This window comes from Schistocerca serialis, chromosome 1 (assembly GCF_023864345.2).
Source record: "Schistocerca serialis cubense isolate TAMUIC-IGC-003099 chromosome 1, iqSchSeri2.2, whole genome shotgun sequence".
Taxonomy (NCBI): Eukaryota; Metazoa; Arthropoda; class Insecta; order Orthoptera; family Acrididae; genus Schistocerca; species Schistocerca serialis.
In genome coordinates this window covers 340884699-341028877 of record NC_064638.1, presented here as the reverse complement: position 1 = coordinate 341028877, position 144179 = coordinate 340884699, and the positions used below count along the sequence as shown (strand labels likewise).

Below are 144179 nucleotides of genomic sequence, written 5' to 3'. Positions count from 1 at the left end.
GCCACAGACAAAGTCTTTATTGTGAGAATCGAACATCTAATGTAAAACGGGCTTTAGATGGAATAGGATGGATTCTGTTCTCACATGTATGAAAGTGCTTCACGCATGCACAGACAACTGAGGGGGTAGCGCAACTGACAAACGGAGCGAAGTTAATTTTGAATTGTGTCTCCTGCTCAATGAGATGTTGTGGTTCGTTCATCTCATAAACAGTTAACGAATGGAACATCCGTTATTAGCATTCTCTGGAATTTAAACAATAAGACGCTTGTATGAGGAACTGGATGTAAATCAGTGATCTGGATCTATCTGGAACTGCTCTTAAAAATATGTTCTTGTTGACTCACACATGATCCTTAATGTGTCTTCTTACGAAAGGAAAAACGTGAGTTAATATAGTAAAATAATATTGGCAACACAAAAGCAATATTTCTATTGGTTTGTCCAGCTTTTACAATGAGGTCGTTTACACATGTAAGTGACTTAGTTTCACATAAACTGCACCTAAACAACTAAATACAGCGGCACAGTGTCCGTCTTAAAATGTAATTAAATATAGTAATCATTACAAAAGGACATAAAATACTTGATAGTCACGGAAAGTAAATTTAAGCCATCTGTTTTCTTGCTGGAAGTTGACAACAAAAACAGTACACATATAGAGCAGACGTCTAGATAGGCAAGCACTGTGTAAACGCTTTTTCCTAGTTGGACCATCTGTAGTGTGGAGCACTGCAGTAGATGACGACTTTCTTGTTCATGTTGTATGTCCCCTGTAAAATGGGCTTTAGTTTAATAGCTGCCACATCACACTCTGGAACTTTTTCTGGCGTATAATCCACAGTTTATACAATGCTTCATCTCACAAATTATGAAGTTTTTATGACTCTCTTTTTTGGTTAAATATATTAAGTTTCTTTATTCATCCAAAAATCTTTTAAGACTGTGGAATATGTCATTGGTTTGCAAATATTGTGTGGGCGCGGACACACACACACACACACACACACACACACACACACACACACACACACCGCTGTAGAAAATCAAACACAGTTTGCTGTTGCTCATCCAAACTGTGCCCCTGGGGCGCTAGCGCCCGCGAGCGCCTGAGGCTAGCGCCCCAGGCGAATTCGTATGTTGCCGCAGTGTCGCTTAGATGGCCATGCGGACCGCCGGCCAAGCCTCGCCATGCTGCTGTACGCGTGTTAGTGTTTTATTTGAGTTTCAATGAATGGAACAATTAACTGTTGAAGTGATAAAAGTGTTTTAAAAAGAGGATTGTACAAAATTAATTGTATGTTCTTTTTTTGCTGTGTTAGGAGCAGGAAACAGGTGGGCAAAGTTTGCGCGCAAGTTACAAATGTTAGCTGAGAGTTGCGAAAGCAGGCAAACCCTTTGTGGCTGGGAATCTCATCAAGGAATGCCTGGTCGACTCGGCGACTTGTATTTGTCCAGCAGACTTCAAGGAAAAATTTGAAAAAATAGCTCTTTCACATCAAACTGTTGCTCACTGAGTCAAAGATATGGCCTCAGGTATGGAGCAGGAATTAATGTAGAGAGCTGCAAACTTAATTTCATTTCCTATCGGTCTTGACGAGTCCGCTGACGTTGTGGCCATATCTCAGCTCGTCATATTCATTCGAGGTGTCGACGACAATCTGCGTGTCACCGAAGAATTTCTCGACCTTATACCATTAAAAGACACAACCACGGGTTTGGATATTTTTCTAGCCGTGGAAAAGTGTTAAAGTCAATTGTTTTAAAATGGGAGCGCCTGACCAGCACAACAATGGATGGAGCTCCTGAGCTACGAGCGATACGCACTGGATTCCTGGGTTACGTCAGGTCAGAAATGACTGAAGTCAGCTGTTCCTTATTCACGGCAGTCCATTGTCTGATACACCAGGAGGCAGTTTGTGTGAAGATTGTCAACATAAAAAAATGTTATGGACACAGTTTTTCAAATGGTTAATTATCTTCACTCGCATGTACTCACACATCGCCAATTCAAAGAATTTCTGGCTGATATCGAAGCAGAATACCCGTACATCCCCTACTACTCTGAAGTAATATGGCTGAGCAGAGGAAAGGTGCTTCATCAGTTTTTCTCCTTGACGGGCGGAATAAGCACCTTTTTGGAAATGAAAGGACGTCCAGAAGAATTACTCTGTGATCCTAAATGGATGGCGATTTTGGCTTTTTTGAGTGACTTTACTGGTCATTTAAATACTTTGAATATTTCACTCCAAGGCGAAAATCACTCTGTTGTTGATTTAGTGCAGACAATTCAAGCATTTCAAAGAAAACTTGTTTTGTTGGAAAAACAGTTGTGTGAGAAGAATTGTGGACAGTTCCTGCACTAGACAGCATTAAAGAAGATGTGGATTTTTCAGATTATGTTCAAATCATTTGCAAATTACAAGAACAGTTTGAAAACAGATTTTTGGAGATAAGTGAGCTTCATATGGCATTAGATATATATCTTCGCCCGTTTTCCCTTCGGGCAGCGGACGTCTCACAAGTGCTTCAACTAGAGCTGATTGACCTGCAGTGTGATGTCCGCCTGGAGAACCGCTTGCTTATGTGTAAAACTTTGGATGACTTTTACAGCTGTCTTCCATGAGAGAAATGTCCTCTTTTGCATAAGCACATGGCTGAAGTTCTCTCAATGTTTGGTTCCATGTATATTTGTGAGCGCTTTTTCTCTCTTTTAAAGCTTGCTAAAACTAACAACCGTTCATTACTTGGCAATAAAAATTTGGCTGATTCTTTGAGGTTATCAGGCTCACGGAATAATGTACCAAACCTAGACAAAATCGTTTCCACGAAAAAGGAAAAAGTGTAAAATGTTACTTGTCTTCTTTAACAATGTTGACTGTAAGAATTAAAGAGCTTTATAACCTTAATTCTAATTTTTAATAAGTTTTCAACGTTGGTCAGTTAAATTATTATGTACAAAACAGCAAGCTGAGGATCCGACTTCTAAACTCTGAAAAGGGATACAAAAAGCTGTAGCATGAAGTATAACAAAAAATATTTACTTGTAACTGCTAACAGTAAGAATGAGACTCTATATCCCTTACATAAATTTATTTCTAAAACAGAATATTTATCTATAGCTCATTTAAGAAACGATATATTTTTCAGAGAACGCCTATTGTACATATGACGAGTGTGCATGCGCAGTACTAATAGAATCAACTTGTGGGTCAGAAAACTACTAAGTTGTTCTTCGATTCTTGTTTTGGATATTGTTTTCTAAAGCTTTGTGTAGTAATTCTGCCAAACGAACACTAGTTGTTGCCTAAACAGTAAATGGTTTGCTTTTTTTACCACTCAACGACCTCTTTTACAGAGGTGCACTTGCTCTGTTATTTTGTTTACACTGGATCTGACCGAAGGACAGTCCAATGCAGAGCAGTGCTGTTGCGGTCTCACTCACTCTGCAGCAGTCTCTCTTGCTCCTTTGCCGACACTAACAACACACGGTCGCGGACGGGATGCTGAGCTACACTGCCTTGCGTGCTGCGTCCGCCGGGCGCAATTCTTGGATGAGTCTGTGTTGAAGCTGCAAAAATGTAGCTGCCGACCACTGTTTTCACTTTTTTAGAAATAAAATAAAACCGACACTGAAATCGAATGATGTAAAGCAGCAGTTGCATCACGATAACTGCGATGGAATGCTCTTGTTTAGAAATACTGCCACAAGGGAGCTGTTATGATAGGAAAATGGCGTAACAAAGAAAAGTACTAGCAAGCCTAACTTTATGTTTGGTAACAAAAGTTGCTTCTCTTAAGTTGCGCCACTAAAAACTGGGAGTTCATACATGCAACTACAATGCAACAATAGTATGCCACTAGCTGTAGTAACATTTTTGTTGCGTGTGTGAAACTGGCTTAAGTGTTCTGACTTCTTAAATAAAGGAAGACGAAACCCAAATGTTGCATCCAAAAATAGATATTGCACAGTGATAAATCAGGGGAAATAAATACATTTATAAAAGAAGTAACACTAGGAGGAGAAAATGCTGTCTGAAATGGCAAACTAACCAACAGTTGGCATGTAAATATCATTGGCAGGATAGTCACTCTTCCAACATTTTAGAATCTTATTGTATTCGTTGATACAGGCATATTGAATAACTAATCTATAGTTTAACAGCTGCCACATCACAGTCTGGAGCTATTTCCTGTATATAATGCACAGTTCATATGATGCTTAGTCTCACAAATTACAAATTTTACAGAATTCGCTTTTCTGATTACATATCTTAAGTTTCTTTTATTCACTCAAAAATCTTTTAAGACAGTGAGTTATGTCGTTGGTTTGCAAATATTGTGAGTACCCACCTCCCCCCCCCCCCCCCCCCCCACACGCACACTCACAACACACACTGCTGCAGAAAATCAAACACAGTTTGCTGTTATTGTAGTTCTAAAAGCTGCGAAAGTGTACACGCCGAACATTGTTTTCACTTTTTTTCAGAAATAACTTTAAAAAAACACTGAAATCGAATGCAGTACAGTAGCAATTACTTCACGATAACTGCGACAGAATGCTCGTGTTTCGAATTGCTGCCGCCAGACAGCAGTGGTGGTAGCAAAGTGCGCAGCAAAGTACAGCCAAGCTGAACTTCTTGAGTCGTAACAAAAGCTTGTGCCTCTTAAGTTGCACCACTAAAAACTGTGACTTCACAAATGTAGCTGCAATGCAACTGCAGTACTCCACCAGCTGTGGCGAGACTTTTGTTGTGTGTGTGTGAACCAAGCTTTACCTGCATGTGATCACCGAACTCTAAAATGGTTAGTATGTGTCAGTTCATTCTTAAATTTAGGAGTCACTCACATTTGCTGAAAGTAAAGTACAAGGAATACAACGATCTGGATAAGGATGCATGTGCTAATAATTATGATTGGTTTGAAGTTAATCTGGTATCTCTGTTGTGTAGGTGCAAGGCCTCCTGAGGAAGAAGTGCAAGGGCAAGAACACAGTAATAGTATGCCATATTTCTATCTCGAAAGCGTCAGAACTCTACCTTCATCGAAAAATGTCGACGCTTGAGGATGTAGAACTCACGTGCTCTGCAATTGTGTTGCTTGACTGCCTTACAAAACACAAGCATAATGTGCGAAAAATGTCTGGAAAGCTTCCAGCGAACATTTAAGTGGAGCAGGATCTCATTCAAGGCAGCATAGATTCGATAATTACAACAACTGATTACAAATCAAACAAGTGAAATGTGTAATTTGTTGAGTACAGGTTCTGCTTTCTATGTATTTCTCGTGGAGGTAATGGAATTTCTTTGCCATAGCAACTGTTCCAAACGAAATAAAACAAATTATTATTTACTAACCAGTAGCTGAAATATTTCATTGCCTTATGTCTGTGATGTGAAACTGTTGCAAGAGATGAACATTTATGCACACTGGATGGCTGACCTGACCTTATGTGTCGCTTCTTGGAACAGCTTTTCTTTTCTTTTCTTTTTTCATCAGTCTTCTGACTGTCTGCAGCTCGTGGTCTCGAAGTAGCGTTCTCGCTTCCTGACCACAGGGTCCCAGGTTCGATTCCCGGTGGGGTCATGGATTTTCATCTGCCTCGCGATGACTGGGTGTTGTTGTGTCGTCTTCATCATCATTATTCATCCCCATTATGGTCGGAGAAAGGCAATGGCAAACCACCTCCACTAGGACCTTGCTTAGTACGGTGGTGCGGGTCTCTTGCATCATTTCCTATGCTCTGTCATGCAGTATGGGATTTCATCAGTCTTCTGACTGGTTTGATGTGGCCCACCACCATCTTGAGGTAGCACTTGCAACCTACGTCCTCAATTACACTCCTGGAAATGGAAAAAAGAACACATTGACACCGGTGTGTCAGACCCACCATACTTGCTCCGGACACTGCGAGAGGGCTGTACAAGCAATGATCACACGCACGGCACAGCGGACACACCAGGAACCGCGGTGTTGGCCGTCGAATGGCGCTAGCTGCGCAGCATTTGTGCACCGCCGCCGTCAGTGTCAGCCAGTTTGCCGTGGCATACGGAGCTCCATCGCAGTCTTTAACACTGGTAGCATGCCGCGACAGCGTGGACGTGAACCGTATGTGCAGTTGACGGACTTTGAGCGAGGGCGTATAGTGGGCATGCGGGAGGCCGGGTGGACGTACCGCCGAATTGCTCAACACGTGGGGCGTGAGGTCTCCACAGTACATCGATGTTGTCGCCAGTGGTCGGCGGAAGGTGCACGTGCCCGTCGACCTGGGACCGAACCGCAGCGACGCATGGATGCACGCCAAGGCCGTAGGATCCTACGCAGTGCCGTAGGGGACCGCACCGCCACTTCCCAGCAAATTAGGGACACTGTTGCTCCTGGGATATCGGCGAGGACCATTCGCAACCGTCTCCATGAAGCTGGGCTACGGTCCCGCACACCGTTAGGCCGTCTTCCGCTCACGCCCCAACATCGTGCAGCCCGCCTCCAGTGGTGTCGCGACAGGCGTGAATGGAGGGACGAATGGAGACGTGTCGTCTTCAGCGATGAGAGTCGCTTCTGCCTTGGTGCCAATGATGGTCGTATGCGTGTTTGGCGCCGTGCAGGTGAGCGCCACAATCAGGACTGCATACGACCGAGGCACACAGGGCCAACACCCGGCATCATGGTGTGGGGAGCGATCTCCTACACTGGCCGTACACCACTGGTGATCGTCGAGGGGACACTGAATAGTGCACGGTACATCCAAACCGTCATCGAACCCATCGTTCTACCATTCCTAGACCGGCAAGGGAACTTGCTGTTCCAACAGGACAATGCACGTCCGCATGTATCCCGTGCCACCCAACGTGCTCTAGAAGGTGTAAGTCAACTACCCTGGCCAGCAAGATCTCCGGATCTGTCCCCCATTGAGCATGTTTGGGACTGGATGAAGCGTCGTCTCACGCGGTCTGCACGTCCAGCACGAACGCTGGTCCAACTGAGGCGCCAGGTGGAAATGGCATGGCAAGCCGTTCCACAGGTCTACATCCAGCATCTCTACGATCGTCTTCATGGGAGAATAGCAGCCTGCATTGCTGCGAAAGGTGGATATACACTGTACTAGTGCCGACATTGTGCATGCTCTGTTGCCTGTGTCTATGTGCCTGTGGTTCTGTCAGTGTGATCATGTGATGTATCTGACCCCAGGAATGTGTCAATAAAGTTTCCCCTTCCTGGGACAATGAATTCACGGTGTTCTTATTTCAATTTCCAGGAGTGTATTTGCTGGATGTATTCCAATCCTTGTCTTCCTCTACAGTTTTTCCCCTCTTCAGATCCCTCCAGTACCGTGGAAGTCATCCCTCATGTTTTAACAGATGTCCTATCATCCTGGCCCTTCTCCTTATCAGTGTTTTCCACATGTTCCTTTCCTCTAAGATTCTGTGCAGAACCACCTCATTCCTTACCTTATCAGTCCACCTAATTTTCAATCGTCTGTAGCACCACATCTCAAACGCTTTGATTCTCTTCTGTTCCAGTTTTCCCACACTCCATGTTACACTAGCATACAATGCTGTACTTAACATGTACATTCCTAGAAATTTCTTCATCAAATTGAGGCCGATATTTGATAAGAGTAGACTTCTCTTGGCAAGGAATGCCCTTTTTGCCATTGCTAGTTTGCTTTTGGTGTCCTCCTTGCTCGGTTCGTCATTGGTTATTTTACTGCCTAGGTAGCAGAATTCCTTAACTTCATCTACTTCGTAACCATCAATCCTAGTGTTAAGTTTCTCGCTGTTCTCGTTTCTACTACTTCTCATTACCTTCATCCTTCTTCGATTTACTATCAATCCATACTCTGTACTCATTAAACTGTTCATTCCATTCAGCAGATCATGTAATTCTACTTCACTTTCACTCAAGGCAGCAATGTCATCAGCGAATTGTATCACTGATATCCTTGCACCTTGAATTTTAATTCCACTCCTGAACCTTTCTTTTCTTTCCATCATTGCTTCTTCGATGTACAGATTGAACAGTACACCCTTTTTAATCTGAGCACTTCGTTCTTGGTCATCCACTCTTATTATCCCTTCTTGTCTGTTGTACATACTGTATATGACCCATCGCTTCCTATAGCTTACCCCTGCTTTCCCAGAACATTTTTGTACTTCCTTCTTTCATCTATCAGCTGTAGTATTTCTTTTGTTACCCATGGTATCTTCGCAGTTACCTTCTTTGTACCTATATTTTGCACCATTTTACACTGTCGAATGCTTTTTCCAGGTCGTCAAATCCTATGAACGAATCTTGATTTTTCGTGAGTCTTGCTTCCATTATTAACCACAGTGTCAGAATTGCCTCTCTCGTGCCTCTGCCTTTCCTAAAGCCAAACTAATCGTCATCTAGCGCATCCTCATTTTTTTCCATTATTCTGTATGTTATTCTTGCAAGCAAATTGGATGCATGAGCTATTAAGCTGATTGTGCGATAATTCTCGCACTTGTCAGCTCATGCTGTCTCCGGAATTGTGTGGATGATGGTTTTCCAAAAGTCAGATGGTATGTCACCAGACTTATACATTCTACACACCAATGTGAATAGTCGTTTTGTTGCCACTTCCCCCAATGATTTTAGAAATTCTGATGGAATGTTATCTATCCTTTCTGTCTTATTTAATCTTAAGTTCTCCAAAGCTCTTTTAAATTCTAATTCAAATGCTGGATCCTCTGTCTCTTCCAAATCGACTCTTGTTTCTTCTTCTATCACATCAGACAAATCTTCCGCCTCAAAGAGGCTTTCAATGTATTCTTTCCACCAATCCGCCCTCTCCTCTGCATTTAACAGTGGAATTCCCATTGCACTCTTAATGTTATCACCCGTGCTTTTAGTGTCACCAAAGGTTGTTTTGACTTTCCTGTAAGCTGAGACTGTTCTTCCGACAATCATTTCTTTTTCGATGTCTTGACATTTTTCCTGCAGCCATTTCGTCTTAGCTTCCCTGCACTTCCTACTTACTTCATTCCTCAGTGACTTGTATTTCTCCATTCCTGAGTTTCCCGGAACTGTTTTATACTTCCTTCTTTCATCGATCAGCTGTAGTATTTCTTCTGTTACCCAAGGTTTCTTCGCAGTTATCTTCTTTGTACCTATATTTTTCTTTCCAGCTTCTGTGACTGCTCTTTTTAGAGACGTCCATTCCTCTTCAACTGTACTTCCTACTGGACTATTATATATCGCCGTATCTATAGCCTTAGAGAATTTCAACCATATCTCGTCATTCCTTAGTACTTCTGTATCCTACGTATTTGTGTATTGATTCGTCCTGACTAGTGTCTTAAACTTCAGCCTTCTCTTCATCGCTATGATACTGTGATTTGAGTCTATATCTTCTCCTGGGTACACCTTACAATCCAGTACCTGATTTCGGAATCTCTGTCTGACCATGATGTAATCTAACTGAAATCTTCCCATATCACCCAGCCTTCTCCAAGTATAGCTCCTCCTCTTGTGATTTTTGAACAGACTATTCGCTGTTACTAGCTGAAACTTGTTTCAGAACTCAATTAGTTTTTCTCCTCTGTCATTGCTTTGACTGAGCCCATATTCTCTTGTAACCTTCTCTTCTACTCCTTCCCCTACAACTGCATTCCAGTCTCCCATGACTATGAGATTTTCATATCCATTTTATGTACTGTATTACCCTTTCAGTATTCCCATACACTCTCTCTATCTCATCATCTTCAGCTTGTGACGTCGGCATGTATACCTGAAGTATCTTCGTCGGTGTTGGTATGCTGTCGATTCTGATAAGAACAACCCTTTCGCTGAACTGTTCATGGTAACACACTCTATGCCCTACCTTACTATTCATAACAAATCATACTCCCGTTATACCATTTTCTGCTGCTGTTGATATTACCCTGCACTCATCTGACCAGAAATACTTGTCTTCTTTCCACTTTACTTCACTGACTCCTACTATATCTAGACTGAGCCTTTGCAGTTCCCTTTTCAGATTTTATAGTTTCCCTACTTCATTCAAGCTTCTGGCATTCGACGTCCCGGCTCGTACAATGCTCCCTGCCGCCGTTGGATAAGCAGCTGAGCAGCAAGTCGTATACTCCTAGCTCACTCGTTTGTTAAATAGCTTAATTCTTAATTTCTTTGCGTGTTTTTGGTACTTGCATTGTTTAATTCATAAATTTCGGGCGTATTATAGTATTTGAGAGTTGTAGCATCGCGTTTTAGTACCTGAATAGTGTAAATTCGCGTAGTCGTTTGTCTACTGTTTTTGTTTTGAACGGCCAGTGTCGGTTGGTCACAGTCAGTGTGCTCCCTGCCGCCGTTGGATAAGCAGCTGAGCAGCAAGTCGTATACTCCTAGCTCACTCATTTGTTACATAGTTTAATTCTTAATTTCTTTGCGTGTTTTTGGTACTTGCATTGTTTAATTCATAAATTTTGAGCGTATTATAGTATTTGAGAGTGTAGCATCGCGTCTTAGTATCTGAATAGTGTAATTTCGCTTAGTCTCCTTCCGCCGCCGAGCAGTGTCAGCAGTGCGCAAGTAGCAGCATTACTACATTTACTAGGCTATCTTGTATTTTAATAACCGTTTAAATTTTGTCGATTTGTTTGCGCTCTCTGTAGATTAGTTCAGAAGTTCTTTGTAAAACAGTTTTTAGCATGGATAGGGACTGCAACTGCTGTGTTCGGATGCAGGCTGAGTTGGCATCCCTTCGCTCCCAGCTTCAGGCAGTGTTGGCTTCGGTCACACAGCTTGAGGCTGTTGCCAACGGGCATCACTGTGGGGGTCCGGATGGGGGTTTGTCGGGGACGGCCAGCTCGTCCCACGCATCCCCTGATCGGACTACGACTGTGGTTGCCCGGGATACTGCCCGCATTGAGGCTGATCCCTCACCTGTGGTAGAGTGGGAGGTCGTTTCAAGGTGTGGCAGGGGGCGAAAGACATTCCGGAGGGCTGAACGGAAAGCCTCTCACGTTTGTCTGACGAACCGGTTTCAGGCTTTGTCTCAGGCTGATACTGATCTTCGGCCTGACATGGCTGCTTGTCCTGTTCCAGAGGTTGCCCCTCAGTCTGCAAGATCCGGGCAGTTGCAGAGGGTGGGCTTACTGGTAGTTGGGAGCTCCAACGTCAGGCGCGTAATGGGGCCCCTTAGGGAAATGGCAGCAAGAGAGGGGAAGAAAACCAATGTGCACTCCGAGTGCATACCGGGGGGAGTCATTCCAGATGTGGAAAGGGTCCTTCCGGATGCCATGAAGGGTACAGGGTGCACCCATCTGCAGGTGGTCGCTCATGTCGGCACCAATGATGTGTGTCGCTATGGATTGGAGGAAATCCTCTCCGGCTTCCGGCGGCTATCTGATTTGGTGAAGACTGCCAGTCTCGCTAGCGGGATGAAAGCAGAGCTCACCATCTGCAGCATCGTCGACAGGACTGTCTGTGGACCTTTGGTACAGAGCCGAGTGGAGGGTCTGAATCAGAGGCTGAGACGGTTCTTCGACCATGTGGGCTGCAGATTCCTCGACTTGCGCCATAGGGTGGTGGGGTTTCGGGTTCCGCTGGATAGGTCAGGAGTCCACTACACGCAACAAGCGGCTACACGGGTAGCAGTGGTTGTGTGGCGTGGGCTGGGCGGTTTTTTAGGTTAGATGGCCTTGGGCAAGTACAGAAAGGGCAACAGCCTCAACGGGTGCGGGGCAAAGTCAGGACATGCGGGGACCAAGCAGCAATCGGTATTGTAATTGTCAACTGTCGAAGCTGCGTTGGTAAAGTACCGGAACTTAAAGCGCTGATAGAAAGCACCGAAGCTGAAATCGTTATAGGTACAGAAAGTTGGCTTAAGCCAGAGATAAATTCTGCCGAAATTTTTACAAAGGTACAGACGGTGTTTAGAAAGGATAGATTGCATGCAACCGGTGGTGGAGTGTTCGTCGCTGTTAGTAGTAGTTTATCCTGTAGTGAAGTAGAAGTGGATAGTTCCTGTGAATTATTATGGGTGGAGGTTACACTAAACAACCGAACTAGGTTAATAATTGGCTCCTTTTACCGACCTCCCGACTCAGCAGCATTAGTGGCAGAACAACTGAGAGAAAATTTGGAATACATTTCACATAAATTTTCTCAGCATGTTATAGTCTTAGGTGGAGATTTCAATTTACCAGATATAGACTGGGACACTCAGATGTTTAGGACGGGTGGTAGGGACAGAGCATCGAGTGACATTATACTGAGTGCACTATCCGAAAATTACCTCGAGCAATTAAACAGAGAACCGACTCGTGGAGATAACATCTTGGACCTACTGATAACAAACAGACCCGAACTTTTCGACTCTGTATGTACAGAACAGGGAATCAGTGATCATAAGGCCGTTGCAGCATCCCTGAATATGGAAGTTAATAGGAATATAAAGAAAGGGAGGAAGGTTTATCTGTTTAGCAAGAGTAATAGAAGGCAGATTTCAGACTACCTAACAGATCAAAACGAAAATTTCTGTTCCGACACTGACAATGTTGAGTGTTTATGGAAAAAGTTCAAGGCAATCGTAAAATGCGTTTTAGACAGGTACGTGCCGAGTAAAACTGTGAGGGACGGGAAAAACCCACCGTGGTACAACAACAAAGTTAGGAAACTACTGCGAAAGCAAAGAGAGCTCCACTCCAAGTTTAAACGCAGCCAAAACCTCTCAGACAAACAGAAGCTAAACGATGTCAAAGTTAGTGTAAGGAGGGCTATGCGTGAAGCGTTCATTGAATTCGAAAGTAAAATTCTATGTACCGACTTGACAGAAAATCCTAGGAAGTTCTGGTCTTACGTTAAATCAGTAAGTGGCTCGAAAAAGCATATGCAGACACTACGGGATGATGATGGCATTGAAACAGAGGATGACACGCGTAAAGCTGAAATACTAAACACCTTTTTCCAAAGCTGTTTCACAGAGGAAGACCGCACTGCAGTTCCTTCTCTAAATCCTCGCACAAACGAAAAAATGGCTGACATCGAAATAAGTGTCCAAGGAATAGAAAAGCAACTGGAATCACTCAATAGAGGAAAGTCCACTGGACCTGACGGGATACCAATTCGATTCTACACAGAGTACGCGAAAGAACTTGCCCCCCTTCTAACAGCCGTGTACCGCAAGTCTCTAGAGGAACGGAGGGTTCCAAATGATTGGAAAAGAGCACAGATAGTCCCAGTCTTCAAGAAGGGTCGTCGAGCAGATGCGCAAAACTATAGACCTATATCTCTTACGTCGATCTCTTGTAGAATTTTAGAACATGTTTTTTGCTCGCGTATCGTGTCATTTCTGGAAACCCAGAATCTACTATGTAGGAATCAACATGGATTCCGGAAACAGCGATCGTGTGAGACCCAACTCGCCTTATTTGTTCATGAGACCCAGAAAATATTAGATACAGGCTCCCAGGTAGAAGCTATTTTTCTTGACTTCCGGAAGGCGTTCGATACAGTTCCGCACTGTCGCCTGATAAACAAAGTAAGAGCCTACGGAATATCAGACCAGCTGTGTGGCTGGATTGAAGAGTTTTTAGCAAACAGAACACAGCAAGTTGTTATCAATGGAGAGACGTCTACAGACGTTAAAGTAACCTCTGGCGTGCCACAGGGGTGTGTTATGGGACCATTGCTTTTCACAATATATATAAATGACTTAGTAGATAGTGTTGGAAGTTCCATGCGGCTTTTCGCGGATGATGCTGTAGTATACAGAGAAGTTGCAGCATTAGAAAATTGTAGTGAAATGCAGGAAGATCTGCAGCGGATAGGCACTTGGTGCAGGGAGTGGCAACTGACCCTTAACATAGACAAATGTAATGTATTGCGAATACATAGAAAGAAGGATCCTTTATTGTATGATTATATGATAGCGCAACAAACACTGGTAGCAGTTACTTCTGTAAAATATCTGGGAGTATGCGTGCGGAACGATTTGAAGTGGAATGATCATATAAAATTAATTGTTGGTAAGGCGGGTACCAGGTTGAGATTCATTGGGAGAGTGCTTAGAAAATGTAGTCCATCAACAAAGGAGGTGGCTTACAAAACACTCGTTCAACCTATACTTGAGTATTGCTCATCAGTGTGGGATCCGTACCAGGTCGGGTTGACGGAAGAGATTGAGAAGATCCAAAGAAGAGCGGCGCGTTTCGTTACCGGGTTATTTGGTAACCGTGATAGCGTTACGGAGATGTTTAAAAAACTCAAGTGGCAGACTCTGCAAGAGAGGCGCTCTGCATCGCGGTGTAACTTGCTCGCCAGGTTTCGAGAGGGTGCGTTTCTGGATGAGGTATCGAATATATTGCTTCCCCCTACTTATACCTCCCGAGGAGATCACGAATGTAAAATTAGAGAGATTAGAGCGCGCACGGAGGCTTTCAGACAGTCGTTCTTCCCGCGAACCATACGCGACTGGAACAGGAAAGGGAGGTAATGACAGTGGCACGTAAAGTGCCCTCCGCCACACACCGTTGGGTGGCTTGCGGAGTATCAATGTAGATGTAGATGTACCCTTCCATTGATTATTCAATCTTTTTCTCATGGTAACCTTCCCCTTGGCAGTCCCCTCCTGGAGATCTGAATGCGGACTATTCCAGAATGTTTTGCCAATGGAGAGATCATCATGACACTTCTTCAATTACAGGTGACAAGTCCTTTGGATATACGTTACATGTCTTTAATGCAGTGGTTTCCATTGCTTTCTGCATCCTCAAGCTGTTGATCAATACTGATTCTCCTGCCTCTAGGGGCAGTTTCCCACCCCAAGGACAAGAAATTGCCCTGAACCTCTGTCTGCTCCTCCACTCTCTTTGACAAAGCCTTTGGCAGAATGAGGGGTGACTTCTTACGCCGGAAGTCTTGGGCCGCCAATGCTCATTATTAATCCAAATTTAAGCAGTGGCGGGATTCGAACCTGGGACCGAAGACGTTTTCATTGTTAATCAAAGACACTACCCATCCTTTTTTTGCATTTTGTTCGTTAGTGTTCATTGTGGCAGACGACACATGACGTACATTGGAAGTTCTTTGTGGATCCTTTCACTCAGTTTTTTTAGTACAGAGACCACTCAGCTCTCTGAACGAACACACTGAGGTACTGTGCTGGCACCCCTAGACCACGGGTGTTCGACTTGGAACAGATACAAGCAGAATAAACATTCCTGGTTAATGTCATGACACAGTGATTTTCAGTTTCCTTTACTGTGGACAAAGACATATCTGGCATTTCCTGATCAATCAGCTATTTCATTTCTCAAAGCACCACAAGCTTCTTTTATGTACATCTTCCAGGCCACTTCCTGATCTTTTGTTATTTACTTTTCTCAACTCTTTTTAGAATTTTGTTTGTGTTGAACTGACTTTCTGTCAATCTCAGCAGAAACTGTCATGCTTTGCACGATACGACTCTTACATGGTATAGTATGCTGCACAGTATTTTTAAAGCTCTGCACTCTTCATCAATATGTTGCACAAACCGTCAGTACCTACCTCATCCCATCAACACTTTTGTGCAGTACCCTTTACATGTGCATCCCTCACCACCAGTCAAAAGCCATCGGCACATGGCATGGGTTATCTAACATTGATGTGGCGCTCTAAGAGTTTTCTGGAGTCACTTCCCACTATTTCTCGTTGAGTAGAGATTTCATCATGTGAAACACAAAATGTAAATATCACATAACATTACAGTTAAATATTGCGCTCTTTTAATGCACAATTTTTTATTATTTTCTATTTTTTAAATAAAAAATGAAATAGGAGTCCGCTTCTATGCACTTTCCCCCTCAAATGTCAATGCTGCTTGTTGGCTCACAGCAACTTAAGCTTGTTGTGTAACCACACCCACAGAAATAGCGACATAATCGAGAAAAACCGTCAAATATTTATAATAAGTAAGAATATAACTATCACTGCTGGTCTCAGAATCCATCACATACTCGAAGATAAAAAAAGAAGAAACAGTTTAGTTACAACAAGCTTTGAAACTGTTACCTTCGACATGGTAATCTGATACTTCTAATCACACGACCAAACGTAACGATGGAAACACTGGAGTAAAGTTTTTTTCATATTTAGATCTCCTGATGACTCTGTTGTTAGTTGATATTTAATTATAAGAAATCCTACCAAGGGTAACACGCTTGTGATAAAACTTCAGTGCGCCCAAAACAATTTTTGTAAGAAAACAAATACCACCTGCATGTAAGGGAAACATAGCGCTTGCCAATTGGTCTTCTGGTTCTACTTTTCATTGGTCACTTGGTTAGAACTGGTAAGATGTGTTGTGAATAGTGGTGTTTCTGTTCTTACCAACAACTACGCTATTCCCTGCCTCCTGACGTGTTTCATGCACGAATCAACACAAACAAGAACACGATTTCGACATATTAAAGTGGGTTAGCATGCGCAAAAGTGTCACCACAGATAGTGGCATACTGCAATAACATTGGAGTTGCATATTAAAATTCCCACGTTTAATGGTGCAACTTAAGAGATGCAAGTGTTGTCACGCCAAAAAAGTTCAGCTTGGTTGTACTTTGTTGTGCCCTTCCCTATCACCACAGCTCCCTGGCGGAAATATTGTGAAACACGAGCATTCTTTCGTGGTTATCACGCAGTAATTACTGCTGTACAACATTTAATTTCAGTGCGATTTTATTTCATTTCTGAAAAAAATGAAAACAATGGCCAGTAAGTACACTGCCTCTAGAACTAGGAGAATAGCAGCAGGTGTGTGTGTGTGTGTGTGTGTGTGTGTGTGGAGTATCATCCCAAGAAGGAATAAATAAGTAAACGTAATATATGTAATCAAAGAAGCGAGTTGTAAAAAGTGCATAAATTGTGAGACCAAGAATTGTATAAATTGTTGATTATATGCAGGAAAAAGCTCCATAGTGTGATGTGGCAGCTGTTAAACTGAAAATTATTTATTGAAAATGCCTATATCAACGAATATAATCAGATTCTAAAATCTTGGAAGAGTGGCATGTCTGCTGATGATATTTACATGCCAGCTGTTGGTTAGTTTGCCACTGCAGACAGCATTTTCGTCTCTGAGTTTTCTTTCTTTTTTAAATGTGTTCGTTTCTCTTGATTTATTCCTTTGCGAAATCTATTTTTGGGTCCAGCATTTGGGTCTCGTCTTCCTTGTATTTAACTCTTGTCACATCTCTAAGGCCATAACCTGGAAAATATTATTCATATTCTCCCATATGATCTCAACCGATGCCATACTGAAAGCTGTGCAGCTTTGTAGAATCAATGGCGTCTTGTGTGAAGGTAGCTCCCGATGCCATTACAGCAAGCCACAAGCCGTGGCACAACATTCGATGTGTATGTGTGAAGGTGGCTTAAGTTTTTCAATATTTCGCAACATGCCACGTAAAGTAGAACCCATAGAAAGCGAGAACGCTCTTTGTGTAATAAACAGAAAGCAAGGCGCCATACTGTTTTTGTCATGTTCAGTAGAAGCCCGTATTCGGCGGGTTTATGTTATATGTTAAATACTATGAATACAAACTGTCTCTAACACCCAAACCTCCAGATGTCAGACACTCAGATAGGTACCAAACGTTGTACGTGGGTCACTCCAAAAGAAATGCACACTATTTTTGTAAAAATACAGTTTTCATTCTGCATGTGTTAAGTTGTACAGTGTGTAGATACATCCTTCCCGCTTGTTTTCAAATTTATTTCAACCTGTTCCCGTGAGTGGCGCCGTCACAGCATGTCTTCAAGGTGACTGCTACATTTGACGTTCGTCACAAGCAATGTGCTGTCATAGAATTCCTGCGCTGTGAAAACGAGACAGTGTGAAACATCCACAAGAAGTTGAAAAAGGTGAATGGAGATGCTGCTGTTGATCGCAGTACAGTTAGTCGGTGGGCAAGCAGGTTACGTGATGAAAGTGGGCACGGCAATATTGAGGATTGTCCTCACAGCAGCAGGCCTCGTACTGCACACACTCCAGACAATATGCAGAGAGTTAACGAATTGGTGACTGCTGCCAGACGCATCACTGTGAACGAATTGTCGCGCTACACTGTGACAGGGGAAGGAAGTGTTTGCAGAATACTGAAAGTGTTGGCATTAAAAAAGGTTTATGCCAGGTGGGTTCCCAGGATGTTGACAGTGGCTCCCAGAGAAACAAGAAAAACGTTATGCAGCGAACTTTCGAAACAGTACGAGAATGGTGGAGATGAATTTCTTGGAAGAATTGTGGCAGGTGATGAAACATGGCTCCATCATTTTTCACCAGAGACGAAGAGGCAATCAATGGAATGGCATCATGCAAGTTCACCCAAGAAAAAAAACATTCAAATGTCAGTCAAAAAACCATGGAAGCGATCACAAAACTCGGATGGACAACACTGAAACACCCGCCTTGCAGACGTGACCTGGCTCCATGTGACTGAAAGACTCTCTTCGTGGTACAAGGTTTGAAGATGAAGACTCCCTTGTGCATGCTGCCAAACAATGGCTCCAACAGGTTGGTCCAGAATTTTACCTTGTGGGTATACAGGCGCTGGTTCCAAGATGGCGTAAGGCAGTTAAGGGGGATTTAAATTATGTGGAGAAATGACAATATTGTTCCTAAAGGGTGTATCTACACACTGTAAAACCTTCAAACATGTAGAATAAAAGAGGGATTTAAAAAAAATAGTGTGCATTTCTTTTGGAGTGACCTTCGTATGTTGCTGGAATATTAACCAAGACACCGATTTAGTTCGTGCTGTGTGTTGTCATCCAGTAGAAACTACGTAAATGCTAATTAAAAATACCATCAGGACTACAGAGTACAGGAAAGGCATATCGGTGAGTAATTGTTTCGAAAACCTCCCTTGGGGAGTTGGTACAATGTGAGATGGTTGTACGAAAGGTGATGTGTTCAAACCCTGCTGACAACAATTTCTTTTTAACTGTGTATGCATGAAACTGTTATGTAGGAGAACATTTTCTGACATGTAAAAGGGCTGTTCCGAGTTTGTAGCAATGTTCTATTGGCAGTCTCCTTTCACTTCTCAAGTTGAAGGTAGCAAACCTTATAGAGTACATTTGTATAGATGGGTGTGGTGTTCTGTTGGACATGTGCAACAGAACACCACACCTGTCTATAAAAAACAAACTCTGTAGGTTTGCTACTTTAAACTAACGAAGCGAAAGCAGACTGCCAGAAGAACATTGCTACAAACTCCGAAAAGTCCTTTTACATGTCAGAAAATGTTCTCCTACATAACAGTTTCATGCATAAACAGTTGAAAAAATATTGTCATCAGTGGGGTTTTAACACATGACCTTTTGTAGACGACATGGCGCTCTACCAACTCATCTACACTAGATCTGCATATCAATTGCACACAAACATGCTTTTCCTGTGCTTTGTAGTTCTGGCGTCACTTTTAATTGCCGTTTACAGATGTTCTACTGCACGAGCACAAAATAAATCGGTGTTTTCTTGATACTCTGTCAACATACAACATTTGGTACTGATGTGTGTGTGTGACATCTGGGAAGTTTGGATGTAAGCGCCAGCACATTGACTGTCACTAGAACAGATCTCTGTAGACTAATTGATTGATTGAGGGGGTCATGGGAAATCGTTATTCGTACGATTTGTTGTAATAAAATGACGACAAACGTCGTATAGGTGGTTGAAGAATTTCCGTATGTAGTTATTTTCGCGTTATAGCTCTCATGTTATGGGAGAAATCCCGTTTTAAGGCAACCACCCATTGATGGAGAGTTCATGAAAACGTGTCATTTTTCAGGGATTCGTTATAATTAAATATCAACAACATTTCGCCTTTACAACATTGAACACAAAATGCGAGGCTCTGAGCACTATGGGACTTAACTTCTAAGGTCATCAGTCCCCTAGAACTTAGGACTACTTAAACCTAACTAATCTAAGGACATCACACACATCCATGCCCGAGGTAGGATTCGAACCTGCGGCCGTAGCGGTCGCGCGGTTCCAGTCTGTAGCGCAGAGAACCGCTCGGCCAAGCCGACCGGCTAAATGCGAGGAGGCTTGAGGCTGACGTTTAGCATAGCATAGTTGGTTGAAGTGCTACCATCTGAAACCAAAGTGTGGGTGACTATTAGGTTCGCGCCTTTTTTCTATTTTTGCCTTTTCTATAAGGTTGTGGGACTTCCCTATGAAATTAATAGAATTAATTTCTTTAATTCTTGATGTTATGGAAATGTAAGCGCGCACTCTGTCAGGGGTGAGTTTGTTCGATTTGATAAACTTTTTTAAGCTGATGTCCTCCCTGAGTGGCCATGTATGTTACATTTTTGTCTTATTACACGTTCAGGTATGTTGGAATTTTTTATTTATGTATATCACAGACAGAACAACATGACAAGCATTAGGAATTCTATGAACATCCGATTTCGTTGAACTAACTGCATGGTTTTGAGAGCCAAATGAAACTGACATTTGGCGCTGGATAGTGCTAAGAGCGTAGAAACACATTAACAAGTTTCGTCGAGTGTGCCGATGTCGTTGTATGTCTGCATGCATGCCAACGTTAACTTTCTCGTCCCGTTTGGTGATGGCTTTAGGATACATTTATACTGCAGCCACATTAATGGTACCTCACTGCTCATAGCTGCCGCATCACATCTTGCTGCTAGCAGGGAGTTTTGTTGCACTTACCCACAGCCTCACTGCTAGCACATCACTACTTGTTGGTCACACAGCGTCTCTCTTTCCTGCTAGGATCCTTAATCCTGCAGTTGCTCACATCGCTAGTTGGGTGGATTACTAGCAGTGTATTTCCTATGCCTCATCTGACGACAGTAATATAGTTTCGTTGACGCCCACAGTTTGATTACTGAAAACGAGAAAGAAGAAATGTTATGAATGCAGCCTTTCAATGTAGATCGTCCACATGGCAGATAGTTTCACGGGTTCTAACAACAGCTCAAAAATACCTAGAACATTTTTTCAGCTAGTTACACATGCTGTAACACATTTTCCAGTACATTTTAAATATTATGGACTAAGAATATTTTAAGATCTGAAGATTAGACCTAAAATTATTAGCATAATTTCTGTTGAAGAGCGATTCGTGGGCCTACTCACTCTGCAGTAGTAATTCGTCAGTTTTTATCCATATCTGCTTCATACACCACATCTGCCACTTTTAGATTTTTGGGCCGATATTCTAACGAAAAAAAGACGACAAATTAAGTCAAATAGGGGCACTAATTATAAAAAATTATTACATCTAATATTATCCATCGTGAAGTAGTTATGATGATCTGTATGCCTCTCATTCCAAATAGCCCCATGTCCAAAAACAGCTGGAATAAGTTCCTGCTTAAAAATCGTTACTTATAGTTCTCACAACATTACTGTCTATGTATGTTGGCTGCATTGGTAAGACACTGAAAAGTTACACAAAAACTCTCTCTTAATATAATACTTATAACGTTTCAAGTGCCAGTATTAAATGAGGAATGTAGGAATATACGACAGCTTCCTACAGCTCTATCAGTAATGGCAAAGGTAAGATGAATCTAATAACAGCTTGCACAGTGACATTTCAGAAGTCCTTTCTCCCATGGTGCATACCTTAATGTAAGGTATGCACGCTCTGCTATGCACTTCACTTTAGTTTTCAGAGTACACATGTAGATGGAGATGTAAAAATAGATGTTTGATGTATGAGACCGCCTCAGCGTTACACTGTCCGTGCACAAAGAGGTTTGCATGCTGTAGATCCAGAGGGTTCTGCTGGTGGCAGCTTAGCTAGCAGATGGGTCACTCAGGTTGGACAGGCCAAAGGGGAGGAGCCCGATAAAGTTTGTCCCACAGTGGCCTATCACTCCCGCTTTCCTATCCAAAACATGTCCACAACATGTCCTTTTCCTGTCATTTCTTGTTATATGTACAAGACCTCAACAGCAGCGACAGCAGAGAAAGAGTCTTTCGGAAGGGTGAAACTAGCGGAAGAGGCACCTTTTCTCTTTGGGTACAAAAAGAGTACAAATAGCGACTGTACCCCAAAGGGGCGGCTACAGACAGCGTCTCATAGTGAGTGGCTGATTTTAGGCTGGGCCACCTTCTACCTAAGTGGTCAGTAACGGGAAACTATCACATTACATTCCCAAGCAGTACATGGTATGTTTCTCCATGTGAAAGATTCCGGAGTTAAAACTTCCCTCATTTGGATCTCTGGGAGCGGAACACATTGAGAGTAGACACATTTGAAAGGAAGAAAGGGACAATGGAGGAAGGAAAGATTGGAACATGGAATGTGAGGACACTACTCCAAGTACGAAAGCTAGAGAATGAAAAACAGGGGACGAAAAGGAACAGATTAGATGCCTTTGGTTTGTGTCAAATGAGATGGGAAGAGAATGGGGAGATAGAAGGTGGAGATTATAATCTCTTTTACTCAATGGAAATCAAGAGTGGTGAAAACAGAGTAGGAATATTGATAGGCCAAAAGCTGAAAAATAAGGTAATGAAAGTACAATGTACTGATGGAAGACTGATGATGATATGGCTGAAGGGTAGTTCAAAAGATTTTATGTTAATACAGATATGTATGCCAACCAGCCATCATAGAGATGAGGAAGTGGAAGAATTTTATGATAAAATACAAGAACTCATCGTGAATGAAAATAGATGCCTGCATTATCATCATGGGAGACTGGAGTGCAGTGGTGGGTGAAGGAAGAGATGAATTAGTTTCTGTAAAGAAAATTCATTAGCAGTGGGTAACACTTTATTAGAACACCACAAAAGGAGGCATTACACATGGATATCAAATTTGAATAGGGAAAGATATCAGCTGGACAACATCCTGATACAAAAAAGGTTTAGGGACTGTTTGAAGAATGCCAAAACTTATCCAGGAGGGTATGTAATTTCAGACCACAACCTAGTAGTGGGAGAAATACAAGTGAAGTTGAAAAAAGTCTGGATAGGTAAAGAAAATGAAAGACTTAACATAGAAAGACTCTAAGGGATAGGAAAGGCATCAGATCTGGAAAACAGATTTATGGAAAAATGGGAAAGAGGTAGCATTGATGAAAGTGTTAATGTCAAATGGATAAAAATGAGGGAAGGACTCATGGACTCTGTCAAAGAAGTTGTAGGAATTAGAGTATTCCAAAGTACCAGGGAAGAATGGATAACAAAATATGTTGAAAAAGGTGGAAGAGCAGAGAAAGTGAAAAATTTAGAAACTGAAGAAGGCAAAAAGAGGTACAGGAAACTGAATAATGAATTAAGAAGAGAAACTGAAGAAGCAAGGCAAAAATGGACGAAACTGAAATGCGATGAAATAGAGAAAATGGAGAAAGAAAGATTGTATGAAATGATGTATAGACTGGACAGTGAGATAGTTTTTGAACGTGAAAGAAAGAGGAGTAATATGGAAATAGAAATGGCAGACAGTACTCGAGCAGAAGAATCACAGGACGTTTTGAACAGATGGTAAGAATATATTGAATGTCTGTATAAGGGGGATGAAATACAAAGCGAAATTAAGGTTGAAGAGGGTCAATATATGCTGGAAGATGGAAAGGGATTCACCACATTGGAAGCAGAAATAGAAAAGGCGTTGAAGGAGATGAAGAATAGGAAGACATGTGGAATTGATGATTTGCCAGCAAAACTGTTGAAGAGTCTGGGAAACAAGGCAAGAAAAGAAATAGCCTACCTCTGTAATGAGATATATGACAAAGGGGTATGGCCTGAGGACTTCCTTGCAGCAGTTATGGTACCAATATAGAAAGAAAGAAACACAAAAATTTGAAGAGGTAGGACCATCAGTCTAATTTCTTGCGCAGCTAAAGTATTGCTGAGAGTGTTGAATAGAAGGCTATATGGCAACCTGGACAGAGGGTTTGCAGAGGAGCAGTTCGGAGTTAGCAGGGGAAAAGGAACAGGAGATGCTACTGGTCTGTTAAAAACTATAGGGGAAATATCTTTGCTGTTTTTTATAGCTTTAGAAAAGGCTTTTGACAAAGTTCAGTGGAACAAGATGATGGATATTTTGAAAAGGAAAGGAGTAGATTGGAAAGAGAGATGGCTGATACACAGTCTATATTTACACCAGAAAGTAAGATAAGGATCGGAAATGAAATGCCAGGCGGAAGCAGTATTGGACGAGAAGTTAGACAAAGTTTTTGCCTTTTCCCACTGTTGTTTAATGCATACCTTGATGGGATTATTACGAAAGGCTTAGATGGGAAAAGAGGAATATGTATTGGTGGAAAGAGAGCAGAATGTATAAGATTTGCTGATGATGTGGTATTAGTGGCAGAAAGTGAGTGGACAGTAAATAACATGCTGAAAGATCTGAATGAAGCTTGTGTGGAATATGGGATCCACATAAATACAGCAAAAACATAGAGTATGGTCATCAGTGCATGACACAGATTGTCCACTATTAAAATAGTACAGGCTACCATTAGCTAAGTAAGTGCATTTAAATATCTTGGAAGCACAATAACTGAAGACTTGAGATGTTACCAGGAGGTGAAAAGTCAAATTGCCATAGCAAAAGAGGCATTCAACAGCAAGAGGAGACTATTATTTGGCAAATCAGAGAAAGGCCTAAGGAAAAGGCGTGGCAAACGTTTTGCCTGGAGTGTGGCACTATATGGGACAGAAACATGGACGCTGAGATTGACAAATTGACACACATGCTTGGAATGACATGGGGTTTTATTAGAACCAAAAAAATACAAAAGTGCAAAAAATGTTCGACAGATGGCGCTTCATCTGATCCGAATAACTATAATTAGCATAATAAAGTAATACAAAGCAAAGATAATGTTCTTTACAGGAAATGCTCAATATATCCACCATCATTCCTCAACAATAGCTGTAGTCGAGGAATAATGTTGTGAACAGCACTGTAAAGAATGTCTGGAGTTATGGTGAGGCATTGGCAGCGGATGTTGTCTTTCAGCATCCCTAGAGATGTCGGTCGATCACGATATACTTGAGACTTCAGGTAACCCCACAGCCAACAATCGCACGGGCTGAGGTCTGGGGACTTGGGAGGCCAAGCATGACGAAAGTGGTGGCTGAGCACATGATTATCACCAAACGACGCGCGCAAGAGAGCTTTCACGCGACTAGGAATACTTTTTTTTGGTTCTAATAAATCCCCATGTCATTCCAAGCATTTGTGTCAGTTTTTACCTCTCTATCTACATTATTCCATGGTTTATTAAGTTTTCAAATTTATACTTACTTTTTGATCACCCAGTATATAATAGTTTAGGATTTACTGTTAAAGCAAAATTAACAATTTTTGTAACAAATACCTGAATGCTAAAGTCTGAACGCTTTGGTCGATCTTAACGATCGATATTTCATATAGAAGAGCATGAGTAAAATGATAAACGTTGTAAATATCAAATCTGTGACTTTATTTGTTTAAAATATGTAGCAATTTAAATTATCGGTATTTTTAGTTAAGCATCAAGTCATCATTTGCTCCACACAAAACACATTAAACGCTGACAGCAGGACACCTTATTGAATCATTAGGTAATATAATACTTGTCATAAAGTTAAGTGCATAATAGTTACTTTTATTCTTTATTTATTTATCAGAAAGCACACTGGTGACATTCAAAGTTAAGAAGGAAATTGTACTGGTTTTATGTAAAAGAATTTAACGGTGGGTATTATTTTTACTTTATTTTGAATGTGAAAGTGGTCAAGCTTTGATTATTTAAATATGCTAAAATGTAAAATAGTGTAGAATAAGCTGTAGCCAATCAAATGGACGGCTTCACTAAAGGGAACTGCCCTAGTCAGTGGAATGAGGAAGTTCGTTGTGCGGGAAATGCGGCCGGGGACGAGAGGAGGGGGAGTACTGGTGCAGATGCGAAAGTGACAGTTCGGCTGGAGACACCAAAAGGTACAGTTCGGACTGAGACGCAAAAGCGGACAGTCAGTCTTTAGGCAGCTAGGAAGTGAAACGAATTAAAAAATTTCGCGTTGTGTGGTATTGTGGGACTTAGCCTCTGAGTGGTGAGCAGCTGTGCGTTTGATGTGAACTCTAACATTTCGCTTAAATAACTTGTATTTCGCAATGAGATTGTGAATGATCGAACTCTGTCAAATGGATATGCGCTCGAGTGTAACAGTAACTGTAAATACGACCACTTTCGCTATTAGTTTGCTTTCTGAATAAACATAATTCGAACCAAATCGCAGCTGTGTGGTCTACATCATTTATGGGTCGTTAATTTAGTTCCTGATATTATTATTACCGTTATTATATGTTATGTTAACTTTGTATTTCGCAAACTTGCGTCAGCCAGATAATTTAACCACAGAGTCACAAGTGTCTAATATAGGGCGTGTAATGCGACATGTGCAGTTCAACCCATAAAAGAGTTTGAGCCAAGACATTTCGGCGAAGAGGAACAGCATGTGAGCCTGAACGTCTTTGGGATGTTAGCTCACAAGTGCATGACCATGACGAAATCAAAGGACATGTATTGTATATTATTTTATGTAATGGATGTAACCATGGAGCTTAATAGTTGATTTTTTAAATTTATATTGAAAGGAAAAGATCTACATACCTGGTTAATTATAACATCTATACTTAATTGTTTGTCACAGTTATCTGGGTGTCTTATGCATCACATGCAGGGAGGCTTATGGTGTAAAGTGTTTAAAAGGAAGGAAATTATTATCTGATATGGTGCAGACTGTAGAGGCTACAGGGTTTGAGTGTATGTTGATAATAATCAGATTTTATTGCATTTAAGTTGTTGTTATAATTAACATTTTGTGATCAATATTTCATTGATTTAGAGATTACAGAAGATATCATGGATGTTAGTGATGTCCTGAGGTTAGTTAGGTTTAAGTAGTTCTAAGTTCTAGGGGACTGATGACCTTAGAAGTTAAGTCCTACAGTGCTCAGAGCCATTTTGAACAGATCATATCTAGGAAAATTTTGGTATTGCCATGTGGCATTAGAATCTTTTATTTAACCTTGCATTTTGAAATTCGTTTTTTTTCGTTTGCTTCAAAAGGATTTTGATTTTTAAACGCTGTAAATTGACTCTGAGATCTGGTTTTTGATCTGTTATTATTAAAGAGACTGTTGATTAAATAATGCTTCATGAAGTTCCATTAAGAAACTATACTGAAGATCTTGCTGTTCATGATAACGAATGTTCACTTACTATTTTTAAAATCAAGTTAATAAAGTTGTAAAATTTAAAAAACGCCTTTATTAGAGAAATGGTGTCAGCCTGTACTCCCCACAACTTCCACATACTCACGGTATTGGCCTTCAGACATTGTCTGATATTTTCCCCAGTATCTATACCAGCTAACGCCTGTGGGACCACGTAAATGTTCACACATTACCTACTCACAAATAATTGTATTATTTCATGACACATTTCTATAACTGTTTATCAAATACACTAACTTGACTTTCCACCTGTAAATTTAAAGGCTTTGAAAGAATGGCCATTCCCAAAGTGTTGTAGCATAATAGGTAAACGCTAACTTGGTGGAAATATGTCTCTCATTATAGTATTTTGCTTTTTGATCATGGGGATCTTAGTATCCATGGAAATTGAACTAGGGGTGAGGGGGAGCTGAAGGACACTAAAACGGAATTTTTCACATAAAAGAATTGGTTAGTTTTGATACAAAAACATTATCTCCTAAAGAACTGATGGGTCTTCAGTCAGTATTTGTTACATGAACATTACTTCAGTACTGTACTAATACCAACAAACAAACGATTATACAGCAATCGCTGAAGCCATATTGTTGTCTTAACGATGTCAGCCATGCAGTGCCACATTTGGCTAAGTGACAGGTTCTAGACTTGTATAAGAATTTTGAAACAAATAATAACACCATACATCAGATGCGAAAAGGGAGGGAGATTGGGGAAAATACCTAAAAAAGGGGATGCCTAAATGTGTTGGTAACTATTTCCAGTGATGTATCAAATGTTTGAACATCAAACACAAAGTGTAATGATAATCGTTTTTTATTTCCAATCTCAGTTCCATCAGGACGTTTTTGTGAGTGATCTTTAACTCTCTTTAACCCCATTTTTATCCACTTTTTTCTGCTTCCAATAAAATAGAGTAATAATCACAGCAGCAGTGTCTTTATCATCGACAGTCCAAACAGCAATATTACTGCCTAGTATTATAGAGCAGTGAGGGAAGAAACTCAAAAAATATTGCACAAAATTATTGTACAGTGTTACTGATCATCTGGGGTCCACTTTAATTTTTATCGTAGAATTAATTATGCAGTCTGCAAGAGTCAATTCACAAGCGAATCTGTGGACGATACAATGTCTCCCTACCATTCACTAAAGGCAGGGCATGCACCAATAGCGACTTCTAAAAGAAAAGGGCTTTTCTTGTGCAGTATTATGTTATATGCATACAACGTGTAGTACATGATCACCTCATGATTTGCGGGATGCCTTCCTTTATGCTGCACAAATGGCATAGCCTTTATTTGTTGGGCTTCCTCGGTCAGCCAATTATTTACTGTTTTTATTTGCATATGGAAGCTGTAATATATATATATATATATATTACAACTACCACTAGAAGATAAACAATTTTGTTACAGAAATCATTACAAGAAAAGTTAACCACCGAAATGTCCACGGTGTCTTTAAAATTTTTTTTTCCTTTTTCGAAGCAGTTTCTTTCCAGTTGAGTTTTTGAAACTCCCATGAGCGGTGTTTCCATAGTCCAACAATTTATTATGACATAATAATGGTAGGCTACTCTGTATTGACAGGGCACTTATTAGGTTACCACCAGTCAAAGCAGCTTAACAGATGTAGTTCACTGCACAGCATGTCTGGTGCTGTCAGTGATATCCCCAATGGAACTATGACGACCTGACAATGAATTAGGAGACTGAAGAGACCAAAACACATATAGGGGCCCCACAGTGACATATGTTACATAGAAACTTTTCACACTTGATGTGCTTGCAGCTTCACTCTTACCAGACGACATTTCATTATACAATGGTTAAAATCCTTGTTCACTCAGCTCATGTGTCAGCTTTACACATTTGCGCTTGTGCTATTAGGTTTCTATTCCATTTTAGTGATAGAGTACTGTACACTCATTCACACATTGTATGTCTATGATCACTATGAACAGCATTTTCACATTAATAAAATAGTCCATCTATAGCTCCTTATATGCAGAAATTAACGTCTTACTAAATGCTTATTTCATATATACACTCATTTTAATACATTTATTGTGTCCTTTAAAATTCTAAGTTAATCACATGTATCTCACGAATGTTATGCCAGTATTTTGAAGTTGGATTCTCTTTTTCCTTATTGGGTTCCCACAAATGTGATATGATGCAGCGCATCAACTTAGGCTGCCAAATCAATTGAATGATCCAATCTGGACTGAACCATAGGCCTACACTGCAGTTTACTTGAAATAAAAATCTACCACTGCTGCTACTACTACTACTATCACTATTACTACTCAATAGTTAGGTTGAAGTTCAGTTTTAGCAACATAAGTCAGAAATTCTAACTATTTCAAGCTACTCATAAAAGAAGAAAGGGAACCACTTGAAGTAGAGCTCATCAAATTAATATTCACATCCTTCATGTTCTTGCAACAGTGTGAATCTACATGCTAAAAAAAATTCTATTTCCTAGTACTTTTAGAGCATATTATCTACTAATTCTTATTTACAAAAAATATGCGGTTGGACAGTTGACTCTTGACCAAAATCAGCTGTCTTCATATTTCTTGTATGAAGAATAATTATTATTGGCTTATTTGCAGCTTACTCACCTCAAGTAAAAGTATTGATATATCGTTACATGCAATGGTAGCACTTCCTATATGTACTGTTTTAGTATGTAGGAATTTGAAAACTGCTATCACTTTCCCAACACAACATTCATTGCCTGCACTAGCTCATAGAATTTGCTATTTCAAGGTGTATAATTTTATTTCTGTGTGGAGTCACAAAAGACATCAACTTTGTATACAAAGGGTGTGTCATGTAAGATATAACACCCCTTTTATTTCGTGAACGATTACACACATCGAAATGCTTGGATCCTTATACTTTTATAACTGCATTCTATAGCTCTTGAGAAGACAGTTAGTGATATAGCGTTTGTTACTGTTTATGTTGAAACCTGTCATAAAGCAATCGAGAAATGTCCTAGAATGTGATATAATGGTGGCCAGAAATGGCATTTATGGTGCAAACACTGCTAAGCAAGCATCTCCGAATATGCTGCATAGTTGTATACTATAAGATACGACTACACTGTGAGAACAAAGCTTTATTTCCTCCTGAACCAACTTAAACTTAGATGCAGGATCACCTACGAATGTATATGGAAATACGACACAGGCGAGAATCTAGCGAATCACAATCAGCTTAGGAAAACTATTTCACTTTGTAAAAACTCCCAGATTTATGTGCACTGAAACAGAGATATCAATTGGTCGTTCTTCAAAAATAGAGAGATCTAACATGCGCAAAGGCAAATACCTGAATGTAGAAGGAATATTTGACCTTTCTTTCCTTATATGTGGCTGTGTACTTCTTACAGGTAAAATAAATGCTGTCGGATAATTGTTTCTACCTACACTGCCCGAAACTATATCATATGGGATACATTTTATGAATTAAACATTTTATTAAAAATACTTTGGTGACCACCTGTACACTGCAAAATAAATATTCTTCTTAATGAAGAATGCCAACAATGCTGAAGGTAAACACGTAATGGCAATGTTAGCAGCTACGTGCAATACATGGTGTCGACTTATTCGACATTGCAATGCAATTTTGTACCCACATAAATGAAATAAACAATTTACTAACAATGATTTCGTAACCACCCAGATCACATAACATAAATTTTGTCTTCCAAACAGATAACTTTATCCTTTATTGAAGCATGTGTTCAAATTGTGACCATGGACTGAAAGGCACATTTGCAATGCCTTTCGAAAGAATTATGAACAAATGTGGATGCTATGGTACAGCATACACTGGGGATTCGACGACACATATCACTGGAGTAGTTGGGACTTCGTATTAGAGTGCGTCTTTCAGTGCTCCACAAAGAAATAAATCAAATGGAGTCTAATTGGGGGACCTCGCAGGCCTTTTGACAACAGAACTGTGTCGTATCCAACGTCCAGAAAAGTTCTCATTTCGTATTTGCGTTGCAACATGAGACAAGTGAACTGGACAAGCTTCGTGTTGCAGCTGCATACCCTGTCGAAAATCCTATGACACCTCTTCTAGGAGAACTGGCAGAATGTTCGTCAGAAAGTGTGTGTACGAATGTCCAGTTAGAACGCTTGCGATGAAATAAGTACGCACAACGTAATTTCCTAGAATTCTGCACCATACGTTTATGCTCCACCGCTGTTGATGAAGCTAGTGGGGATTTTCAGCTCCCCACTTGTGCATGTTATGCAAACTAACGTTAGTGTGGTTATTAAACATTGCTTGGTCGGTAAAGAGCACACGTTGGAAAAACGAAGGATCGTCTCTCAGTTGCTGAAGATAAACCTAACAAAATTTTGAACGTCGCTCGAAATCACGATCGTCCAGTGCCAGGTGTAGCGACAGGTGTTGGGGATGGAAACTCTGTTGATATAGGATGCGAATGACACTCGCCTGTCTGATTCCACATTCTTTGACAATATGCTTCGTACCACTATGTAGATTGATTAGCATCACAGCCAGAACAGCTTCTTCGTGTTCTCTGTCAGTTGCAGTCTTCTTTCTTTCAGTTGCAGTCTTCTTTCTTGTCCTCTTTTTGACGTTCAAGCATCCTGTCCGCACTAGCTTCTGAATAATTAGTGCAATTTCCTGGCGCATTGGACATAGTAAATCCGGAAAGACAGCCCTATATCACTGTACTGCTTTTACATCATTTCATTTACATTCCCCACATAAAAGTATTATATCCATCTTCTTCTCATTGGTGTACATGTCTGCATGCAACGAATGTTGAAGCAGAAATAGATGGCCTACAGTGCAGATAACGAAACAGACAGATGTGTTGACATTCTGATGCAGCTGAGCACTAGAGCACTACTTGGCAGTGTTTGCACCGCGAATGCCGATGCCAGCCAATGTACTCTCATATTCTAGGACATTTCTCGATTTTTTATGACAGGTTTCAACGCCAACATTAACAAATGCTATATCACTGTAGTGGTCTTCTCAAGAGGTATCGAATGCAGTTGCAAAAATTATATGGTTCCCCTTAAAAAATACCTACTTACTTCAATATCTCTGTTGATACCAGCTCTAAAATCATTAACCAAACAAAAAAATGCTTGCCTTTCGACACTTCTGCGTTTTCCGAAACCTGCGTTTCGATATGTGTAACTGTTCACAAAATAAAAGTGGTGTTAAGTCTTACATGATTCACGCCACATATGTATACACACATATTTTCAGTCATCGTAAAATGTACTTGATCATGTAGCTGAATGAATACAAAGACAATAACATCCACTTTGTATTACTGTTACACCAGTGTAACAACTTAGTTGATTACACTTGCAGGAAATACTTAGCTTATTTTTCAATAAATGTGCACAAATACACATTTCCACAGTGTGAGATTGTCTCTTACTGTTATGTAATACACGTTCATGTAATATCTATACTTTATTAGCCAAGTAAGTGGGATGTGATCCTATACGCAGTATGTAATTCAGTGCCTACGTTGTTTCTTGCATTACATTGGTTAGTTAGTTTCGTGCTCAATAGATCATTTTGTGTAATAAAGTGTAATGTCGTGGAACGAATAATTTTTACATTCACATCACAAATTAATTTGAAAATATGGGTACATACTGAACATTTACAAGTTTTTAATTTAGTTTAATTTTTTTCAATATACACACACATGTTAGTAATTCCTACCCACTACCTTTTACTCATTACAATAAGAGAAATTTTCTGTGGAGTAGAAGTAGATGTGAAGGAGAAACTTTTTCAATTTGTTTTCAAAGTTCACTTTGCTGTCTGTCAGACATTGTATATGACTGGGTAAGGGTTCAAAATTTTTTGTTGCAGCATTGTACATCCACTATTGTGCTAAATACAATTTTAATGTGAAGTAATTAATATCATTTTTCCTTCTGGTGTTGTAGTTACGTAGATCATTGTTCCTTTTGGACTGCAGTGGATTATTTACAAATAAACTTCTCAAGGGAATAAATATACTGTGAAGCAGTAGTCAGAATACTCAATACCTTAAACAGATGTCTACAAATGGTCATGGGTGAGCACCATGTGTTATTTTTATGGCATATTTGTGGGCAATGAAAACTTTCTTTCTTATTGATGTGTTACCCAGAACATTATTCCACATGAAATTATTGAATACAAATGTGCAACATACGTCAACCGATTTGTCTCTTCCCAAGATCTGCAATGATTCTAAGTACAAATGTGGCTGAACTAAGTTGTTTTAGATGCTCCAAAATTTGCTTTGTCCAGTTTAAACTCTCATCAGTATGGACTAAAATCATTGTAGTCCCCACCTAATTGGTTGTTTCATCATGTTTACACTTAACATTGGTGTAGTACCCCTAGATGTGCAGAACTGAATATGTTGTGTCTTTTCAAAATTGAGGGTTAAACCTTTCACAGGAAACCGGTCAATGATACTTTTAAGAATACTGTGCACAATTTCTTCTGTTTCTATATGTGTGTTTGGATTGATAACAATACTACTGTCGTCTGCAAAAAGAACTAGTTCTGCTTGTTGTATATGAAATGAGAAATCGTTTACATATATGAGGAACAAAGTGGATGTAAGACTGAGTCTTGGGAATGCCATATGTGATTTCTTCCCAGTCAGAATTACGTCTTGGGATTGTATTGGTTGAATTAATAAGTAAAATTTTCTGCATTGTTTTGATTGGATATGACATTACTGTTGGTTGCATATACTATCAGTCCCATAAAACTTCAATTTATCCAGGAGAATACTAGATGAATACCTTAGATAGGTTGCAGAAAATACTAGTTGATGCTATTTTTATTTAATGCCTGTAAAATTCGGTGAGTGATCATGTAAATGGCATTATCAGTAGAGCAAAACTTCTGAAACCCAAACTCTGATTTGGAAGAAGATATCAGTAGTCAAACAGGTTCGTAGTTATTGACATCTCTCCTGTCACCTTTCATAAAGAGCAGTTTAAGAAAGCCATATTTCAGTCTCTCCGCGAAAATGCCTTGAGTCAGTGATTCATTACATATTTCAGATAAGACCACACTTAAAATATGGGAATAAATATTAAGTACTCTATAGGAAACACCATAAAAACTGGATGAGCTTTTCTTTTTGAGAAAATGTATATTTTTCTTAATTTCAGAAGGAGAAGTTGGTGATCTATTCATATGACTGAATTTTACGAATGGGTACAAAAATATCGTTCTATAAACATGTATTTCAATGTATTCTTCTTGGAGAGATATTAATGTAGCCTGCAGTAATTATGTTTTTGTAGTTATTTCCGCTAAATTCACCTTCTTTGTCTCAGCATCATTCCCTTGAGACCCTGCAGTTTTTGCATATAATAACCTTAGCTGCAGTTCTTTCATTAACTCTATATACTTTCACATATAAATAGTTCCTTAGGTAATGCCATGCATACTCTTCCTTCTTGTATATAGTATATAGTTAAGTAGCTCACTGTGTAAATAATTAGTTTCTTTAGCTGTATGTAATGTAGTAAGTGGTTGTAGATGGCTCGTAGCTTTCCTGCTCATTTAACTGTAAGTTATATATTCTTTTCAGTGGTGGATAATTATACAAATGGTATGCTATGTGAAATGGAGGTGATATCTCGACCAATTGTTTCCAATCCGCAATAGGATTAAAACCTATAGGTACTGTACTTACACTTCAAGGGGAAAACAAAGTAAGATGTAAAGAATCTTTACACAGTACAAGACATTGTAACTAAAACTAATAAAATCGTATGCTATACACATACAGGTCTGCAAATATCAACGTAGCTATGGTGATGTGATTCAGAAACATTACAGTCGGTTTTGCGAAAAGAAAAATATTCCTCTAAGGTATAGTTTTAATACTAAACATGTTTGCACTTAGGATTCACTGTGTGAACTTCCATAAGTGGCTAGTTTCCATATGAAAGGCATTTCCCTGTCGCTATTTATATGGTCTCAAATCTACTATATACAATACGATAATTTAAATATTTTTGGGTGCAGCACTACTGCTTATCTCCCTTCCGTTCTATACGGAAAAAAATCCCACAGTTCATGCAAATGTGCATCGATTTCAACAGAAATTACGTTTAAAAATAGCAGCAAGTCCAGGCGTTCCGTCTGTGTATAATTCATTGCCAGAAAACATGTTTTACATGTGAAAAGAATTGGAGACTTTATTTTATGGACATGACTGAAACTTGTTAACAGTCATAACTCTGTTACCAATGTCGTTATCTTTTGTTCGATTTATATCCATCATAACTGAGTAATTGCTTTATCATACATAATTTCGAAGATCTTTATGTGGGAATAGGCCATATAACTTACCTGAGTAGGGCTGCTCTAATAAAAAGCAACCAGTATGTAGGATATCTATAATTAAAAATGGACCTGAGTATAACAATTGCACATTACAGATTAATTGTTCTAATTTAGTTGATTTAGGGTAGCTTCATAATAAAACTTCCTCTCCTTTATTGTAAGTACAGGTGCGTTTTAACTGACTGTCAAATGATTTTTCTTAATTGCTTTGACAATCAACATTATTACAGTTTGGCAAATCTTTCCCTCTAATGATTCATCGCCAAGTGGTGTCGAGGGTTATAGTTTAACTAATCCTTCTCACGAGACATAAGTTCGGTTGGTGTGAAACCTGTGGGTCAGTGTGGAAGGTTATTCACTATCTACTTGAAAGGAGCGAATATCTGCAAATTGTTTATTGATTGGAGCAAATTGCCAATTGGTTTGATCAAACTGCTCATCTTGATTTTTAAACTAAGTGTTCATTTGCTGACTATTTTGAGCAGTTTGTTGACTGACACTCTCAATCTGTCGATTTAACGTCTCAACATATTGTAATATTATGTCATGCCATTTCACATATCTGCCCATAGATCTTGTATTACCAGTAATGAGCGATTACTACTAACTGGATGTGGATTGTCTAACATGTGAATTGTGAGAACTTCTAGTTTCAGCACTATTAGTTCATATTCATTTTATTCGTTATATGAGTTTGGACTGAGGAGGCTTGCTAGGGTTGTCACTGCAGTTGTGCTAAGCTGATGTACCAGTGTGGTGTAGTGGTTAGTGCATCCACCTATAATCTGCCCAAAATTACTTTAGGATTGACAGAGAGGACAGAAATGGTGGTGGTGTTCGTGGGGGGGGGGGGGGGGGAGTGGGCGAGAGAACCCACACAGCAAGCCCTGGCCACTTTGCGCCAATACTACACTACCTGCAGTTTGCATCAAATTCTTGAAGTTGCCAAACCTTCATCACACACAACACTTCCTGCTTGCTGTGGCCTTCAGTAGCAGCCAGCTTCCTGTCCTGTGTGATCCTTGTGCACTGTGACTTTCTGTGTGTTCATTTTTAAGTTGTTGCAGTTGTTACTGTTATTCATTGTTATTGCTACTTGGTACTCAACGGCGTCAGTGGGAAGTTCGTCAAAAGCTGTAAATGCAAAAGTTCGACGTCGTTCTTTTTGCCATGGGGTTGCCATATGAGAGCAGTCAAGAGAAATGGTTTGCGTGTTATGTGCCTACCTTGAGAATGAAAAACTTAATGATGGTTGGCTGCTATCCGTTAACAAGGTGTTTGACAGAACTACTGCAGCTTTGAGTATAAACAAAAACACTGTTGTGAAGATGGGAAAGGAAATGGTCAACAAAGAAAGGGAAACTCAAGAACATCGAAACTGAACACACCAAGCAAAAAACGTCATATGGATAAGCGGATATCGATTCGTTTGCAGAGGATGCGATTTGTCGTCACGTTTATGATTACTACCACAGGAACATCAGACGTTCAGGAAGTTGTTGGTCACACTCAAAGAATCAGGATTTTTTCAAATGAGCCACACATCCTTGTCCACAGTTTTACACAACCTTGGCTTTCACTATGGACATTTCTGTGACCTTAAGCTGTTGATGGAGAGAAAGGATATAGCTGTATGACAATGCCAATTTTTGAGGGTCATCCATAACATAAATATCTACGAAGTGGTGTGACTTGACGAAATGTTGTGGTCACGATGTCTAGCAGGGCTGGACAGAGGACACAGCTAAAGCAACAATGAAAATGCCTTCTGACAAGGGTGTCAAACTTATTCTTCTTCACGCAGGCACCTCCAGGGTTTTCTCCCAAACGGTCTCAAAGAAAACAAGAGATTATCACGAAGAAATGAACTGCGTTACATTTACAAAGTGGTTCGAAGATTCACGAATATCAAATCTTGGAAAAAGTCAACAATTGTAGTAGATAATGCTCCTTACCATTCAGTTGTTGTTGATAAGGCACCTACCATGTCAAACCGAAAAGAGGAAATGATTCATTGGCTCAGTGTCATAATGGCGTTGTGATTGATGACATTTAAAAGGTGGAGCTCATGGAAAAAACATCTCTCCATAAGCCACAGATCCCCTGTACGAAATCGACGAACTGGAAAGAAAATATTGGCAAACAGTCGGTAGGCTATCACCTTACTGCCATCACTTCAACCCAGTGGTGGTAATATGGGTCAAATTAAAGTGTTACATTCCCAGGAGTAATAATAATGTTACCATCGCTGTAGTTGAAGCACTTACAAGTAAAGCTGTCAGGAATGTCACCACTGAAGACTGGTAGAAAACCATGAAACATACGCAGGACATCATGAAAAGGACATGGCAGATAGAAACTCTTTTGGAAAATTCAGTGGAGGAGATTACAATTTCACTAAATGACAACAGTGACAGTGATAGTGACGCTTCAAGAATCGGTCATGCCAGCAAGAGTGACATCAGTGGAGTTCATTATTCCCGGAGAAATCGAGCACAGGCGGATCCAGCTACTGTACGTGTTTGGTGTGCACAGTTTACACTTGAAACTGCCTACACAACGAAATATACCTTCTTAAGTTTTCAAATTATTATAATAAGGCCTCAATAACAACTAATTTAAAAAGAAATTCATCTCAGACACAGGGTCCAAAAGATATGTTGCACGTTAAGTAGACCCTAGATAGTCAATAAAATTACGCAATATTTTATAGTGCACAGTGTTATTGACCGTCTGTAGATTAGGTTGAAGACTGTGCAATATGTTGCTGGATCTAATGAAACTAGAAAATGGGACAAATTGCTTAGATTGTATAGTCTCTGGCCAATACTGTACATATGTTTATCTTTTCAGTTCAGTGTCTTTTGCTAAACTATTTATTTTGCGCGATTTGGTTTGTTGTGAAATGGAAATGGCTTCGAAATCAGCAGCCTTCTTGTTCATTTGAGAGTTATTATAACTAAATTGTGGTTTATCAGCTGTACAGTGTGTTAAATGAAACGAGTTTAGTACTCACAAAAGAAAAGAGAGAATTACAATAAGTTGTTGTCCAAATGAAGAGAAATGTACTTGGAAGCACGTAACCTTCCATTAGGAAAGAATTTAAATCTATTGTGGGCGAATTATAAGGGAGAACTTTAAAGAAATGTGAGTGCATCAAAATGTGAAGCTGTTGCTGATGAGCTACTGGAGCCAACACACTGACAGTTTAATGCCATGAAATTTTTGCAACTTTTTAAAAAATGTTGGATCTAAATAAATGAAAAACTTACAGAGATATAATCATAATTATAAATGTAACCATTCACTAAAGTACATCAAACGAACTAGGGCCACTCCTCAGGTATTTTTGATAATCATTTGGCTTATCTAAAATCACTTAGTAATTTTCATGTGTCAATATTCCTCTCTTCTTTACCACTACTTCTTCCATCTACACTTCGTATTTTCTTTATGTGAGCGCAAAGACAGCCCAAGAGCCAAAGAACAGCTGGTGTTCATGTCCACCATGTTTTCACGTCTGAAATATTACACTAATATCGTACAATATCGATTCACTGTCTGAGTTAATATTATTTCCCATTATTATTGATAATCTAGGGGCCAATTTAAGAGAATAGTAACTACAAAAATATCAGCCATTGCCACAAGCCAGTTGTAGCTTTCCTTAATGTTGTGTGCAAAACTGAAGGCAGATTAATGATCTTATTAGGAGAAACTGGCAATTGAATATGGGAGAACACACAAGTCTTTACTTTGGAGGTCTATAAAAAATAAATATTTGCCATCACAGCATACTGCTTGCAGCATTTATAGTAGATTGCTTATATTATTTCTTAAAAAAAGAATACAGATTACGAACATTTTAGAGAGACTGGCAATTAAATCACCACATAATACCTCCCATATTCAATTGCTGGTTTTTCCTAGTCATCTCTATTATATCGCTTCATTTTTTCACACAACACTAAAAAAAAATATTTATTGTGAATACTGCAAGTGGTATCTTGTGACGCTGAATATTTATTTATAGCTCTGGTCAGGTATACTGACAGATAGTTATTAGTATACTGTTGCCAGACTGTAAGTCACAGGACTGTATAGTCATTTGCACCTCTATTGCGTGTTGTAATAGTTTCTACTTAAAATCAACATAATTACGTTTTTATGGTGAAATATTAATATAGGTTATGTCAGTCATTTTCTTATATAAGCGATGTACATGTGCATTACTTGAATTTAAAAACATTTTAAAAGCCTTGCGAGTCAATTCATTACTTGCAGTCTACATTGTGTAGAATTATTACAAACATTAGGTATTATAAGTATAAATGTACATAAATGAGTGATAAAAATGCATGTCAGGCTAAAAAAAATATAACCACTAGAATTTAAAGCAAATTAGCATGCTAAAGAAATTGCATAATAATTAATATGATACATTCTAAATGCATTATTGTTAACTCTATGATGGCTGAAATCTATTTCTGCAATAAAGCCAGATTCCTGTGTGACAGATTGCTGTAAATACCTGCCTTGCATTTCAAATCAAACAGTCGTTCAGCACACCAGTTCCCCATGGAGTCCAATCTGATATCTGTATGGGTAGACTTGACAGTGTCTTAATCAGAGTAGTTTCATTTGCTTAAAGAGCATTGTTGTTTGGTATTTTTCCTGGGAGAATCGGAAGTTGGGTAATTTCCTTCAAGATGTAAGCAGCCTGTTTGTATCTTGGCAGCACTATAGACAATGTTAATATCGCTGACAAAGCTCTGTGCCCTTGGCAAGAGATTCTGTGGTTGGAGAGACTAGCAGTTAGCGAGTGGTTAGAGAAGAGTATGGACATGTTTTTCACTTAGTGGAGCCTCTGTGTTAGTAGGACATGCATTGTAAAGTGAGATGATATGTATGACGACATATGCTTGATTGGTAATGTCTGGGCAGTGGAATTATTGGCAGCTATATAATTTTTGGATCTGGATGTCACAGGAATAAGGTAAAAGTTTCTTAATGCATTGTTTGTTCTTCATAAAAATCTTTCTTTTGCTAACAATATGCCTCCTAGTAGTTAGAGTCTATAGTACTTAGAATCTTTTTATTTACCTGGCTATAGTTGCTGCTTACTGTAATTGCTTTAGTTTATGCTATGAAGATTTTCTGTGAGGTAACTGACAAAGAAATGGGGTTTCCACTATTGGGATTCGTGACTGAAATGAGTTGGAGGTATACTCATATTTCTTTAATTTCAAATGTTTTGGATTTTTATTATTGTTAGGATTTCTTGGAATTCAGGGACACACATTTGCGTTAATTATTGGGAGACATGTTGTCACTGTATAGCAATCAGATTACATTGCTCTTTATATTGTATGCAATAAATGAATAGGTTAAATTTGACTTGTCTTTGTCAAAGGAAATTCTGTAGGTCAGTGTTTGAATGATAAAAATAATTAAAGACTAAGTTTCACCTGCTGATCCTCAGCCAAGGATGCTTCACTGGAATCTTCTGATTTCCTTGTAGTCTGAATAATTAGAAAGTAGTTATTGTTTACGGCTAGCATGTAATTGTAAGTACGGAATTTCCTTTGTAGTTGTAGTTTCTTATTTTTGTACTTTATTCTCATCAGCAAAATGGCTGTGGCGTTCATGTGAATTTGCACTAAGTATCTTGTAGTCTCTTTTGCAACTAATTAGATATTTATTATTTTCAGTGCTATTTTAGTGTTTCTTATTATTTTTGCTTTTCAAATGGTTTTTGTGTGAGATTGTGCAAAATAGTGTGATAATCATGGCGAGTGAAAAGCGTAACACTATGCTGTAAATCAAATTGAGAAATGACAGCAACAACAAGTGTAACTTGTTAGCACCACCTAGTAACGAACTGACAAATGTTCAAGACGATAATTTGATATCAGTGGATAGAAACGTGGACCAGACAGTAAATAATGGGGTAGAAGTTAAAACAATCAGTGAACAGAGAACTATTGACGATCGATCGGTCGGTAACAGTTCGCCTCAGGAATGCGAAATAACAGAATAAAATCTTGCAAATACTGTAGATTCAGGTTTTGCATCAATACACTTTTCTCATTTAAGTCAAGACACACTCTCTGCTTTTCAAAATACTAATATTGCCGGTGCAAACGCGCTGATGAAGAACACAAGGAAACATGTTTCAGTCACTAATGCATTGGTATTGCAATTAATTAAAAAATTTGATGAAACAGAGAAACAAACCCAGCAACAACTTCAAAAGTTAGACATAATTGACGAAATTAAACAAACACTTGAACAAACATGTGAATGTTCAACTGCAGAGATATACAGAATCGAATCGAAATATCAAAACATTTCAGAAGATGTAAAAACACAAATTTGTGAGCATTTTCAGCCTATTTTATCGCAACATGACGACACGTTACAGAACAATGAAGAAGCAACGAAAGAACTGCAGATCATTGTACACGAAAATCACGATACATTGCAGGCTAAAATTGACTCTGTTGCATCTACTGATATGGTCGCACAACTTGTTAAAAAATCAGGAAAACTTAAAGGACACAGTAGATACGATTACAGCACAAATGGACACTCTAAATCTTGGTTCAGAAAAACACACGGAGGAAATCAGTACATTATCGGAAAGAGTAACCGAACTTTCGGATCAGTGAACAAATTTATCAATAAAGGTAGATGACGATTTGCGTGATTCAAGAGGAGTACGAGACATTAGGAAATTTAAATAGAGTTAAAAACAAATTAATATGCAACACAAAGCAGAAATACGGGAATTACGAGACCAGTTTGGCACAGGTGACACAAGAATTACATATTTCAGAAGATACTCGTGTTCCAACACGGGAAGAGGAATTTAGAAATACTGAAAAGTCACATGGTAATAATTCATGGTATTTCCGAGATCTTGAAAAGAGTGAGCATGGTGCACTGAGCTATGAATTGGAGCCACCAACACAATGTGACAATGAGTGATTTGCGATTCTGTGACACGATGACTTCGACTAGAAGCTCTACATCACAACGCGTAAATTTAAAACATTCAAGAATTCTAGTAATAATATATGTCCACGAGATTCGCTTCATCAATTTTCTCATTGTTTTCCTCCTAATCGGTCATTAGAGCATAGATTAGAATTTATGTGTGGCTATTTAGAAAATGAACAAGCTGTAAGAATGCGATCGGTTATTCGCTGTCTAAAACAATATACCCATGACAAACAATATCCTAAAGAGTGTGCATTATTTTTGATAGTATGTCAATTAGGAAACAGCTTGCGTGGAACAAGTACAAAAAAGTGTTTGCAGGCTATGTTGATCTTGGCAACATTGTGAATACAGATTGAGAAGAACAGGCTACTGAATCTTTACTTTTTCAGATAGTGTCATGCACTGAAAGTTTTAAGTGACTAATTGCATATTTCTTTGTGCATAAACTATCATCAGAGATAATGACTGAAATTGTGAGAGTTTGTCAACATTCACACACTGAAAAGTCTTCAGTGCTCATTGAATCTGGATAATTTTGACCCTTACTTCAAGCATCCACACAATTTCCCTAATGTCCACACAATTCTTGATCCATGTCATGTGCTGAAATTATTTAGTAATACCTTAGCTGAAAAGATAATTATTGACTGTTAAGCTGGATGTGAAGTGAGACTTTGCATTATTTACAAGAGTGTGAAACTTTAAAAATTTCCAATTTATTCTCTGGTTCACATGTGAATTTCTACAATAAGAAAAGGAACATCTCTTTAGGAGCCCAGACAATAAGTTCCAGTGTTGCTGATGCCATTTAATTTCTAGAGAGTTCCCAGCACCTAGATTTTCAGGAGGCTTTTGCCACTGTACAATTTATGAGAATTATTGACAAACTTTTTGATGTGTAACTCTAGGAATGTTCAAGCTAAGGGCTTTAGACAACCATTGCGAGCTGAAAATGTAAATTATTGGACGGAATTTCTTTGTCACACAGAAAAATTTCTTCAAACATTAAGGGTTGATGGTGTGTCTGCATTAGTACATTCATGAAAAACATTTGTGCTGGGATTTTTGATGTTGATACATGGTGTTAGAAACCTCTCACGAGAGTTTGTGTTTTGGGATACTGAATGTCAAAAGTATTTTTTAACATACAAACTCTCACAAGAACATCTAACATTTTTAGATTTGCTGAGTGCAAGGAACTTATTACTATACCTTGCATGTAACCAACTGATCACACTTACTGTAAGACTCCTGCGGCAAATCCAGCTGCCTTTACTATAAAGGTTGACAGAGGTGGTTCGCTTCATCCATCTGTAGCAGTGTTTGAAATAGTGCAACATACAGAAAAATGCTTCTGCTCTAGTAAGATTTACCTTAAACTTAAACCATTCTTGTGACAGACTTATTAATTCTATTCGTTGTTTCTTTGGTGAACAACCAATGTATGTGGCAAAGCACGTATTCTAGGCTGCCACAGACTGTGAAGACATGTTTGAGACATAGTTAATACAATATATTGCTACTGCACACCTTCAGATTAGATTAAAGGCATGCACAAAAAAACCAACAGCTGCTGCACAAGGTAACTATTCTGGCATGAGGCAAAGGTTGGGGAAGCTAATTACTTTTGCCAGTGTATGACATGTGGATATATATAGTATGAAGAAAAACAATAAATTAAAATTAAAATTTGATGTTGACATGTTACTAATTTGACCACCTCATGCCTTCCCTAAAATTCTTGCCTGTTAATTGTTAACATAGTCTGTTAAACGATTCCTGTTAACATTAAAGGTATTTCCCCTGTCAGCAGCTGAAATTAGCAACAAAGCAATGGTTTAGCAGTTTTTTTCTAATGTTGTGTACAGATCTTTTATCGTTACACTTTCAATCATGTGTGTTATTGTGTGAAAGTTCTCCACATATGTGATGGGGTAACTATAATAAGAACTTTTTCATGCCAATGTTTTGGTTATTTTGTATACAGTTCCCCCATTCAGGAAATAAAACGCAAAAATCTTTTGCACAGAGGTAAGATTTTTGAGAATCATAATTTGTCAGCAGCTTTAGGGGCAGCATAGAAAATACGTATGTGAACACAGCAGAATAACTGTGAAATTGCACTTGCAGGGAATGGTTAGACGGTATAAGGCAATAATTAACAGTGAGCTATAAACTAAACACACACAACGTTATATGGTGTACATAAATGATAACTGTATTTTTTCTGTTTAGCAGAAAATGTGACACATTGTCCCGGTTTAACATGGCGACTGTGACCTCAAGTGTCATAGCTTTTCTTCATATAGTAGTCTCTCCAGTTTAGTATTGTGCTCAGTGGTTCACACACATAACTAATGTGATGCCACAGCTTGTATCTTTCCTTAATGGCACCCCACTACCATTCATACAGGATGCTAAAAATTCTATGTGGTTTCACAGTTTCCAATATGTCAGCAATTGGAATCATATGAGCGGATATTAAGCTGGGTTCACACTCACAACGTATGTGGCGCCACGGCTAGTGGCTCTTGTGTAATAGCTTCCCAAGCTACTGCTCACACAGAACACCACAAATTCTACATAGTTACACTGTTTTCAATATTGTGTCAATTGAAATCATTTCAGTGGGAATGGATGGTACAGTGTAGGTTATGGTATCGGAGCTGTGAAAAAAGTTAAATACAAGAAAGACAAATTTTGGATCCAAAAATAGATTTGGCACAGGGAAAAATCAGAGGCCACAAACTGATTTATAAAAGAAATGACGCTAGGAGACAAAAATGCTGCCTGGAGTGGAAACTAACCAACAGCTGGCATATAAGTATCTTCATGAGACGCTTCCAAGATTTTAGAATCTTATTCTATTAGCTGATATAGGCACTTCAGATATCTAACTTTTAGTTTAACAGTTACCACACCAAACTTGGGAGCTATTTTTTTGCATACAATCCACAGTTTATAAGATGCTTGGTCTCACAGATCATGAAGTTTATACAATTTACTTTTTTTGTTACATATGTTAAGTATATTTACTTATTCATCCAAAAATCGTTAAAGATTATGAGATGGGTCATTTATTTGTGTCAACACACACACACACACACACACACACACACACACACACACACACACACACACACATACATTCATACAAAAGTTTGCCCACTCACTGCTGCTGAAAATTAAACATAGGTTTTTGTTCTTCTACATTACATTGTATTACATTAGTAATTGTTCCATAGTTCATGAATAAGACATTTTGTAATGTGGTGGAAAATATCAGTTTAACATAAGTTTTCATTACGCATTTTTTATGATTGCTACACTTATATCATCAGCAAAAATAGCTAGCCTTGCATCTTCATCAACATAGAGCAGCAAGTTATTAATATATATTAAGAACAATAAGGGACCCAAGACTGAACCCTGTGGAACACCATTCTTGATACACCTTCAATTAGAGAACTCTGCTGATTTTTGCAGACTATCTGTACTGTTAATTTCAACTTCCTGCATTCTTCCGGTTGAATATGATTTAAACCACTTGTGCACTGTCCTACTCATACCACAATACTTAAGCTTATCTAGAAGAATTTCGTGATTCACACAATCAAAAGCCTTTGACAGATCACAAAATATCCCAATGGATGATGTTCAGTTAATTAGAGCATTTATTATTTGATCAGTGAAAGCACATATAGCATTTTGTGTTGAAAAGCGTTTCTGAAAACCAAACTGACATTTTGTTAGCGTTTCAATTTTACAAACATGTTTGAATACATTACTTTTTCAAGAATTTTGGTTAAAGCTGTCACAAGTGAGATTGGGCAGCAGTCTTTAGCATCACACCTATCCACTTTTTATGCAATGGTTTAACAATAGCATATTTAGATCCACCTGGAAAAATGCTCTATTTCAGTGAGCTACTACATATGTGGCTGCGAATCCTACTTATATGTTGGGAACAAGCTTCTAGAACTGTGTTGAAAATGCAATCAATAGCATGTGAGCTTCACTTTTGAGTGAATTTATTATTTTCCTAATTTCAGTAGGAGAGGTGGGTTTAATTTCAATTTTATCAAATTGCATACCTATTGCCTCTTCCATATACAGCTCAGCATTTTGTAATGAATAGCTGGATCCTATTTTCTCTACAACAAATAAAAATGATTATTGAAATATTTTCTACTTCTGACTTTTTGTTAGCAAACTTTTCATTGAGTTTGATAGAAACACAATCTTCCTGTACTCTCAGTGACCCCGATTCCATTTTAATAACATTCCAATCTTTTTTTTAATTCTACTGTCAGAGGTGCTAATCTCAGCCATAATGCACACACTTCTCGATTTTCTTGCAACAGTGCAGTAATTTCAATAATGTATGTTTCTGGATCATTCCTCCTCCTAGCTATAAGATACATTTACCTATTCTATTTTCAAGATATTTTTATCCCTTTTGTAAGCCATGGCTTTTTATACGGTTCCTTACAAATATGATTCACTATTTCTTACCGAAACTGTTTCCAAATTTACCCACAAAGGTATCATGAAATAGGTTAAATTTTAAATTAGCATCAGGTTCTCTGTACACCTCGTCCCAGTCTAACTGTTGCAAGCTTTCCCCAAGATTTGCAGTTGTTAAATCGTTAATTATACACACTATTTTGGAGGACTGTTTTGTGTTAGTATGTGAAGCTATATCATATACTGTAATTATCTATACATCACGATCAGATAGCCATTCTTAACAGGAAAAGTTTATATTTTATTAAATTTATCTTGGTCTACAAAATCATTATCTATCAGTGTGCTGATTTCCTGTACCATCCATGCAGGAAAATTAGTAATTGGCATCAAATAACACTTCAAGGTCAAGCTTTCTATCGGTTTCTTTCAGAAAATCTACTTTGAAATCCCCACAAAATTAATTTGCTTGCCTCTCTCTGACAGATAGCACAACAAAGAACACAGGTTTATCAAAAATAGCTATAAATTTCCGAAAGGAGATCTACACACAGCTACAATTATAAAAGAACAATTATTTAACTTAAGCTCACACGCTTGTGTACATTGCTCTGCACAAAATTTTTAGTTTCTAAATTTATTACACTATGATAAATGTGAACATACATGGCAACTATTCCTCTCTCCATAGTGTCTCTACTTACATGTGCTGGAAGCTTCTATCCACCTACATTTACCCTTTCCATGTCTGTGACTATATGATGTTCAGATAGGCATAGTGCCTCTGTTTCATCCTCAGTTTCTAAATATTCTAAACAAACAAGAAGCTCATCTACTTTGTCTGTTAATTCGCTGATATTCTGATGCAATATACGAATATTATTTTTCACTGTATTTTTATCGGAAGCTTGTGACATACAGACATCATTTTTCATTGCACTTTTATCAGAATCTTGTGATACTTGAACATCTCTAATACCTGCCTGTCTGAGTTTCTCATTAAGCTTAATTTCATTCGATATTGAATCATTAGCATAAGAAAGAGGTACTCCCATGAATTTCAGTGTCGCCGCTTTTAAAGATTTTGCTATCATCCCAGCCAATTTACCCTTTCCTTTCCTTCTGAGGTGCAGGCCATGATTTGTGAAGTTCCAACCACCAATAGTAATATCATACCGCAAAAAAAACAGGAACCAAGCCAACATTTGTATGGTTCATTGTAGATGCTATGTTTACCATATCACTCTCAGAATTCTAACCCTGATCCCTATAAATACAGTTTCCCACTCCATCCACCATCACAACATGATCCTGCATTGAAAAACCTTTGCACAATGATCCTCCATCCTCTATCACTTGGCTAAAACAAGCACTGGGCTTGAAAAAACTTGTGACCTGCTGCCTGTCGCCTAATTTTTCCTGTAAGATCTGGCAAACACTTCTTCCAGGGCTATTACCCAACAATGGAACTTTCCTCCTACTTTCTACTTTTTTTGAATCAGTTTGTTTCCAGGTGAAAGTCTCTTGAGTGTTAACTTCACTTACATCTACCGGAGCCTCTTCCTTAGTTAACTCAGGCAGTAAGGCAAATCTATTGTGTGTACCGTTAATGAAAGTGTCAGATGCTGTTCTCTGTCTGTGGCTCCTGTTCCTTGCTACTACATCCCACCTATCTCCAACCTTCTCTCCCCTTAACCGCATCAGTTGCTTCCAAGCACTACCCAATTCAGCCTTACAGGCCTTAATCTCCCCTTCCTGTTCAGCTGTTTTCCTATCCATTGAAAATACTCTGCAAAACTGTGGAAGAGATTCATTTAGTTCCCCAATTCCCATGCCACTACATTCACCCTAATGTAACATTCTGTCACAACAGCTGCATAGAACGCCAGAACTATTTTCTGTGCCACCTCAAACATTTCTCATTCATCGTTGTTCACGATATTTTTACAAAAGTTATCTAAATTATGACACTAATATTCTATTAACTACAGATTACAAGAGTCACTAAGGATACATGGAACACTAATATATGTGTAAACTATTAATATAGTAACATAATACTCTTAAAATAACGTTAAAACTCAAAACCTGTATACTGGAAAAATTAAACCTAAGATCACATATGCGCGATGTGGACTTCGTGCATTTTAAAAAGAAATAAAAGATAGTACTTAAATAAAACCTTTAATTCCCCAAGCATGACACTACTAAATATATGCGTAACAAAACCGACCTAGATTCTACACTTAATACTTACGTAAACATCTTAAATTTTTATGTAAACCTACGTCTAAACTACATAGAAATTGGACCTCAGTTACGTTTTTCTTCTTTTTTTGTTCGAGAAATACTCTGAAACGAATGAAACCTTCATAAGTAATGTGGAATAGACTCTAGATAATTAATTAAATAATGCACATATTTCTGTACTTTTTAATAACTTTTCTTAATAGTGTGCAATAGTTTTTATAATGCTTAACTGTTTGGGGATAATTGCTCCATCTAGCTATAAGAAACGTTTCCCTTTTCTGTTTACAATTTTTTTATCCCTTTAGTAAACCATGACTTTTTAGTTGGTTTCTTACAATTACATTTCACTATTTTCTTAGAGACACTGGTTTCAAATATACTCACAAAGGTATTATGAAATAAGCTACATTTTAAATTAGCATCAGGTGATTTGAGAAGCTGCAAAAGTGTATCTGTCGACCATTTTTTCCAGGTTTTTCAGTAATAACATGAAAACTCAGTAAACATAATAGAGCACAGCAGCAATTACTCCAAGATAAATGCCACAAATGCTCATGTTTCGAAATCCCGCCACCAGGGAACAGTGGTGGAAGGAAAATGACAGTACACAGTACAACCAAGTTGAACTTTTTGTTGACTGACAAAAGCTGCGTCTCTTAAGTTGTACCACTAAGAACTGGGAGTTCACATATGCAAACACATTGCAACTGCAGTATGCCACTAGCTGTGGCACCAATTTTGTTGTGTATGTGAACCTGGCTTTAATGGTATTGTGCAGGGTCATACCATTAGAGCTGCATCAAGAGATACATACAAGGAGGAAGAAACCCAAAGTTGGATTGGAAAAAAATATTTCACTCAGGGATAAATAAGTACACACAAACACATTTATATACGAAATAAGTTCTTTGCTATGGCAAACTAATCAACATCTGACGTGTAAATATCAACTGCAGACTTACTACTATTCCAGCATTTTTGAATCTTATTATATCTACTGAGTAGGCATTTGCAATAAATAATTTATAATTTAACAGTTGGCAAATCACACTCATGGACTGTTTTCTCCATATAATACACAATTTATACAGTGCTTGACCTCACGAATCATGTAGTTTATATGACTACCATTTTGTGGTATAGGGGAAGATGTCATTGTTGAGTGGCTGTAGGAAGAGACAAGATGACTTAGACAGGATTTCTAGTTAGTGTGATGAATTGTAGCTTGGTCTAAATGTAGAAAAATGTACGTTAATGCAGGTGAGTAGGAAAAACGATCCCATAATGCTCGAATACAGCATTAGTACTCTGCTGCCTGACACAGTCACATCGATTAAATGTCTAGGCCTAATGTTCCAAAGTGATGCGAAATAGAGTGGGCTAGAAAGGATGGTAGTAGGGAAGGCAAATGGTCGACATCATTTTTTTTTTTGGGGGGGGGGGGGGTTAGTAAAGTGTAGTTCATCTATAAAGGAGACCATGTATAGAACACTAGTGTGACCCATTCTTGAGTACATGTCAAGTGTTAGGGACCCCAAAAGATCAGATAGAAAGAAGACATTGGAGCAATTCAGAGGTGGACTTCAGATTTGTTACCAGTAGGTTCGATCAGCATGCCAGTATTATGAAGATGTTTTTCTTATCTCAAAAGGGAACCTCTGAGGGAAAGATGACGTTCTTTTCACGAAATACTATTGAGAAAAATGAGAGAAACGGTATCTGAAGTTAACTGCAGAACGTTTCTCCTACTGTTAACTTACATTTCATCTAAGAAACACAAAGATAAGAGAAATTAGGGCTTATATGGAGTCAGATAGACAGTCGTTTTTCCCTCACTCTATTGGCTGCTGGAAGAGGAAAGTAAATCAGCATTTGCGCTACTGGGTACCCTCAGTCATACACTATATGGTGACTTGCGAAATATGTGTGTGGATATAGATCTATATTACCAGGAAAAATATATAGTGCGTGGATTTTGTCTGAAAATACTAGCATAAAAATACATGGATGGGTAGTATACTGCACATAATAACAGTGAAATTTGCACATACAAATGCAATGAATTACAGAAATCTTCTTGTAGGAATAATAAACATCCAATCAGTTTATTATTTAGACATGAACATTTCATCCTATGTTTGTTACTCCAGCCACATACAAAATTTTAAAATCACAGAAAATTGTGTTATATATAATACATATAGGTGACATTTACACAGAAATAAATTCTGAGCTATGACACATTTGTGAAAGATATTCAATCATATTAAAGTAAGCACTTAATGAAAGGCACAGTTTGCATACAATAAATGAATCTAGTTATTTGCCAGACGTTTACTACATATACTCATTTGCAGTATAAAGCTGCTACTTATGAAATCTGAACTCTGCTAATTTCAATTGTTTTGCAATTTTGTACCCATTTTGGTTTATACTAAAGCCTTGTTTACGCTTTATGAATGACATTGCACATTCTAGTGTTGTGAGAATGATAATTTGGATGGTTTTGAAACTGTCAATGTACCTTTCTTTCTTAATTATACTTTTTTGAATATAGAAGTATGGAAGGGGTAGAATATTTAACTTTTGAAATAAGTATTTTAAGGGTGTTAGCTTTGAACCATTAGTATTTATTCTGATACTCGTTTTTATAGCATAGTTAGTTTTCAGGTTTTTCTTATGATTCCAAAAGTTGAGGCCATAGGTGATAGAAGATGGATGTATAGGAAGTAGACAATTCTGCTACACTGTCTACTATATATATGGTGCAAATTACATGTAAAGTAATAGAAAGGGTGTTTAGTTTGTAGTGAAATGAAAGATGCAGACTTATTGGTCCAAATTTTCGACGATAAGCACATCTAAAAATTTGATGACAGTTACCATTCCTAACCACCTACTTTGAATTCTGAGGCTGCAGTCATTATGTGACTTTTGTGTAATAAATATAATTAGTTTTTGAAAGATTTTCATTTTAACCCAGTTTTGTATGTCTTTGGAAACTATACTTGGAGCTGTTGTTAACACATGGCTGATTTCAAGTATAGTACTGCAACATTTGTGTCATCAGCAAACAGAGTTATGTCAGTAACATTGATTAGAATCCTGATATACCATCTGTAATACAAAATATCAGACTGTAGTATCATAATTAATTAGCTAAGTATTGCAGTAGAAATTTTTAATGACCAAATCCAAATTCATCATAGATGTTCTTGAAAGGATGTATGGTAAATTTTCAACTCTGCTGGGAAATGAAACAATTAGTATAATGTCATCCAAATATTGTATTTTTTTTTACTAGTACCTAATAAAACAAAAAAACTTATTTTCTCTTTTTATAGAGTCGAATTTTTCACTGTTAAAGAAGTTTATTTAGTCTAATTGTTTCTTCTATTTACATTTCTATGTATGGACAATGTAGAGATTTTCTTTTTCCAGATAATGCAAAACCTAGAGCAGTTCTTGCTTTCATATATTTAGCATCTTCTGTAGAACAACACTCCTAGGAAAAATATACCTGTCCTTCTGCAGCTATCACAATGTGCCACAAAAAGACAGCAAACAATAAAATAAGGATAAATAATGCAGAAAATCATGCTATCCACCACTATACTGCAAGTGATCGATGAAAGTGTATGGTTTCTCTCAATGTTTGCAGATGGCACCACTTTTTCCCCACCAAAGTCAATGTCAAAACTTCCTTTCTCAGAGTCCTTGACGTTGACATTAATAATGTCTTGAAGTTTTGTGTTTGAATGTCAAGTTCAGAATGCGCCGTGGAATGCTTTGATGTTTTATAATGCCCATTGTGAATTAATTTTTACTCCAAAGCTCATAATCTGTACATCATAAGAATAAACATAATCTAAACACTATGGCATGTATTCTTCCACATCTGCTTCAATCTCATTGGATTTTGTTTCACGTGGAGTGGAAGCCAATCTGTGACCAGTATAGTCAAAAACAGTCATACATATATGTTTTATGCTGTGTTATGTGCACATAGACTGAGTGATGATGCTAGACAACAGCTTTACCGGCGCATTAAACATGGGATAGCGCGCCCAGCCAGCAGTCCAACTAACCTGTAATGATTTGAGCAGTTGCAGTTCAGGTATAAAAAGAGATGAGCAAACAAACAATATAGCTTCAAATGTCATTTAATTTTTAAAGAGAATGAAATAATATTCGGCAAACCTCCAGCACTGCTTCCAGCTTCTTAGGTGACCAGAAGGCAAGCATAAAATGCTCTTGTTCTCACCTGTCATAGTGTTCTAATTACAAACAAGACTGATGAAAATTTCTAACTTAAACACAGAGTAATTTTTCTGAGTGTGCTGCAAAAGAATACTGCAGGGATTTCACCGTACTGTTGAATACTGCAGTCTCTGAAGGTGTTAATTAGTCAGTTTTCTGATAATCCCTTAGCTCCTTCCTTCTCCGAATCGGAGAAATACAGTTTTGAAAATACACCTGCTACATTGATAATGAGCCTATCAACAACAGAATCCACGAAACCAACAAGGGGCCGCATTTTCTCCTCTTCTTTTATGACGAGCCGTTCCATATCCCGCCAGACATCGACACTGACCCATGAAAAACCAGAGTGCGTTAGTTCTAGTATGTCGGGCAGCTTAACAATCTTGTTATTTCTCGATCCATACCCCTTAACTTGGCTCCAAATCGGTTCTCTTGGGTTCATATTGCATTGGTACAGTGGCAAAAATAAAAATGTAGCATTTCTACAATGTGCTTGGTGCTGTGAAAATGATTGTTTTCCACGTTTCTACAACACTTATGAACATCTGTGGTATAAAACGATGGACATAATCCAAATAAAAGAGCTTTTGGTTTTTCATCTTTGCCTTAAAAATTAAACTGTTATTTATCCTTAATTTAACCAACTTTTATTAAAAGTCTTTCATAAAATATCGATAATTAAGAATTTATAGGTGGAAAAAAACAGGAATTTCGTGTGCAGTATTTAATTAGAGGTCGTGCATTATTTATAAAAAATGATCATCAGTTTTACAATTGCGAGATGTAGATATTTCAAATTGAAGGAGAAATAACAATGATACAGACGATATTTGAACCAGCAAACCACGAACTGCCATACAACATACAATCTATTGCGCTACCGATTCCGCTATACGTCCAATGTGTATTTATGCCTCAACTGCTTCTACCACACGTCTTCGAAAACTTCAAAGCCGACTATCTCTGTGAATTTGTGAATAACAATGAGAACAATCTATTTCTCGGCATTTTTAACAGTGTTCCACACGCGTGTTTCACTACAGAACAGGAAGCAGCCTCAGTCATTTTCATACTGTTCATTAACAGCATGACAATCGAGGTGCAACACTGCAGGGGCTGTGACTGTTCTCACGTTTTGAAATAAAAATTACATAGCTAAAACTTGATTAAGAAAAACGTTGATGGCTACTAATACACTTGAAATCTTAAAGTTTCATTTGATGTAACTTAGTAATAATATATCTAATATATAAGTATGACCTATTACCAAGAGTGTAACAACACCAGTGTACGTATGCTATGGCTACTGATGAATCATCACGTCTATGTTTGTTTACACCAGGTTTATTTCACGGTGCTGGGCGACTAGCGAATATTGATGTACCAGCAGCGAGGCTCAGCAAGAACGCAACAAGACTCCATGCAAACAGGAATGCGCCAGCTGTGAGCAGCGAGGTGCCAGCAGCGTGGCTGGAGCATAAATATACCCTAAAGACATCGGCACACGACACGAGAAAACATAGGCGTGCATGCAGGCGAGATAACCCACATCACGTCACGCAACACTGTCGGCACATGCCACGAGCTTGTTAACGTTATTTTGCACACTCAGGGCTATCCAGAGGCGGATGTCGGCTTTATTTGGTTCACAAACCATACAGTTTGTTCACGAAAATGGAATCGCATAGAATTTCTAATACTAGTCATGTTGTTCTGTCTGTGACATACATAAATAAAAAACTTCAACATCCCTGGACGTGTAGTAAGATAAAAAATGAGATACATTTCCACCCAGGATGGAAATCAGCTTGAAAATGTTCACCAAATCGAACAAACTTATCCCTGGCAGAGAGCACTCTTGCATTTACATAACATGAAGAATTAGAGAAATTAATTCTATTAAGTTCGTAGGAAACTCCCACAAAATTATAGAAAACGCGAAAGTGAAAAAAAAATGGCACCCACACCTCAGCTTCAGGTGGTAATACTTCAAACAACTGCGCTATGCTAAACGTCCGTCTTCATCCCTCCTCGAATTTGTATTACAGTGTTGTAAAAGCTTTAATCACCGAAATGTTATTGATATTTAATTCTAACAAATCCTAGCAAGAATGACACGTTTTCATGAAACTTCCTTCAATGGGTCGTTGCCTTAAAACAGCTTTCCTCCATAACATGAGAGTTATAACAACCAATTTGAAGTTTCCCATCATTTTGTTACAACAAATCGCACGAACAGCGATTTCTCATAACCTCCCCCTCAATCATTCAATAGCGATTCGTTCTCGAGACATTTATTCCTAGGGTTTCACGTTCAACATAAAAACCACCAAATACGGGTTTCTGCTGAACATGACAAATACAGTATGGTACCATGCTTTCTACTTGTGACGCAGGGAGCGTTCTCGCTTCCTATGGGTTCGATTTTACATGGCACAGTGTCGAAATATCGCAGAACTGAAGCCAGGTTCACACACACATCTACTGTAGCGCCACAGCTTGTGGCCTGCTGTAATGACGTCATGGTCCACCATTATAGCCTTAGAGCTGTGGCAACAGTTAAATGGAAGGAAGACGAAACCCAAATGTTGGATACGAAAATAGATTTTGCACAGGAATAAATCAGTGAAAACAAACACATTTATAAAAGAAATAACTCTCAGAGACGAAAGTGCTGTCTGCAGTGGCAAATTGACAACAGCTGACATGTAAATATCATTGGCAAGCAAGACACACACACACACACACACACACACACACACACACACACATACACACACACACATACACTGCTGCAGAAAATCATAGTTGCTGTTCTTGTAGTTCTAGAAGCTGCTAAAATGTACCTGCCGACCATTGTTTTTATTTTTTTTTCAGGAATAAAATAAAAACACACTGGAATCGAATGCAGTACAGCAGCAGTTACTGCAGGATAACAATAACAGAATGCTCACGTTTCGCAACACTGCCGCCAGGGAGCAGTGGTGGTATAAAAAAACAAAGCACAACCAAGTTGAACTTTTTGTGGCGCGACAAAAGTTGCGCTACTAAGCACTAGGGACGGCGAGAACAGAAACAACACTATCCCCACCATGTTGTCCCAGTTGTAACGAAGTGGCCAATGAAAAGTTAGAGCTTGTTTTCTTACTCTTTGGCGCACTGAAGATTTATAACAAATATGTTACCCTTGGTAGGATTTCTTATAATTAAATATCAACTAACGACTCATCGACAAAGACATCTGGAGATCCTAGTACGAAAAAAAAAAACCTTTAATCCACCATGTCCATAGTTCCATCTGGTCGTGTGGTTAGAAGCGTCAGTTTACAGTGTCGAAGATCGCAGTTTCAAAGCTAGTTGTAAGTATCCTGCTTTTTTTATTAATTTTCGTAGGCAGCAAGCTTAAATTGTTGTTGATGAACGAGCAGCAGTGACATTTGCTAAGGAAAGTGCCTAAAAGCGGATTCTCATTTCGTTCTTTATTCAAAAAATAGAAAATAGTAAAAGATTGTGCTTTAAAAGCATGTAATATTTATTATGTTGTGTGTCATTTACAGTTTAGTAGTAGGAAATAAACGAAAAATTATTAAGAAAAAACTTTACACTTAGATAGTTCAAAAAGTAGCTCCCAAAATCGGATCCCATGTACAACTAATCAAAATAACACCAAACAAAATTAGAAGGTATTAAATCGGATAAAACATAATCTAGTTTCAAAGTAGGTAACTTCCAGATTTATTTGTTTTTGTTTGAATCCAAGAGCCCTGTTATAGGATGTTCTTGTTGGATTTATTCTGGTAGTTTGGTTTTGTACCATGTAAGAACTAGCCTACATTTTCGCCTTTGAATGGCTGTTTGTTCAGTGTTATTTCTCTCTGATAGTTTATAGATCTTCTTCACAAGTCATTGTGATTAAACATAAAGGAAGAAGCTTCCATAGCAAGCCAACACTAAACCAGCTCTTCTTCAAAATCTTCAGCCAAACGTCTCGGTCTAACTTTTGTTTTTGTTGCTTCATCAGGTGCACTGTACTTCTTGCTGGATACAATTATGAGTTGTTTCGGAACGTTAAACTGTCCACTGGCTTTCTTCTAACTCACCTGTTTTGTAACTACATCAGTAGCTTTCATCATTTTAGACAGACTCCACTTTCTTTGATTAACGTTCCCTATTATCTTCCTGGAATCAGCAAGAAAATCACAAGGGAAAAGGAGTACACTTATAAAAGGTCCAGTTTACGTGACTAAAGCTTATATTTTATACCAGAATAATTTTTTACCAAACATATCAATGCATCAAAGCACAACAGATATGTGGCGTCTTCTGTCATCGTCCAGCGCCATGACTTACGCGAGTGTCTGAAAGTACGGTGCCGCGAAACTTTCCCGCTGGACGCCAGAGACGCTATACACAAGCGACATTTGTTCTGTGATTTACTCTTTGATTGTTGATTTCTGTTCCACGTTCTACTCCTTAGCGAAAGCGTGATTCCAAGTGTGTTAGATACGGAATAATTTACCCTACTGAACTTTTCTCACGCCTTCGCACGAGTTATCGATTGCAGTGTATTATTGTCTGTTCCGACCGCAGGGTTTCGTTAATAAATTATTACATCAAGCTGAGACAAGCCTACTTCCCTTATTCAGACTACAAGCACACGCAGATGTTAAACCGTCGATCGCGTATTTCAAACCGGTACCGACAGATATGCAGTGTGTGAAAACCGTATCAAACATTGCTACGAAAAATACCAATTTTCCATAAATGCGTTTACACTCTGTGTATATAATTGCACTTCAGGTAATTTATTTAGCGCCCCTTTGATAGCATTCACGAAATAGGGCTTGTTTTTTTACAATAGCGCCAACGTTCAACTACACCAAACATTTCAGAACGAAACTCTTCTAGAAGCTTCACATTTCAGTTCATTCACGAATAGTTTTCTAATTTCACTTTTTGAAACAGTAACACGAAAAAAGCACTGAACATAATTTTCACAAACAAATACAATTATTGCAGTTAATATAATTTTCAGAGGAAACACTTTTCTCACACAAATAGGCAGATTTTCAAAGAAGCGGCAGTACTTAAAGCAGTAAACAAAAATCAGCTGTTTTTATAAGCACACGGGTGAAACGGCGCTTTCGGATGGCCGTTCAGTTTTTATTTTCATTGGTCGCGGGACAACGTGGTGGGGATAGTGTGTCGTGTAAGTTCTCGCGTAGAGGGTGTGTAGTACGTCTTTCTGGAGCAAAGCATCACACATACGTAAACAAATATATGTTTGTGGTTTTCTCTGATTTGCGGGCGGGTGATGCTTCGTGGCAACAAGATAATAGATAGGCGACAAAGGTATGACAAATCCACGTCGAATGCTGGATAGTGTTGCTTAAAAACGAAAGAGAGCGACATGGACTCTGGCGATTCAGCAGCAGCTGCTTGTCAGCGAAAAGTTGCGCTGATAACCGGCATTACAGGACAGGTACCATAGTGTTTTAATTGTAAGAAACAACATTTATTGAAATTTCGTCATGATGTCGGTTTGAACGTCCTGGATCGGAAATGGCACGAAATTAATAGATGTCCTGTTAGAGAATGACAACAGGACTATGCTGCAAGACATTCCAAGCACAATAAAAAAAAACAATATAATTCATATTTTAGGATAATGTACACCTGATTATACACTGATGTTTTTTTGGAGAGCCGTTGAAATAGAAAAATCTGTCTGTGCACAAAATAATAGGTGTCACAAAACAAAAACCCGTTTCTTTTTATGCAGAGGGTCTCGCGAGTGCAGCTATCTCTTTTCAGAGCTAATGAGAGAATAGTGAGTTTTCTTCAGTCTAAAACGTTTTTAGGCAAACTTCCTTTATATCTGTTTTATTTGTGCTGGCTATTATCTTCGCTTGCTCACTCTGCAGAATTCTGTTCGCTTGCTGTTACAGCAGTTAAGTTTTCCCCCCATCTGTAGCACAGCATGTTAAAATGAGCTTCAAAGCTGAGCATGGCTGTATCAGTTGTAATGTAAAGAAATTTTTGTGCTATGGAATACTTTTTTCTCGAGCGCACAGAATAGCGTGTAGGAGCACTTCCGGGGACTTGGAAAATAGTTACACAGCTGACTTTGATCATTTGGAAGTAGCAGCACTGGAAAAATTAATTAAACAATATCTTCCTGCCATTAGTTGCTGTGAAGAGAGTAGATGAAGAGTAAATGCAGAATATTCTGAGTGCATTGTAAATTGAGGAATAAAAAGGAACATTTGTTGAGTCCATCACCACCCTTCCCCTCCACCTATCCCCCAAGCAAATTGTCCTATAGAATCTCGTACACCTACATGACTACTTTTATTGCCAACTCCTCCACTCTTGCCACAACTACATCCCCAAACACATTAGCTCTTGACAGCTATTCTCCCATCTTCTTCTCTCATTACTCACTTGTCCTATTCACAACCTTCGCCTGTCTACCTGATGTCACCTATCAGTAACCATGCTTACTTCAAATGCAAACTTGTTCAGTCCACATAACATCCTCTTTGGGCAGGGTTGATGTGTTTATATTTGTGTGAAGTAATTTGGGCAGCTGTCAAGGACCTACATAAGGAGAGACAAACTGGGATTTGAGCTCCACTCCTCCCAAGCCTCTCAACTGTTGCACAGTGTTTTTTGTTGCTTGATTTAAATTTCTTTCTAGCTCATTTACATAAGTGTCAACTCCCCTCTTTACTAACTTTGTTGATAAGAGTTTAATTTACTAAAATTTTTGTTCTATTGCCCCATGAAAGAAAACTCTGTATTTCTGTCCATGTTAGATTGACTAACTTTTCTTAATTGCACACTTAAAGGAATACAATTAATTGATTTGTAATGGCTTCTTCCATTTCAACTTTCATTGTATTGAGTTAAATGTAATATGCATATATTCCAGTGACTTGTGTTCCCATTCTTTCTGATCAACTAATAACATTTTCATTCTATGTATGAATACTTTAGTAAATGTGCACTTAGACACTAATCATTTTATACATTAGAACACATGATGATGAGGGATTGATTGGTATTTGTATGGAGCTGATCTTAATGTGATTAATCTTTAGTCAGCATCTATTACTGTAATGTGACTTCTGCACTGCTTGCCTATCCTGTTTTTATTCTTGTACCAATCTTCTCACATCTCTTAGACTTTCCTAAGCCTTCTATGATCCAGCCTCACTGTCCCCAATCCTTTTTTTTTTCATTTCATTGCCCTCTGGTTTGTTTGATTTGAAGTCTTTTACTTTTGTCAGTGACATTATGAAGGCTCCATTGTCAGAGATATTTATTGAAAGGTCACAGTTAGCACAAACCCATTTTAAAAGTGGTTTTCGAAAGTCAGTGTAGACTGAGTTGTTAATGAAAATCCAATGGCAGTGAGATGTTGCTTATTTACTGTTTATAATGGTATAGACTGTGATGAACATTAGTGACACATTATGAAAATCGTGCTGAGGTGAGACTCCTTTCCTTCTGTGGGCAGTGTGCTACAAACATGAAATTTAAGCACATCTGATGGGTCAACTTAATGCTCCAACTTGTCACTGTTTGATGGTTTTCTATGAATTCGTTAATACCTATGTGCTGCCTGCCACTTCTAGTTTATTCTCAGACTATTTTGCAATTTCTGCCTTGATCCATTTTCAAGTACCTAGCTGCATTTGTAAGTCATTTGATCATCAAAATATCTGCAGTGGCAAATATTGCGCAGTTTTGTTAACAGAGTGTATCTAGGTACATAAAAATGGCTTAAGGCTGATATTGTACAGTACCATAGTACAAAAATCAACAATTGTAGACAGCATGAAGTCAATCAAAAATTACTGTAATTTATTCTCCGTGTATCATTAAAATTCCAAGGTCGTTTGCACACCGCTGTGGGTTTAACATCTCTAGAAAAATGGATTTAACAGTTAGAGAGTTGACTTAATCTCAGGCTTAGGAAATTTGCCAAGGTGAAAATACTATAGCTTTGAGCCTGTACTTGAGGTACATTTGGACTGCCCAGTGAGTAATACACTGACAGAGAAAGGTAGGGATTCAGGTTGTGGTACTGGTTTGGCACGCAGTGCTAAACATGTCACATGTATTCTATACAAGAACAATGTTTACATGGAAATTATGTCCTTAGAGTTGTTCATAGATATCTCTTTATTTACCTTACCGGGAATTTATTTTCGATTGTTATCTTTGTTTCAAATCATTTGTTTTCAATAAATTTTACATATGGGTTTATTTGTAATTTTGTGTAAATTTGGGTTAAAGCTTCACCAATTACCCTAATCCCGTTCTTTTATGGCGCAGTGGTTAGCACACTGGACTCGCATTCGGGAGGACGAAGGTTCAATCCTGCGTCCGGCCATCCTGGTTTAGGTTTTCCGTGATTTCCCTAGATCACTCCAGGCAAATGCCGGGATGGTTCCTTTGAAAGGGCACAGCTGCCTTCCATCCCCATCCTTCCCTAATCCAAGCTTGTGCTCCGTCTCCAATGACCTCGTTGTCGACGGGACGTTAAACACCAATATCCTCCTCCTCCCTTTCTTTTTGTTCTCTGCTCTTCCATTATTTGCTTCACTTTTTGACTTGCATCGAATGTATGTGTATGCAGGCTTTCTTCATGAATTTCATTGATGAAATCATTGTCAGGTATCAGCTGTGTTGTGAGATGTTGGTCACTGTTTCAGTGAGTAGGAAACTAAAATCATTTACAAGATAACACACCACATCACTTCATAAATGCACTGTTAAACAATGGAAAGTCCAGATTAGCAATTACGGAAAGGATAGATTGTTCCCCATTATAGAGGTGAACTTTGAGTTCCAGACAGGCACGACGATAAGACTGTTACACAGTGAGCTTTTGGCCAAAGCCTTCTTCAGAAAAGAAAGGGAAACACACATACATTCACACAAGCAGGCACACCTCACACACACATGATCACTATCTCTGGCCGCTCTGACCAGACTGCAACTTTTGGGTTGAATGAAAGCAGCAGTGGAGTGGGGCAGGGAAGGGAAAGGGGTAGCAAAATACAGATGAGGTGAAAGATGAGCACTGTTTGGTGGAAAGTGCAGGAACTAGAAGGTGGCAGGACAAGGCTACATTTTGCAGCATTGGAGGCCAAGGTGGGGTGGAGGGGAGCAGAAAGGGTAAAAGACTGGTAGGTGCTTTGGAACAGAACAGCACACAATGCAGATGAAAGGATTTGAATTGGGAGGACTTTACACGACAGATGTGCAGAAATAATAGGGTGGAGGATGTGGGGACAGTAGGTTATTGTAGGTTGAAGCCAGGATGATTTTGGGAGTGGAGGATGGGTTGTAAGGATAACTCCCATCCTCACAGTTCAGAAAAACTGCTGGTGGAGGGGAGGATCCAGATAGTTTGGGTTGTGAAGCAGCCATTGAAATCAAGCATGTTATATTCAGCTACATGTTGTGTCACGAAGTGGTCCATCTTGCTCTTTGTCTGAGTTTGGCGAAGGCCATTCGTACTGGTGGACAGCTGGTTGTAGTCATACCAATATAAAAAGCTGTGCAATAATTTCAGCGGAGCTGGTATATGTCATGGCTGCTTTCACAGGTGGCCTGGCCTCTGATGGAGTAGGGTAAACCTGTGACAGGACTGGAATAGGAAATGCTAGATGGGTAGATTGGGCAGGTCTTGCCCCTGGGTTTTCCACAGGGGTATGCTCGCTGTGGCAAGAGGCTGGTATTGGGAGTGGCATAGGGTGGAGTAGGATATTGTGGAGGTTGAGTGAGAAACGGAATAACACTTTAGGAAATTTGGAAAGGATCTTGAGTAGGATGTGCCTCATTTCAGGGCATGATAATAGATAATCAAAACTGACAAAGGATGTGGTTCAGTCCAGTTGTTCCAGTATGTGGTGGTATTCCGTGATGAAAAGCCTCATCTTCAGCCCTGCACTCACATTAAACAATGTTGGACTTTTCAGAGACCTACTCTCCCGATCCCTGCAATGGAAACACTTCTTTGCCACTAATCCCTCTAACCAAAGGCAACTTAGTCACAACGTTGAACCATGCATTTCCCAGCTCATACCACCATCCAATTGAGACACTCTCACAATTTTGAGAAAGTTTCATCTTTCTACGTACAAAAAGTTTTAGAGGGCATCACTGGGACGCTAACCACAGGACCACGACGCTCCTGAGCTCACACTATCCTTGATGTTGCGTATCTTGCACATGGACTACTCAGTTTGTATATTTTGCTTATTTTTTTCATAGCTCCACACAACTTCTTCCTGTTTTCTCAATTGATCTGTGTTCAGTTTTTTAAGGCCTATCCACTGTGCCAACTTATAACTAAATCTGAGAGGGGTGCGATGGGGAGGTTCCCTTGTAAGCATATCTGGTGTGCTGAGGCCAAAAGGATCTATAGGGACATGCAGGCCCAAAAGTTCGCTACCTCCTTTGCATCTGTTCTTAAACAGGGAGCTCAGGTGACTGACGCTCTTCCACAAATTGAGGTAGCTAGTGTTAGCAGTAGCATCGGTGTTTGTCAGTGCACTTGTGCTGCTGCAGTTCTTCCGAAGCCTGTATTTCTTCCCAGACCAACAGACAAGGTTGTGGTTGTCAACATTGCAAAGCTCCCTGCTCCTCCACAGGTTCAGACTGGTTGTCCAATGCAACCACTACCGGCTCTGCAGTTGTGGCCCCAAAACCTCCCCAGTCAAAAACCCAAAATCTGAGATGAAAAATCAGCTTACAATGGAGATGAAAAGCAAGCAGTCTGACAATGTCGACATCACTCTGTATGGCATCTCTCATGACTGATCTACAGAGCTGATGGACCTCGATTTTGGTGTAGGGCACAGATCTTGCCCCATGAATGAGCCTCCACTCAAGCTCACTTCTGCAGCAGAAAGACAGACTAAAAGTGCAACCCCTATGGTAGATGGCTCCCATATTACAGCGAAGCATTAATGGGTTCAGGACACACATGAAGGAACTGAAACTATTAGTACAAGGACAACCCGTGTTCTTGTGTTTGGGGGAAACGTATTTCAAAGTGTCAGATGCTCCTGTACTGTACAGGAGTGTCTTCAAACAACGTTTGGAAACACCGCCCAGACAATGGCAGAGCATTTTGCAAAAACTACTGCCAATGCCAGGCAAAATCCAACATTTTGCCACTACAGTGTGACTGCAGAGAGGGGCAAATGGGACTTCAGATCCAACAGATCTGGCTTCTACAGCTCCTGTTACTCCATGTGGGAGCTAGAATCGGAACTGTCTGAGACTCAAAATACTGCATCTCATCACAACAAAATCTGGTATTATATGTTTCGACATCTGCCTACAGCATCAAAGAAAATCCTCCTCTAGTGTTTTAATTTTATATAGCAGGTAGGTCACTTTCCCAGCTCATGGAGAGAGACAATTTTGAGCCCTCTCTTCAAACCAGGAAAGGACCGCACGTGTCCCAGCAGTTACTGGCTTATTGCCTTAACGAGCTGTGTAGGAAAGATGCTGGACAGTCATCTGGTCTGGGTGCTAGAGACCAGGCAACTTCTTAGTTGTTCTCAGTGTGGGTTCAGGGCAACCTAACCTTGCTAGAGGCGGCTCTTCAGCAGGCTTTCTTATGTAAGCATCATTGTCTTGGTATTTTCTTTAACGTCAGTAAGGTGTACAATACCATTTGGAGACTCAGTACTCTCTTGCAGCTCTATCAGTGGGACTTTAGTGGCCACCTCTCCGTCTTCATATGGTCTTTTTGTGTAAGCAGTTTTTTAGATTCTTCATTGTTGACACATTGTCACATCATTTTGTGCAGGAGAGTGGTGTCCATCAGAGCAGTGTTGTAAAGGTTACAGTCATTGCCATAACCATAAAAAGTATTACATGTGTGGTACAGAGTCCTGAACGATGCTCCTTATTTGTGGCTGATTTGCTGTTTTCTGTTCCTCGTCCAGTGTTGCAACAGTGGCTCGCAAGTTCTAACTTACATTGCAAAAGTTCGAGGAGTGGGCTTCAAAGACAGGTTTTTCAGTTTCTGCAGGTGTGTGTGTGTGTGTGTGTGTGTGTGTGTGTGTGTGTGTGTGTGTGTGTGTGTGTGTGTGTAGATGCCAGGGCACATGGATATTGCAGGGAATGAAACGTGCAGATGTAGCATCCGAAGAGGTGAGTCACAAACCTCAGTTAGTTCAGGGTGCTGTCCTCCTGCATGCTGTCTCCTCACTGTTGATGTACAGAGTCATGTGTCAATGGGAAGATGAGTGGCTGGAAGTGACAGACAATAAGCTCTGTCTAGTAAAGCACACAACACGGTTGTGGCATACCTCCTTCAAACCACGTCGATGGGACAAGGTCCGCCTTACTTATTTTCACGTAGGCTACAGCCCTATGATGCGTGGCTTCTTGCTTGCTCTGGTGAGAGGATGCCTCAGTGTGTGGTGCTCATGGCATATGGGTAACTGCATCCCTGTGTCATTTTCAGACCAGAGGATAACAGCAGATTTGTCAGCAGACCTACACTCTGTTTTAAGTGACTTCCCAATGAATGTGGTAAGAGTTTTGAAGTTTTGTGAATTGTCCAACATTTTTCCCTAGATTTTAGGGAGATGATCTTAATTTGCTGCCAGGGTGACTGGCTCACCAGTGTTTTTTTTTGGTAAGTGGTCAGCTAGTCACATTTGCCAATGCTCTTGTTTAAGCTCCTCTGTCATTTTACTTGTGTTTTAATTGCTGGAATAGCACCTTTCACCCTTTCTCCATTGTCTTAAGGCATGTGAGAACGTGATTGTGTGAGTGAGTTGGCAGTGTGTGCATGAGTATCGTTCTGTAGGTTCCATCCCAATGTGTGCAACAATTTTAGTGATTTGATCCACATTCATTTCTTTTACAATATGTCTGGGCACTGATTGCCGATAACCTTGGCTTTGAGCTCCCATAAAGTCAAAACACCCACATGCACGCATACGCACAACAGTTGGGTGGAGATAGCAGTCATGTGTGCATGAGGTGTGCCTGCTTGTGCGTGTGCGCGCGCTGTTTTGTTCCTTTCTTTCCTGAAGATGGCCTTGGCCAAAAGCTCAGTGTGCCTGTCTGCAAATCAACATGTTATGTTTATGGTGAGTAGCAATCTACCCTTTTCATAATTGCTAAAGGCATTAAAACACTTTCTTTCTCAAGCAACCAACTGACTGGGTTCCCTGTGCTTCAGATGGCTACTTTTCTTGCATCAGGTTGATCGTACATCAAATTGGAGACCCTTCAGAATTAGGTTTTTATTAGTTATCAAGATGTCTAGAGAGTTAAATGTCTGCAATCATATTTGTATCCTTGACACACTATCACTGAGTTTGTGACTTTCCTCTCTTAACTTAAGCTGAAACTAAATCTTTCACATGCATCAGTGACTAAAATGTTCCCTAGTTTTCTTACATCATGTTGGCCATTATGATATAGGTAATACACTTCATTACAATAAAATGAAAACTAAAGTTATTATGCCACCATACCCATTTTCATACCCAGTTGAGAATGGAGAACAGGACGGAGTAATGTTTTGTTCAAAATAGTAATGACAGATTTTATCTGGCGGCTATGTATGATAGATTCCTGTGAGGGCTCCTGTCTAAGGTTACAGATGGTGACTTGATGGATCTGATGGCAAATGAAGCTCGTGATGTCAGTGGTAGTTATGAGAGAATAGTTAAAAGAATTAGAAACCTGATACAAATTTTCCTGCATCAAGGGGGCATTCTGGTCAGCATTTTCCTCTGTGTTAGAAATGGCTGTTTCATAAAATTCTGAGACTTGGGCTTTGGGTGGAAAAAGCACAAAATAGAAATCAGCCATTCAAATGGACAAATAAAAATGTGTGAAAGATTCTCTACTATGTAATAAATATTTTATGAATTTATTGTGCATGTATATCACAATTTTAGTTATTTACAACAAAAAGTGCATTAAATGAATGTATACCTTGGGCTGCGTTATATATCAAACTATTACCACAACCTTTATATTGTAGTTACATTCATTGGTATCACCAACTCACAATTATATTGGAAACTTCCTGCATGACTTAGATCGTGTGCTATGCTACATAAGTCTTTCATGACAGGGAGACCACTATCAAATTTGAACAAACGATTTTATATGGCTCTCCACAAGACCTGTGTAGATTTGATATACAAAATGATTCATGTCATTTTTCTCAGTGGCACACTATCTCCACTTACAACTTTATTGGTCTAGTAAAAACCAGAAACCAATCCAGGACACACAAATGAATTCAACAACCTATTATAGCAAAACACACGACGGCATTTATTTAATACAAGTAGAGTGTACAAATGCAAACATTACAGATACAATCTATGTACCTTACATCACACTTCGAAGTGGGGCCATATTGTTCACTAGACCAGAAACTATTTTAGCACACTGGACTTGCATTTGGGAGGACAACAGTTCAAACCTGCATCCAGCCATCCTGATTTAGGATTTCTCTGATTTTCCTTAATCGCTTCAGGCAAATGCCGGGACGGTTCCTTTGAAAGGGCACAGCCGACTTCCCTCCCCATCCATCCCTAACCCAGTGGGATTGATGACCTTGCTGTTTGGTCCCTTCCACCAAATCAACCAACCAACCAACCAACCAGAAACTGTCCCATGTGCTAAATTGAAAGGTGAATGTCATTACACTAAGCAACACAGTATGCTCACTGGAGTCCAGAGAGCCCAAATCAACATGCAGGAATAATGAAGTTGATGCTTTCTGGAAATAGGAATGAATACTGAGGAACTACATTTTATATGTGATAATACACATTCAGAAATACAGCAGTAATGTCTTAACTACTTGAAGTGTAGACAGTAAAAATCTTTCTCATATCGTTTAAATTTGTACAAGCGAATAACAAAATTAAATTCAAGGAAAAAATCTCTAAATATTGACTTCTGTTTCTCATACAACTCCATTCTTGGGATCAATGTTGCAAAGTTTAGTGTAGAACTCCCTATGCTGTTGGGGAAGAAATGGCAACATTGCCAGCAGATCTTTCTGTTTCGCAGCTGATAAACGTGGCTAGTCTTTCAGATGAAGTATGGGATGGCGCACATAAGCCATTGTCTTTACTTTTGTGTACACTGACTTTTCCATTTTGCTTTTTCACAGTAAGCATTTTAATAGCTGTTTGAGATGGGTGAGTTTGGGACACTTTAATCATACAGCATTTGGAGATCTTATGTACCTGCTTTGACAACAATGTTTAGTAGTATGCATTTTAATTGCCTAGAATGGGTTCATAGCTTTAGCTAACGCAACAATCTTGTGTAAATCATGTTAAGCAAAGACCTTGCTTACCTTTGTTTCTTTCTCTGTAATTGAAAAACCTTCCTTCTGTTACAAAGATGTTTTATTGATACATACAAAAGCTTACCACACAAAGTATGCGTCCACTAACTGTAGTAGTCGTTGATGCATGATACATACACACAAAAGCTTACCACACAAAGTATGCATCAACTAATTGTAGTACTCGTTGATGCATGATACATGAAACACTCGAGGGAATCACTGCTCGACACAGAGACCATGCACCACATATTCGTAACCCCCTGTGGGTTCGGGGGTAAGAATAGGCCCGTGGTATTCCTGCCTGTTGTAAGAGGTGACTAAAAGGAGTCTCAAACATTTCGGCCCTTATGTGAGGGTCCCCTCTTGGGTTTGACCACCATATTTCAAAATTATTCCAAAGAGCGAGCCAACTGGGGAAGGGCACCTTACCTGGTGCATTGTGTCCATCACACGTTGAGACCTTTAGCCAGCTCATTCATCTTTGCATTGCAGTCCCGCTCGCTCTCCATCTCTTGGGTGAGGATACATTCCTGGGTGTGATTTCCGCCATGCACTCTGCAGTGTTGCTTTCTGCACTGACGATGACCATGGATCACTTGCCACCTAATATCCAGCACAGTAGCCAATCTGTTGTGGTGAGGCTGCCATGTACCCTGTTGGTTGTAGCCCCCTGACAACACAGGGATCGCTCTGCTGATGCCTGTGCCATCAACTCCCCACGTATGCTAAGGAGTAGATGCCTATCTCCCTGGGGCATCGGGACTCCTGCCAGGTGGCCCTTGCTGAGGCTGTGTGGCACCTGTGGGAAGGACCCTTGGTTGGAGTGGGTGGCATCAGGGCAGATGACCCAAAATGAAGTGTGGTACATTATCTCTTGCTGGTGGCCAGCCGCCAGCAGTCCCTAAGAGTTCTTGGGTTCAATTCAACACTCAGAAATACAATCCCAAATTGTTACCCTCCCTGGCCACATCGTGGCAGTGACACTTATTTGCCCCAGTTCCTAGTTTGTCCGAGAGCTGATTAGAGTCTTTCGTGTCAACGAAGCCTCAATTCTTCATAGAGCATTTAGAGGACAAGTTTGAGAAGGTGGAGGGCGTGTCCAAAATGGGCTCTGGGTCAGTATTGATAAAAACGGCATCCTCTGCCCAGTCACGAAGGTTACTTGCTTGTGACAAGTTGGGGGATGTTTGTTACCATCACACCCCATAGGGGTTTAAATATGGTCCAGGGTATTATTTTCCATAGGGACCTTCTTTTGCAGTCTGATGACGAGCTGCATGCCAATTTAGAGTGTCAAGGTGTTCATTTCATCCGGCGCGTTCATCGGGGTCCGAAGGATAATCAGATTGCCACCGGTGCTTTCATCTTGGCCTTCGAGGGTGATACATTACCGGAGAAGGTCAACATGATGGTCTACCACTGTGATGTCAAGCCCTATATCCCTGCCCCGATGTGGTGCTTTAAGTGCTGGAAGTTCGGCCATATGTGTTCCCGCTGTACTTCCAGCCTCACATGTCGACATTGTGGATGCCCATCACATCCCAATACTCCATGTGCCCCGCCTTCCATCTGTGTCAACTGCAGAGAGCATCATTCCCCTTGCTCGCCAAACTGCTGGATCTTACAGAAAGAGTGGAAAATCATGGAATATAAGACCCTGGACCGACTGACCTATACTGAGGCTAAGAGGAAATATGAAAGACTCCATCCTGTGCGAATGACTTCCTCTTATGGCACCACTACGACAGCCATGATAGCCCCATCAGTTCAGCGAATTCCAGTCGGCTCACCGAGCCGTACAACTCCACATGCCCCCTTGCCCGTGGGGGGCACTACCCACCCTGTTGCTCCTGCGCCACCTAATCGTGAGCAACACGCTCCCCCCCCCCCCCCTCCCCCGACCTGCACCCATCGGGGACGTCTATCCCCGCTTCTAAGCTGGAGAAGCGTCCAACTTCTTCGGCTCCTCTCTCTTGCACGGGGTCCCTTGAGTCCCTCCCTTTCCAGGTTTCCACAAGTGGGAAGGATGACGCGCGGCAGTGGCATAAGTGCCCACAAGCAGCTGATCGTAGGGATTCATGATCCTCCTCCATCCTGGAGACTGAATCAGTGAAGCCCTCTCAGCCAGTGAAACCCAAGGAGAAGTGAGAAAAGTCCAACAAGAAGACCTCTAAGAAGAAGGAAGTTGCAGTGGCATCCACACCACTACAACCTACAAGCTCTGAGGGTGAGGTAGAGATTCAGGCGTCTGCTGAGGACCTAGATCTCGCTGGACTCTCAGACACAATGGATGTCACTTGCACAGGTACTCAATTGGTGGCAGCAGGTGACCCAGTGGCGTAATCTGCCTCCTCGGTCCCTTCACGCCTTTCTCGGCCATGGACAATGTCATCCTCCAGTGGAACTGCAGCGGTTTTTTCCACCATCTTGCTGAGCTCCGGCAACTTCTCAGCCTTCACCCTTTCCCCTGCATTGCTCTTCAGGAAACTTGGTTTCCGGCGATGCGAACCCCTGGCCTCCGTGGCTATTGGGGTTATTGTAAGAACCGGGCAGCTTATGAGTGGGTATCTGGTGGTGTCTGCATCTATGTCCTTGACTCCCTTTACAGTGAGTCTGTCCCTCTACTAATAGCTTTAGAGGCTATCGCTGTTCGGGTGTGGATGCCTCAGGCTGTTACTGTCTGCAGTCTCTATCTTCCACCAGATGGTGATGTCCCGCAGCATGTCCTGGCTGCGCTGATAGCCCAATTGCCGCCACCTTTTCTGTTATTGGGTGACTTCAACGCCACAGCATCACTCTTCTGGGTGCCATTGATGTGGTGGCTCAATCGGTCAGCCCCGGCATCATTACTGCCGCAGAATCACCCAAATCAAACATAAAAAAACCACAGACATAGTGAACAATGTAAATACTGTCTATTTAACCATATTATTTTCCATTAACGATTTCCTGTCTTTTGGTGAAGCTTTACTCATTCACATGTGAAGCAGTTTATTGCCCACTGACAATTCACTCAATATTAGCTAGGCATGACAAAACAGAAAAGAAATATGTTTACATTGAAGTTGAGCAGCCATTGTTACAGTGTACATTAATGAGATGCTGTTTGAAAATGAAAGCACCCTCATCGCTAGGGTAAATAGAATAGTTCAGTGAGTCATGAAATTGGAATGTCGTCATATTTTGTAGTAGTGCTCATTGGTGTGACAGCTGAGTGCAAGATGCACATTGTGAAACAGCCACCCCAACCATCTACTGAGATGTGTACAGTCCACTAGAGCGAAGTCACTATCAAAGGCAGAGACCACAAAGTAATTAGAAATCCATACATGTTCTTACAGAATATTCTTTTGAATTAATGCATTATTGAAGTTCTATTTTTGCTATTGATTTTATTTTGAAGTATCTAAAACTTCATAAGCAAATTATTCCTTCAGAAGAAAAAATCAGAGGGAAAAGAGACAGTAATTGCTAGATTCATTGTGTGCTGGAGATCAGTATTCCAGAATCTGATTTCTGATGCAATCATTATTGAGAGAATCTACTTATTTCTTAGAAATGGCAACTACCACTAAAATCTTCTAAAAATATGACTCCTTTTTCTTCAAGGAGAAGCAGTGATACAAAAAATGACTGTGATTGTGTTGGTTGGAGCCAAGGTAGGATGAAGAACCTCTGTGAATCAAAGATGTTATCTGCATCCCGTGTCCGGCTGGTATAACTTGGCTAATGACCTCCCCAATAGTTTATACAAGATCAATTTTTTTATTTAAAGAATGGTATCATGAAACCACCAAAAGCTTCTGCAATGTGTATTTATTTATCAACAACCAGCTTAAGTCAAATGACCATCTTAAAGTCACAGATACAGTTACATCAATTAAAGGAATGTTCCTTGGTTACAAGTACGTAACTATTGTCAGTTGCAGCATCTGTCGCTTAACATGTGTGTCCATTTTTGTTGCATATTTTTTTCCATCAGTCACGAAGTGCACACAAGTTGACAGTACATTGCACTGTTATGCACATTGTCTCACCAAAGTCGTATTATAGTGCTGCAAACTCACCAACCCCTCCATCCTTGTCACCTCCATGGATCTTTTGTGCATTTAACTCTCTCTCCAATCTCTTGACCTTGATGTATGTGGAGATTGTCCACCCACAGTATCACCAATCTATGCGTAGAATCTAGCCATCTGTGTGACGGCATAATGTCTGCCCTCTGTGCGACTACCACCCAGTTTTAGTAGCATATGAGTAATGCCTGTTCTATTTAAGTCATCATTCATGCGATCAGGCCCAGTGGACTGTGCACCATCTGTCACTGTCTTCTGCTATCTGTCTCCAGTTTTCCGTGACTCCCAGCTGCAACAAGTGTTCTTTCACTCCATCGATCCACCTCTTTCTAGGTCTTCCCACTGGTCTGCTGCCTGATGGGATACGGTCCATTGCAATTTTAGATCACCTTGTTGCCTCCATTCTAACTAAATGTCCAGTCCATTGCAGTCTTTCGCTTCTCATCACTCCTAAGATATTAGGCTCCTTGTACAGCTCTTCTAATTCTGTGTTAAGGCGTCTTCTCCATTCTCCAGTAGGCTGATATTGGACTGGTCCAAATATTTTCCTGAGGACCTTCCTTTCAAATGTAAGCAGTCAGTTAAGGTCTTGTTTTCGAGTGCTCCAGGTTTGAGAATGTTATTAATGTCTTACACGATCATAGCTTTAGTTGAGAAGTTCAGTGGGAATTCCATCCTCTCCTGGACTTTTACCATTCTTAAGGTTTTTAATCTGGTTCCTTATCTTTTCAATGGTGGGTGAAGGATATTCTGGGTCCACTGTTACTGGTTCATCAAACTCTAGTAGTGTGGTCGGTTCATCAGAGTTTAGTAATTCTCTGAAGTATTCCACCCATCTTCTCCCAATTTTTTGATCTTCTGTTAACATTCTTCTGCTGGCATCTTTTATGAATTTGTGATGATGGTATGTACCTTCTTTAAAATTTTCACTTTTCTATAAAGCTCTTTATACCTATTTCCATGGAAGTCTTATTGAGCTTCCTCCATTATGCTTTTTACATATTTTCTCTTTGCTTCCCTCAATGTGACCTTGTGTCTGCCGCTGTATTTCTTTGAACTTTGATTTTCCTTCTTCCAGCATATTACTTTGTATTCACAGTAGTTTGGCTTGTTGTCTCTCCCTGATAGCTTCCTCAACTCCTCATCGAACCACACTCTTTTTCCCTTAGTTTGCTTTGGGATTACTTCTTGGGCTGTTTCTTTAATGGTCTCTGCAATCACCTTCCAGTTATGATCTACCACAGTAGCTCCTTCCTCTTCATTCAAAGCCTCAAAACGGTTTGTCAGTGCTATCTTGATAAGTTCTTCTTATATTATCTTTAATCAGACTCTCCTGGTTGTATTAAGTGACTCTTTGCGTTCTTTCGCACTTCCTGGCTCTCCATATTGTTTTCATCCTTCTCCTCACAAGGAAGTGGTTTGATCCACATTCCGCACCTCTTGCCGTTTTGACATTTTGTATCCTCTTCTTTATTCTCATCTCTACAAGTAGGTGGTCAATTTGATTCACTGTCTTCCCATCTGGAGACACCCAGGTTTCTTTATATATTCCCTTCAATCGGTACTAGTGATAAACAAGCCTTTTGCAGTCACAAAGCTAACCAGCCTAGTGCCGTTATCACTGCTCACATTATGTAAACTGTGCTTTCCAATGGTCCCCATGAAGGCTGCTTCTTTCCCTATTTTTGCATTAAAATCTCCGAGGATAATTTTTTAATGTTCACTTGGTACATTGTCTAAAACCATTTCTAATCCCTCGTAGAAAACATCATCGTTGATGTCATCGCTTTCTTCGGTTGGGGAATAACAATTTATATATGTGAGTTTGTGTTTTCCTGTGTCTATGGTTAGGAATGAGATTCTGGGGTTATGAGAGTGGTACAAAGTGATTTCTTCACTACAGAACCAGTTCCTAGTGAGTGGCTTGCTTGTGAGGCTCCATGGAATATGACATAATTTTCCATATCTGTAGCTGTGGTTTCTGCCCACCTTGTCTCTTGCAGAGCCAGTAGATCTACTTGATACTTATCTGCTTCCTTTACTACGCATTTTGCTGCTGCAGGCTGGAATAGGCTTGTGACATTCCAGGTCCCTAGTTGTATTTCGTTCCATAGTCCTTGTTCTTGCTTAGGTTCTTTTACAGAGGTCAGTCCTATCCGAGGCCGTTCTGTGATGTTCGTACCAGTGATTATTTTTTCCTGGGCGGATTGGTAGCCCACCGCCAACCCCCAACCAGGAGTACCAGGATTTTTCATTCGGGATTTTCTGCCGTAGAAAGATTGGCTTTTCCATGCCTATAGAGGTCTTTCTGCCCTTTTGTATGAATACCAGGGAATGACAGGAAAAGGAAATGGTGAGGACAGGTTTGGGATAGGAAAGGGGAGCGATAGGTCATTGTGGGACACACTTTGTCTGGCTCCTCCCCTTTGGCCTGTCCGGTTTGGGTGACCCTGCTGGTAGTTACGCTACTGCTGGCATAGCCCTCCAGATCCGGAGCACACAAACCTTCTCGCCTGCACGGACAGTGCTACGTTAGGCAGTGTCCTCTGTCTATTTAAGTAATCATCAATATTTTGTGTTTTATTTCTTGCACTAACGTCTTGGTATCTTCTTGTGAAAGTATGGCTTGTACATTTATGAAAGCTGTTCTCAGTAGAGCCAGGGATTCCTACTACCACCAAATAATGTACATCTGATGATCTCTGTTGTAGATCGAAACCGCTCATCCACAGGTAAAGTAACAACTTACATATGATCATGACTGTGTTAACTAAACAAATTATACATTGTTCTGCAGTGTGGTGGGGAGTGGTGGACGGGACTCTACTTGCGGCAATTACCGTCTGTGACGTGCCGTGCCGATGTGGGCCTCCCGCAATCTTTCTGATGGCTACTGCATGTTCACAGCCCTACCCTCTCAGGAATGGGCCCGTAGCCCGTCAGTTAGTGGCTAGTGTCTATCCAGCTGTCTGCAACAAGTCCTGGTACCCTGCTTTGCTGATGCCTGCACTCTGCGCTGGGCCCATGTCTGTGTTCCTTGAAACACAGCACTAATGTTAGTGGCACGTACTGGAATCTTGCAGAGGCAGCCCCTCTTTGATGAATGATCGCACCCAGCTGACCAAGGTGAGTGGCGAGAAAGCCACCCACAGCATTATCAGAAGATGGCTGCTGTGTCCTGGGTCTGACCCACTTCCTCCTGGCAGCAGTCTGGCTGCTGTTGTAATGGACTGGCAGGCATGCTACACAGTGGCAACAAGTCTGGTGGACGGACTTGGTGTAGGAAGCAGGTATACTGGCAGAGACTCGAATGAGTGGCTGCGGCTGGCAACTCCACATTGTCTTGTTATCCAAAAAAAAAGAGTAATTTTTTGAAAGCTATATATTTTCAACTTGTTTGCCAAACAATCTTCCCCTTCCCCTTTGGGGTTCTCTCAAACCTGTCCGAGAGGTGCCCTCTTGGCTGACCTTCTTAATCAACTTAACCTCTTCTGCTTTAATATAGGAGCACCCACATTCCTTTCAGTCTCCACACCCATCTGTTCCCATGTGGGCCTATCCTTCTGCACTGCCAAGCTTGCCCATTGTCTTGAGTGGACTGTTCTCTCTGACACATACTCGAGCCACCATTTCCTGTGTGTGCTATCCATTTGCTGACTCCTACCCCACCTTCATGCCCCCCTCCCCCCCCCTTTCCCCCCTCCCCCCCTCCTCCTCCTCCTCCTCCTCCTCCTCCTCAGGGGCTCACCACTCATTTGCCGAGTATGGGCTTGGCGACAGGCTCCTGAGATGGGGACTGGTAGGTGCCACCAGCCCTCTGTCACTGTAAGCTCTGGCCATCCTTCAGTGACTACCGTGCAGTGCAGCAGTGGAATGTTGAGTGTTTCGGAGGATGGGGGCCTTGGATTCACCACCTGGACCACGAGGAAGGTACACATCTCTATAAAAAAAACTCCTCAATCTCAAGGTGTGCTACGTGATGATGATGTGAATGGCTGTTGAGGTAAAACTGTCTCTAGCCGGCAACCTCTGGGGCACCTGCCACACCCTAGTTGTATAAGGCTTGCTCAGGCATGCAGGGCTCTGCCTGGGTCGACCGAGGTGTCCCTAGTGTCTCATAGGATCCCTATAGAATGGTCTCATCAAACTACTACTCTTGACAGGACGGGTGTACTGTCAGGTAGTACCTAAACCCACTCATCAAAGAGACCTCAGTTGTTCAGTCCTCCCGAAAAGAAGTCTCAGAATCATAGTAACAGGGCATTAGCGCGCCATAACACTTTCATTGTAATCAAGAGAACAGGGGGAACCTTTGAGAAGTTCTCGCCTTTCTATATTCACAAGGCTTTGAAAGGTATTGCTGGACCTCTAAAAAGTGTCAAACTACTTCGTAATGGAATGCTTGTAGTTGAAATTGCTGATTCAAACCAAACATCATAAGCTTTTGGGATGTGAGGCCTTAGGTGACTACCCAGTCGAGGCTGAGTTGCATAACACCCTTAACTTTAGTACCTGCTCCGATATAATGGAGGTGGAACCTGCAGAGTTATGCGAAGGATGGAAAAATATGGCAATCATGGAAGTGCAGAACTATATGAGGAGAGTCAGTGGCAAATTGGAAAAATTGGCAACATTTATTCTAACGTTTAGTACTCCGAAATTACCTGAACATATCCTTGCAGGCTATATCCATCTTAAGGTTTGTCCATTTGTTCCTAACCCAATGTGATGCTTCTCAAATGTCAAAGATTTGGCTGTACCACTATGAGATCTAATGGGAGGGCTACGTGTGGCAATTGTGGAGGCTCAGCTCATGAATCAGGCAGTGTTTGTACACTTCCTCCGAAATGTGTAAACTGCTCTGGGGATTACCAGTGTGGGGTAGAAAGTGTGCAGTTTACAATGAAGAAAGGAAAATTCAGGATTTGGAAGTCAAGAGATGCATACCCTATGGTGAAACTACAAAACCTTTCAAAGCTATGCAACCTCCAGTTTTTACTACTTCTTTTGCATCAGTCCTTAAGACGTCAATTGCCAAAAGTGATGCCTCCACACAAACTCCGACCACAGATTCAAGTACGAGCACATGCTCTTGTTGGCTGTTTCCATTGTTGACAGATTCCACTCCTCTCGTGTCCCTCTTACCATGACCACACAAGCAGTTGCCATGAAAGTTCTAGCACTCTTTAATATCACACGGTGTTCTTTGTATCTTCCACCTAATGAGGATGCAGACGTTCTGACAGAACTCGTCTGGGCGCTCCCACGCCAATTCCTCCTTGTGGGGGGACTTCAATGCACACAATGTTCTGTGGGGCTCCACTACCACTTCGTCCAGGTGTTGGATGATTGAGCGACTCATCCATTCTGGGAATATCTGCCTTCTGAACGCGGGTTGGGTGACACACTTTTTCACAGGTACAGGGTCTTTTTCAGCCACCGACCTTCATTTTTGTTCCCCAGCTACTGCAGACTCAGTTCAGTGGAACGTGGCTACAGATTCACATTCTAGTGACCACTTCCTAGTGTGGATCCATCTGCCAACTAGGACAGTGGCCAACAGGAGATCACGCAAGTGGATGTTACAAAGCGCAGATTGGTTGAAGTACAGTTGGTAGGCTATTTTTGAACAAAAGGTTTGTGCACAGGAGACGGAGGCCCATATCACTTGTGAGATCCAACAGGCTGCTGCAGAGTCCATCTCCCAGTCTAGAAACCACTTCAGACAATGGCCTGTACCTTGATGGAATGACAACTGTCGATTGGCATGGCCAGACAACAGCTCTACGAACTTCAAACACTGTCCAGCTACAGAAAATCTTCAAACCTTCAGATCTGTGAGAGCACATGCGAGGTGAGTGATAAAAGAATGGGAGAGGGTTTCCCGGAAGGAATTCACGTCTTCCATTAATCGGCCCACTTCCACTGTGCAAGTTTCTGACTTAATAAGATGGATTTCAGGCAAGGGCTGCACAAGTCACCTTACGACCTTGTCAAGTAATGGGGTCTTGATGGACACGACAGAACACATGGTTCAGATTTTAGCTGAACACTTTTTTACTGTCACTACATCATCCAGACAAACTCCTGCTTTTGAGGTGTTCCGTAGGACTGCCGAGATGAGAAAGTTCAATTTCTTCTCGCATAATGAGAAACTATACAAGCTTGCATTCGCTATGTGGGAGCTGGAATCAGCTTTTTTCTGCAGCCAGAGACATTGCTCCAGGACCCAATGAGATCCATTATGCTATGCTTCATCATCTGTGCCCTGAAGCAAAAGGACAGCTCCTCTTTTGTTTCAATCAGATCTGGTTTTATGGACCATATCGTGTGACTTGGAAGGAGGCAATATTAATTCCATTCTGGAAACCAGGCAAGGACTGTAGCACCACTAACAGTTACTGGAGTGTAGCCCTTACCAGTTGTACGTGGAAGACTCTTGAACGCATGATCAGCTGCCGCCTCGTTTGGCTGCTTGAATCACGAGATTACCTATGTGCCACTCCCAGTGCAGTTTCAGGTGCTACTGTTCCACCCTTGACAACTTAATTCTACTGGAGTTGGTGATGCAGGAGTCCTTCTAATGCTGAAACCATTTGGCTTGTGTGTTTTTTGACCTCATAAAAGCATATGACACTACTTGGAGGTACAACATCCATTGCCAGCTTCATGAATGGGGACTATGTCGATGACTGCCACTTCTTATCCAGTCCTTTCTTAAGGGCTGACATTTTCGATGTCACATTGGCAATGTCTCGCAATCTTCTACTCTTCCTCTGATCTTAGAACGGCGACAAGGCAGCTACAGCTGACCATTAGGAGGCTGGAAACCTGGGCCAGGACAATTGGCTTTTGGTTCTCACCCGAGAAGACTACATGTGTCAATTTCAGCTGTGCTTGTCAAAGTTTTAACCAATGAGTGCTCACAATGGAGGACAATATTTTACGTTTTCGAGAAACTGTCCATTTTTTTGTGTTTATTATTTACCTCAAAATTGACTTGGTTCCCACACCTGAAATACCTATGAACAAAGGGCTTCCTGTCATTGAATATTTTGAAATGCCTTAGCAGAAAAATATGGGGAGCTGACAGGCCCAACCCCCAGCAGTTTTACAGAGCATTTGTTCAATCATGCATAGATTATGGTAGTGTGGTCTATGGATCAGCCTTAATGTACTTAGAGATGGTAGACGCTGTCCACCATGAGGGCATTTGGATATCGACTGGAGTGTTTCAGGCCAGCCCAATTCCAAGTCTGTCTTCAGAGGCTGGTGAACCACCACTCTGGATTCAGTGACATATCCTTTTGGCTCATAAGGCACTGAAAATCTCAGCATCACCTCAGTCATTGGCATTTAATGCAGTGGTTCAACCCACCTTTGGATCAGTCCCATGTGACCAAGCCATATGGGATATTTGCTACAGGCTGTCTTGAGGATCCGGATCTATCAGGCATCAAAATATACAGCCTTGGTGTCTTCAGAGGCCCAAAGTGATTTTAAGCTTGACACAGTACAAGAAAACTTGTACTCCAGATTATGTTTTTACAACTTTGTTTTTGTCCATTTTAAGTACATGCCACAGTTTTATCATTGCTTACACAGATGGATCCCGGCAAGAGAATGTCCTCAGTTGTTCTGCTTTTCCCCTGATAATTCTTTTACAGTGAGTCTTCTGGAACACTTCGAACTGGAAAGATTGGGAACTTGTATTGGCACTGGTGACCACAATGCTGAGTGCCCCACAAACCATCATCATGACCATCATCATCTTCCTGAACAATTTACAAGTTATGATGCGGAATTACATGGCATTATGATGGCACTGTAGAGGATTCAGAAACATCACTGTACAAGGTATCTTGCCTGTTCTGATTCGTGTAGTGCACTGCAAGCACATCACCAAATGTATCCAGTAGGCCAGATGATTCAGCTCAACCCTGACTCCTTACAGCGGCTCCAACACTATGGCAACGTGGTGATCTTTCACTGGGTGCCTAGCCACATTGGGATACAGGGAAATAGCATGGCTGACAAAGCCACCAAGGAAGCATGTCGGTGTGATGCTGTCCATCAATGTCCCATCCTGTTGCACACCATCATCTCATTTTCTGACAGACGCATCATGCGTCAGTGTGAGACTGAATGGTTGTAGGTGACAGAAAACAAACTGCGGCCGCTCAAATTGACCACATAGGCATGGCGGACTTTGTCAGTCTCACCGCTGGATGGAGGTTCTGCATTGGACATAGCCCCTTAACACATGGCTTCCTCCTTCATTGGGAGAATGCCACACTTTGTGAAGTTTGTGGTGTGTCATTTTCAGTTCAGCATATTTTGGCAACGTGTGTCATATATATATTGATATTAGAGTGGACCTCAGTCTCAGTTGAGATTTGCCCATCACTCTTGCAGATACTGATTCCAGTGTTAAAAGAGTGATGAAATTTGTGAACTGTCAGGCCACATCCCTAAATTGGTGGGGAAGGATGGCAGACTTTACTACATTACCCTCCACATGTGGGGACAGCATTCATCCCCACCCATGAGATTGGCTTGCTGCCTTCTTGCCAGGTCACTGATGACCTTAATGTTGAATGCCCCTCGCCTCAAATCATCCATACACACCCAAATGGCAGCTTACTAAGGCTGACTGGAGGCTTTACTCTCCCTGGCGACCTTCAGCGAACATTTTCCCAGTTGTGATGACTAGGTGGAATATCTTACAAATGTTATCCTTACTGCCACATACTCTTCCATTCCTTGTAATTCCTCTTTACTGTGCTGTACTGGTCCCTTGGTGGACTGAGGCATGCCGTGACACAAATCCCGTGCAGAGACATGCTCTCCGCATTTTTAACCATCATCCTATGATGGCAAACTGCATTCATTATAAACAGATGCGTGCGCAGTGTCATCACATTCTTCAGGATAGCAAAAAAGCTAGCTGCCTTTCATGCACTAGATCTTTTAACAGTTTCACTGCTTTTTCCATCATGTGGGCCAACATCCGACAGCTCTCTGGGACCAAAATCCATTCCCCAATTTCTGCCCTGACAGTTGCAGACCCTATTGCTATCTACAACACCTTGGGGTGGCATTTTGTGGAGATTTTGAGCTCCTCATACTATCACCCTACCTTCCTCCATCGGAAACAACTGGAGGAGGCTCGGCAATACCCTTCTCTTCTCGGAATAGAACCATGAGTGCTACAATGCCGCCTTTACTATGAGGGAGCTAGATCAGGCTCTCACTTCGTCCCGATCCTCCACCCCAGGGACATACAGTGCTCACATTCAGATGTTACAGCACCTTTCTCTTGTGAGCAAGCACTTTCTTTTTAATAGCTACAACCACTTCTGGGCAGAGGGCCTGTTTTCCAGATGCTGGTGTGAAGCCACTGTCATACCCATACCTAAGCCTGGTAAGGACAAACACTTTCCTTCTAGTTACCGCCCCATTGCTCTTACCAGCTGTGTTTGCAAGGTGATGGACTGTTTTATTCATGCCCATTTGGTATGGTGGCTTGAGTCTTGCAATTTACTAACTACTGCACAATGTGGATTTCGAGTACTCCATTCTGTGGTTGAAAACCTTATCACTTTGTCCACCCTTGTCATGAATGGTTTTCTGTGGAAATCCCAGACTGTGGCTGCATTTTTCGATTTGGAGAGAGCCTACTACACCCGCCGAAGGACTGGTATTCTCGATACTCTCCACAAGTGGAGCTTCCATGGCTGCCTGCCCTGCTTCCTTCAAGAATTTTTAAAAGACCGAGTTTTCATGGATCATGTGAGATCTGCCTTGTTGGACACCTTTATCTAGGAAAACGGTATGCCTCATGGTTGCGACCTGAGCATCGTCCTCTTTGCTATTGCCATTAACCCTCTAATGGCCTCTCTCCAGCTCTCATTGACGATTTTGCCATCTATTGCAGTTCTCCATGGACTTGTCTCATTGTGCGGCATCTACAGTGATGTCTTGATTGTCTCTACTCAGGGAGCATTGACAATGGCTGTCATTTTTCCACTGACAAAACTGTTTGTATAAATTTCTGGTGGCGCAATTTGTTTCTTCCACTGTCCTTACATCTTGGTCCTGTCGCTCTTTTGTTTGTTGAAACTGAAATTTATGGAGCTCATGCTCGATAGGAAAATTTCTTGGTCCTCCCACGTCTTACCTGGCAGAGCGCTGTATGCTGTCCCTCAGTGTCCCACATGTCCTCAATGGTACTTCCCGCGGTGCAGATTGAACCACCCTCTTCCATTTGTACCGGTTCCTTGTCTGTTCAAAACTCGACTATGGATGTTTTGTTTATGCATCTGCACTTCAGTCCCTCTTACGCCTTCTCAATACTATCCACCTTGGTGGCATCCGTTTGGCTGCTAGCACCTTTTACACTAGCTCGGTTGAGAATTTGTTGCAGAAGCTGCCGAACTACCTCTGTCCTACTGCCATGACTCTCTCCTCAGCAGATATGCATGCCGTCTGCCACGTGTGGCCACCCATCCTATGCCTCCTTCTTCAATGACTCCTTTGATCGCCAGTATGGGGCACATCCCTCTTCTCTGTTACCTCCTGGAGTTCGCTTTTGGCTCTTGCTCCGGCAGCTTAACTTCACGCACCCTGCACCACCTTGGCTTTGTTCAGTGGCCTGTGTTAATGTTGGCCTCCATTCACTTCCTAAGGACCCTACTCTAGCCTTTCTCTATTGCTTTCACTTTCATGACCTTCACATGGAATTTCGCGATAAACTTTGTGTACACCAATGGCTTGCAGACTGACCATGGTGTTGGGTGTGCCTTCCTCATTGGTGCCAACATTTTTTGTATTGGCTTCCAGAAAACTGCTCAGTATTTACAGCAGAGCTCTTCGCTCTGTATCAGGCCATGCAGTACATCTGGTGGCATGGGCTTTTCAATTGTGTCATCTTCTCTCAGACTCTCTCAGCACCTTTCAAAGCCTCTGTGTGCTGCACTTCATTCATTCCTTAGTGCAATGGGTCCAGGAAAGATGTCACTTGCTCACTCTTGATGGAACCACTGTGATATTTATGTAGGTTCCTGGTCACGGTCACGTTAGTTTGACAGGAAACGAGGCCATTGATGTTGCTACCAAGGCTGCAGTCCTCATACCTCAGTCCACTAGTTCTTATATTCCCTCCAATGATCTCCATGTTGCTGTCTGTCAGCAGGTGGTGTCACTTTGATATCACCACTGGTCCTCCCTTTGTGGGAACAAGCTCCGGGTTATTAGGCCTCTCCCAGCAGCTTGGATTACCTCCTCTCAACCCTCTGGGCATGGGGAGATCATTTTAACTAGGTTGTGTATTGGGCACAGTCTCTTTAGCCATTGCCACTTGTTGAGTGGTGCTCCCCCACTACTTCGTGCACATTGCACCCAACTTTTGACTGTCCACTATTTCCTTATGGGATGCCATTTTTTTAATCAGTTACATTCCCATTTGTGTTTGCCGTCTGAGTTATCGGCAGTTTTAGCGAACGACACATAGGCTGTTGACCGCGTTGTACTTTTTATCCATCGTAGCAATATGGCGAAGGCCATTTAATTTCTTGTTCTGGACCTCCGTTTCTGTATGGTGTATTTTATAGACCTTTCTCCATCTCCCTGTTTTTAGCTGCCTTCTCTTCCGCCGATTGTGATTGGCATGTAGTCATTTTTAATTCCTCTCTTTGTCTTCATGTTTTACAATTTTGACATGGGCATGTATGACACTAATTGTTTTTGTGCACTAAAACAAAACAAACACACAACCTTATCCCCTTCAAAATACTCTCCATTACAATTAATACATTTATCCCACTGCTCGAAACTTTTTTTTGTAGCCATCTTTAGAGATGGCTGACAGCTCCATCCTTGTTTTTTTCTTGACTTCTTCAGTGTTGTCAAATCGGTGTCCTTTCATGCCCCCTTTGATGTGCGGAAATAAGAAAAAGTCGCACGGAGCCAGTTCAAGTGAGTGAGGTGCACGGGGCGGCGGAACTGTGCTATTTTTAGCTAAAAACTGTCAAACAGAGATGGCTGTGTGTACAGGTGCATTGTCATGGTGGAAGAACTGCTCTCCTGTCTGGCACCAATTGGGTATTTTTTGACGAACACTGTTGCACAATCTCTGGCAGTTGGTCAATTTTCTGTTGATGGTCTGTGAGCACAAGCTCTTGAATTTTTTTCAATATGTTTGTCGATTCAGGCAGTTGATGGATGTCCAGAATGATGTTTGTCATCAGTTGACATGTCGCCATTTTTATAGTGAGCAAACTACTGTACACTTGAGTTTTTCCCATAGTGTCATCTTGGTAAGGTATTTTCAACATTAAAATAGTTGCAGCAGCATTTTTACCGAATAGAAAAGAAAATTTCACAGCTGCCTGTTGTTCACTTAAATCTGCCATCATAAAAACAAAACAAGAACAAAACAGCCCTAGCAATAACAGTCACTATAGATGAACACCATAAGCCAGGTCAACAACACAAGTGGCACTGAACTGGGGGTGAGTTTCGCTATTCACCCCTAGCAGCAGAAATGCATACTACACAAGCTCCGCCCACGGCATTGTTATTCCATTTTTTTTTACCGTCTTGTGTGTTATGCTGCAGTCAGCTTGTACCCTCAGTACAACAGTGCACCATGATGTCACCAAAATGTTTTAAGAACACACACCAGTCATGAGAATGCTTGAATCCACCCTTTTACCTCTCTGATTAACTGATCTGCAACCTACTGACTATGAAGCATAGTTAGAATACGATCAACTAACGTTTGTGAACCTTGGGTCCAGTTTTCACCAATTTCTGACTTGTGGGCAGTGATTAATTGATCAAACATCACAATAACTTTTCAATACTTCTGATTTCTTGTGGAGTATAATCAGGAAGCATTGGTATTTTCATTAAAGTGAAAGTGAAAACTGTGCACTACTGGGTAGTAGGCCCATCTATGAGTCAGTTGCTGATGACTCACACTGCATACAGCATTCAGGTAGTTCTTTATATGCAGCTTGCCTTTGTGTACATCTCCTCAGGTTTTATGCAATATAAAAAGAGATTTATTTCTAGTATGCAAAGAAAAATTGTTAAATGTTAAGGATGTAATATATGATATGAGATGTTTTAAAGTGAAAAGAATCATTATAGCTGATGGGCAATCTATTCAAAAATTAAGGGTTCTAATCTTTGATTTTCTGATGCCTAATAATGCCTTGTGAAGATTTGGTTGTAGCTTATTTCTAATTTAGTTTGTACTAATAGCAGTCACATAAATTTATGTTTTTTCTCGTACCGGTTGGTTATAATTGAGGTGGAGCTACTCACAGAGGCTCAGTATGGGATATGATCATCACATGACAGTGAAACTTCATAGGTATTCTGTGTTAAAGCAGAACAGATTTATGCTGGAAAAAATAATTCCAGTTTTGGACACCAGCTGCAGATATGGCATTGTGAATGCGGGACAGACGTACAGAAATGTTTCCAAATGTAATGGATTAGGAACAAGACATAGGTAGAAGGCAGTGAGAAAGGCAAAATGTTGATTTCATTATTAACCACTGCTTATACAATTTGTTCAATATGAGCACCAGAGACATCAGTGAAATGCTGCATTCATAAAATGATGTGATCGACTGTTGCTCACAGCAGTTCTGGTGGAATCCAAGCAACATTTTCCTGTATACTGACCTAGTAAACATGTTCTTTTAGCTATCCCCAGAACCAAAAGTCACATGGATTGAGATCAGGTGATCTGGGAGGCCATGCATCTAAAAAATCTCTGGACATAACGTTTTTATGGAAGGTGGCATTAAGCAGATCTTTCAGTGGGTGAGCAACATGAGGTGTTGCATGAAAATAGTGGTTTCCACAGAGCTGCACTCTTCCAAAGCGGGAATGACATGCTATACAAGAAGGTCCCAATGACATGCAGACATTATGGTATAATGACAGGCCCTGTTGGTGTAATGTCTTCAAAGAAGGACAGTGACATATGGTGAGTGCAATGGCTCTTCTTGCTTAACACGTGGTTTGACAATACCTCAGATTTGGCAGTTCTATGTATGCACTGCATCCTACAGAGTAAAATGTGGCTGGTCATTCTGCAGAATGTTGCCCAGCCACATGTTATCAACTCTGATCTGTGCCAAAACCAAAGAGCAAATTTAAGAGTATTGCTACTGATCATGAGGTTTCAGTTGCCGCATTGTTTGGATCTTGTATGGGTACCGGTGTAATATGGAACTCAAAAAATTTCCGTACTGTTGATCATGGGGTGAACAAATCTTGTGACCACTGCACAAGCACTAGCACTACCCATGCTACATGCTGCATGGCCAGTTACAGCAACAGCAACCTCGTCAATAACTTCCAGCAGGATAGGACATCTTCCTCTTCCAGGTGCCACACCAAGCTCACTTGTGTTTTCAAACTTCATTTTAATCTTCTTTAACCCATTTGAGGCATTGGGTCTCTCCTCAGACCTTTCAGCTGGAGATTCTCTCTCAATGTAGTGCTGCAATTGCTGTAGTTCACATAAAACAGTTTCATCAACAGCACGTGGTCTCTCTTGTTGGCACATGTACTGTTCACACAGATTATGGCTTGTAAAATGACTGTGGATGTCATACCATCAAACAAGCAGTGTACAGTGCCAGATCTGCACCTGGTGGCCAAATTGAAACTAATTTGTTTTCCAGCATAAATCTGTTCTGCATTAATGCATTAGCACATCTACCAAGCTACATTGTAATACAATAATTATAGCCCATTCTGGATCTCAGTGAATAGTTGTTATATTTCATAATTTTTGATTCAAGTTTTCGCTTGATTATTAAGTTGGAGGAAGGGATGATGTCTGCTGTAGCCATTACAAAAGTAAATTATGCTGCATAAGCCACTACTAAAAGAAAATATTTAGTTTATACACAATCTGATCGAAAGTGTCAAGACACAATTGTGCAATGGGGAATTGACCTCAAGATGTTATGAAAGCTGAACCTGGCAGTGTAAAAGGAGGCAGGGGGTATTGTGTAGTCAGTAGAGAAGCAGTAACAGCAGAATATGTTGGTCAGGAGAGCTCAGTGACTGAACGTCACTGGACGTTACATGAGTATCAAATCCATCAGGGGCATTTCAATCCTTCTAAAACTATCCAAGTTGACTTTTGGTGATATAATTGTGTCATGGAAGCACAAAGGAACAACCACAGCTAAACCAAGACCAGATAGATCTTACATACTGATGGGGAGGTCCTGTTGTGCATTGTGAGGGATGGTTGTAAAAAATCACATGAAATCAAGAGAATGAATCATTCATGAGGTCCAAAGTATTACCAGCAGTGCAGATAGTATAGTGACTGTGCATAGGGAATTAAAAAGAATGGTGTACGATAATACTCTACCAGCTTCTAATAAGCCACACATTTCTGTAGTCAGTCCTAAGCGTTACTTAGGAAGTGTAAAGAGCAGTGCCACTGAACAGAGGATCTGAAGTGATGAATCATGCTGTACCATATGGCAATCCAATGGAAGGATTTGGAGTTGGTGTTTGCGTGGAGAATTTTGACTTGCATAACATGTAGTGCTGCCAGTGAGATAAGGTTGAGGTAGTGTTATGGTATGAGGGTGCTTTTTGTGGGTAGGGTATGACCCCCTTACTGTACTTAAGGATGCAAAATGTGGAAGGATAGGAACACATTTTGCAGCACTGTGTATTGTTTACCACTGAGTAAAAGTTCAGAGATGATGTTTGTTTGTATCAGCTTGTAAATGCACCTTGTCATAAAACAGCATCTGTGAGGCAATGGTTCGCAGAGAATAACATTCTTGAATTGATTGGCCTGCCCAGTGTCCTGATCTGAATGCAATGGAACACAGGTAAGTAAGAATGTCTACTTTGCTCCAGATCCCAGTGCCCAACAGCACTACATTCTCTGGCTTTGGCTCTTGAGGAAGAATGGTCTGCATGCCCCCAAAGGCATTGAGACACCTCCTTGACAGTTCCATCAGCAGAGTTCAAACTATCATAAAGGCAAATGGTGTGTCCAAAAATGAGTGTCTGGATACTTTCGATCAGGTGGTGTATTTATTAGAGATTATACAGGGTGTCCCATGAATTGCGGTCAATATTCAGAGGTAAGACAGGAAAGATCAATCAAAACAGAAAAGGCCAATAAACATCAACTCAAAAATACATATCATCTTACGAGCTCAGAGCACTTGTTCATCTTTGCTACTGTGAAGCACACCTCTTCTACTGAACAAGTGCTGACAACTCTTAACATATCCATTTTAGAGCCCATGTTTTCTTGGTTTGTACCTTACTGTCTCTGCCCAAAATATGGAAAGCAAAGAGCTTGAAGTACGAGAGGTTTCACAGAACTGAAGATGTGGTAGTTCTCATAGTTCCTAAGGTATGCATTTTAGAGGCTATGATTAGTAGCCTTTTTTGCTTCACTCAGTTGTTTCTGTCATATCCGTGAGTACAGTTAGTGCAGTGTCTGTATAGTTCGATTCAAATGTCCTTCAGACATGCATTGAACTAGACATGCACTGTTAAATACAGACACTGCACTAACTGTATTTCATGCAAAAGCAAGGCTAACTGACAAGAAAAACATTCTCTCTCCTAATGCGGGAGAACATTGTGGAATGTAGATACTATGACACATGGAAGCTTGGATCAGTTAAAAAGTGTGCACGAATAATCAAAATGATTAAGACAACTCTTCACAATAAGTGGGAAATCTGGGTTCAGATCCTGGTCCGGCACAAATTTTCATGTGTCTCTAATAAACCATGCAGCTAATGTAATATCATATTTGCAGTTTGCAAAAACATTTCATATCCCTGAATACTGAATTCCTCCTAGGTCACCCTGTATTTGTGATCCCTTATTATTATATAAAATTCTGATGCTCTTCATATTCCATTTTATTCATAGTTATTAAGGATTGTTTTATTTGTAGGATGGGTCATACCTTGCTGAATTTCTGCTTGCCAAGAATTATGAAGTACATGGGATTATTCGTCGGGCAAGTACATTCAATACTGCCCGAATACAACATTTGTATGCGGATCCAAAATCTCACAAACAAGGAAAAATGAAATTACATTATGGAGATATGACTGATAGCAGTTGCCTTGTGAAAATAATTAGTTCTGTGAGACCAAGTGAAATCTATAACCTAGCTGCACAGAGTCATGTGAAGGTACTTTACTAATACAAACTGTGTGTTGTGAATTGAGAACATGTATGTGCTTTTTTAATGAGCTTACAGACTTGTTTTTTTTTCTCCAGGTCTCATTTGATCTGAGTGAGTACACAGCTGAAGTTGATGCTTTAGGAACATTGCGTCTTCTTGATGCAATCCGGACATGTGGGTTAGAAAAGGCTGTCAGGTTTTATCAGGCTTCAACTTCAGAACTGTATGGAAAGGTACATGAAATTCCACAAAAAGAAACAACACCTTTTTATCCTAGATCTCCATATGGTAAGTTCTAGAGTGGTTTGTGTTTTCCACAATTTCTAGTGTGTTATTTGATGTAAATCCTTAGCTCAACAATGTCAGCTGATGTCATCTTATGTTCCCAGCATGTGCTAAGCTGTATGGCTACTGGATTGTTGTGAACTACAGGGAAGCTTATAAAATGTTTGCATGTAATGGCATATTGTTCAATCATGAGAGCCCGAGAAGAGGTGAAAATTTTGTGACAAGAAAAATTACACGTTCAGTTGCAAAAATTCATCTTGGGCAGATGGAGTGTGTTGAACTGGGAAATCTTGATTCAAAGAGAGATTGGGGCCATGCGAAAGATTATGTGGAGGTAAGCTTTACAGTTAGTTGCCAGATCACCATCAGTCTTCTGCCCTAGGGTGGGTCTTCACATGCAGCTCTCCTTGCAGTCCTGTCATTTGCTACCCTCTTAGTTTTCTCATAATTGCTTTCTATCCTTATACTATCCACCATCTTGTATCTTCTTCTTCTGTTCACCATTCGTTCCACAGCACCCATCGGTAAACAATCTCTTCTCATCCAGTGTGCAAGTTGGTTGTGTTTCCTCTTCCTTATAGTTCCTTCCTCCCAGTTGCCATATATACCTACTGAGAATTGTTGCAAAAATTTTAAATGTGTCTAATGGGTGCTGTAATAGTATACAAATTTTCCTTGAGTTTGTAGGATGCATTTGACTTAAATCTTACTGATTTGTTGCAACTCTTTGTAATGAGAGGAACTTGTATTGATTTAAGAAGTGTGTTAATAGTCTTTCATTTTTACACAGTTCATTATATTTCTGTGTTTGACCCTTTTTACAGGCTATGTGGCTTATGTTACAACAAAATGAACCTGAGGACTATGTAATTGCTACTGGGGAGACACACAGTGTCAGAGAATTTGTAGAAGCTGCTTTCAATCATGTTGGTAAAGAAATTGTTTGGGAAGGAAAAGGAGAAAATGAAGTAGGCCGAGAGAAGGACACTGGTGTTATAAGAGTGAAAGTTAATCCAAAATACTTCCGCCCTACAGAAGTGGTAAGTCAACACTTTTGAATGTTGCATTTTTAACATTTCCACCAATACTTTGACTTCCTTTCATTGTTACCTGAAATATGGGACATCCTTCCCACCATTCCTAGTCAGTGAAATATCCTAGACCATTCTTATGTGATTTGAACCCCCCCCCCCCATGCCACATTTGCCGTATCCCTCTCTCAAGTGTAAGACCTGTCCTATGCACCCCAGCTAGCACATCATATTTCAGTCCCATCACAAGTACAACTTACCTCAACAGAGGCAAGACTATCTATGGAAGTCATTCAGTCATATAGCAACACTGCATTAACTTACTCACTCATTCTGTTCTGTAGATTCCATCAAGAGAGAAGCTTCAGGCATACATTAAAAAAAGACAAGTGAATCATAAAAATTTAATCTCTATGCTGCATTAACATTGAACTATGCGATACAACTTAATACTATATTCTTATGCCCATAAATTTCACCTAGTAAAATGGAGAGTTACTACTTTCAGTGCAACTGCTACTTCCCTATTTATATTAAATAGCTGCTGCTTACATGTTTGTAGCTTAATATTTACTTGATTACATTGGTGGTTTTTGAAAGAAAATAGTTAACTTGTATACTCTTGTAAACAAAGACGCCTATTTACTATAAACTACTACTTGTCATGCAGCTTTACAATGAAGGTATCAGCTTACCATATAACTAACAAAAATTTATATTCCTTCAATTTAGGACTGATTGAGACATTTTTTTAAATTTTCTTTTGAATTGATTGGGATTCCCAATTTCTTGCTTCATCCTATGTGAGAGCTTTTTGAAAGTGTTTGCAGCAGAGGACAATTCCGCCCTATATCCTAGACAAGGAGGCAAATCTACAAAGGAAAAAAAGCCTGTATTGTGATTGTGTAAAATGTGGTTTAGCTGATATTTACTTTTATTATCAGCAACAGTAACCTTTGCACAGCCTGCTATGTGGACACAATCCAGCTGTCCAACCAAACAAATGGCCTTGTCAGGCTGTAACCAAGAGCAAAGTTGATAACCGTGTAGCAGAGTTTGTTACTGAGCATGTGATAAGTTGCAACAACTGCTTCAGAACCTACTCTGTCTGAATCATCACTCTCTTTCTCCACTAATGGCAGCTTATCTGAATTGCATGGATAAGAATTGTCCTTACAACACATTCTGTGTTTCCCTGGCTTCAATCTTTGCTAGTCCATCTCCCACACCCACCTACACTCATGTCCTCATATCTCAATATTCACTTCATTAATCTGCACCTACACTGTTCTCTCCACTGTCTCCCTCATCCTCTGTTCTATTGTTCTATCTGATCTCCCCCAAACCTACTCCATCACATCATCATTTTGTGACCCATTTAACATCCTCCACCTTTGTCAGGGAGGGATTTCTGGTGCCACATTCTATGCCCCTCCCCCCCCCCCCCCCCCCCCCTCCTCTCTGTTCCAGACATTAGCCTTCCTTCCACTCCCAACCTCCCTGTTTCTTTCATTTGTTTCATCTGACCTAACACAGCTTCTTGCCTCCTCACTCTTGTCAAACTGCTGTGCTGCCCATCAATTAGTCACTGCAAATACACGTTTCAAGAACCCGTTCAGTAGGTAGTATACATGCCTGGCAGTCAACAAAGACTTCAGATTGACTGTATTTTAGTAAAACAAAAATTCTGGATAGTCTGCAAGAGCTGTCAAGTGCTTATAATGCTGACCTTTACTTAGTGCTAATGAAATGTCAGTTGAAATTTGAGATGTTGAAGAAGAAACAGCAACATTAGAACCTAGACAAGTTGAAGAAACTAAAAATACAGATTGCCCTGGTCACCCAGTGATGATCAACTTACTCATTGTGGTGAACTATAATGGCTGCTTGATGACCAAAGCCATCTGTGACAAAAGAAATCACAACGTTTCAGAAGAAGTTAGACCAATGAAAAGTAAGTACATGCAGAAGAAGACGATTGAGGAGATTAAATACTTGTTTCTAAAAGCTTTATGTGAAAGACACTGCAATGGTACAAGAACCAAAAATAATGAAAATTGTACCAGAGTTGCTCACTGCCATCACTGATATTTCTTATTTTTTTTTATAAGCAGTGAAGAAAGGGAAGGATTATCTTTAATTGGGAATTGTCTGTCACAGACAGAAGATCAGCATGTTACAGTTTGCTGATGACATAACAATGGTCCCCAAAAGTGAATAGGAATTGAGTCTGGTGCTTAATGAACCAAAAGATGTTCTAGTTGGGACTGTAATACAGGCATGGGGGGGGGGGGGGGGGGGGGAAGGAGACAAAACTACAGTAGGTGAACAGACAGGATGGTTAAATTTTAAAGAAGTGGACAAGTTGTGCTATCTTGACAGTAAAATAGATATTACATAAATCTTTCTGTTAAAAGAAGCAGCTGCCTCAAAAAATATAAACTTGATTCCAGCAAAAGATTCATGGAAAACTTTGTGTGGGTTGTGACCAGAGTGTAAAAAAAATAGAACAATCAGTGAGGAGCACAGAAATGATACAATGTGAAGCATTTGAAATTTGTTGCTACAGGAGTCTGTTGAAGATCAATTGACCTGGTTGGATAAGGTAGGAAAACATCCTACTGAAGGTAAACATAAAAGTACCTAATAAAGAATGAATCAATGTTTGGGCACATTTTGTGTCATGAGTCATTGCTGAAACTATATTTGAAGCGATAGTGAATGAATGAATTGCAGAGACAGGCCTACATATGAGAACATAAATCAGATCAACAACAATGTGGAATTTAGCAGTTATGCGGGAATGAAGAGGTTAGCCAATAAGCGACAAGAATGGAGTATTGGATTCAACGATTCCTATAGTTCATGGCTGTAACATTTGGTAAAGTTTTCATTCTGTATTGTTTTAACCCACTAGACAAAATACTGAGACTGTACATTATCCTGATTTCATACTGGATATGATAACATGCAGAACTCGAGATGTTATTGTGGGTGGAGAATGAACATTAGCGTAGTGTGTATGATGGTGTTCCTGCTGTACAGCCATAAATTTAGACTTTTGTAAATGCAAAACTTATTTATAACAGACTGATATAAAATTGGACCCTAACAAGATTTCAGCATTCTGTAAAGAGTGGCAGCTGCTTCTTTATGCTCGGAAATGTAAAGTTGAACACTCATCTAAAGAAGCAAAATGATCACATAAATGCAGATCTGAGCAGCATAGCTGAAAGACTTTGGTTCCCTAACAGCGTTTTAGGAAACAGGAGTGCAGCCAATACAAAAACAAAATGAAGCTACAATATTTATGTGAATAAATGAAGGTACATGACGCTTCTGTTTTTGCTCAGTTATGTATTGCCAGATACCAAAAAAATTTCATACAGTTCGAAGAGTTGGTCAAGTTATGTAGTGCTCTCACAGCCTTCCTTTCATACAGACTTTTTAATACGTATCGCCTAACTCCTCCTACTTCACTTTCACGATTGGAGGAATGGTAGATGTAAAAGACCATTAAATTTGTTGACCTAGTTTATATTTCGATATCTGATGCTTAGCACAAATCCGTCTCTGCAAAAATACAAAATTATTTTGGTTAAGAAATAACCCCACAGTCCTACCATTGACAAAGTAACAGGCAATTTCGAGCATTGTAGCTATTTTTGTTAAAGTACACTAAAAAATGAGGTGCACTACGAAGGAACTATCTGAATGCGATGATGGAAACTGGTTGAAGTGGTGTACATGTACATACAAATAGACGATTACAATTACAGAAAACTGCGTGATTTATTCAAGAAAAAGAGCTCCACAAATTGAGCAAGTCAATAATGTGTTAGTCCACTTCTGGCCCATATCGAAGCAGTTATTTGACTTGGCATTGATTAATAGAGCTGGAAGATGTCCTCCTGGAGGATATCGCGACAACTGCTGTCCAGTTGGCGCATTAAATTGTCAGAATTCTGAGATGATTGGAGGACCCTCCCCATAATGCTCCAAACGTTTTCAGTTGGGGAGAGATCCAGTGACCTTGTTGGCCAACATAGTTAGCTAAGAACAAAAGCCATTGGTAGAAACTCTCACCATGTGTGGATGGGCTGAAATGTATGCCCAGGGTAGCTTACAAACAAAGAAGGGCATAGAATATTGTTGACATACCACTGTACCGTAAAGGCCGTAAAGATGCCACAGATGACAACCAAAGAGGTCCTGCTAAGAAGAAATGTTATCCTAGACCATCACTCGTGGTTGTCTAGCTGTATTGACAGTTTGGTAAGCTACCACTGCTTGGAGCATCTCCAGACATGTCTTCGGTGGTTGTGGGGGCTAAGATCAAAATGGGACACCACTGAAGACAATTGTATTCCAGTTAGTGAAATTCCAGGGATGACAACCAAGAGTGATAGTCCAGGGTGCAATTTATTTTCGTAGCAGGACCCTTTCGATTGTCATCCACATCCTTGCAGCACAGCAGTATGTCAACAATATTCTTCGTCCCTTTTGTTGCGCTTCATGGCAAGCCATCCTGGGCTTACATTTCAGTAAAATAATACCCTCCTGTACACGGTGAGAGTTTCTACTGCTTGTCAATCCCTACCTCGGCCAGCAAGGCCTCTGGATCTCTCCTCAATTGAGATCATTTGGAGTATTATGGGCAGGGATTTTGTTGATATAAAGCACCAACTGGAAATAATTTAGCATGATATCCCTCAGGAGGATATCCAACAATTTTATCAGTCAGTGCCAAGCTGGATAACTTCTTGCATAAGGCCCAGAGGTGGGTCAACACATTATTGACTTGCTCAATTTGTGGAGCTTTTTTTCTTTAACAAATCGTCGAATTTTTCTGAAATTGTAATCATTTGTCTGTGCATACATGTGCATCACATCTATTGATTTCTGTCCCATTTGGATAATTCCTTCATGGTGGGTCTTTTTTTTAATCTTGGATTGTGGTCCGGAAAGGTTGTTTAGAGAGAGTGAGAGAGAGAGAGAGAGAGAGAGAGAGAGAGAGAGAGAGAGAGAGAATGAGTGTATTTGTTTATGTCAGTGGAAAACTGTTTGTGTAAAAGGACTTCATTTTTACAGTGAAGAATATGTGAAGACATGTCATTGTAATGACTTTGGTTCATTCATTCATTCATTCATTCATTCATTCATTCACTCACTGTGTTCTGTAAGTCCCATTGTGAAGGAAATAGTGCGCATATAGTATTAGGAACGGAAAGTTGGTTAAAACCGGAAGTGAACAGTAACGAAATCCTAGACACAGAATGGAATATATACCGCAAGGATAGGATAAACGCCAATGGTGGAGGAGTATTTATAGCAGTAAAGAATTCAATAATATCCAGTGAAGTTATTAGCGAATGCAAATGTGAAATAATCTGGGTTAAGTTAAGTATCAAAGGTGGGTCAGATATGATAGTCGGATGCTTCTATAGACCACCTGCATCAGCAACTGTAGTAGTTGAGCGCCTCAGAGAGAACCTGCAGAACGTCGTGAAGAAGTTTCATGATCATACTATTGTAATAGGGGGAGACTTCAATCTACCAGGTATAGAATGGGATAGTCACACAATCAGAACTGGAGCCAGGGACAGAGACTCTTGTGACATTATCCTGACTGCCTTGTCCGAGAATTACTTCGAGCAGATAGTTAGAGAACCAACTCGTGAAGCTAACGTTTTAGACCTCATAGCAACAAATAGACCGGAACTTTTCGACTCCGTGAATGTAGAAGAGGGTATCAGTGATCATAAGTCAGTGGTTGCATCAATGACTACAAGTGTAATAAGAAATGCCAAGAAAGGAAGGAAAATATATTTGCTTAACAAGAGTGATAGGGCACAAATCGCAGAATATGAGTGACCACCATCAAACGTTCATTTCTGAGGAAGAGGATGTGGAACAAAAATGGAAAAAAATCAGAAACATCGTCCAGTACGCCTTAGATAAGTTCGTACCGACTAAGGTCCAAAGCGAGGGGAAAGATCCACCGTGGTATAACAATCATGTACGAAAGGTACTACGGAAACAAAGAAAGCTTCATCATAGGTTTAAGAGTAGTCGAATCATAGCTGATAAGGAAAAGCTGAACGAAGCGAAAAAGAGCGTAAAGAGAGCAATGAGAGAAGCATTCAACGAATTCGAACATAAAACATTGGCAAACAATCTAAACAAGAACCCTAAAAAGTTTTGGTCATATGTAAAATCGGTAAGCGGATCTAAATCCCCTATTCAGTCACTCGTTGACCACGATGGCACCGAAACAGAGGACGACTGAAGAAAGGCAGAAATACTGAATTCAGTGTTCCGAAACTGTTTCACTGCGGAAAATCGTAACACGGTCCCTGACTTCAGCCGTCGCACGGACGCCAAAATGGAAAATATTGAAATAAACGATATCGGAATTGAAAAACAACTGCTATCACTTAGTAGCGGAAAAGCATCCGGACCAGACGAGATACCCTTAAGATTCTACAGTGATTATGCTAAAGAACTTGCCCCCTTTCTATCAGCAATTTATCGTAGATCGCTGGAAGAACGTAAAGTACCTAGCGACTGGAAGAAAGCGCAGGTCGTTCCCATTTTCAAGAAGGGTCATAAATCAGATGCGAATAATTATAGGCCTATTTCGCTTACGTCAGTCTGTTGTAGAATAATGGAACATGTTTTGTGTTCTCGTATTATGACGTTCTTAGATAATACAAATCTCCTTCATCATAACCAACATGGATTCTGCAAACAGAGATCATGTGAAACACAGCTCGCCCTATTTGCCCAAGAAATTCACAGTGCCGTAGACACTGGCGAGCAGATTGATGCCGTATTCCTGGACTTCAGGAAGGCATTTGATACGGTTCCGCACTTACGTTTAGTGAAAAAAATACGAGCTTACGGAATATCGGACCAGGTTTGTGATTGGATTCAGGATTTCCTAGAAGAAAGAACACAACATGTCATTCTTAACGGTTCAAAATCTGCAGATGTAGAGGTAATTTCGGGAGTACCGCAGGGAAGCGTGATAGGACCTTTATTGTTTACAATATACATAAATGACTTAGTTGACAACATCGGTAGCTCCGTGAGGCTATTTGCAGATGACACGGTTGTCTACAAGAAAGTAGCAACGTCAGAAGACTCGTACGTACTCCAGGAGGACCTGCAGAGGATTAATGCATGGTGCAACAGCTGGCAGCTTTCCCTAAACGTAGATAAATGTAATATAATGCGCATACATAGGGGCAGAAATCCATTCCAGTACGATTATGCCATAGGTGGTAAATCATTGGAAGCGGTAACGACCGTAAAATACTTAGGAGTTACTATCCGGAGCGATCTGAAGTGGAATGATCACATAAAACAAATAGTGGGAAAAGCAGGCGCCAGGTTGAGATTCATAGGAAGAATTCTAAGAAAATGTGACTCATCGACGAAAGAAGTAGCTTACAAAACGCTTGTTCGTCCGATTCTTGAGTATTGCTCATCAGTATGGGACCCTTACCAGGTTGGATTAATAGAAGAGATAGACATGATCCAGCGAAAAGCAGCGCGATTCGTCATGGGGACATTTAGTCAGCGCGAGAGCGTTACGGAGATGCTGAACAAGCTCCAGTGGCGGACACTTCAAGAAAGGCGTTACGCAATACGGAGAGGTTTATTATCGAAATTACGAGAGAGCACATTCCGGGAAGAGATGGGCAACATATTACTACCGCCCACATATATCTCGCGTAATGATCACAACGAAAAGATCCGAGAAATTAGAGCAAATACGGAGACTTACAAGCAGTCGTTCTTCCCACGCACAATTCGTGAATGGAACAGGGAAGGGGGGATCAGATAGTGGTACAATAAGTACCCTCCGCCACACACCGTAAGGTGGCTCGCGGAGTATAGATGTAGATGTAGATGTAGATCTTTAGTCTATGTATTCATTAACAAAAGAGAAGCTGGTGTTAGAAACTAAACTTGCAAGATATGTTAACAATGCACTGCATTCAAACAGCTGCTGATTTCCTTGCTAAATATTAAGTAATTGCTGTTTATGCCTCATTGCTAATGTAATATTTTTATGACCTCATTGATATTTATCAAAAAACCCATTAATGATGCTTGTAACGGTGAATATAGTTTCATGTATACCATATAACAAGATCCTCAGCGATTGAGTGTGGATAGTTAAATTAATAAAGCACATTTTAAAAGTTTTTAGACTTTTAGGTATTATCCAGTCCTTGGTTTTTCCAATGGGACCTTGTTGATGAACTTTCTGCTGAAGTATAGAACCCCACTATGATCTGTAAGTGAGGGAGAACTATCTGCATTGAACCTATTTTTGAACCATGTATTGTGATTGTGTAAATCACAATTGCACTGAAACTTATTTTTATCTTCAAATACAGTCATCTACATCACACAATCCTCTTACTACTCATTTTAACTGAATAAATACTTTCTATACTTCACCTGCACTATCCCAGTCAATAATTCCATAAATCAGGGAATGAAATCATGCGTGTAAGTCAGTGCCCTGATCTTTATGCCAGCACTATGAGGAATACTTATAAGTATAACATTCTGAACTGAGCTTCTAGATAATTTTGTTCATGTATTGACAAACTCCAAGGAGTTTTACATGTAAGCAAATCTTTCATGAACCCATAGAGGTAAAACACGAGTTGAGTAACTTCAAAAGTAAGTTTTTTTGAAGCATTTCTGCTTTCTAATGAAGTAGAGCATCAAGGTATGAAAATAAATGAGGACTAATAAAGCTTCATGAGTTGACAGAATATGGAATTTCACATTAATACTGATTCCCGTAAAATGAGATTAATTGCTAATTTCTTCTCTGATATGTGTAATAGTGACCCAATTTCTAACTGATTTGGAAAGACAAAGATCTTAGCTGTCTTAAGCCTGGAAAGCAAAGGAATAGGGCACAAAGTTATTGAGCAGTTCTACTCCAGAAGGAATGCTATAAATTCTGGGAAAAAGTATTTATAGCAAGAATAAATGAGAAGATCAGTGAACGTACTGTTATCATATCGAGCTGACGAAGCTGGCTGCCATGTGAGAAATAGCTCCAAAGATGTGTGTTGCCATCTAAATGAAAGGGAAATTTTAAGCAGGCCTTGAAACATTGTCAGCATGGTAGATCTAATGGCACCATATGATGCAATGTGTAACCATGGACTAAAGATTTTTGCACATTATATCGAATAAGGTATTGGCCCAGTTATTGAATCATATGCTGGTCAACATACGTCATCAAATTGGCTTCCCTTTTCAAGAATTCGTAGCATTCACTCTGGAGTAGAACTGGTCAGTAACTTCCTGACCTATTCCTTTGTCTTTAATTAACCGTGGCAAGAGCTGGAACAACAGGTGTAGATGTACTATAGCATGTATAACAAATCCAAAATACTGTTTTGATAATTGCTAGTTACTTACTTAAATCTGGATCTGCTCTAATAAATCTAGAATGGAAATGATGACTGATTGCTGCTTTTTACTGTTTTGAAAATTGATCATCATACTATTTCAAGAGATTGTGTGCAACGATAACGGAAAAGTGAGACATTTGAAGAAAGGCTTGCCTCTAAGCTCCATTCTGTACATGTAAGTTGCTGACAGGCCAGAAACCACAAGAGTACAGTTTGACTAAGCTGACAACATGGACATAGCAGGCAGATGACGTGTATAGAAGAGCCCGTGAAAACATTATTAAGTGGTGATCTCTGAACTCTGGGAACGTAAACATTTCATTTTATTTAATAGCAAGTGGACTTACTAACCACTGAATTTCTAAGATACTTTTCTTAACATTATCATATAGTTCAATTCTTTTATCTTGGCGGCTCGCGCATGCCCGCCCAGACGCGGGAGATTGCTGCGTTGCCAGTTGCACACGACGCACGCGCCAAGAGAAGCAGCGTCATAGTATAGCATAGTTCGCTAGCTTACGTTTAGGGGAGCAGTTCATGAAGTAAAGCCACCACGGCCGCATTAACCCTTTCGCTGCTACGGAGACGTGCTTCCTGCATTCCGCGCTGTGCGTGATTTTGTCACTGCACTGCTCGCCTGTGCAGACACATGGTGTTTTCCAATGCTTGGACACTCATATCATTCGATTCCACAAAAACTATTTGGCCCAAAAATTATATTTTTACACATCTTCTTGACTGATACCTTCCACCCATAAATGACTTAATTTTGTTTCGATGTTCAACGCAGTTATTGTGCAGCATTAAATATAGTAAACCATTGCAAGAAATTTTGAAGAGTTTGCAGAGGTAAAAGTCCGTAGCGTATACTTTCCGTATAGTCGATTTTAGTTGCCACAATGTTAAGAATGAAATGTGGACAAGATACCTAAATTTCATATAAGTTTACTGTATAACAATATCTCATTTAATTTAAGTACCACATAGGTGTCGTATGTAATATTGAGAAATATTCCATCTTTCGCGACTGTAACAAAAGTTTTATTTACACTGGGCACGTTTGGCTTTATTTTAAAGCACTTCAATCAATCAAAAGGAGGTAGACAAAATACATTAAACAAAACTGTGGACTTGCAAAAACATTAGGACTTGAATATACCATCTATCAGTGAAGTGCTCTGAGCTATGTCAAATATAATTTTTGTGTGTGGCACACACAGACAGCATTTATTTGCTAAAACACTGTTCAGCCGACACAAACGTTGAATATTCTGTTACCGCAGCACAAAACTATGAAAGGTGACTTGGCGATGGAGGAGACAAAATACTGTCCACTGGAGATGCTTCAAAAGAGAGAAACGCGTCTGGTCTAAATAAGTCGCTTATTACAGTTGTAGAAGAGGAATATATTTCAATACCATTGGTAAAACTGCGACTGAGGAACAAAAACAAGAAAGAGAACATAAGTACCATTGTGTATGTGCTATACCTTTCATTGATTGAAGTGCTTTAAAATAAAGCCAAACACGCTCGGTGTAAATAAAACTCTTATTACAGTCGCGAAAGACGGAATATTTCTCAATATTACATACGACACCTATGTGGTACTTAAATTAAATGAGATATTGTTATACAGTAAATTTTATATGAAATATAGGTATCTTGTTAACATTTCATTCTCAACATTGTGGCAACTAAAATCGACTATACGGAAAGTATACGCTATGGACTTTTACCTCTGCAAACTCTTCAAAATTTCGTGCAATGGTTTATTACATTTAATGCTGCACAATAACTGCGTTGAACATCGAAACAAAATTAAGTCATTTATGGGGGGAAGGTATCAGTCAAGAAGATGTGTAAAAATATAATTTTTGGGCCAAATAGGTTTTGTGAAATCGAATGATAAGTGTGTCAAAGCAGTGGGAACACCGTGTGTCTGCACAGGCGAGCAGTGCAGTGATGACAAAATCGCGCACAGCGCAGAATGCAGGGAGCACGTGTCTGCAGCAGTGAAAGGGTAAATGGAGAGACAAAGCACTAGAAATTTCAAAAAAATTGCATACAAACGAATAAAATTCGTGAAGTAAGACACTTCGATATTGTTTTTAAATAAAGAAAATATTAAGCACTGCACAAGGCTTGAACTCATAGCCTTTCGCTTAGTAGCCAAACACCTTCACCGTTACGCTAACATAGCTCGTCTCATAACGTAACTTCATGAGTGCTTTAACACGTCACGCAAAATACTGACAAATACTGTTGGTATGACTATGAATTACTCACACTTCGTCGAAGTACAATAGGAAATAAACAATTACTGCTGTTCTTTATTGCGAAAAAGCGGTTCGTGAGATTGATACAAACACCTTTCCTTGTTATCGCCTGATTTAGGAGTCTTATTGCTTGTTTGGTTTAATTAATTAATAGAATATGAAGCAATTGGTATAAAAGATGCTTTTTCCAAACTTTCTATAAAAGAAAGCCTTCTATCAAGATGTTGCTTTTGTTCTATTACTTTATTTATGACTGAACGTTTCTAAAACTGAAGACACTCGTCCGTGCTCTGCACTGCAGTCGAGATCTGGCAACGTCGTTCTCTGTTCATTGGCTGACTGTGTTTTGTGACGTCAGATGCGCAGAACTAACCTAAACTCGGCCGCCAACATAAATGACACGCACTTTACCACAAAATGTATGGAAGTTATTCTGTATAGATCTTTGATCTTCAATCAATGTCTTATCAACATTTTAGTTGGTATCCATAAGGAAAGTCATCTTATAGACTCTGTGATAACAATTGCAAACAGCTTGTGCTGCTCAGCTTTAGATATTGTCCACAAAACAGCAAGGTGTGCAGCACCTGTGTGGCTGCACGGCAGGCGTATACAAACACTTGACACCTATCTGAACTCAACAGTCGAAATCATCACAAGCTGTACTCAGTCCACGTGTATGTTCCACCTTCCAACAGTCATGCATATTGCTCCTCCTCTCTTTAGAAGATGAAAAAAATTGGTACAACAGTTCAGGAAAATATCAGGCCAACTACTTCCAGTACATGAAATCCTAGATAGAGCCACTCCTCAGACACTTTGGTTCTGAAAAGCATGTATTGGAACCTCAGTGGATCTTTGTATGAGTGGGTTTGATTCACAACACAAATGAGAGGAGTTATGGAAGCAAACTTTTCTGCTGGACATACCTTCCAAAAGAGCAATGGTCTCTCTCGGCAAATATGGAGACTGCTAAAAGTATGTGCACTGGGCTCGGAAGGAGTGTATGTATGCTACATAAATAGAGCCAGTTAGATTTCAATCAAATCTTGTTGTGAAGTAACAACAAAGCCGGTCATATCCAGGACACATTTCACTCTCCTGTACGACTAGGTCAAGTGGTTCAGCTTGGAACTGTAATACAGATAATATGATCATTGTAATATTTTTTAATTAATGTATTTTAGCATTTTTATTTTTTGACTTTGCACTGTTACCATTCTAATGAAAACCTGTTGTTGCAGCTCTATTCAGTTACCATAAGTTTTTTGTCTGGGGTGGTTCTGTTTGGGATCATCAACAATATGCTTGTGAAATCAGCAGATATTATACATCTTGCATAGTTGTTTAAAGTCATTGGACGGCAATTTACATAGGTGAAGAATAGTAGCAGCTTCAGTACCAAAGCATTTTGGACTGAATACTTTATGCTTTTCACTTGTTGAATTTGGCTTTAATTGTGTAGTTCATTTTGTTCTTATGACCATCTGCTATTTGTTTTGAAGTTAACTTTTTGGGAGAGTGATACCTATGATGCCTTAACGTTTTAGTTTATTGAATAGAATTTTATTGTTCTCAAAGTAAAGGGCCTTGCCAAGATGCGGAAAGTACCAAGAGGATAAACATCTTTTTTAGCTGTGCCAGACTGTCGTTTGTGATTTCACGTATGGCTTCGCTTTTGAGAATCAGTTATGCAAGCCAAAGTTGGATGCAACTTACAAATTGTATGCAGAAAATTGAAACAGTTTTCTGTTTTAGGCCACGTTCTGGTAGGAAAAGACTGGATGGATTCAAATGTCAGTGTAATTGGTGGGTGACTTGCTCACCTCCACTTTTGTAGTAGCGTGTTACTATGGTGTAGTTAAGCCCGTCAGAAATGAACATTGCCATTGACTAATAACAAAGATTGCTTTAGGGTGGTCACATCAAATCAGCATAAGATTTTAATGCTTTGCTAGAAACATTGTCTTTGTCAGAAGAATTTGTAGTTATTAACAAACATATTATTTCTTTACTCTCCTTATGTGTGTTTCTTTTTAAACAAAATTTCTATCAGTGGTGTATATAGTGACTGTTGAAGTAAATCTAATGTGTCTTTCATTTTGTTGTTTATTAGTTGGTTCAATATTTGTTACAACTGTCAGTAAGTAATCATCGAATATAGTGGCAAATGATGACAATTTGTTGTCATTTCTGCCTCAGTTACTGCTGTATACAAGCTCACTCTCATTCACCTCATGGGTTTTGTTCCCCCCCCCCCCCCCCCTCCCTTTCTTCTCTTTTTTTCTTTTTGGTGTTTTATTCATGTATGGAAAGTAAATGTTTCAAATTTTTAAATAAAATACTATAGGATTTTACAATACTGATGATAATGAAGTTTCACCTGTTGATTGCAGTTTTTACTCTGAATTATCTACACAGTACTTCCATTTGAAAGGGCAGAACCATCAGGCCATCCAGATCTAGATTTTCTGTAGTTTTCCTAAAATCTAAAATGTTGAAGTTAATTGCTGGGATGGTTCTTGTGAGAACCTCAACCTTAGCTGAATTCTGTTCTTAATGAGTGTGTTGGTGCGTTCTTCCAGTCATTATTTTCACCACATATACAACTTTAAATCATTGTTCCTACCGTAAATATAAAAGATCATACACTTTACACAGAGGAACGTTCCTCTTTGTCATAAAACCAGCAAGGTATTAAAAAGAGAGAAAATCAGGAACTGTTTTCAATATTTGTGCTGCTGCATTATAATAGTTTATGACAAAGGTTACTGTATAATAAGTATTTCGAAGTTAGCTTCAAATGTTGGTATAGATATTAGCAACGGATTGAAAACTTAGGTTGTTCTAGATAATCTGTTGTCGTGAAACATGGCCATTATGTTGTCATATGTCTTTCATTGGTTAAGAAACTTTTTGTTGTATCCTGAATAAAATGAAGCTCCTATTAGCATTGTAGCATGTTTTCTTAGAAACTACACAGAATGTCATCATTGGTAATAAAACATACCATCATGTTGACGTCATTTGGAAGTAGCTTTCTAACACTTTTTGTACCTGTAGTAGGAAAATAATATTACCAAAGAATTTTGTATTAAAAAGTGTCAATGCCATCTTGCCTTATAACCCAGTTGCCAGAGAAGAAAAAATTTTCAACAATTTGAGAGTTATTAAGGTGTCATGAACAAGCCATCTTGTGGCAAATATTAACTTCACTGTGTAGAATTCTTTTTATCAGAACATGAGTCTCAAAACATATCTGTTTACTCTGTACTTATTTGCAGAAAGCTCTGCCCAGCCATCTTGTTAATGGTACAGTGTAATCTTGCACCATCTGCTAATGTTTACAAGCTCAAGCTTAAGTGTGGTAAACATGTTTGTCCCTTCATTAATATTCAGTCCATGAAAGTTTATCATGCATTAAAGAACTCTAATCTTGTTTGTTAATGTATGTAAGTAAATTATGACAATTTAATAATTATTAAATGTTGGTTTATGTGGAATATGAAGTAAACTAACTTTTTCTGTATTATATTAAGGCTTTTTATGGCAGGCTTGTACAGGTAAATCTCTTTGTAAAAGATAATTACGTTACGCAGAATTGCTGTGCCCACTGAATTTATGTAAATTGAGAGTCATTTTGTATATAAAATATGGGATTAGGTTGTCATCTACCCACTTATTAAGTTTGAAATAGAAGAGTTTACCAAAAATAAACATTTCTGAATCACATTTTAATACAAGATTTATACACTTAAATATTTAATAGTCAGACACACAGCAATACACTACAATCACTTCCATTAAGTCCACCTATGTCCTAAATGGGCTGTTTTTCATGTACATGGGAAGAGTCTATGGGTGCTATAGCCAGTTCAGTTTCCATGTCAAATTTCCGTACATTCAAATCCTTTGTAGGTAAAGTGCTCTCACTAGGTGCTTGGCATTCATTTTGTAAAGAAATGTTCATCAGTCTTGTAGTCTTCACTGCCAGTTTACGTTACAACTCTTTATAACATTTAAGTTAATGTACAACTTTGTGCTTCACTATTGTATTCCTTACATCTTCAGGATCATGTTCTTCAAAAATTGTCATTGGAGCATTGATCATTCTGAAGGCCTCCACAAGTCTCTTAGTTATTTGTCAGCTTTCTAACAGGCTAACATTCTTTGACTTCTGTTCCTTCTTAATTTTCACTGAAAGCTACCTTGAGTTCTTTATATATTTTATTCCATTTAACAATGGTTTCCACTCTTCTGCTCCTCCAATGGGAACCTTTATCCTTTTATGTAGGTCGTCCTCTGTAAGAGGGTTTCTGGCAGACCTAGGATTGAAGATGATATTCTCTTCTTGCATGTCATGTACCAGGGACGCACCATTTTTATATATTGTAATCTGTTTTAACCTTAGTTAGGCAGCCTTTGTGGACTTACATTTTAATGTGTGTATAGGGTTTTTTAAAAGTATTTCTGCTGGTTCTCTTTAGATTTACTATTTTAACCATGTATACAGGTATTGTTGTTCTTTTAAAAATTCTGCAGATGCACCTGACGATGGGACATATGTCCTAAAACCTAATAGCGCTTTCCATTTTAGAAAGAAATAATTTTTACAACTGTAGCAGATTTTATTGTTGACAATGAGTAACAGTTGTGTATGTCCCATGAAGAAAAACATGTATCAAATCTTCCTTGCTCAGATCCTCAAATAGAGAACTGAGGCGGTCACGCACATCCTCTTCATCAACATTAATGAATCCAATCTGCCCGTGCTAAGTCTCCAATTTCTCTCGTTGAAACGGTGATGTGAAATGAATGTAGAAGTAACTCCCAGGTCCATGGATTGCAGGACAGATGTAGTGTTTGATGACAGAAACTGGACTTCATTGTTTTTATTTGAACCAGTAATGGAAAGTGAGTGGCTGTGAACATTATCAAGGAGGAGAAGAATTTTGAAAGGATTTTTTTCTTTCTCACAGTAGGTCTTCAATTTTCTGTTCATTAACAAATAGTCACTGAAAATAACAGATGTCATCCAACCTTTCTCATTCCATCTCCAATAAACTCCCAGCCTGCTCTTATCACAGTAGTATAGTGCGCTAGGATTTTGAGAGTGATAGGTTGTAACGGGTTTTAATTTGTAATCCGATGCAGCATTTCCAGTGAAAAGAAGGGTGCAACAGTCCTTGGAAGCCACAAATACAGGTCCTGTTTCGTCTTGTATAGAAATGAGTGCGGCTAGGTGTTTGTTTCTAAAATAAGTTTGTTTCACCAAGGTTGAAAACCTACTTTGCCATATAGTCTTTTTCTGTTAGTTTCTTTGAACCTCTTCATAATTTCCTCAGCTCCAACCTTAACTGCTGCAGCCACCTCTTCTCATTTTAAAGTTGTGAAATCAAAAATGATGCTTGAAGTGATCAAACCAATCTGAGCTGCCCAAGAAAGGTGCTGGGTCATATTCTTCTTTCATTAAATCTGCATACAAGCTTTAATTTGAATAGTAGATCTAGAGAGATGCTTGTGCTGTTTGTTGTGGTGCTCAATCCAAGGGTTTAGATTTTTTACGTTCTTTCCATTGCCTCTGAGCAAGATTTGATCACTGTACTGTCACTGAAGCCAATTGAAGTTTTATGAATTGATTCTGCATGCTCACAAATAGTTTGCACAGAAGATTTACTACATCCCAGAGCTCTCTGGATGTCAACAATACCCTCATTTCTGTCACAGTGATCCAAAACTTCTAAAATTGTTTCTAATGAATATGACCTTCGTACACACCTTTCCCTCGACAGGTATACTATCTTTCCTTTTACCTGACATTTTAAATACAGACCCTGTCCAGTACAACTTCACATCTTTACTGTCATGAACTGACAAAATGCATCTTGACAAAGGTGAGAGAAAATGCGCATTTAGATGTGCTAAGGCTTTACTGCTTCTGCATACTACTAACAGGTGACAATACTGGATGTAAAATTAAAATTGCATATCTTTGAAAATGCAGGTAATGGGTTGTGCTTGTACTGTGGTTTCCCTTTTTTGTAGCATAATAATCACAATTTAGGCTTTATCTAATAGTATAACATTTCCCCATAAAAAGACCATCTATCTTTCATGAAGGAAAACATGTCTTCACTGTTTTCTCCGGAGTCTCAGATGCTGGATAATTCAGGTGCAGTTGTAAATATTTTATTTGTAAAAAATACGTCGTATGACAGAATACAATGGCTTTAATATATTCTACATTGTGTTCTTTGAAGGGCTTAGAATTCTTCTGATTCCAAACACCACTCTCTCCTCGTTTGAGCATATTGTCAAAATCGGCTATCATTTGTGGGTGTGACGCATATATTTCCTTTATCCATTTAGTGTATTTTGACGTACTCCTTCATGCTATTCATCCTCTCTCTCTCTCTCTCTCTCTCTCTCTCTCTTTCTGTCTGTCTGATTATTCATTCAATTTGTACTGGATCTTTTGTTCGTTTGATGTTTCTGATTCAAGAATGATTTGGAAATTATATGAGTGGATACAACTATTTTATTACAGGAATCTGATATCAACAGATAATTAATGTCCAAGCTGAGACCCTGTGATGATTGCTTTCATTCATCATGAATTGTTAAGTGTCAGCATTTCACATGTGACCCAGTCCCTTCATCAGATATTGGATAACTGCATGTGAAAAGAAGCAAGGACATGGTAAACACAAATGAATGAAAGTGTCCCTAAGATGTCAGTATATGAAAGAAAAATTGAGACCAGCAGCAATGAACTGATTGTAATATAGTATTTTACTTACAAAAATACATAATGATCACATGCTCATTTAAGGAATATGTTTCCGTTATAAATAAATATAATATTCTAAGTGTATCATTACTGTTTTCACAAATCTCTCTTCATCTCCAGTGTACTACTCTGTTCTCATTTCAAGCATATAAATGAATCACACGAATATGTCATACATTTTATTTAAAGACTGAAAAGAAGTGCAAGAAAATAAATGGTGATAGAACAAGAGAATAATTAAAATTCCAAAGAAGGCTGTTTAATAATTCACGAATGCAATATACTGGCATAAATTGCTTACAGATGAATGGAAAAATTGGTGGAAATTGACCTCAGGAAGGAAATGTAGGTATATGCAATGAAAAGAATGGCAAACCTATGTTTATAGCATTTGTAAATCTGGAGAAAACTTTGACAATATTGACTAGGTTACACTCTTTGAAATTTTAGGTTCATCCATAGATGATCTAATGCACTTTGGATCCAGTGCTAATGCACACCCATCTGCTGAAGGCCCTTCTGCTGTCATACAGTTTCTGGTTCTTTCCTCATCTTCAGGTGTTCTCTTTGCAGATAGGTCCATAGATCTTTCTCATGGTTTTCCATTCAAAGATCAGCAGGTTCCCTTAATTTTCTTCTCTTTTTTGTCCCATATAACACCACCAATACTACCCTTTCAGACTTTTAAGTTTGGTCTTAACTGGCAGATTTTTTGTCAACATTATCTGCTTCAGACTGAATCCAATTCTGTGAATTTGTTCTTTTGTCTTGTTATGCTCAGTTGCTGTGACAACACCTAATATCTTCTTATCTTGTTTTCAGTTCAGAATTCCTGTTTTCTTCTGTCCTTTCACACAGGTCACCACGTTCTAACACATTGGATGACTTAAAGTGGTGAAGTATGTGTGTAAACTCCCACTTCTTTAATGACACGACCTACTTGAGATGGTAAGCCAATGTTCCTTGCTGGTTAGCTTGCTGCTGCAACTCCCTTTTCTCTTCTTCTCTGAAGTATATCTGCTAGGAACAGGAATTTCTGAAGACTCTTTCTACTTACAAAAATAAGCAGATGTACGCAGTTTCTTTTGCTTCATTTCATGACATATATTTGAACATCAAACTTTTACAAAACTCATTCACCACATCAACAAACACTATCAAGTAAGTCTCTTCGCATGTCCAAAGGTTAAAAAACAGAGTTCATTTACACATAAGAAAAGGTTGGCTTAAAACCCAAGTCCATTCTCATTCTGAATCTGAACACACATCTTATTCTCTCCATGTCCAAAATGAACAATAATCAACAATATTTGAACTGTTCTTTTTTTTTTCCAGTACAACAGTCAAAGTTATAAAACAGCACAGAATACACAAACACTCCTTGTTCTTTCACTAAGGCTTCCATGGCGCAACCAGTAAACACTTGTTGGTGCCGTTTGACCGCCATATCTATGGTCTTCTTATTACACACTTTGGACCTGCGCAGACAGACAGTCGACTCACAGTAGATAGGCTCTCTCACACTTATATTTAAAGTATCATGTGTTCGAGATGGTAGAAGGCCGAGTGATTCTAGAATTTACGCAGAAATTCTCGGAGCACTACAATGTCAGTAGTATATTATATAACAAGACATCAGTGATTCATGTGGTAGAGGGTGGAACTGAGTATGAAGGCAGTTGACTCTGACTGTGTGGTGTTAGTATGTGTATGTATCTTTTACTGCAGATAGAAAAAAAGACACCTTTAGTGACAGTGTATATTGTGTGTGGGTAAATCACAATTGTGACAGTGCCATTCGAAAAACAATTACCATGTGATGTAAAAGCAAAAATCGGTATGTAAAATGAAATAGGACTTTCTAATCATCAAATTGCCAAGAAGTTGAGCTGTTCAAGTACAGTGATTGATAATTTCGTTAGATTGGTGTCATTATATGGACAGAACAGAAAATATGGGCAGAGTAGAAAATTATCTGAAGCATAGAAAGGGTTACTTTTGCATAAAGCAAGGGCCACAAACTGATATTCTTCTCAACTTATTACTGACTTAATGTTGCCACTAACTGCCAAATGTGTATGACTAATTTTGTCTCATGACAAACATCTTGCATTCAAGAAATGACTGCGGAAACCCACTCTAACACCCAAACGTAAATAGGCTGGAATAGAGTGTATTGAAAAACATGCATCATGAACTTCACATTGAGATAAAGTGATCTTTAGTGATGAGAAGTAGTTTAATTTAGGTGGTCAGAATGGATTTCAATATTATTGGCATGATCTGAGAACAGAGCAGCAGGTAAGAAGTCAAAGAAATTTTGATGGTGGAAATGTTATGATTTGGGCAGCCTCCTATGATAGAGTAATTCACAAGTTCCGTGGCTGAACACTAGAATCATCTCTGACACATACGATAAGATGCTATAGACAGAGTTGATTAGAATGTATGAGGACTTAGGGGACGAAAGTCTAATGTTTTATCAAGATAAGGCATCTGTGTATGTTTCTGGTTTGAAGATAAAGATATCGATGTCTTGGCCTGTCCTGCACGTAGCCTGGATTTGAACCACATGCAAAACCTTTGTGGAATACCAGTAAGGTGTGTTATCGCAATGGAAGTCAATTTGAGTTCGTATATGAGCTGAAAAGAACAACACAAGAAGAGAGGCTGACAATTTTGCTGCAAGCATCACCGACTCTAACAAAATCAATGCCAAAGAGAATTGCTGAGATAATTAGCAAGAAGAAAGATTGGACAAAGTGCTAACAGTGCAGTAACACAACAGGACAGTGGGTGCCTTTATACCAATTTCCAACCAGGAAATGCAGATGCCTTATGCAGTTACTCATGTTATGAAAGAAACTATGTTATTCTGTCTTGATTGTTTGTCTTATATGTATCTACTACTTTCATAGCAAATCCGATACATGTGTGGTTCAGCTTTTGTACTATTACCTTTGTGGTACCATGCCTTTATACTGATTTCTACTACTATAGTGAGACATGACATAGTCTTGCTGTTTGCACTGAAACTCTTCACTTGGATTAACAAACAGTCACTCACTACAAATGCTGTTCCATGTTCATGCCTTCCATTCTCTCTGCAGCCTCCATAAAAAATTACTGCTTTATTCTCTTGTAATATTCCTTCTCGACACCATGTAGCTTCTTGTAATGCCGAGACAACAACTTGATATTCCTCAAACTCTGACACTGCAATTTTGACAGACCTCTAACATTCTATGTGCTGATGTCTTAACTAACCTGTCTAGCTTCCATCCTTTTCTGGGGCATGGTTGTAAGATTTTTGGTATTTATAAATGCCCCCTGGTGACATTACTGGCACTGCGCAGGTTTCTGCTCCTGGGCTAGCAGGATTTGCTCTCAGGATTTTTCCCCTAGGAGGATGGATTTCTCTACACTTCCAGAGCTCCCCCTGCCTTATAGAAGACAATAGAAGCTTTTGAAATGTGGTGCTAAGGCAGGATGAGACTAGATGGGTAGATCTAATAACTGATGAGGCTGTACTGATTCAGGTGAGCTGCATCAAACCGTTTGTACTGAAGACAACAACAACAGCAGCAGCAGCAGCAACAGAACAAAGAATCCCACTTTAAATTAATTCAAAATGGAAGAACTCTGTGATAGTTTGAACTGGTTTTGGCCACAGAAGCACAAAATTTTGTCATTTGGTATAATTTTTTTATATGTGGTGTACAAGCTCTAGTGTTGATGAGTTGCAAATATATATACAAATAAGAGGATAAAACAGATTTTTGATTTTGTTCCCTTGCATGTCACTCAAGATGCCCTGGGCTACGTGCTCTGTTCCTTATTGTAAGACTAAGTGGCCCCACTCTGTAAGCATCATGCTGTGTATTTACTATTTCCTGCTTATAATGGGGGAGGTGTGGTTAATTATCAGAGCCTTAGTTGTTGCATGAAAGTGATAACAAAATGGTGGTCCAGAGGCAATGTGTCTAATTCTAAGTGTCACTGTAAATCTTCATTTCAAACTCTAGAAATGGTTGCAAACATTTTGCAGAAAATTACTGCTACTGCAGAAATGTCTTATCAGGCAGATTTCACTACTGTCAGGTGTTAAACATACATCTTATCCTTCTGTACTTCAGTTCTTTCATCTGAAAGACATTACTTCCATTTGATAAAGAAATGAGAGTTAAGTATTGTGAGAAGCTTTAAAAATATTGTGGCTGGTGAACTTTATTATACAGTGTATTTTTATGAGTGATGAGGCTTGATTTCACCTTCCAGACTGTATGACCCAAACAGGCTTTGATCTTAGCTGCACCACCATTCATATTTTTCAAACAACTTTTTCTTTTCATTTTTGTATCCTGAAAATAAAAATTTTGTCTTAGAAGCAGAATTTTGTTAACTATTTTTCTGTCTGCTCTACCTTTGCAATTTGTTTCAGTGTGGAATAGTTTCCTATAAATATGGATATTTACTATTTACTCTCCATCAAGATGAAAGTAACTGAAATGTAGAGATTTCACATTACCATTTATATTATCAGTAATTAGCCAGATTACTATATGTTATTTGCCATTATGGGAATGGCATCTTTGTCAGACCAAGCTCCAGTTTGTCAGATATATGAGCATCAAAACTTTTACACACATTTTGGTTAAGAATAACTTTTCTGTGGCACCATGAAATATTTTGTGGAAATAAATTTGTTGAAATTTTAGTGTAATAATTGAAACACTTACAAATTAATCTAAATCTGGATGCATAACAAATTATTTCTTTTATTATATTTGAAGAGCTATGATCTTTAAGCCAAACTCCCATTTGATGACAGCTTTATTTCCTGTATGTTAATGGTGAATTGTTTTGCTTGGCAAGTGATGATCAGTTTCCTTTCACAGATTAAGTTACTTCGAGAAGTAGTATATCATCTTTATGACATATTGTTTTGTTTTGTCATTTTATTAAATATACCTGATATTGTCCTAATTTAGAAGTGCATTAAAACTTTGAAACTAAACACTTTTAGATGTGTTTTGTGTTCTTCCTTACAGGATTTACTCCTTGGTGACCCTAGTAAAGCTCGAGAGAAATTTGGTTGGAAGCCAAAAGTCACTTTCAAAGTAAGGTTAAAGCTGTTAAATTTACATATTGTCATAGTTATATGTTACAATGAAAACATTCCTAAAATACCTTTTTTGTGAGCCATAATTTATATAAAAAGTTTGATTTTCCCAGGTACATTTTAACATTTGCTACATAAGCAATGATTACAGTTAACACATCATGTAAAAAAGACTGATTGCTTTCCTACCAAAGCATTTTCCTTCCTCCCTAACATACAGTTCATGCAGTCTTCGTTGTAGTCTAGTCCTTTCTAATATCTTTACTTGTGGAAAGGGTAGACTGAAATGTGATGAAATATATAAAATCATTCTTTTAAAAATGTTGTTTCTGTTATTAGTGTCCCAGCAGGTATGGAAGAGATAGTGAAGGCCCTCCACATTTTTCTTGACATACCTTATTTAAGATTCACACCTGAAATCATGTACTTGTTCAGTTTGGACAAATATGGCTTTCTAAGTATATTGGGCCAGAATTTATAAATATTTTTGACCTGACCAGACTCTCAGATTAACTTAATTTTGCTTATGTTATTTCTCATTTGAAGATATGATACAAATATGTCAGGAATGTAATGCAAGAGACCAGAATGGGTCCCTCCAGTGCAAACTTTCTTATGTTTGTATAAGCGATGGCAGCTGGAGACTTTTGATACAAGGAGTCACCTTCATTCTGCCAACAACTTTTTCAAAGAGGGTGAAGGAGAAGACACAAATTTGAGTCACTTTTTTGCCCTTGGGTGGGAAACTGTTCTGAAAGGCACAAAAATCAATAATGTTCAATGGCTTGAGGTTGCAGTAGGTAATGGAAACAACTGCATTAAAGAACAAAAGGTGTATACACAGGACATGTGGCCTGTAATTGAAAAAGTGTCATAATGATTTCTCCATTGGGAAAAATATGCTGGATTTCTCCCGCATTCGGACCTCCAGGAGGGTACTGCGAAGGAGGAGGTAACCATGAGAAAAAGACTGATTAACAAATAAAAGAATAACATTATATGAATAAGAGTGTGGAATATCATAAATTTGAATGTTGTAGGAAAACTAGAAAATCTGAAAAGGAAATTCAAAGGCTGGTTTTAGATATAATGGGGAGTCATTGAGGTGAAATTGAAAGAAGATAAGTATTTTCTGGTCAGTTGAATATAGGGTAATATCAACAGTAGCACAAAATGGTATAACAATAGTGGTATTAGTTACAAATAAGAAGATGGTTCAGAGAGTGAGCTACTGTGAACAGTTCAGTGACAGAGTTGTTCTTGTCAGAACTGACAGGAAAGCAAAACTGATGACAATAGCTGAGGTACATATGCTTATGTCACAAGCAGAAAATGGAATAGACAGAGAATGTATATGAGGATTGAAAAGATTATTAGGTTTTATGAAGATGACAATAACAATTGTTTGATGCCTGGCGAAAAAGATTAGTATTTGTGTGAAAGAAAATGGTACTAGGTTTAGAGAAACAAAAGCTTAATATTGTGTAATTTAAATGAACTATTCACTGAATTCAAAAAAGAAAACCCTGACATTAAAATTGAAAGGTCGAAATTTTACAAGTTGTTGTAGCGGCATCTGCCACCCATGGTGTTTGTATCATCAGAATGTAAAGTTGATGATTCTCCTCGTGTTGTCGAGGGTGACTGTTTTTGGACTTTTGAAGGTTTTTGCTCTTTTCACTTTTTTAAAATGCTTTTTCCCCCTCACACACGTTGGATTTTTGTATTCTGGTCACTTTTTTGGATTCAACCTCCACTTTCCAAATTTTACAGAAGTGGAGGCCATTTGGTGAAAGGCGCCTTAATGTGGTGCGCTACCTCTCCATTGTGTGCTGTTACCTTTTGCATTTACCAGTCAAATGGATCTACCTCTGCATCCAAAATCCAGCATGGTAGCAAGTCCATCGTGGTGGGATTGTCATGTACCCTCTTGTTGGTAGCACCTTCACAATGCAGGGATCGCACTGCCAATGCCTGAGCTGTGACCTCCATGTGTTAGCCAAGAAGTAACTGCCTGTCCAATTGGGGGTACTGGGACTTCAGCCAATGGCTACTCTGCCAGGTGGCCTTTGCCTTGGCAAGGTGGTACTCAGGGGGAGAGCCTCTGATCGGAGTGAGTGGCATCGGGGCACATGATCCGCAATGAAAAAGTATTGAACTTAATGGTGGCCATGCCAACACAGCCATCTCATTAATCAGGAACAGTGATTTTAATGTAGAAGCTTACAATCCAATGGCATTTCTGTCATTGTCCATGCCTCAAGACGAGAGCTGGGCAAGGAGAAATGGAAATGGACAGTTTGCCGAGATCTTGGTTTGTTCCCACACTGACAGTGGCTCTTTTGCTTCAATGAAGCCAATGTTTTTTGTTGAAAATAGTGAAGATCGGTTTGAGGAGGTTGGAGCAATAGAAAGGATGAGAAATGGATCTTTTGCTGACCAAAACATCACACATGCTTCAGGCCTGTGTCAAGTTAGGAGATATACCAGTCATTTCTTCCCATAACAAGCTCAATAGAAATCATGGTGTTAACTGATGAAGAGCTGCTTACTAATTTGGCGCAGTGTGGAGTCAGTTTTGTTCTCCACTTGCAGGAGGTATTCAAGGATAACAAAGCAGACACTGGAGCTTTTATCCTAGCCTTAACTGGCAACATGTTGCCTGAGAAGGTCGAAGTCATGGTTTGTAGGTGTCATTTCAGACCTTATTTTCCTCCTCCAATGAGATGTTTTAAGTGCCAAAGGTTCAGACACATGTGCTTCAACTGTGCTAATGAGGCTATCTGTAGAGCATGTGGATGGGCGCTCCACGAGGGCATCCCTTGTGACCAACCCCCTCAATGTGTCAACTGTCAAGAACTGGATCCCCCTTGTTCACTGCAATGCTTAGTGTTCAAGAGGGAGAAGAAATTTCGGGAGTCTAAAATGCTTGACCGCCTGTCTTATCGATATGCAAGGAAAAAGTTTTAAAGACTTCATCTGACTAATTATGGTCTCCAATTTTGCGACTGTAATGTCACAGTCCACACTTCATGCAATGACACCTCAAGGCCCTGTTCTTATTCCACAGCCTGCCCTCTAGGTTTAGGAGAGAGCATCAGCTCCTTCATCTTCACACTGTCGGTGCAGCCAGAGATGCCAGTCATCCTCTGGCATCAGGGACAAGGACATTTGTCAACATGCCCCCTCTCAAGACAAGGACCAGCAGCCACAAGCTGCAGGCCAAAGAAAAGTACAGTTATCTTCGTTCCTAGAAGATAAAGTGGGGAAATCATCACAGAAATTGAAGTTTCAAAAGCATAAGAAGGATAACCAGAAAGGTAAACTACTTTCTGAGGCTTTGGATGTTCTGCTCCAACCCTGCAGCAGTCGAGCCTGTGCACGTGGATGACGGATTGCACGCAGTCAGGTGGACCATGACCTGGTAGGAAGGTAATCACATCCATATTTTCCATTTGACACTTTCTCAGACCTGGCACCAAAGCTCATTCAATGGAACTGAGCTCCTTCAATGGAACTGTAATTACTACTATTGCTGTTTTACCGAACTCTGTCATTCAATCGCTACTTACTCTATAATTGGCATAGCATATCAAGAAACACAGTTTACAGCAACACATCTCCCTGCTCAAAAAAACAACCAGCCCTACTGTACCAATTACATTAATGTTCAGAGAGTGTTCGGTGGTGTCTGGACCTTCATACACTCTGATATTTTCAGTGAGCTGGTGCTCCTTACCACTGCACTGTCAGTTTGGATGACAATATGTAATGTTTATCTACCCCCAGATGGACCTTTCCATTACCGACAGCTGTTAGAGTTACTGACACAGCTGCCTGCTCCCTTCCTCTTACTAGGAGACTTTAATGCCCATAATCCTTTGTGGGGTGGCGACACAGTCTCACAGAGGCTGAGTATTAGAGCACCTCCTTTCGGAATTGGACGTTTGCCTTTTCAACACTGGAGCTGCAACCCATTTCAGTGTGGCTCATGGAACATTTTCAGCTATTGATCTTGCAGGTTGCAGTCTGACTATCTTACCCCTGATTCAGTGGTGCACCACAATCTTTGTGACAGCGACCATTTTCCTATTGTTCTCGTCCTCTCCACTCACAGACATCTAAAAGATGCTCCATGATGGTCGCTTCAGAAAGCTGATTGGCAGGCTTTCTCCTCTGCAGCCACTTTTGCAGCTATTTGTGTATAGTAATGTCTTGAGTCTAGGGCCTCCCGTTCGGTAGACCGTTCGCGTGGTGCAAGTCTTTGAATTTGACGCCACTTCGGCAACTTGCGCGTCGATGGGGATGAAATGATGATGATTAGGACAACACAACACCCAGTCCCTGAGCGGAGAAAAATCTCCCACCCTGCCGGGAATCGAACCCGGGCCCTTAGGATTGACAGTCTGTCACGCTAACCACTCAGCTACCGGGGGCGGACAGCTATTTGTGTGATGGATATCGACATTGTTACAGAATACTATTGATACTATTACTCATGCTGCAGCAGCAATGATAACCTACTCCTCCGGTTCATCTTGATGACTGCCGGTGCTATGGTGGTCTGAAGACATAGCCACAGCTATCAGGGAATGCTGCAGGGTGCTTCAACAGCATGAGCACCATCCTTCTATGGATAATGTAATAGCATTCAAGAGACTCCAGGTGAAAATGATATTTTTAATAATAAAAAAAAAAAGGAAGCAGGAATGTGAGCAGTATGCCTCAACTATGCGATTCCACATTCCATCGTCCCAAGTATGGACTAAACTGTCCTGCATTTGTGGCCATCCACCACCCACGGTGGTTCCTGGCATCCGTGTCAATGACAACATCTGCACTGACCCTATGGTACTTGCCGAATGTTTTGTGGGACACTTCACTTAGGTGTCCGCTTGCAATAATTACCGTCCTCATTTCCTGGCCCAGAAACACCTTATTGAGTGCCACCCACTGTCTTTCCATGCACATTTTAATGAATAAGAGCTTTGCAGTGCTTTGATCCCTGGACCTGACAAAATCCACAACCAAATGCTCAAACATCTTCGTGCCAACAGCATGAAACACATCTTCTGGCTTTTTATTCGCATTTGGCAGGAGGGAGTATTTCCCTTTCAGCAGCGGGAAGGTATTTTTATTCCTGTCCTGAAACCGGTAAACGACGCATATATTTTAACTAACTACTAGCCAATCTCCCTAACAAATGGGCTGTGTAAGCTATTCGAACAAATGGTCAACTGCTGTCTTTGTTGGTGTCTTTAAGCCAGATGGCATATATTATGATCACAAAGTGGCCTTCGGGCTGTCCTAGTCCACACCACAGATACCTGCCCCCCCCCCCCCCCCCCTTCCCCTCCGGGGTCCCACAGTCCTTTTGTGGGTATGTGTGTGGCGTGCACGGGGCCCTGAGCTATTGCAGTCTCCTTTACTTTGTTTGAAGTCTGCGTTACCATCCCATCCCTGTTCCTCTTCCTCCCTCTCCTTGCTCCTTTGTCCCTGCCCCCACTTTTCCCTCTTAGTGGACTTCTTTATGTCCACCTGGCTATCCTCCTGGCTTTTTTTGGTCTGTGCTATTGTTTAGTTTGCTGTTTCCATCTCCTTTTCGGCATTTGTGGTCCCCTTGGGGTTTGACCTCCATTTCCAAAAATTTTCCGTTCAGTGTGAGCCATTTGCAGATGATCTCCCTACCCAGCTTCCATGGTGCAGGTTCCTCTACCCCTCCCCTCCCCTTCTCTTTGCACCCTGACCCCCCCCCCCCCCCCTCCTGCTTGGTCACCAGCACGGTTGCCAGTCCGTATGGTGGGGCTGTTTAGTACCCACTTGGCTGAGCCCCCTGAAACCACAGGAATCACTCTGCTAGTACCTGAGCTGTTAATGCCTCATGTATGCCCAGGAGTCGATGCTCATTGTTTTGGGGCACCAGAAGTCCTGGCAATGGACGCTGTGCCAGACGGCCCTCGCTGTGACTGGGTGGTGCCCACGGGGCGAGCCCCTGATCATAGTGGGTGGTACTAGGGTGGATGCCTTGCACGTGAAGTGACAAAAGCTTTACCATCCTGGCCATTCTGTGGCCATCTCTAAGAGTGGTAGCAGACGTGACACTCCTTCTTCTGATCCTTTGGCTTTCCCTCCCTGGCCACCCCCTGGGAGGAGGGGCAAACTCGCCGGCTTAGGTTGAAATCTTTCCCTTGGTACCTGGTTTGTACCAGGACGGATGGCGGTAGTTTTCCCATGACTGAGCCTTTGTTTTTCGTGGAGACAATTGAAGATAAGTATGGCGAAGTTGAATCGATGAGTAAAATGCCGTCCGGTGCATTGCTCATCAAGACATCTTGTGCTGCCCAATCTGATGCCCTGCGTGCGTGTAACCATCTCAGTGACGTCCCAATCTCTGTCATGCCCCACCAATCTTTGAACTCAGTACAGGGCATTATTTTCCACCGAGATCTTGTTCTGCAAACTGACGAGGAGCTCCGTGCTATGTGCAGCGAGGCCCTCCAAACAATCGCATCGCTACAGGTGCCTTTATCCTGGCCTTCAAGGGGGATGTCCTCCCTGAGAAGGTCAAGGTGATGGTGTATTGGTGTGATGTAAAACCTTATATTCCACCACCGATGAGATGTTTTAAATGCTTAAGGTTTGGACAAATGTCTTCCCGCTGCACCACTGATCCCTTCTGTGGCAACTGTGGGCACCCCTCCATGAGGGGAGTGCCTGTGCTCCCCTACCAATGTGTGTAAATTGTAATGGACAGCATTCTCCACACTCGCCTACATGCCCAGTGTTTGTGAAAGGCAGAAGAATCCAAGAGTCCAGAACCTTAGATCGGCTCACCTACACTTGTTGTTGTTGTTGTTGTTGTGGTCTTCAGTCCTGAGACTGGTTTGATGCAGCTCTCCATGCTACTCTATCCTGTGCAAGCTTCTTCATCTCCCAGTACCCACTGCAACCTACATCCTTCTGAATCTGCTTAGTGTATTGATCTCTTGGTCTCCCTCTACGATTTTTACCCTCCACGCTGCTCTCCAATGCTAAATTTGTGATCCCTTGATGCCTCAAAACATGTCCTACCAACCGATCCCTTCTTCTAGTCAAGTTGTGCCACAAACTTCCCTTCTCCCCAATCCTATTCAATACCTCCTCATTAGTCACCTACACTGAGGCTCGTAAAAAATATGACCGCCTCCATCCCGTGTCTGTGACCTCTACTTTTGCTTCAGTTATGTCCATTGCCCCTCCTACCCCCTCCTCTTCCCAGCCCCACCCCATTCACCCCATGCCTTCAGCCTCCTCCTCCTCCCCCGCTCTTCCCACCCCCCTCCCCCTCCACCCTCTCCCACTCCCCCTCCCCCTCAGTACCCATACCCACCCCTTCGGGTGCTGCTCCCCCTCCTGCACCGGAGAAGTGCTCCCCTCGTTCGGCAGCCACCGGTACTGGAGCTCCCTCCCAGGACTCCTATTCCCAGCACCCCCCTGAAAGACGATCTACTGCTCTACATCGGCAGTGTGATCCGTGGCTGGTGGGCGCCAAGATGCCTGGTGTAATTCCATGCCTGCCCTCGCTGAAGTCTGCCCTTCTCTTCCTTCCCAAGAGAAGAAGCAGAAACAAGGGCAAGGCCCCTGTGGTACCCCCTGAGGTGCGGCCTTCCTCTCCTACAGTCAATGAACCAACGGTGTCTGACCCCACCTATATGGATATTACCCCATCCTTATCGGTGACGGATAGTGACTCGGTGGCATGACCGACTCTGGTACAATCACTTCCACTTTGGACTCCGGCTTGAGAATCCTCCAGTGGAATTGTATTTGATATTTGCGTCACGTTCCGGAGTTGCAGCCTCTTCTTTCCTTCTACTCTGCCGTTTGTATTGCGCTCCAGGAGACCCATTTTCTCAATTCTTACTCACCGACCCTTCGTGGGTTCCACGCTTCCTGTCTGAACAGAATTGGCCCCTTGCGGGCTTCTGGTGGTGTTTGCACCATGGTCCGCAAGGACATTGTTAGTAAATGGGTTCCCCTCCATACCACTCTGGAAGCCATTGCTTTCAATGTCCATCTGGCCACTCCAGTCACAGTCTGTAATCTTTACCTCCCACCTGACAAGCTGCCCACATCCCATGCCCTCACCACCCTTCTTCAACTAATCCCTTCCTGTTATTAGGGGCTTTAATGCTCAGAACCCTCTTTGGGATAGTCATATGACTACTGCCCTGGGCAGGACAGTTGAAGCTGTTCTGGCAGGGCTTGACCTTTGTTTACTAAACACAGGTGCTCCCACACACTTTAGTGTGGTGCACGGCACTTTCTCAACCACTGACCTCTCCATCTGCAATCCGGCCTTCTTCCCTCCATTGAATGGGGTGTCCATGATGACTTATCGGACAGCGACCATTACCTGATTGTTTTGACCTTCCTTCAGTGTCTCTCGCTCCGTCACCTTCCCAGGTGGGCCCTATCTAAGGCTGATTGGGGTGCCTTCTCCGCTGCTCCCATTCCCCCTGTATAGCCACATGACAGTGTTGATAAATCTACTCAGACCTTGACTGCCTCCATCCTTTCAGCAGCTGTTTCGGCAATCCCTTCTTCTTCTTCTTCTTCTTCAGGTTGCCCCTGCCGGAAGATGGTCCCTTGGTGGACTCTGGAAATTGCTGCGGTCATAAAAGACTGCCACCGTGCTCTTCAACACTTCAGGCGGCACCCTTCTACTGCTCTTCTTCTGGTCTTTAAGCGACTCCGCACCTGAACCCGCTACCTAATCAAATTTCAGAAACGGATTTGCTGGGAACGATATGTAGCTGCCATAGGACACCACACCCCCTCTTCACAAGTCAGGGCGAAACTCCGGCGAATTTTTGGCCACCGTCCTCCCACCGGGGTTGCAGGAATTTCTGTGAATAGTGTTGTCATTACCAATCTGGACTTTGTGCCAGAAAATCTTTCTCAACACTTTGCTCACGCTTCGGCATCGGCTCAGCATCCACCCACGTTTCTTCTCCTGAAAGAGTGTTTCTCGTTGCTCAGAACCATATAACGCCCCATTTAGCGATTGGGAATTTGCCAGCACCCTCGCCCTTTGTCCTGACACAGCTCCTGGACTGGATCGGATACATAATCAAATGCTCCAACGCTTATCGGTGGCTGGCCACCATCATATATTGACCTTCTTCAACTGTCTGTGGATTGAGGGTGTATTTCCTGCCCAGTGGCAGGAAAGCATTGTTGTTCCGGTGTTGAAGCCATGGAAGCCGCCTCTTCAGTTGGATAGCTACCGTCCAATTAGACTTACTAACACCCTCTGCAAGCTCCTTGAACGCATGATGAGTCGGCGGCTGTTTTGGATCCTTGAATCCTGCGACCTTTTGTCATCGAATCAAAGTGGTTTTCGCTGTGGCCGCTCTGCGATGGATAACTTGGTACACCTAGAGTCTGCTATCCGGTCGGCTTTTGCCCATCGGCAACATCTCCTTGCAGTCTTCTTTGATCTACATAAAGCCTGTGACACCACCTGGTGCCACCACATCCTCACGACCCTCCACGAATTGGGCCTTTGTGGTGCTCTGCTCGTTTTTATCTGTAATTTTCTTTCTTGTTGCTCTTTTCGGGTCCAGGTTGGCTCCTTCTACAGCTCTCCCCATTGGCAAGAAAATGGGGTTCCACAGGGTTCCGTGCTGAGTGTCCCTCTCTTTCTCATAGCCATTAATGGTCTAGTGACAGCTGTTGGGCCGACAGTGTCCCCTTCTTTGTATGCTGATGATTTTTGTATCTACCTCGCCTCCTCTGTAATGGGCGCTGCAGAATGTCGTCTACAGGAGGCAATCTGTCAGGCCCACTCATGGAGTCTCTCCCATGGCTTTCAGTTTTCAGTGTCAAGACTTGTGTCATGCATTTCTGCCATCGCTATACAGTCCATCCCTATCTGGAACTGTTCCTCGATGGCCAGCTCCTCGCGGTGGTGGTCACCCATCGCTTCTTGGGTCTGGTCTTTGATGCCCGGTTGACATGGCTCCCACACCTTTGCCGGCTGAAGAGGACTTGCTGGTCCCACCTCATTGTTCTGAGGTGTCTGTGCAATACCGCCTGGGGTGCAGACCACTATGTTCTCCTGCGATTGTATCAAGCGCAGGTCTAGTCTCGTTTCGACTATGGAAGTCCTGTCTGTGGTTCTGCATCACCTTCAACACTGCAGATACTAGACCCGATCCACCACTGAGGGGTGTGACTTGCGACTGGTGCCTTCTGGACTAGCCCCGTACTTAACTTTCTCGCAGGGGTTTGGATTCCGCCACAGTGAGTTTTGTGCCAGCAACAGCTGATATCTTATGCGCTCCGCATTCGCTGCAGCCCAAAGCACCCTAATTATGGTCTCCTTTATCCAGACACGGAGATCACCCTGCCACAGCGGCGGCCATGATGTGGGCTTACCATGGCTGTCTGCATTCAGTCGCTCTTTTCTGAGCTCCAGCAATTGCCTTTACCACCCCTCTTCCCCGCTCACACACACACCCCTCCATGGTGCGTCTCTCGGCCGCAACTCTGTCTTAATCTCTCAATCGATTCAAAGGATTCTGTCCCTCCGATGGCTCTTCGCCACCAGTTCTCCTGTCTCCTCAGTTCCTTTCAGGGTTCAGAAGTGATCTATACTGATGGCTCCATGGTTGATGGCCGCACTGGTGTTGCTTACACCTATGTGCGATGCACAGAACTTTGCTCCTTGCCAGATGGCTGTAGTGCTTTTATTGCAGAATTGGTAGCCATCTTGCACTCACAGGACCATATCCGCTCCTGCTCAGGACTATCGTTCACTATCTGTAGTGACTCATTGAGCAGTTTGCACGCTATCGGCCAGTGCTTCCCTCGCCACCCGTTAGTCATCGCTATCCAGGCCTCCCTTTCTCTTCTCTCTCAACGTGGATGCTTGGTGGTTTTCATTTGGACCCCGGGCCATGTTGGGATTCATGGCAACGAACTTGCCAATTGACTGGCTAAATTAGCTACTAACAGGCCATCTCTTGCTATTGGCATTCCAGAGATAGACCTTCGCTCGGCATTACGTCATCAGGTTTTGGGCCTTTGGGATGCAGAATGGAGCACTCTTTCTTTGCCGAACGAGCTCAGGGCAATTAAAGGTATTACAACTCCATGGCAGTCCTCCTTACGGGTCTCTCGTAAGGCTTATGTTGTCCTCTGCTGGCTCCACATCGGCCATACTTTTTTGACTCACGGTTATCTCCTCCGTCATGAGGATCCCCCTTGCTGTTGTGGATTGATGTTGACTGTGGCTCACATCTTATTGGACTGCCCCAACTTAGCCACCTTACGATGGACTTTTAGCTTTCCAGAATTGCTACTCCTGGTGTTGGCTGATGATGCCTCAGTGGCAGATCTCGTTTTACATTTTATTTGTGATGGGGGTTTTTATCGCTTTATTGAAGGGAGGGGCCTTCCACCTTATCGGCGAGTGGAGGGGATGGCAGGTGTTCATGCTCCCCCCCTTCACCCCGACTGGATTGGCTTTAACTGGGCTTGGTGGTTCACCCTGGCCTTCCCACTCCTTTCCTCTTGGGGTCTGTTATGTCCTGAGCATCTCTCGTTTCCTGTGCTTCTTCCTTCATGCCCCTATCATTAGTCACTTTCTTTCCCTCACCTCATCTTCTGTCCTTTTCCTTCCTTCCCTGTCAATAGTTATCATTTTATGGATGTTGTAGCTCCCTCTTTTAATGTGGGATTTTACCGGTTTTAGTTAATCTGAGGTCGGAGGGACTGATGACCGCGTAGTTTTTTCCAACCAACCAACCAACCAACCAGATACCTGGTTTTTTTGGAACCTGCAGTGCACAATGCTTCTGTGCATCGCCAACACCTGATTGCTGTGTTCTTTGACCCACAGAAGGCATACAGTACACTGCACCAGTCGGGTTTTCAGTGCAGTTCACCCATTGTTATCCAGAGTTTCCATATCTCGCCATTTTTTTCAGATCTGGATAGGTTCAGCTTTAAGCAACCATTATTTAAAGGAAACGGGAGTCCCTCAGCAATTGGTTCTGAGTGTGATGCTATTCGCTATCGCCATCAGTGGTATCGTAAATGCAATGGGCCCCAAAGTCTCTCCATTACTGTATGTGGATGACCTTTGCCTGTACTACGCCTCTGCATCACTGAATGCCTGCTTCAGGGAGCTGTCTGGAGAATCCGGGACTGGGCCCTGAATCACAGCTATCAATTTTCCCCTGCAAAATCAAGAGTTATGCATTTTTTGTTGACTGTGGACTGTGCACCTACACACAGAAATTTATCTAGATGACCAGTTACTTGAAGTTGTTGAAACTTTCAAGCTCTTAGATATTTTATTTGACCACAAACTATCTTGGCTGCTGCATATCTGCCAGCTCAAGGCAGCTAACTCGCATAAAGGAGCTGAATGCTCCCGGTTTTCTTAGTTACTCCTCATGTGACGCATACTGCACAGTTCTTCTGAGATTTTGTACAGCCCTGATTTTATCCCACTTGGACTATGGATGTGTAGACTATGAGTTGGCAGCACCATCCGTACTGAATCTGTTGGACTCTGTTCACAACCCTGGCATGCAGTTGGCAACTGGGGCTTTCCGTACGAGTCCTGTTGACAGCTCCTGATCGGTTAGATGACAGCAGCTTCTGGCAAGTTCTGCAGTCGCAATCTGTCAGATGCCTACCCACCCACGTCAATCAATTCTGTTTTACAACCAGCAGTTCAGACTGTTTGTGAATTGTCCAAAACTGGGATGACCAGCTGGGATCCGACTCTATATTCTACTGAAGGACCTCCAACAGCCTCTGTTAGCCTGTGTTCCTAGAGATCCCTCTTGACATCCCCTGTCCTGTGATACAGATGGACTTCTTTTGTGGCCCCAAGAGGGATGCTGGTCCTATACTTCTGACACTTGTTTCTTTCAATCTACCACAATTATTCTAATTCGGTACGCATGTACACAGATGGATCGAAAGTCAACGACGGGGTCAGTTATGTCTTTGCACATGCTAGGGGACATGAGAAGCACACTATGCTGTGTGCCTGCAATTTATACACTGTAGTGTTGGTTGCCATCTCTCAGGCTTTGCAGTATGTCAACTCTTAGACCATGACGAACTTTCTGACCTGTAGCGATTCAGTGAGTTGCTTAAAATCCATAACCATGTGCTATCTTAAAAATCTTGTAGTTGCAAACATACAGGACCTACAGCTGACCTCTACAGCTCTGGAAAAACTGTGACCTGCATGTGGACAATGAGCCACATAGGCATTCCAGGTTAGAGACACAATTACGGGAGGTGAACTTGACATTTGGATACCTGGCCCAGACTTAAAATTACAACTTTGGTGCATATTTTGAGGATCCGAGAATTGGAATGGCAGGCTACTATGGCCCATAACAAGTTGAGAGCAATTAAAGGGTCCACTAAAGTGTGACACACATCTTTCCAGGTGTCTCCAAAAGATGCCATTGTGTTGTACTGACTATGCATTGGCCACATGAGACTCTTCACTGCAGCTGTGATAGTCCACTGATGATAGCACATATTGTTGTTGAGTGTGCCCTGCTGGCCAATCCGCGGTACACTCTTGGCTTTCCTACCACACTACCTCAGATGCTTGCAGATGATGTGACAGCCATAACCAGAGTGTTGCATTTCCTGAGGAGAGTGGATTTTCTTTTACCTATACTACTCTTCTAATTCCAGAGTGGTTGTGGGGTGAGAGCCTCCCCCCCTCCACTCCCTCCCTCTCCTGTGGCATGTACCCACCAAGTGACCACAGATTACTTTCTTTCCCCCTTACTCTGTTGTGCCTTTAGCCCCGCCCCCCTCCCCTCCCCTTTATGCAAGATGCTGCCTGGGTTATCTCTTTTCTTTTACCTATTGTGGTACAACTACTGCCATGCCCTTTTAAACTGTTTGATTTGCTTATATAGTTTGAGCAGCCAAGTCACCCTTTCTTTCACTTTTGACATGTTTCTCTCATGATAACGAGGGACTGATGACCCACTAGTTTAGTCCTTTAAATAGACAATCATCATACAGTTGATGATAGATGGGGTCAGTCTTAGGAGTTGACTATAAATATGTTGGACATTAAAGTTTGCAATAGCAACAGCTCCAATTGTTTGATCATGGGAAAATGTCAAGACTGTCCAGGCAAACAAGCTTTACTTGGCATGCTTGAAAAATCAGAAGACGATGATTTGATATGTGACAATATAGAATGGAAACGGTGACAATTACAAAGCCATGAGAAGTAGTTTTTGAAGTGCTGGTAGCTAACCTTGAAAACCTGAAATGCCTCATTTTATTGCCAAAGCTCAGGGTAAATTTCTGAAAGACAAAAAGCAAACCTTAGCAGGTGATGAATGCTTAATTCTTGCCGACTTTTCTGAAAACCATTCCTTTTATGTTCAAGATGAAGTACAGGGGCACTACTGGGTAGACAAACAGGCCACATTTCATCCATTTGTGTTCTGTTATAAAGATCAAGCTAAACTAGAGTGTCACAGATTTTTTGTCATAAGTGGCTACCTTGAATAGCTGTGCACACTTTTCAGCAGCAATTAACAAACTACATAAAACAGCACCATCCTTCCACAAACTGATCTACTCTTCTGATGGTGTTGCAAACCATATATATATATATATATATATATATATATATATAAAAATTATTCACATCTCCTTTCGAAGGAAGACCATGGACATAATGCAGATTGCATCGTGCCATGGGGAGAATGGATGTGATAGCATTGGGGGTACAACAAAGTGAGCTGTCACAAAAGCTTATTTGCAGTGGACCTATGAGAATCACATCTTGACAACTCAAGAAATGTTCAAGAACAGGTGAAAGGGATTACCTATGTTGTTATAAAATGTGGGGAAAGGCAACAACTGTACATCAATGTCGTGGAGGAAACATTCAACACTTATCTTTAGATTAAAGGAACCCAATCTGTTCATTGTTTTATACCTCAGTCACACAACTTGCTCAAGTGTAAGTTCATATCAGCATCCCTCGATAATGAACTTCTTAAATGTGAAAAACTTGTACCAATGACACTTCAAAATATAGACATAGTAGCTTGTAATTGTGGTGAACATTGCTGGATCACCAAAGTTGATAATACTGATTGTCAAAATCAAGATATGCATGTTACATTTTACCACCCACTGGGCAAGGATCTTGTTTAAAAAAAGTTGAAAAGGATCAAGTTCTGATACTTGTTAAAAATGTACTGAACAACATAGTAAAATCAAATAAGGTGAGAACAAGGTAATATAACACGATGGCTCACTTTAAAAAGAGGTGCTCACAGATATCTTTAAATTATGTCGCTGATACACTTTATCCATTAGTCCAGATATTGCAGACATTAAGAAATGTATTTTTGACTCATATTTGTAATTTTTTTGTAACTTCCCATTGAATCTCAAAGTTGAAACTTACACTAAAGTCTATTAATTTATACTGAAGTCTATTAAGTGCATAATTTTTGGATTTTTGTGTGGTCCCTTGACAAAGATATTGCAGGCCAAAGAATGAAAAAATTAAAAAAAAATCTGTTTTTTAAAATAGTGTGTTTTTCAAGTATAAGCTTCTCATCATTGATAAGCTATAAAAAGTAACTATACTATGTAATGTGTTGTTGTTGTTGTTGTTGTTGTTGTTGTGGTCTTCAGTCCTGAGACTGGTTTGATGTAGCTCTCCATGCCAATCTATCCTGTGCAATCTCCTTCATCTCCCAGTACCTTCAGAATCTGCTTAGTGTATCCATCTCTTGGTCTCTCTCTACGATTTTTACCCTCCACGCTGCCCTCCAATGCTAAATTTGTGATCCCTTGATGCTTCAGGACATGTCCTACCAACCAATCCCTTCTTCTAGTCAAGTTGTGCCACAAACGTCTCTTCTCCCCAATCCTATTTAATACCTCCTCATTAGTTACATGATCTACCCACCTAATCTTCAACATTCTTCTGTAGCACCACATTTAGAAAGCTTCTATTCTCTTCTTGTCCAAACTATTTATTGTCCATGTTTCACTTCCATACATGGCTACACTCCATACAAATACTTTCAGAAACGACTTCCCGACACTTAAATCTATACTCGATGTTAACAAATTTCTCTTCTTCAGAAACACTTTCTTTGCCATTGCCAATCTACATTTTATATCCTCTCTACTTCGACCATCATCAGTTATTTTGCTCCCCAAATAGCAAAACTCCTTTACTACTTTAAGTGTCTCATTTCCTAATCTAATTCCCTCAGCATCACCCGACTTAATTCGACTACATTCCATTATCCTTGTTTTGCTTTTGTTGATGTTCATCTTATATCCTCCTTTCAAGACACTGTCCATTCCATTCAACTGCTCTTCCAAGTCCTTTGCTGTCTCTGACAGAATTACAATGTCATCGGTGAACCTCAAAGTTTTTATTTCTTCTTCCTGGATTGTAATACCTACTCCAAATTTTTCTTTTGTTTCCTTTACTGCTTGCTCAATATACAGATTGAATAACATGGGGAAGAGGCTACAACTCTGTCTCACTCCCTTCCCCACTACTGCTTCCCTCTCTTGGCTCTCGACTCTTATAACTGCCATCTGTTGTCTGTACAAATTGTAAATAGCCTTTCGCTCCCTGTATTTTACCCCTGCCACCTTTAGAGTTTGAAAGAGAGTATTACAGTCAACATTGTCAAAAGCTTTCTCTAAGTCTACAAATGCTAGAAATATAGGTTTGCCTTTCCTTAATCTTTCTTCTAAGATAAGTCGTAAGGTCAGTATTGCCTCACGTGTTCCAACATTTCTATGGAATCCAAACTGATCTTCCCCGAGGTCGGCTACTACCAGTTTTTTCCATTCATCTGTAAATAATTCGTGTTAGTATTTTGCAGCTGTGACTTATTAAACTGATAGTTCGGTAATTTTCACATCTGTCAACACCTGCTTTCTTTGGGATTTGAATTATTATATTCTTCTTGAAGTCTGAGGGTATTTTGCCTGTCTCATACATCTTGCTCACGAGATGGTAGAGTTTTGTCAGGACTGGCTCTCCCAAGGCCGTCAGTAGTTCTAATGGAATGCTGTCTACTCCCGGGGTTTTGTTTCAACTCAGGTCTTTCAGTGCTCCGTCAAACTCTTCACGCAGTATCGTATCTCCCATTTCATCTTCATCTACATCCTCTTCCATTTCCATAATATTGTCCTCAAGTACATCGCCCTTGTATAGACCCTCTATATACTCCTTCCACCTTTCTGCTTTCCCCTCTTTGCTTAGAACTGGGTTTTCATCTGAGCTCTTGATATTCATACAAGTGGCTCTCTTTTCTCCAAAGGTCTCTTTAATTTTCCTGTAGGCTGTATCTATCTTACCCCTAGTGAGATAAGCCTCCACATCCTTACATTTGTCCTCCAGCCATGCCTACTTAGCCATTTTGCACTTCCTGTCGATCTCATTTTTGAGACGTTTGTATTCCTTTTTGCCTGCTTCATTTACCGCATTTTTATATTTTCTCCTTTCATCAATTAAATTCAATATTTCTTCTGTTACCCAAGGATTTCTACTAGCCCTCGTCTTTTTACCTGCTTGAATCTCTGCTGCCTTCACTACTTCATCCCTCAGAGCTACCCATTCGTCTTCTACTGTATTTCTTTCCCCCATTCCTGTCAATTGTTCCCTTATGCTCTCCCTGAAACTCTGTACAACCTCTGGTTTAGTCAGTTTACCCAGGTCCCATCTCCTTAAATTCCCACCTTTTTGCAATTTCTTCAGTTTTAATCTACAGTTCATAACCAATAGATTGTGGTCAGAGTCCACATCTGCCCCTGGAAATGTCCTACAATTTAAAACCTGGTTCCTAAATCTCTGTCTTACCATTATATAATCTATCTGATACCTTTTAGTATCTCCTGGATTCTTCCATGTATACAACCTTCTTTTATGATTCTTGAACCAAGTGTTAGCTATGATTAAGATATGCTCTGTGCAAAATTCTAACAGACGGCTTCCTCTTTCATTTCTTAGCCCCAATCCATATTCACCTACTATGTTTCCTTCTCTCCCTTTTCCTACTCTCGAATTCCAGTCACCCATGACTATTAAATTTTCGTCTCCCTTCACTACCTGAATAATTTCTTTTATCTCATCATACATTTCTTCAATTTCTTCGTCATCTTCAGAGCTAGTTTGCATATAAACTTGTACTACTGTAGTAGGCGTGGGCTTTGTGTCTATCTTGGCCATAATAATACGTTCACTATGCTGTTTGTAGTAGCTTACCTGCACTCCTATTTTTTTATTCATTATTAAACCTACTCCTGCATTACCCCTATTTGATTTTGTATTTATAACCCTGTATTCACCTGACCAGAAGTCTTGTTCCTCCTGCCACTGAACTTCACAAATTCCCACTATATCTAATTTTAACCTGTCCATTTCCCTTTTTAAATTTTCTAACCTACCTGCCCGATTAAGGGATCTGATATTCCACGCTCCGACCCGTAGAATGCCAGTTTTCTTTCTCCTGATAACGATGTCCTCTTGAGTAGTCCGCGCCCGGAGATCTGAATGGGGGACTATTTTACCTCCGGAATATTTTACCCAAGAGGACGCCATCATCATTTAACCATACAGTGAAGCTGCATGCCCTCGGGAAAAATTATGGCTGTAGTTTCCCCTTGTTTTCAGCTGTTCACAGTACCACAACAGCAAGGCTGTTTTGGTTGATGTTACAAGCCCAGATCAGTCAATCATCCAGACTGTTGCCCCTGCAACTACTGAAAAGGTGCTGCCCCTCTTCAGGAACCGCACGTTTGTCTGGCCTCTCAACAGATACCCCTCCGTTGTGGTTGCACCTACGGTACGGCTATCTGTACCGTTGAGGCACGCAAGCCTCCCCACCAACGGCAAGGTCCATGGTTCATGGGGGGACTGTGTAGTGTAATAGCATGAAAAATATTAAGGCTGAGCAATTATTCCTTCTTTGGAAAAATACTATTCAAAAATTGAGTTTTTTTGATTTGGAACCAACAACATTGAGCCACTTAAAATGTATTAAGGAATACATTCAGATAGGTGATCATAGTTTTAATTTATAGTCCATTGTATGCTGAATGAACTGCTTCTTCTTTGAAAGTCTAGGGCAACCCATTTCCAAATAAGTCAAAAACCATAGATGCTTGTAAATTCAAAAGAATGCTTGTGGCCTGAAACAAAAACGGCCACTATTTCGAAATGATAACCAATAAAAATTCTTTAAAAATAGTTTCGAATCCACCAAACATAAAGGAATTCACCCAGCGAATATCAATTTTTTCCGAGATGGTCAAGCAACAAGTGCTGGACCACTTGGTACAGTTCGACGCATGTGTTTTGTTTTTAGACTTTCCCAAATTGTGCAGTTCCCAATATCATATGAAAAGCTACTATCTGCCAGCAACAGGATGCAGACAGGTGGCATCTGTCCCTAAAGACAGCTCTCATGTACCACCATGAGAAATGGACGGAGGCCCTTCCCTTGGTCCTTTTAGTCTTTACGTGGCATACAAGCTAACATCAGAGCATCGTTAGCAGAAATGGTGTATTGAGAACTGCTACGGATTCTGGCACACTGTCTCGCACTTATACCAATGCCATCCCCAGCAGAACTGTCTCAGGTGGTGGAACAGCTCTGAGACTGTGTAGTCAAGATCCAATGACTGCCTGTTCTTGCTAGGCAAACACCCTGTTTTCATCCTCAAAGCTTTGGACGACTGTATTCGTGTCATACTATGCACCGATCTCATCAGATTGTAACTCCAGCAATTGTACACCAGCCCCTTTCTGATAATATGGCTAGGAGGCCACACCATGGAGATCTTGTAGAATGGCAATGTTACAGGGGTCTCTTATTGAGTGAGTCAAACCAATGTCGATTGTGTACCGTCATACTTACCAGACATCACACCAATGCTTCAAACCTCACGACTCCAGGAGACAACTCTGATGTCCTCACTTGCAGTTACCACCCACTCCATCTGCAGCTATCATACACTCCATCAGCTAGCAAGCTATAACATCACCCAGCCAACATCTGCAGCAACATTGCAGCCAGCAGTCTGCACAAAAGCTGGCCGGCAAATTAAGTTTCAATTCCTGTACATTCAAGGTGCTCCACATTGTTGGGGAAAGGGGCTATGTGGGCATAACTGATGTTGCTTTTGGTACACAGTTCTCTCTCTTTGTTTCTTGGTGTGTAGGTATCCTTTATTGTTGACAAATGTGTATTTAGTGCCGTGAGAAATAAAAGTGATTCTGTGCACTTAAATGCTGTGTACATTATTCTATGTGATGTATAGGTTTTATCCACTAGGACAAAATAAACCAATGTATTGACTTAGATGTGTTGCTTTGCTGTATCCAGTTTCTTCTATACATAGTACAATGTGCTAAAAATGGTTGGATTGCTGCATAAACAAAGTTTCCTCATTTTTAGGAAAATGTATGCCATACACAACTACATTTAAATATAAATCAGTGTCATTATGATTAATAAATGTATTTTGTTTTATAGGAACTTGTTAAGGATATGATGGAGGCAGACATAGAGCTGATGAAGAAAAATCCTGCTGCATAAATTTTGAATCAGCTCAACAGTTGTGCACCTTAAGTAATCTGCCTATGTCACTCACTTTTTTTGAAAGAAAAGTGAGAGCTTGTTTGTGTATATTTTGTAATACACATCTTCCAGCACCATTTGCCAAGACCAACAGTTCTGTATTTAATATTGATCATGGGAAAACATTTGAGTGCCATTTATTTTTACATTCAATGCAGACAATAGCATTACAAAGTTACATTTTGTCTTCCACTTCTCCTGATCCGTAAATATTCCTTGGATTATATTGCTAGCACATACATTGTATATCTGTGTGATGCAGGAAAACACTCTTAACCACCATGTGTAAGTGGTGTGTTTTGTTCACTAAGTTAAAGGTGTCCTTGCACTAGGTGAACTGTCTTCATTGAACAATCAGAAATTCCTACTATTCTGGACACCATCTTATGATCACACATTAAACAATTGACAACCTAAAATAATATCTCATGATTTTTTCATTTTGAAAATTACTTTTTCTATAAATTTTTCAGGTATTAAAATAGGACCTGTTCATTTAATCTTCATAATCATCATGTTCCTTTGAGATAATGCCAGTTCAGCCACATTAGGCTACATAGTTTTAAAATAATGAAAGAAGAAAGTTCTAAAACCTTGTAAACTTTGTTCCTCATTTGTGAAAATGGACTTTCGTGCACAGAAGGACAATAGAGAATTATAAATGTGAAAGGAAATTGTTTATGGTAGTTGTAATGATTCTGATTAGAATATAATGGTAATGGTTTTGGTTACAAAACCAGTTTCAGTACCCATTCCCCTTGGTTACTTACACAGAATTCTGATATATATCCACATATAACTTGGCTGAACTCAAAAATTCATTAATTAATATTCATATTTCATAAGCAGGTGGTCAGGTAACTGCTACTGAAGTTTATGATCATTTGGAAGAGTGATTTCCTTATGGGACTTAGATATAATGACTGGTGTGTACAAGGCAATGTAACCATTTGTACCTAGGCCTGACATTCCTGCTTGTTATTGAATGTGAATATGCTTAAGGTATTCTGACTAGAAGCTGTTTTTTTCCTGAACTGTTTTAGAAATTTCTAGTTTTTCTTACTTCACTATCAGATTATTGACTTGTATGCCACACACATTGGAAAATAATTACCATGGATTTGTGGGTTCACGTTCGGGGAAGGCCTGGGTTTCTTCATTTACAAGTTGACATCTTCTGCAGGAGCTGTGAAAGTAAAATTTCTTGCAAGCGGTATTTTTACATTATGTTAATGCCAATTTTAATATTAATTTGTATATTTGTCAGACTCTCTCTCTCTCCCTCTCTCTCTCTCTCTCTCTCTCTCTCTCTCTCTCTCTCTCTCTCTCTCTCTCTCTCTCTCTCTTGCTGTCTCTGTCTTTTTAGTAAATAATGACCAGCATTGAATGCCTGTTATTTTTTCTCATGTGATAAATCTTTTCCATCCTTTTTTTTTTTTCTTTTACATTGACATCTTGCACTGTTTGTTCAGTAATGATATCCTGACAAGAAAAATTTCTGTGTTGTATTTTGATAGATGTTAGCAAAACATACATATGTGAAGTTTGTGGTCAGTATTAACAGAGTGCATATGGTAATACCATATACTGAGTTGATGTACGATATGTGTTTGTCAGATCATTCCACAATAAATATGTTGTAGATCAATAATTATCTTTGTGACTAGTATCTCTTTCATTTGGAGTTTTGAGTCAGTTCACTTTTTATGCCGCACCATGTCACATCACATCACATGATGCCAAATGGGGATGTGTTCACATGGAACACAATGTCAACATGATTACATTGCTCATTGCAGTTGTGGCGACTACCGACCAAGTCACATATAACATCTGTGTCTTTCAAGCTCTTTGTGAGCAGTCTGTGGTTGCACGCGATACACTAAACGCGTGTGTACCAGAATCAACAAAATGTGTAAAATAGTGTGTATTACAAGTTGTACAGTGTACATCATTGGATCCAGCAATCCTGCAACATGAAACCCATACTGGTGACCCCGAATTTATTTGCAAGTGCTATAACAAACTTTTGTTCCGTCAAGCAGCACACAATGGATTGCTTGCCACCCACTACACCGCACACTTGCCAACTAGGTTTTCCAACGGATGCTTCGGCATCGTTTTCCAATTATCCACCTTGTATTCACAATAGTTTGACACAGTTTCTGAACATACCGGCTCGACAGGACAGTGCTTCTACATTCCCACAGCCACGTGTGCCGGCATCAGGCACAAACAATAACTTCTCGTTATCGTACATGAGTCAGGAGTCATGTGGGAGTGTCCCATACCAACAGAACATTTTTTGTGCACAGAACTTCACATGTGAATTTTTTATGTCGAATGTGAACTTTCCACATGCTCAGAGTGCTCAGCAACGGTCAACACAATGTGCTCAAACACTAGTGACTCTGTTTGTAAGTTTCTCAAGTGCCAGTGTGAACTTTCCACCTGGGTCAGGGGCGGTACAAATTGAGTGTTCCTGCCATGTCTGCCACATGTGTTCCGCAAACGTTAGGTGATTTTAACAATTTTAATACACCTGTAGGGGAGGGGCTCGGAAACTGTACTCCGTTGTTTTCCGCACATCAGTCAACTGCGGTTGACTCTTCTGCGCCGGTCCATTCTACGCCTGTTGGCGTTACTCCGACGAACACCGGACTCATTGATTTCTTGACCATGGTCAAGCCAGCCATGTCTACCATGCTGCGTGCTTCGCGCTACTGACAGTCTCATGAAGTGCTACACCGCTACTGCATCCGAGCCAGTTACGCTGCAGAACTCCAAACTAATAGCGTGACCCCGCTCAGGTGCTACAGGCCGCACTGCATCACACAGACGTATGTCTCTTAATACTTCTTCACCTCATGCTACAGGACGCTTGTACGTGAAAAATGCACTGTCTTGCCTTTCATTCCTAAGCAACATGGGAGCCGAGGTCAGTGCCATGCCTTTGTCCACAGGTAGTAAATTTGGGTGTCAACCTTGCCCCCCACTTCGAGCCACCATTCATTCCTTGATCCAATCTCATGGCATAACCAATTTGTCTTAGACTGCTGGACATTAACACTCCCTTACAATGGACTTTTGTTGTTGCCAATGTGGATGAAACCATGCTCGGGGTAGATTTTCTCTCAGCCCATGCTCTTTCACCTAACCTACAATGAGGTACACTAATCTTTAACTCGGTAGACTAAACCGCCGGTTCCAATATTTCTTCCCTCCCATCTGAGAGAGCCACTCTATTGTGCAAGCTAGCTGACGCCGCCGTTACAGTGCTCTCTCTTAAATTACACAACGATGAGCTTTGGGACAACAACAAAGCCATTCGCTTCTGCATCATCACAATAGAAGCCAAGCTCACGGTTGTTCGTAAGCAGGTTGCCCAGCTGTCACACACAGCCATGCCCTCAGTCCCCGCACCACCTCCTCATACCTGCTGTCGACAATGCGTGACTTTTCTACTGCCGAACAGAAGCTGTGTTCTTGACACCACCGAATACCCCACTGAGCTCCACGTCAAGGACTATCAGGGAATCACTGTCACTTCTGCTGTTTCACCGGCTGGCGACACAGAAGCGTGTACATTACAGGTCAGTCATACTTAATTGGGTGCGGGTCCATTATCCCTGTCAGTGTTTGCAATCAACAATGGTACTGTTCACAGAATCAATACCATGGAAGGTCTACGGGGTGCACAAAGGCTAGGCGTTTAAACATGGGAGAACTTAAATATGCCAAAGCGATTATTCAGGAAATTTTAGACAGTAAGACTATTCGCCCTTCTTCTAGTAATTGGTCGTCACCCATTCATTTGGTGCCTAAGAAAGATGACACTTTCTGCCTCTGCGGTGACCATCGGGTGCTTAACACCAGAACAATTTTAGATAATTATCCCGTCCCAAATATTCAAGATTTTGCTTCCCAACTTCATGGGCTGCAAATTTTCAGTGTAATCAACTGTCACAAAGCATACCACCAACTGTCAATTGCACCCGAGGACGTTGAAAAAACCGGCATTATCACCCTGTTCAGATTGTTCGAGTATCTGTTTATGCCGTTTGGCCTTAAAAGCACTGTACATACGTGGCAATGGTTGACTTGTTGGTGGGAAAACTGGACTTTGTGTATTCGTACCTGGACGACTTGTTAATTTTCTCTTCTTCACTCAAGGAACATGAACTCCACTTACATTCAGTGTTACAACTATTACAAGCAAACGGTGTCATAGTGAACAATGCTAAGTCACAACTCCGTCACACTAGCGTCACTTTTCTGGGTCATGTGGTTTCTGCCGACAGCATCCGCCCCCTACCCGAACGGGTTGGGGCTATTAGTATGGTGTCTTTCTCTAAAGACTTTTAGGGCCTCCACCGCTTCCTAGGAACTGTAGATTACTACCGCAAACACATTCCTCATGCCGCCGATATAGAAGCCGCACTGACAGATGCTCTCACAGGAAAAAACACTTCAGGGTATCAGGCAGTCACGTGGACTCCAGATATGTGATGTGCATTTAATAACCACAAGTCAGCCTTACAGATGGCCATTACGCTCGCTCATCCCATCTCTGATACTCCGGTCGAGCGTACTACAGACATGAGTGATACAGCAGCAGAGGCAGTACTTCAGCAATCCGTGGGTGCTGTTGTACAGGTGCTCAGAGTTTTCTCCCACAAACTGTCTGCTTCCCAATGTAAATTGTCAACCTTGGACTGGGAACTATTTTCTATTTACGCTGCTTTCAAATATTTACGAGACGATATTGAAGGTTGCTACCTCACTGGTATAAGCTTTCCGTAACCCAGGCAAGGACTTGTCCCCAAGAAGTTCTCATCAGATGGACCTCGTATGCTAGTTTACGATTGACATAAGTTACGTCAGAGGGGCAGACATCATTATCGCTGATTTTTATCTTGTGTGTTGGTATTATCTTAACAACTGGACCTCAGTGAACTCCCTAAATTGCAAACAGATGATACTGAACTCGGCGCATTGCACTCCAATGCTAAAACAGGGCTCAAACTAGAGTTTTGGACACTTTCTCGGTTCTCGTCGCCCATCTGGTGTGACATTTCAGCAGGACGCATATGTCAGGTGATTCCTGCACCTCTCTGCTGGGACATTTTTAATAGTATTAACAGCCATGCACACCCTGACAAACGCGTCACTGCACGTCTGGTATCTGAACGTTTCGTTTGGCCCGGGGTGATAAACCAATGTCGCAGTTGGGCATGAGTGTATGTGACTCGTTAGCACACAAAAGTAGGATGCCATGCACAGCCCCCCGTGGGTACTTTCGGTGTGGCAAAATGAAGGTTTCAACATATACACATCAATATTGTCGTGCCCTTACCCCCTTTGGACCCCTTTCATTACATACTGTCTGCAATTGACAGGTTTACCCACTGGGTAGAGGTAATTCCCCTCACTACTATCACAGCCGATGCGGTGTCCCGAGCCCTTTCATTAATGTAGATCTCACGCTTCAGCTGCCCAACTTCTATCACCACTGACCAGGGGCACAAGTTCGAATCCGCCCTCTTCCGGCAGCTTTGTGAACTGTGCAGGGTGAAACAATTTAGGACAACAGCATACCATCCCCAGAGCAACGGGCTTCTCGAACTCAGGCACCATATGCTTAAAGCTTCACTGATGTGCTACGGAGGCAAATGGGCCGACGCCATACCATGGGTAATGTTTGGCGTTTGGGCTGCCTACAAAGAGGACCTTGGCGCGTCCCTGGCAGAAGTAGTACGCAGAGAACCCCTCAAACTCCCAGTTGTCAAGCCTTCACTCCCCCCGGATCAAATCTGCGACTCGACGTTGGTTGGGCATGTTAAGCAGCTTATCACTAACATTTGTGTGCCCCCTCCTTGGCCGCACTCACTACCCCCTGCATTCCTGCCTAAGGATTTCGTGTTTTGCACTCAAGTCATGGTGCACGATGACACTGTTCGAGTGTCACTCAGCCCTCAATACTCGGGCCCCCACAGAGTCATCTCACGGCGTAACAACACGTTCGAAGTTCTCATTAACGACACACCTCAAACCGTATCCGTGTGTCGCCTCAAATCTGCGTGGTCGCTAGGAGAGCTGCTAGATATCCCACCCAGACAGTCATCATCTCCTGCTACACCTGCCTCGCATGAGGTATCTACCGACGGTCCACGGGTGAGTGACAACTATCCCTGCACGTGTGATGTTACCTACTCACAGTCGTATGAAAATGCTGCAGGTAGAATGAGCCAGCTTCCCCAATGACAACATGACCCACAATCACCTTCTCCAGTCTGTCCCCTTGCTTGTTGGTACTATCAATGGTGAAAGTCCTTGGTATCGCTACAGGCATCCAGGTTCGCTATCCTGGCTCCTCACAATCCACCGCACCCTCTCCAAATCCCTCCACTGCTGATGAGGATTCGCCTGGTCGGGCAGGACCATCCGTCCCCCTCGAAGACTTCATTTACTAATGTAATATAATGTAATGAATTGTTTCTGTTTAAACACCCTCTCCCTCGCCCCTGGGTGCTTCATTGACATGTATGCCCTCATATTTGTGTTTGTGCTCTACAGTCCAGGGGTGAGGAAGGGGGGGGGGGCGCTAATGTGGTGACTATCGACCAAGTCACGTATAACATCATCATTTTTCAAGCTCTTTGTGAGCAGTCTGTGGTCGCATGCGATATGGTAAACACATGTGTATGAGAATCAACAAAGTGTGTGTGTGTGTGTGTGTGTGTGTGTGTGTGTGTGTGTGTGTGTAATCATCCTTTCGTCTTTCCCTCTCCTTCCCTCTTTCCTGATGAGGCAACAGTTTGTTGCGAAAGCTTGAATTTTATGTGTATGTTTGTGTTTGTTTGTGTGTCTATCGACGTGCCAGCGCTTTCGTTTGGTAAGTCACATCATCTTTGTTTTGATATATATATATATATATATATATATATATATATATATATATATATATATATAGAGGGAAACATTCCATGTGGGAAAAATATTTCTAAAAACAAAGAAGATGTGACTTACCAAACGAAAGCGCTGGCAGGTTGATAGACACACAAACATACACACAAAATTCTAGCTTTAGTAACCAACGGTTGCTTCATCAGGAAAGAGGGAAAGAGAGGGAAAGACGAAAGGATGTGGGTTTTAAGGGAGAGGGTAAGGAGTCATTCCAATCCTGGGAGCGGAAAGACTTACATTAGGGGGAAAAAAGGACAGGTATACACTCGCATACACACACATATCCATCCGCACATACACAGACACAAGTAGACATTTGTAAAGGCAAAGAGTTTGGGCAGAGATGTCAGTCGAGGCGGAAGTACATAGGCAAAGATGTTGTTGAATGACAGGTGAGGTATGAGGGGCGGCAACTTGAAATTAGCGGCCTGGCGGGTATCGAGAAGAGAGGATATACTGAAGGGCAAGTTCCCATCTCCGGAATTCTGACAGGTTGGTGTTAGTGGGAAGTATCCAGATAAACCGGACGGTGTAACACTGTGCCAAGATGTGCTAGCCGTACACCAAGGCATGTTTAGCCACAGGGTGATCCTCATTACCAACAAACACTGTCTGCCTGTGTCCATTCATGTGAATGGACAGTTTGTTGCTGGTCATTCCCACATAGAAAGCTTTACAGTGTAGGCAGGTCAGTTGGTAAATCACGTGGGTGCTTTCACACGTGGCTCTGCCTTTGATTGTGTACACCTTCCGGGTTACAGGACTGGAGTAGGTGGTGGTGGGAGGGTGCATGGGACAGGTTTTACACTGGGGTCAGTTACAAGCGTAGGAGCCAGAGGGTAGGGAAGGTGGTTTGGGGATTTCATAGGGATGAACTAAGAGGTTACGAAGGTTAGGTGGAAGGCGGAAAGACACTCTTGGTGGAGTGGGGAGGATTTCATGCAGGATGGATCTCATTTCAGGGCAGGATTTGAGGAAGTCGTATCCCTGCTGGAGAGCCACATTCAGAGTCTGATCCAGTCCCGGAAAGTATCCTGTCACAAATGGGGCACTTTTGGGGTTCTCCTGTGGGAGATTCTGGGTTTGAGGGGATGAGGAAGTGGCTCTAGTTATTTGCTTCTGTACCAGGTCGGGAGGGTAGTTGCGGGATGCGAAAGGTTGTTGGTGTAATGGTCCAGGGCTTGTGGACTGGAGCCGATTCGTTTGCCACGAAGGCCTAGGCTGTAGGGAAGGGACCATTTGATGTGGAATGGGTGGCAGCTGTCATAATGGAGGTACTGTTGTTTGTTGGTGGGTCTGATGTGGAC

The 144179-nt window shown here is 40.7% G+C and overlaps 1 protein-coding gene across 2 annotated transcripts; it reads left to right on the top strand.

Annotated features, from left to right (window-relative positions):
• Positions 1 to 58829: 58829 nt before the first annotated feature.
• LOC126470003 (GDP-mannose 4,6 dehydratase) lies at positions 58830 to 137530 on the top strand. 2 transcript variants are annotated; one of them, XM_050097474.1, is made up of 7 exons: positions 58830 to 59084; positions 90030 to 90272; positions 90362 to 90554; positions 90656 to 90888; positions 91379 to 91594; positions 115155 to 115223; positions 135802 to 137529. In XM_050097474.1, exons 1-7 carry the CDS (start codon positions 59013 to 59015, stop codon positions 135862 to 135864), a joined length of 1089 nt encoding a protein of 362 aa, XP_049953431.1. In that variant the 5' UTR covers positions 58830 to 59012; the 3' UTR covers positions 135865 to 137529. The 2 variants fall into 2 exon arrangements, with proteins under 2 accessions (XP_049953431.1, XP_049953437.1); XM_050097480.1 differs by having other exon boundaries at positions 58833 to 58954; positions 135802 to 137530.
• The last annotated feature ends 6649 nt before the right edge of the window (positions 137531 to 144179 follow it).

What these genes read in the sequence shown, in the direction of transcription:
- LOC126470003 (XM_050097474.1), top strand. Translation starts at nt 59,013, where the DNA reads ATGGACTCTGGCGATTCAGCAGCAGCTGCTTGTCAGCGAAAAGTTGCG. An exon ending in TAACCGGCATTACAGGACAG is followed by an intron (nt 59,085 to 90,029) that starts GTACCATAGTGT and finishes TTTTATTTGTAG; the next exon opens with GATGGGTCATACCTTGCTGA. An exon ending in ATGCGAAAGATTATGTGGAG is followed by an intron (nt 90,889 to 91,378) that starts GTAAGCTTTACA and finishes CCCTTTTTACAG; the next exon opens with GCTATGTGGCTTATGTTACA.